At 38.5% G+C, this 121,376-nt stretch overlaps 4 protein-coding genes across 5 annotated transcripts; all 4 read left to right on the top strand.

The window, feature by feature from the left end:
* Window positions 1-1,211: 1,211 nt before the first annotated feature.
* Window positions 1,212-50,048, top strand: LOC116289104 (dynein axonemal heavy chain 6). The gene is made up of 59 exons (XM_089038749.1): window positions 1,212-1,416; window positions 1,773-1,884; window positions 2,470-2,693; window positions 3,643-3,778; window positions 4,443-4,615; window positions 5,395-5,679; window positions 6,072-6,194; window positions 6,735-6,908; window positions 7,486-7,704; window positions 8,100-8,389; window positions 8,777-9,009; window positions 9,375-9,565; window positions 10,172-10,252; window positions 10,540-10,698; window positions 11,065-11,186; window positions 11,919-12,028; window positions 13,125-13,186; window positions 13,270-13,374; window positions 13,989-14,107; window positions 14,970-15,044; window positions 15,122-15,209; window positions 15,649-15,899; window positions 16,539-16,770; window positions 17,245-17,298; window positions 17,679-17,824; window positions 18,375-18,443; window positions 19,018-19,204; window positions 19,814-19,887; window positions 20,248-20,422; window positions 21,718-21,981; window positions 22,465-22,741; window positions 23,170-23,324; window positions 23,714-23,836; window positions 24,286-24,354; window positions 24,625-25,740; window positions 26,520-26,737; window positions 27,749-27,968; window positions 28,343-28,651; window positions 30,110-30,433; window positions 33,683-34,339; window positions 35,069-35,449; window positions 35,763-35,885; window positions 36,224-36,469; window positions 36,916-37,365; window positions 37,794-38,094; window positions 38,337-38,744; window positions 39,933-40,292; window positions 40,871-41,116; window positions 41,270-41,494; window positions 42,243-42,453; window positions 42,794-42,896; window positions 43,386-43,613; window positions 44,432-44,629; window positions 45,303-45,493; window positions 46,252-46,621; window positions 46,828-47,026; window positions 47,479-47,633; window positions 48,521-48,664; window positions 49,106-50,048. The coding sequence occupies exons 1-59, from the start codon at window positions 1,345-1,347 to the stop codon at window positions 49,319-49,321; spliced, it is 12,828 nt and encodes a 4,275-aa protein (XP_088894875.1). The 5' UTR covers window positions 1,212-1,344; the 3' UTR covers window positions 49,322-50,048.
* Window positions 50,049-50,613: 565 nt separating this feature from the next.
* LOC116289106 (retinoic acid receptor RXR-alpha-B) lies at window positions 50,614-57,434 on the top strand. Of its 2 annotated transcripts, XM_031695994.2 has the most exons (6): window positions 50,614-51,126; window positions 52,455-52,761; window positions 53,871-54,012; window positions 54,624-54,790; window positions 55,641-55,862; window positions 56,287-57,434. In XM_031695994.2, the coding sequence occupies exons 2-6, from the start codon at window positions 52,518-52,520 to the stop codon at window positions 56,541-56,543; spliced, it is 1,032 nt and encodes a 343-aa protein (XP_031551854.1). In that variant the 5' UTR covers window positions 50,614-51,126; window positions 52,455-52,517; the 3' UTR covers window positions 56,544-57,434. The 2 variants fall into 2 exon arrangements, with proteins under 2 accessions (XP_031551854.1, XP_088894876.1); XM_089038750.1 differs by lacking the exon at window positions 50,614-51,126 and having other exon boundaries at window positions 51,873-52,761.
* A 1,116-nt stretch (window positions 57,435-58,550) lies between these two features.
* Window positions 58,551-93,406, top strand: LOC116289095 (C-1-tetrahydrofolate synthase, cytoplasmic). Its single transcript, XM_089038969.1, is given in 37 exon segments — window positions 58,551-58,608; window positions 59,523-59,607; window positions 59,859-59,918; window positions 60,480-60,533; window positions 62,122-62,258; window positions 64,560-64,660; window positions 65,292-65,344; window positions 65,733-65,816; window positions 66,595-66,648; window positions 67,008-67,065; window positions 67,550-67,642; window positions 68,221-68,297; window positions 73,316-73,371; window positions 73,797-73,875; window positions 74,771-74,865; window positions 75,653-75,789; window positions 76,197-76,243; window positions 76,320-76,377; window positions 76,497-76,546; window positions 76,690-76,764; window positions 77,516-77,618; window positions 84,548-84,585; window positions 84,587-84,625; window positions 84,900-84,979; window positions 85,314-85,374; window positions 85,590-85,658; window positions 87,257-87,368; window positions 88,186-88,254; window positions 88,945-89,015; window positions 89,382-89,423; window positions 89,546-89,646; window positions 90,299-90,393; window positions 90,575-90,657; window positions 91,431-91,538; window positions 91,820-91,901; window positions 92,201-92,271; window positions 92,838-93,406. Coding segments are annotated over 37 exon segments (2,811 nt in total). The 5' UTR covers window positions 58,551-58,564; the 3' UTR covers window positions 92,928-93,406.
* Window positions 93,407-96,269: 2,863 nt separating this feature from the next.
* On the top strand, window positions 96,270-98,323 carry LOC116289102 (uncharacterized). The gene has a single exon (XM_031695990.2). The coding sequence runs from the start codon at window positions 96,270-96,272 to the stop codon at window positions 97,569-97,571; it is 1,302 nt and encodes a 433-aa protein (XP_031551850.2). The 3' UTR covers window positions 97,572-98,323.
* The last annotated feature ends 23,053 nt before the right edge of the window (window positions 98,324-121,376 follow it).

Raw genomic sequence — 121,376 nt, forward strand, 5'->3', positions numbered from 1 at the left:
CAACTCTTTTAGATGCAAAGAAAAGAGGAAAGACGATGGAGATTTCTCTATGTCTACCTAAGAATTGTTTTAGAGGGTGAGGGGCCCGCCTAGATAGATACAAATCCTTATGACCTCCTTGAGTGTGTAAAACATCATCAGAGGCCAGGCTCACCCCATTATTTTTCCTGTTACTTCTCTGCTGTTCACTCATGGTAAGAGTAGGGGACATTGAATTAGCCATTTAGAGGTCCATCAATAGCTATTGGGTATATCTCCCTCTAACAAGAATTATGGGCAGTACAAGGGTAATGTTTGATGGGTTTTCACATAGTGTTTGGGATTCCAAAATGTTTTATATTCTTTCCATTAGAAGTATTGCAGGGTTTTGAAGGGTGTAAACGGATCAGAGAATGCCTCGAGTACATTGTAACCTGAGCAAACATTTCTCACATTTAAACTTCCATTAATAGCTTAGTAATGTGTAAAATGTTCCTGTGGTCCCCACGACTCTCACGCAGTTCACGGACCTTGAGGGATTAAAAATTTGGAACAATGTTCTCTCTCTCCCTCCCCTCTCTTCTGCAAATGCTCGAAACATACAGATATAAGTTTTTTTTTTATTTGCACTTTTTCAGGGTGAGTAATGGTCAGAGCACAGAATTGACTCTAATGGAAAGATGGCTGTATGAAAGACGAATCTTCAGCAGGATCAAAGATATACCAACTTTTAGACAATTCAGGTTTGCACTTTTTTGTGCTATGTTCTTGAGCATTTTACACCCATTTCCAAATAATTATGTAACCTAAACGACTCCAAACACTGGAAGTTTTGGCTTCTTTTGATACAATCTGTGCTAACTTTGACCGACCCAAGCCAAAACTAAAGATGTCTGGAGCCATGTACAGCTGTAGGGTTGCACAATTTTGAATATTGATGTAAAATATCATATGTTTAGTTTGAACATTCTCTACTTCATTCTTGTCCCTTCGTACTTCTCCCTTTTCTTTCTCTTTTTAGTCCGACTCTTGTTCTTGCTTCTTCATTTTTCTTTCGTCTTCTTATCCACTTTCTCATCGTTGTATTTCCTTTCTGTCTATTGTAGGATGTGGAAAGGCTTCACCTGCTGGAAGGTGATGTCCGATTCACGAAGAACAAAGGAAGCAAACTCGAGGTTGGAAAAGTTCTGTTCACCAACAATGAAATTATCCAGAAGGGCATTCTTGATGTGAGGAGAGTTGTGTGAGAAGGCATCCAGTAGCTTGACAGGGATAGGAACAGGTGATGATGCTATCTCTTTACTATGTGTACAACCTGCGGTAACATACACATTGGAGGAGTTTTGCAAGACACAGGAGGAACATATGGATAAAGCAAGGGAGAAACTGTTGGCGCTAAGGAAAAATGTAGTGGGAATTGTGAAACATGTCTGTGAGGTTCGTATCAAGCAAGCTCTTATTTATTTGCCTTGTTTTTTTTATTCAAACCATGCATATACCTCATTTTTTTAAAGAAAGCCTCAAAAACCTCCGGGCCGATCTAAGTCAGGGCATGGCTAACTCACAGATAGAACCCTGAAACAACCTCTGGGCCGATCTAAGGCAGGGCATGGCTAACTCACAGATAGAGTGAATCGGAATTTAGCGTTGGATTTTGTGTAGGAAGGAAAACTGGAAAACTTGGAGAAAAATCATCGAATGACATCCATTATAAGTTAATCCAATGATAAGAACATTTCGCACCCTTTTTCATAATTTTAGTATTGAAATCGTTTTGATTTTTATGTCGACAGAAAGTTGCAGAAATGGAAGGTCTTGCAGACTGGATTCACCCAGAACGAGCTCAAGCCGTCCAAGAACGCAACGTCATCAAGACTCTGAAAGAAATAAAGGACCAACCTAAAGGTATGTGTGTTGCGTGCGCGTTCTCTTGCTTTGTTCTCTGTCAAAGTTAAATGTTTATGAAAAGTGATAGCTCGCTTGTCTTGCAACATTTTTTCGGATTTCGCTGAGGTTGCCGTAGTCTCCCTCGCATCCGTTTTTAGTGTCGGTGACGACCGACACTAAAAACGGATGCGAGGGAGACTAAGGTTGCCGCTGCAACTACAGCAATTGTTGCGAAAAGTAGAATTCGCTCCTAGTTTTGGCAAAGATTGAGACTCCGTTGCACCGTGTAAACACTCTAGTAACTTTTGTTTGTAATGGATTTCCACAATTTTCGCCGCCATTTGTGTATCTTGACTCGGGTACGACGTCGCTCGTTCGCCAAAAAAAAAAAAAAAGAAAAAAAAAATCCTCGGTACACAAGAAAGGTCGACTTGAAGGTAAGTCTAGCAACGCCGTTGCGAGAGAGTTGCAGAGAAACTTGCTCCGTATAATCGCGCCTTAAGGAAACTTCAATAAAAATAATAATAACTAGTTTATTTTTCGTCAATGGGCAGGGTGTTGCCAAAATAGTTGAAATATTTCTAATGTGTTTTTCTTCTTCAGATAAAGAGACAGGAAAAGACCACAAGCCCAGCTTTACTCAGATGTCACAATGGAGAACCATACTGCGTCGTATAACGTGTTTTATTCGCCTGGTTGATTTCTTGCTGATGGAACTCCTTCGTCGATTAGTTCTGGTCGGGCTACGTACTCTGGCAGCTCAGGTCAAATCATCGTGTACTTGTGGGAACATTGTGTATTTGAGTCTCATGGAAACTACGGAAGAGGTATGTATTATTAAGATAATACGTGCGCAGTGATTGGCCGAAAACTGTGCTTTAATAGTGAACGGCACAGAGCACAGTGCTGACGCCATCCGCTCGCAAAGTGCTGCTAGAATCTTCGGCCGCCTCTCTTTTTGCGTAAATACATTCAATACCGAAATAAAATTAGAAACTATATAATAAAACTGATGAAACAGATTTTTCCCGTTTTCTTGAGTACTTGCGGCGCTTTCTAAGTGCTTTATTGCTGAACGGGGCACGCAAAAAGCTGTGTTATTTGTAAAGTATGAAATGACCCGTCCCGAGGGATCCAAACGGGAAGTACCGAGAGTCTTACGAATTTTCTGTTTATGGTAAATTTCGTATGACTGTGAAAAAATAACGCTAAAAACGTGTACTTGTTACTGTGACCGTAACGGTGTTGTGTGCGAGCATTTTGATTGGATCAGCAGTGATCTCGCGCGCTGTGATTGATTCCCAGGATGTGATGAAGTTATTTTTAGCGTAATATTCTGTAATGCGCATGTAAATATCTCCATATGGAACATGCGCAAATAAGTATTCAATTATTGAGTTAGTAGTTTTCGTACCACGACCATGCCGTTTGCCGGACAATTATGCGAAGTGCTATATTTTCAGTACATCAAGTGTGTATGAATACTCTTCACACTCTCATGTTTACATGTTTACATAAAAATAATTTAAAAATCTTCTACAAGAAAGCCAACTAGTGACAACTCATATTCAGTTGTCCTTCAAAACATACTTTCAAAAAAAAAAAAAAAAAAAGAAAAAGAAAAAAAAGAAAAACAGTGGGTCCCTTTTTGTTAGTTTTTCTTACTTTTGCTGCTGATGCTAATGGTGCTGTTGATGATGATCAGTGCATATAGTGGTATAATGATTATATTTGTGCTTCTGCTATTTCATGATCATGATACTTTTTCATTGATAGGAACAAAGAGAATTGTTGTTAAAGAAGACAGATATCATCCTTGACAGTCTCGAGCCGGATGACTTGAAGGCTCAAGCTCTGCTTCGAGTTGCACTCGTATTGAATGTGCCGTTTGATACGGTTACCTTACCAAAAGGTAGATAAAGTGATTACTATACATAGAGGTTATTACACTGGTAGTTGAGTATTATGCCCGGATGATTTTAAGAGTCAAAGCGGCCGTATTTTTTCGATCCCCGTAGGCTTCACGAGTAAAATTTATCCGGCTGTAATAATTAATTTATTGTACGACACGAAAAAACTGAGAAAGAGTGCCTGAAAAACAAAAATTTTTATTGTAAACAAGCAAACTTGAAAGTCACGAGCTCAAACCATTGACGTGACCCGCACAAAGGAACTAAAAGGAGAAAATTTCCTCGCGCTGACATCAGCAAAAAAACTCGTTTTAAACCGGTTCACAGACCGTGTACTATCGCTCTGTAATTGAACTCGAAAAATGGTCGTAATACATCGGAAATTGAGTATGTCGTATAATAATGTTGCTATTAAGTTTGCGCAATTTTCTAAAAATTTTCTCGCGCTTGGAGGCGTGCTTGAGGCAGGAAGAGGGGGAAGAGGGTTGAAGGTGAAATCAATGTCAGTTAAAGACACTGGAAAATCTTCTCAAAATTAACCAACGCGAATGGAAAACTTGAGGTTAAGAAGACAAAAATAAATAATTTTAACTGGTGAAGAAAAACTTAATGAAATGACGTATTGTGATTTGGAAAATTAATAATAGCAGCTCTTCTTCTTTTCAGACACTATAAAGAAGACAGTGTCATTCCAAGACGTCCCTGGTGATGGTGATACTACTGATGATGATGCTGTTAGCACGAGTACAGAACAAGGAAGCACCGTCACGACCAGATCACATCGCTCATCAGTATCACAACACTCTAAGTCATATACTACTATGAGTCCTACTCAAGAGGTAAGTATAAGTCAGGTAGTGAGGAGACTACCCCCCCCCCCACCCCACCCATACACTTTAAGCCAATTTCTCCTAAGATCGGTCTGAAACCTTACGCTTTGAGCAAAGGACCTACCAGATAAGCGCCTCGAGGTCCCTCCCTCTAAAAATCGAAAGCGATGTTCACCACCTGTTCATCATCAATATGTGTTGTTACGATGTGTTGAACCTGGAGTCGATATTAATTCGTAAATCACGATTAGATATTGATCGCGTGGTCGCAGCGCTAGTCATCGGCCGACCCCCCACAAAGGTCATGGCGGCGCCCAGGAGATAACGTTTCGTAAACTTATCTTAGGGTAGAAAAGAAGACTCGTATGGGTCACAGTGTTTTACCGCCTAGAGCGGCGTCTTAAAATGATAATAGTAAAACAAGTCATGGAGCAGTTTTCGTATGACTGTGAAAAGCTCAGTGCCGTAAGCGTGACGTGCCGTGACCGTGATGCTTTCTAGAATTTTATTGGCTGATTTTTTTCACGAGCAATGTGATTGGTCTGGCATTGCCGTGACCTTGGCGTGACCGTGTCCGCGCCGTGTTTATGCCGTGTTCCCGGCATTTGAGTGGATGGAGAGTAATTCTCGTGCAATGTGATTGGTCTGGCGTATCCCTTGCCGTGTCACGACCATGTTCGTGCTGTGAACTTTTCACAGTCATACGAAAACTGCACTAGTCGTCATGCGGTAAGTACCGGTACCATTTCTATTTTATTCCAAAAAAGCTGTAATTTTTTGTTCTGCAGGAAATTGAAAACGGTGTACTTGGTGTGATCCAATGCTTTGAACGCACGGTGGGAGCATTCCAAAGCCTGGTACGAGACAAAGAACTATCAGTCTTTACCAGTCCTCCCAAGAGCGACGTGGTGTTTGCCTTGTCACGTGATATGGAAGAGGAGGAAAAGGCCAGTAAGATACCATGGCCTGATACTGATTTACTGTTCGGTGAAGACCCTGACTATCAGAACAATGTTGTACAAATTGTTGAGTTTGTTAGGAAAGACTCTGAAAACGTCTTGAATTATGCCCAGGTAAATAAAGTAACGTAAGTAAGTAATGTGCGGGTGGTAAGCGTGCTATATGCGTGTGATCTGTTTACGATGTGTGTGGTTTGCGTGTGATGAGCGTGCTATATGCGTGTGATCTACTTGTGATATATTTGTGAAGTGCATGCGATAAGCGTGCTATGTGATTCTGATGTGCTTGCTAAATCCGTGTAATGTGTGGGTGGTGAGCTATATACGTGTGTGATCTGTTTATGATATCTGCGTGCGATATTCGTATACTGTACGTGCGATTAGCGTCCTACTTCCATGCGTTTTGCTTATAATATGCATATAATGTGCGTATCATTTGCCTGTAATGTGTGTTTTATGTTCGTGTCTAAGGCACTTGTTCTCTTTGCTTTATCTCGTCCTTGCAGAAATTCGAACAATTCTGTACAATGGTCGATAGATCAAGGAAGGTGAACGTTGAAGCATCCCTCAAGGAACGTGAATGGAAAGCCGAGGAGTTTAACACTGTGTTAGGCCAACACACTGAACAGGTTAGGTAGGATGGGTCACCTGGGGACTTACTGCGCATGCCCAGGAAATTGGCGGGAAAATAACAAACAAGTATTAAAACCTTAGATCATTTGAACTGGATAGATATGATGGGCTACCTGGGGACTTACTGCGCATGCCCAGGAAATTGGAGGGAAAACAACTAACAAGTATCCAAACCTTAGAACATTTGAACAGGATAGATACGATGGGCAACCTGGGGATTTACTGTGCATGCCCAGGAAATTGGCGGGAAAATAACAAACAAGTATTAAAACCTTAGATCATTTGAACTGGATAGATATGATGGGCTACCTGGGGACTTACTGCGCATGCCCAGGAAATTGGAGGGAAAACAACTAACAAGTATCTAAACCTTAGAACATTTGAATAGGATAGATATGATGGGCTACCTGGGGACTTACTGCGCATGCCCAGGAAATTGGCGGGAAAATAACAAACAAGTATCCAAACCTTAGAACATTTTTTAAGTTTGTGAACTAAATATTTCACTTATGTTTTCCAATTTTTTGGTATTTCAGGTGCAATCAATGAATGAAATGACTTTATTCAAAAGGGTGGGGCTGTTCCACGTGGAAAGTGATGGCTTCCAACATTCCGTACTGCCGTATCCTCGGCTTGTGTTAACTACAGTGGCCAAACACTTGCCTGTTATTGCAGCCAAACGTAATGATGCTCTGTTGCACGTCATCAAGGTCAGTCAGCTGAGACTAAAGATCATTTTCAAATTCGTACAATAGATCTCTTTACCTTGGTCGTAATGTTTACCCAAACCACTTGTCATTTTCTTGAGAATAAGATTCTTTGTCTGAGTCGTATCAATTACTCATGTATCTTCTCATGTGCAACCAATAAACAAAGAATGATACTCTAGGGAATGACACGTGGTCTTGAGAATAAGATTCTTTGTCTGAGTCGTATCTATACCACTGTGGTCCTTGATTACGGAGTCGTTTTTTCAGGGTTATCCTCATCTCTTCGGTCTTTTTTGTTTTTGTTTTTTTTCCTTTCATATTTATACTTTTCATTTTGCATTAATTTACTTAACATTTCTTCTACTTATTAATTTACTCTTTTTCATCATTTTATTTTGTTTTATTTGTTTTAGTATTTCAAGTAGATTACGAAAGGTAGTGCGTTCAAATCCCATATAGAACTCAGATTTTTTCCCCATCTCTTGTCATTCACTCATTTTATTTCGTTTTTAGTTTCATCTTCCCTTCCATTCACTTTCCTTCCATTCATTCAACCATTCATCTTTCTTTCCCACAGCACGCCTCAAGGAAGCTAGACGCAACCCCTGCATCAGTAGAAGAGTTTGTCGACCATCTGATATTCTTGTCCCGTATGTCGTCTGAGATAGCATCGCTCGAGCGAGAATATGTTGTAGTTATTCGTTTGTACTCTATTGCGAAAAATTTTGACATACCTATTGAAGCTGAAGAAAATGCGCTTTACCAGACACTTATGCCTAGTTTCCATCACCTCAAGGTAAGATAGCCCTACTGGAAGGAGTCTAGTTTTTTTTTTTCTGCATCGGATGCAGGGAGAGGGCTAAAAAGATTTCATTTCTCGTGTCACATGTTATGACGTGAAACAACGCCTCCATTTCTGCTTGACACAACGGCTAGACACAAGAGGATCAATCAATCAATCAATCAATCAATCAATCAATCAATAATCTATTTAAACACGTATCGTCCAAGAGCTTATAAAGCTCGTTCAAAATACGAACGTGTAGGATCACGTGGTCTGTTAATGCAAATGGGGGCCTAATGCTGGATAATGTTAGATATGTCTACTTCACAGTCCCCACCCCTCCCCTCTTAATTAATGAATTGTCCCATCTAATAGTTTACATAATAGTTGTGTTTGTTTTGCTGTAGTCTACCATCTTGTACTGCGTGGCCAAGAGAGATGAAAACATTCAGTTTTACAACCGAGCACTAGAAGAACTAATCTCCCATGTTCGTCACGACTTGAGGACCACAGCAAACAAAGTGCGTTCCCCAGCTCTTCTAGACTCAGAAAACATTCCGCAGGTTACCATAGAGAAGCTGAAATACCTGGCAGAAGAACTTGAAATCATCGCTACCGAAGCACGCAGCTACGCCACGTATCAAGAGAGATTTAATAGCTCCATGTCTTCGACTTTCCACAAGAAGGCACTAGTCGAGTGAGTATCGTTTTACTTCTCGCTTAACGTTATTTGTATAAAAATGACCTCTAAGTGAAAAGCAAATATTCTTGTAACTATCTTCAGTAGTCGTTAAGGCGAAACTCTTAGAAAAAAGGGTCTAAGAGTTCAATTTTTTGCTCAGTTTTAGCGGGTAAAATGATCAATAGACCTCTTTACTTTGGGTGGAATGTTTTCCCATTTCGGACCACGTGTCATTCTCTTGAAATTTTTTTTGAGTTACATGTATATTTATTTGTCTGAATGACACGTGGTCTGAAGTGGGAAAACATTACACCCAAAGTAAAGAGATGTCTATTGATCATTTTACCCGCTAAAACTGAGCAAAAAATTGAAAACTTAAAAGACCTATATGTTTGTTTGTAGAGGAACGATCCCTGGTGTATCAACCGCTGGTAGCGCCGCATCGTTGTCCTTACAGACAGAAGTCAGTGAGGTGGAAAAGGATTTGTCCTTGAGGAAGCTACTATGGGAAGCAACGCAGGAATGGGAGGTGTTGGTTGACCGATGGGAACAGACAGCTTTCGAGTCTTTGTCTATAAGCTCCGTGCAGAAGGATGTTTTGAGGTTTATTGAGACGATTTTTATGTTGGAAAAAGGTAGGATGCACAGCTGTTTCAGTTGTTTAGGGGATTGTACGATGATTGGAAAATGGATCTAGATTGGAAAATGACAATCCCAGTAACTACTGGGTTACAACATCAAAGGTTTTACAACTCCAGTTGTAGTTACTGGCTTACAAAAATTCATTTACAATCACAGTAACTACTGGGTTACAGCATCAAAGGTTTTACAACTCCAGTAGTTACTGGCTTACAAAAATACATTTAGAATTACAGTAACTACTGGGTTACAACATCAAAGCTCTTACAACTCCAGTAGTTACTGGCTTACAAAAAATCGTGATCTGTGATCAAGGAACACAGCGGTATTTGACTAAAACAGCCTATTTGTGCTATGACAGGTGTGCCCCACAACAAAGTAGTCCCTCGCCTGAAGCAAAAGGTTACCACCTTCAAGCTTGGTTTGCCCGTCATAACTAGCTTACGTAACCCTGCTTTAAGGACGCGTCACTGGGAAGCTATTCAAGAAGCGATAGGGAAAAGATTGGTCAGGGATAGAACCTTTACTTTAGGGAATCTGTTACGTTTGAAGGTAATGATACAGTACCTAATTTTCTTGTCATTGTCAGACAGGTTGTACTCTATATCCTCGCTTTTGAAACTTGTTATGCAACCGCCTGATATAATACTTTCAGTATTGATTCTACATGAAGTAACTTAAAGACGCAACATTTAAATGAAGAAATATTTCACCCTTCAACTATTCAATACTGAAAGTATTATATCAGGGGTTAGGTGCACTTTAAGTTTAGAGTCGCAAGACCGAATAGCGATTAAGATGCAAATGAAATTGTCTGTACCTTACTGCCACAAGTCCAGTTTTTGTTACCATAATCGTTACATTGCGTAGCAGGGTTTTATATTCAACAACCAAGCTGTAAAAAAGAGAAAATTGTGTGCGTCCGTCTACACTTTGCACCAATGAGGCGTCCTTCTTTGCATTGCTTCACGAACTTTTCGAAAATGTGCTTTCATAATAAGCAGTGCAGTTGCAAAGAGGATTGCGCGCGTATCGCGCACTCCACAGTATCGATCCAGCAGTTTGCGCAATCCTCTGCACATTCAATGCTTAACCACCAAGTCGGACTTTAATGTCATATGATGTTGATTATATCAATGATATTGTCTCTATGCACAGGTTTTCCAGCACAAGGATAAGATCGCAGAAATCGCTACACAAGCCAGCAACGAGGCTACACTTGAGCACATGTTACAAAAGGTATTGCTAGTACCATTACAATTTAGGAACATTTGATACACAACGGCTTTGGAGGCTCTGATCTGAAGTAAATAGACAACTTTGTGTGCAAGATTGGCCATGTATCAGAGCTAGGAGAGTAGACGAAGTTTTGGGGTGAGATTTGGGACGGAGGAAATAAAAAGAGAATGAATGGGAGGAAGGGAAGAAAGAAGGAAGGGAGAGAGAAGATGCATCGGATTCGTTTCCTTGAAGGTGACTTCACTAAATCAACTTCACTAAGCTTGTACCTTGTATTTTTTTGTTAGATTATGGATTTCTGGAATCAAACGGACTTCACGCTGAGCGCGCACGCTACCCGTGATATCGCGATAATCACACGCGCTGATGATATGATTACATCATTGGAGGAAAGTCAGGTGACATTGGCCAATATCCGGGGCTCTAGATTTGTTTTTCCAATCAAGGTACGCCTTTTGTCTAGTATACTGGTTTATCTTAATTGTCTTAATTGTCTTAATTGGCCTACTGACCGTCTTTTTGTCCATATGTCCGACTATCCGGAAAATATATAGAGTTTCGTGTATTTGTCTTTCTTTCATGGGTAAAGGTGATCGATGTGCCGTCTTAATCCATCTTTTGTTGTATTCTCTTGTGGTGAGCTGTTAATATCAATCGACGTCATTACTGCTACAAAGCATCATTGGCCCCCCTGAACGCCCCATAATTCCTTGCGATCCAAGGTGGCCGCCTAGAACAGAGGCTTGTTTCCTTGCAACACTGTCGCATCTAACTGAGATTACAAACCATTCCAATTTCTTATTATTGTGTAGCATTTAGTGGAGGAATGGGACAGAAAGTTGAGCCTGTTTTCTCGTACTCTGGACGAGTGGCTTACGTGTCAGCGCAACTGGCTTTACTTGGAGACCATTTTCTCTGCCGCAGATATTCAAAGGTTAGTGTCTATTTCTTTTATCGTTTTTGTTTTCTCAAAGATCTTCGGCGGTAAACTTCTTTCAAAAATAATCTTGGATAACAGGAAAATACAAAAAATGTCGCAATAGTCCCCTTCACAGTTCCCCGCGCCATCTTGAAAGGTAGCCGTGCCTTTGCATCGAAGCGAGAGGAACGGTGAGCTCGCAATGATAGAGACATGTGAATAATTGTCCAAGGTGTTAAAAAAGGTCTTTATCATTGCAAGCTCACCGTTCCTCTCGCTTCTATTAAAAGGCATGGCTACCTTTCAAGATGGCGCTATTCCATCGACGATGGGAACAATTCCATCGACGAAAAAGAAGAAATGCTGTTGTATTTGTTAGTCACTACGTAAAAGAACTACTGGGGACGTAAAGAAACCCTGGCAGTGACCACCCTCAGTGTCTGACTAATAACTTTTTTGGGGTTGATTGCAGGATGGGAATTGGGTATTTAAGGGGTTGAAAATTGGTGAAGTGTATCTTCAAAACAAAAAACAAAAAACAAAAAAACAAAAACAAAATAAAAACAAAAAACAAAACGAAACAAAAAACAAAACAAAACAAAACTCAAACTTTAAATGATATTCATTTTCAAGATGATGGGGTTTATATGGTGACTGCTCTCTGTCTACCAAATATTTTACATCGTGCAAAAAACTGATTTGTTGTTCATTCATGACTTATAATCTGTACTTGATGTTTTTCTCCAGACAATTACCAAACGAGGCTCGATTGTTCTCCCAAGTGGACAAGTCATGGCGAGATATCATGAGAAGAACCATCGATAAACCCAACGCACTCAAGGCTGCCACTGCGGCTGGTAAAGTAAACAATTCCTAGTTTTATAGTTGATGTTAAAATTGGAATTGGTTGCCGTTGAAAAGTAAAAGAATTCTAAACTTTTTAGTCATACGCCGCAGTTGCTGCTGTTGTTGCCATTGTTGTTGTCGCTGCTGATGTTGCTGCTCTCGTTCTCTCGTTGTTTTTGCTGTTGTTGCTATAGACCCCTTGCAGCACTTTGGAATGCAGCTCAATCTGGGGGAAAAAACAATAGGTTCCAATTTTCATGAGATTGGAATTCTTTTGTTTTGTCCCCCAGCTCGAGCTGCTTGACGTCACATGCAAGGGGTGTATTGCATTGCTGCCGGTGCATGTTGCTGTAGTAGTTTTTGTCCTAGTTGCTGTTGTAGTTGTTGCTGCTGTGGTTGTTGTTGTTGCTGTTGTGGTTGTTGTTGCTGCTGTTGTTGCTGCTGCTGCTGCTGTTGCTGCTGTTGGTGTTGTTGCTGCTGTTGCTGCTGTTGCTGCTGTTGCTGCTGTTGCTGTTGTTGCTGCTGTTGCTGCTGTTGCTGCTGTTGCTGTTGTTGCTGCTGTTGTTGTTGCTGTTGTTGCTGCTGTCGCTGTTATTGCTGCTGTTGTTGCTGCTGTCGCTGCTGTTGCTGCTGTCGCTGTTATTGCTGCTGTTGCTGCTGTTACTGTTATTGCTGCTGTTGTTGCTGCTGCTGTTGTTGCTGCTGCTGCTGTTGTTGCTGCTGCTGCTGTTGTTGCTGCTGCTGTCGCTGTTGTTACTGCTGTCGCTGCTGTTGCTGCTGTCGCTGTTGTTGCTGCTGTCGCTGTTGTTGCTGCTGTCGCTGCTGTTGCTGCTGTCGCTGTTATTGCTGCTGTTGTTGCTGTTGCTGCTGCTGTTGTTGTTGCTGCTGTGGTTGTTGTTGCTGCTGTTGCTGTTGTTGCAGTTGTTGCTATTGCATTGCTGTTAACTATAAACTGCTACGGTTAACTATACAATGTAGTTTTGTAAAGTTTGCTGTTGTTCCTTCGTTACATTTTTTCGTGGGTATTTATATATATTTATGTAGTTTTCAACATAACTTTTCTTTGTCAATGGACACACAGCAACTCTCATCTCTTTTATCATTCAGGTGTCCTAGAGGTTTTACAAGCCAGTAATTCACATCTGGAAAAGATCCATCGCTGTCTTGAGGTATCAAAACATTCTCGTACTTTATGCATAAACTATAATATAACCAGAACCTAAGCCTAACGACAAAACGTTCCCTGTTTCAGGATTACCTTGAGACGAAGAGGTTGGTATTTCCAAGGTTTTATTTCCTCAGTAACGAAGACTTGTTTGATATTCTGGCTAACAACAAGAATCCAAATGCAGTTCAGGTAAGTATCCAAAAAGGTTGGTTGTCCTCTTTTACAAAAAGCACGACAAGTGTGGCTGCGATCAAGGCGAGAATGGGTAGCATGGGTGGCGTTCGCGGCTAACGCGTCGTCTTTCACCACTGGGTCGGGTCGCTGGTTCGAGCCCTGCGGTCGCCACATGTGAATTGAGTTTGTTTGATGCGTTGTTCTCTCCTATGCTACGAGGGTTTTCTCCGGGTTCTCCGGTTTTCTCCCGTAAAAAGCAACATGTGAGCTGAGCATTGTGTGCATAGAATATTGAATGTAGTGGTAGTGCGTTTGAGCGTAAAGCTAGGGTCCCCAATTAGTGCGAAAGCGTTAGAACGACTAGACACTTAAATAAAGTGATTTATTTTTATTTATTTAGAATTCATTATTTCTGGTCAACTTGTTTTGACCACAGTGAACCCAATTCAGATAAAAGCGTCAGGAAAAAATATAATTCGATCAAAATACCCTTTGTTAAACATTTTGTATTAGAGAAAGTATGTTAAATGGCCCTACACACTCGTCTGGATGTTATTCTAGTAGTATACATTAAGCAGTGCATATGGCTGTATTCATCATTCAGCTTATCGTCTATGTTTTTTCCCTAGCCTCATCTTCGTAAGTGCTTCGATAACATCAACCTCCTTGAAATCGTACGTCAAGCTCATTCTCCTCCACAGATCAAGAGCATGATATCTGAAGAAGGAGAGACTGTTAATCTACCCAAGTAAGCTCATATAAAATGGACTGTGGACCTTTCCCATGGGGAAGCCATATTCATTTGAGATTTTTGAAAAAACTTTAGTTTGTGCCACCGTAACTCTTCCTGAATGCTTTTGAATGCGTGACAACACGAGGGAATAATGTATAAGTCAAGACATTATGCTGCCTCCCGGGAATGGTTTATTGCACCCTCATATTTTGTTCTCATCTGGATAAGCATCTTACGACCTCAGGCGTACAATGGTATAAAACAGCAGAGTGGTTAGGGTGCCTTCAAGCTAGAGCAGTTTTCGTATGACTGTGAAAAGCTCAGTGTCGTAAGCGTGACGTGCCGTGACCGTGACGTTTTCTAGAATTTTAATTGGCTGATTTTTTTCCACGCGCAATGTGATTGGTCTTGCAGTGCCGTGACCTTGGCGTGACCGTGTCCGCGCCGTGTTTATGCGGTGTTCCGGGTATTTGATTGGATGGAGAGTAAATTCTCGAGCAATGTGATTGGTCTGGCGTATCTCTTGCTGTGTCACGACCGTGTTCGTGCCTTGATCTTTTCACATACGAAAACTGCACTAATGCCATGATACAAAGTGTGTCATTTTCGTGCTCGCTGTCGTTTATTGGTTCTCTCCTGTGCTTCGAGGGTTTTTCTCCAGGTTCTCTGGCTTTCATCCCTCCGCAAAAATCAACTTCTAATTTCCAATCGGTTTCAGTGGAAGAAGAACCCTTCTGTGGAGAAGCACTGCTAAAACTCCCATTATTATCCCATTATTTTAGTCTGGCTATTGGACGATAGTTTTTTCCCCTCTAGTAAAAGTAAAAGAAGTTTTTTAGAAGAACGAAGTTTAACTTATTGCAATGTTTCTTTGTAGAACACTTCGTGCCCGTGGGAATGTAGAGTCTTGGCTATTAAATGTGGAAAATGCTATGTACGAAACCATTAAAATGTAAGTGGTGTCTTTGTCCACTATCCAGATGTCCTTGCATCCATATACCATCGTCCTCTTTCCTATCTTTAATCTAGGCACACGAAGAAAGCACTAGCTGATGTCAACAACGCTGAATATACCACATGGGTATTGAGTCATCCTGGTCAGGCCGTTATTAATGTAGTAAGTACCTCACAGTCCAAAACCCGTCACTTTTGGTCTTCAATGTTGCTACACTCCTCTATCTTTTGGTATACAATTTGAAAATATACTCCAAACCTTAAACCTCAAAAACGTCCTAAACAAATGAAAAATCTGAAAAATCTTCAAGAACCTTAATTATAGATTAAAAGTTTGCTGGCATCTTTCCTCCTTTACTTCATTGTTCTTACGCGCGTATTTTTTCTTAACACCATCCAACTTCCTTTAAATGCGCAAGCTGGTCTTTATGCAAGCCGGCGACTATTGAAAAGTACCACTTCGACTATGCAGATAAAATCTCTCAAAATACGGGATTTGACCTTTTAAGTAACCTTTTCACATAAATTCTTATTTGCCTATTTTTTGGTGTCTTACAATTGAAAGGGCGCGCTAGATTCATGATTGGTGCTTTTCGTTTCAGTGCCAAATCAATTTTAACCGTGATGTCGTGAACTGCTTCAAAAACTCCAGAGCAATAGATGCTTTAGTAAACATGCGCAATAGGTTTGTTACCCAGCTGACACAGCTGTCCCAGCTAGTTACCACTACCCTGTCCGCGCATCAACATCAAATGCTGGAATCACTGCTGACCGTTGAGGTTCACGGGCGCGATATCTTGGACCTTCTTATTAATAATCAAGTCACGCAGCAAGAAGACTTTGAGTGGTCAAGGTAAGTGGGTTATGACTATTTTCGTTGTCCAAAAGCTAGAATTGTATTCGGAAAATCGGATTTGGCATGCGGTTTGCACTGGACTTATGTTACGTGGATGGTGGATCGCAAAAATTTTCCATTGAGAAATTCATTAGAGAACCGTATACCCGTGCGCTTTCGCTTGCGCGTGCGCGCGCACGTGCTGCGTACCGTACATTTCCATGAACACATACCAAGCTACATTACTCTTTTTATATTTCTTGCACCCTCTTCCTTGATCGGTTCGAACGGGCCTCCTTATGCTTCGACGCATTGCCAACCTATGAAAGAACAGTGTTCGTGTGTAGGGGGAGGAGGAAGCTTGAAGGCCAAGATTTCCTGGCCAACAATCTAGTATTAAGCCCCGTCCACACGTATCCGGAAATTTTTGTATCCTCAAATTATTTTTTGCGGATACGAAAATGTTTGCGTCCACACGCAGCGTATTCGAATCGTTTTCCCGTCCACACGTATCCGTTTTCGTAAAATTTGCGGATACGGATACAAAAAATTGCGGACACGTGTGGACGCAACCCTTATCCGCAAAAAAAAATTGGCGGATACCAAAATTTCAGGATACGTGTGGACGGGGCCTTAATAGCTTCGAGTTCTTTCCAGACAACTCCGCTACGAATGGGAAGACGACCGCAGTATCTGCAAAATACGTCACTGTGATGCGGTATTTGAATATGGTTATGAATACCTTGGTTGTTCACATCGCTTAGTCATCACCCCCCTGACTGATCGCTGTTACCTTACCATGAGTGGTGCTTTGAATCTACATCTGTACGGCGCTCCATCAGGACCAGCCGGCACAGGAAAGACAGAAACTGTCAAAGATTTGGCAAAGGTTAGTTGAGAAGTTGATCAGCGGCAGAAGGCCTAATAGTTCAGTTGCGCATTTGAAGTTGCCAAACAAAATCGCTTTTCTAAGTTTTATCTCATTAATGATAGAGTCTATTAGCACGACGTTCTTGCTTCTACCGCAAACCTCAAACTGCAGTCCCACGTCATGCTTTTTCCGTCGAATCTTCAATATCTAGCAAGGCGTCATAGCGAAGTTGTTGCTGGAAGAACCGCCATATTGAATTTCATTGATGCTGAATGTTTCTCCGTGTTTATTGGCGTATTTCTGGGCCAGATCCCTAGCGATTAGGGATAAGCGGTTAGCGGTAAACGTGATGCTAAAGGTCCCTAATAAGGGCTCAAACTGAAGAAATTGTTTAAACCTTCTTAGTTATTAAAGGCGTGAGTTTAAATTTTAAGGCACCATGAACAGTTTATGCGCTGGCAATCACTCGTAATAATATCTTTTATTCCACAGGCTATGGGAAAACATTGTTTGGTGTTTAACTGTTCTGAGGGTTTAGACTATAAGGTAAGGTATTATCGCGCGCGATTCAGGCATATCTAGGGCTGTCCTAAGCTGCATCTAATCCCTCTTTATATTGGAAGTGCAACTGTTGCGTGAAAATGCTTTAGTGAAAGGAATGATTGTTTGAAGTTGATGGGGAGTGAAACCTACCCTTAGACTAAGGTCAAGCGTCGAACTGCATATGAGCCGAACCTAATGGCATCAAAGAAGAACGCGTTTCGTTATCTATTGTTTCAATTAGGTTCGGCTAATGTGGACATCCTTGATACGCTCTTGTCTTGACCATGTATGAAGTACCATCCACCGTATGTCTCACAATCAGTTCAGAAATTAAAGGTATTGAACGGGATATTATACTGATTGGTTGGCTTTATTGTTTGTAGATGATGGGCAAGTTCTTCTCTGGATTATCACAGACAGGCTCGTGGATTTGTTTTGATGAATTTAATCGTATTGATGTGGAAGTCTTGTCGGTTATCGCACAGCAACTTCACTCAATCAAAGCAGCAAAGGACAATGAAGTCACAAGGTAATCTGTGCTATTTTATCTGTTGTAGATAATTGTGTGCGTGAGCGCAAATAAACACACAATACACCTTTCTCATAATGGCCTCCAAACTCGGTTGGGATTAGGGACACTTGCATGGAAGCGAGGTAAGTATGGCCTCATTAGTAAACAAAGTCTACTCAGTACGATATTTTGTGTCAAAGTCATTCATTTCACCAAATCGAGTTCTTTTAAGCGTCTTTTAAAGTAAGGTTGAATGACTTTGACACAAAAGATCGTACTAAGTAGAGTTTGCTTAGTAATGCTTCCATGCAATTGTCCCTAGTCCCAACCGAGTTTGGCAGCCATTTATGAGGAAGGTGTATGCTCCGTTATTCCATTTTTGGCGTTGTCAATCATCGCACACCACATCACACATCAAAGCAACATAAGACAATGAGATTACAAGGCAATTCTGTGTCGTCAAAGCGTAGTGATTGCAACATTGAATCATTCCGCAAGAGATCACGTGATAAGCACCATACAGGATGCCGCACACGGTGTGACGTAATTCATTTTTTGGTTTCTGTAGATTTCTGTTCGAAGGAAGAGATATCAAAATGAACCCTAGCTGTGGAGTCTTTATAACGATGAACCCCGGGTAAGTACTCGCTCCAGCCCCTCCTAGTCACAGTTCTTGCTGGGTTACACTTGACGTCATATCCTGTTTCATGTAGTATGTTTATCAGCTGAATCGCGCAGGTTTTCTATTCATGGGTTGCAAGCATTCTCAAGAGAGTTAAAAGACAAAAGTATGGCGGCCATCTTGGTTCCGTTAATAATGGATGCTAATGAGAAATCCTTTGTTGAATCGGGCACCAACGCTCCCCGAGAGGCCGCGATGACGTAACGTGCAATCGAAGAATAGACCCCTTGCATGTGTCGTCAAAGCAGCTCAATTTGGAGGACAAAACAAAAGAATTTCAATCTCCTGAAAATTGGAAACCTATTTTTATGTCCTCCAAATTAAGCTGCATTCCGACGTGCTGCAAGGGGTGTATAAAATCTTTCTGGCTAACAGCACATGATGGCCAGCGTTTGATCACCATTTGAGATAATGAAACTCAAAGACTTTTTTCTGATTGAAACCCAGCAATTACGACCAATATACGTCTGAAAAAATATCGTATTTATTTATTTATTTACCAATGAATTTTTAAATTTGCATTTGACAGATATGCAGGTCGAGTAGAGCTACCAGATAACTTAAAGGCATTATTTCGTCCTGTTTCAATGATGGTTCCTGACTTCGCCCTTATCGCAGAAAACATCCTGTTTTCTGAAGGCTTCGTCAATGCTGCCATGTTGTCACGCAAGGTCTTTAATTTGTATCAACTGTCCAGTAAACAGTTGTCACAACAGGTTAGTCACCCTACTCTCTGTTGGCTTTCTATTTGCAATCTTGTCACGCAAGGTCTGTGGATTGTTACGAGTATAGAGGTTTTGCACCAACACGTGATGGCAGCCATGTTAGATGGCAGAAACATTTGGGGCAGATACAATACAACCCTTTTTCTTAAGGAAGAATTCAATTCTCGAGAGAAAAGGGATTTTATTGTAGGGATATGCCGCTGAGTCCTCTGAACCCTGACCCTGTTCCGGAATAAAAACGATGACATTCATACCCTGTTCCAGAGCAAGATCGCTGAAACCCATACCGAGTTCCTGTATTGTGAAAATAGATACCCTGTTCCAGAGAGGAGAGAGCGTGATTTCATATACCCTGTCCCAGAGTGGAATCGCTCCAAACCATACCCTGTTTGACGGCACGTACCCGTATAGCGAATATAAGGGAGTACCCCCCCCCCCCCCCGGGCTAACCAGGCAGCCCAAGCAGTATTATTGGCGTGAGCACGTGATGGTGCAAAACCTCTATTGGTATTTTTTCCCCTGCTGCCGCCATGTTGTCACGTTAGATTATTAGTATCATCTATCCATGTCACGCTAACTGTAGGAGTTTGGTGGTTTTAGGATCATTATGATTTTGGTCTTCGAGCTGTGAAATCTGTTCTACTCATGGCTGGACTAGAAAGACTGTCTGCTGGGTAAGTTATTTCTCTCTCATTCTTTTATTCATTCACTTCCATCTCATATATCTTTCACTTCACGTCACTAAGAGGGGTAGTGTGGGTGGTGTATCGCTGAGAGCGCTCACCTCTCGGACTCGGGTTCTATTCCCGTGCTCGGTGTCGTATCTGAGTAGAGTTGCTTGTTCGTTCTCGGCTCCTGTGCTTCGAAGGTCTTTCTCCAGGTTCTCTAGTTTTTCCTCCCTCCACAAAAATCAACTTCTAAATCTCAATTAGATCATGGAGCGAAAGCCACATTTGTTATCCACTGGCTATTGTTGCCCTCGTAAGACAAGTACGATTTAAGAAAGTACTTATTTATTATTTCTTTCCTTTAAGCTTGCAAAGCGACAGTGAAATCCTAGAGGAAGAGGAATCCCATCTCATTATCAACGCCATCAGAAAAGCCAACGTGCCGAAACTAGTGACCAGTGATATACCCCTCTTCAACAATATCCTGGCTGATTTGTTTCCTGGAGTTACGACACCTCCTCCTGACAACAAAAAGTTAGAGGTAAGTAGGACGTTAGTCATGAATACACAGGGTGGTGTGTGACCTGTGATATACCCCTCTTCAACAATATCCTGGCGGATTTGTTTCCTGGAGTTACGACACCTCCTCCTGACAACAAAAAGTTAGAGGTAAGTAGGACGTTAGTCATGAATACACAGGGTGGTGTGTGACCTGTGATATACCCCTCTTCAACAATATCCTGGCTGATTTGTTTCCTGGAGTTACGACACCTCCTCCTGACAACAAAAAGTTAGAGGTAAGTAGGACGTTAGTCATGAATACACAGGGTGGTGTGTGACCTGTGATATACCCCTCTTTCACAATATCCTGGCTGATTTGTTTCCTGGGGTAACGACACCTCCTCCTGACAACAAAAAGTTAGAGGTAAGTAGGACGTTAGTCGTGAATACACAGGGTGGTGTGTGACCTGTGATATACCCCTCTTCAACAATATCCTGGCTGATTTGTTTCCTGGGGTTCCGACACCTCCTCCTGACAACAAAAAGTTAGAGGTAAGTAGGACGTTAGTCGTGAATACACAGGGTGGTGTGTGACCTGTGATATACCCCTCTTCAACAATATCCTGGCTGATTTGTTTCCTGGGGTTCCGACACCTCCTCCTGACAACAAAAAGTTAGAGGTAAGTAGGACGTTAGTCGTGAATACACAGGGTGGTGTGTGACCTGTGATATACCCCTCTTCAACAATATCCTGGCGGATTTGTTTCCTGGAGTTACGACACCTCCTCCTGACAACAAAAAGTTAGAGGTAAGTAGGACGTTAGTCATGAATACACAGGGTGGTGTGTGACCTGTGATATACCCCTCTTCAACAATATCCTGGCGGATTTGTTTCCTGGGGTTCCGACACCTCCTCCTGACAACAAAAAATTAGAGGTAAGTAGGACGTTAGTCGTGAATACACAGGGTGGTGTGTGACCTGTGATATACCCCTCTTCAACAATATCCTGGCGGATTTGTTTCCTGGGGTTCCGACACCTCCTCCTGACAACAAAAAATTAGAGGTAAGTAGGACGCTAGTCATGAATGCGCAGAGGTCGGGCGCGTTTGTGTATAGAGGGGGTGAGAGTGAGCTGGAAGGACATTCAAAAGTGTGGATAATAAGAAATAGTAAGCTGTAGTGGAAGTGTACATGCAGTAGGTTGTGGGCGCAATCTCTGGAAGAGCCCTCTCAGATAAAGAATTTAATTCCGTGGTCAAAGTGTCATGTCCAGAGTTCATAATAAGTGTCACCCTCTTTTATTCTATTTCAAATTTTCATTTTCATTTTTCTAGCGTGCAATAGCTTGGGCCCTTACAGAAATGCCGTACCAGCATTGGCCATCGCAGATAGAGAAGATCATGCAGATCTATCATACTCTACTAGTAAGGCACGGTATAATGCTAGTAGGTCCTGCTGGCGGTGGCAAAACAGCAGCCCGACAAATCCTTCGCAAGGCCCTTGTCTATCTACCGACCGTTCAAAATCGCGACCATCACGAGAAGCCTGGGGAAGACTTTGATGACTCTACTTCTGGCAAGAGCGCAGCGTCACATGCGGTAATAAGATATATTCAATAGGCCATGTCTTGGTTTAATGATTGGTTTTGGTCACCCTGTGTTTAGATATGAACCTGCAATAATATGGGAAAATGTCAAGTTTTTCGATAAGGATTTCTTTGGAGGAAAACTAGGTTTCCAATTCTCAGGAGATTGAAATTCTTTTGTATTTCCCATTCAAATTGAGCTGCTTTGACGTCACATGCAAGGGGTCTTTAGCCTGCTCTTTACAGAAACAAGTGGGGATTGGGTACTTATTTGTCGCGCAAGGACTGGGAATCTCCCCTTGGGGTAGATAGTAATCCCATCACCAGTTGTTGTAGTGCCATATAAACAGGCATTTATGGTTCAATGGGCAGATCAGTACCCAGTTCCCCATTCGTTTCTGCCTAGGACAATCACCTGAAATGAATTTCTATCTATGTCACTATGGGTGCTACATATACACGCAGTAAGTGTTTTGTATTTTGTATCTCCTAATAGCGCAACAAGCTACGTAAAGGAAGAATAGAAGTGTCTTCTATCAACCCAAAGTGCCTGACATTAGGTGAGCTGTACGGAGAGTTCGACCCCACCACGTCAGAATGGACTGACGGCTTACTATCTCACTTCTACCGCCGTTTCGCCAAGGATAGCAGAGGGATGACAAATAGAAAGAGGAGTAAAGAAGTCAAGGGAACCGCACGAACACCGACGCCTTCATCTGGAAGACCGCATTCAGGGAAATCGTTCACTACTATGTCTGAAGAACAAAGTGAAGGTACATCCTAACCTCTCTAATCCGACAAGATTAACCAATTAACCAATGCGAAACTCGGCCAAATCTTTCACTACTATGTCTGAAGAACGAAGTGAAGGTACATTCTAACCTCTCTAATCCGACCAAATATGAACTCTGATATACAAGGAGCGTCGTTACTCCTTCAATAGACCATTATACATTATTCGTAATGTTTTCCCATTCCAGACCACGAGTCATTCCCTAGAGTATCATTTCTTTGTTTAACTACCGAGCACGAGATGATACATTAATAAAGAAACATCTCCAGCAATGCCATTCAAAGGAATGACCAGGGAATACTCAATACTCATGCGAATACCCCAAGGAATGACACATGGTCTGAAATGAAACAACATTACGTCCAAGCTAAAAGTGGCTATTACTGATGACGCATTTATGTCCTATAGTTGAGACCCAGTCGTACGCGGACGAATCTCATATGACGTCAATCGAGGAAGGTCAGGGTAAAGATGATCTTCGTTTCTGGCACTGGATAGTAATGGATGGTCCTGTTGATACCCTATGGGCAGAAAACCTCAATACCGTACTCGATGATACTAAGGTATGCATATAAGCGCCTTGAGCATAGGATAAGTGCACTATAGAAATAAAGTTTATTATTTATTATTTATTATAAATATATTATTTGTTTGGTTCAAAAGGTTAAACCATTAAAACGAAGATCGAGGGGTATTCTGGGTAATCGATATTCTGACCATTCGAAAAATGTATGCATACAGACACATACATGAAGAGTGACAAAACGCTCCGTTCGGTAACTTGAATCAATGTTTGATACCTGTAAAACAATATCGATATGCTTAACTTTAGCCTCATTAACTGTTTACCCAGAATCTCCACAGGTCTTAGCTTTTTTTAAATTTGGTGTATAACCTATAGGGTCATTTCTTACTGACCTATATAGGCTTATTGTGACTATCGTTGTTACAGGTACTATGCTTAGCTAATGGAGAGCGCATCAGTATGGGGATTGGAATGAGAATGATATTTGAGGTGGATAACCTGGTTATGGCATCACCAGCTACTGTCAGCAGATGTGGCATGGTGTATATGGTAGGTATTAGATAGAAGATGGTGTATATGGTAGGTATTAGATAGTAGATGGTGTATATGGTAGGTATTAGATAGTAGATGGTGTATATGGTAGTTAGTAGACATACAGTATTATAGGTACTATGTTGTGTATGGAGGGTACTAGATATGATATGGTATGGTGTATATGGTAGGTATTAGATAGTAGATGGTGTATATGGTAGGTATTAGATAGTAGATGGTGTATATGGTAGTTAGTAGACATACAGTATTATAGGTTCTATGTTGTGTTTGGAGGGTACTAGATATGATATGGTATGGTGTATATGGTAGGTATTAGATAGTAGATGGTGCATATGGTAGTTAGTAGACATACAGTATTATAGGCACTATTGTGTGTATAGGAACAGAAGTATGACGCTGGGACGAAATGCTGTGCTTTATGTATTTTTCATATCTTTGTTTTACAGGATCCTAATGACCTTGGCTGGTTACCTTATGTTAAAACATGGATACATTCTCTTGGAGAGGGACACAAGGTATCTTGTCCGTCTCACAACTACATTTACTACACGATTAGCGTTCTTATGCATGCAATAAACACTTCTGCAATATCACCTCTTCAATTGGTTATCCGAGTCACTCAGTAATATAATTAGTTGCAAGCGTAGCTCAGTTGGTTAGTGACAGAGGTCCACGGTCAGAGCCAGAGGTCCAAGCCTTCGAGTTTCGACTTTTCTTTGCTTTTCTTTATTTCCAACCAAGCCATACTTGCTGTTTTGACGTAAATCTTGGTGTTGTTTTTATAGGTCCCTACAACAGTGACCGATCATCTGTTGGCCTTGTTCGAGCACAGCACCGATGCCGGTCTACGTTTCTTAACCGAGCATTCCCATCACCAACGCATCCCCGCACCAGCCCTCAGCGTGGTATCTACAATGTGTGGAATCATTGGAGGCTTTATCGACATGATTGAAATTCATGGTGGTTTTGGGATCAACCCAGAAAAAACCGCAAAAACTGAAGCACAGACTGAAGACAACCAAGAAAAGACTGTCACGTTTGCTGATGATTTTGAGCGCGAATTACGAACGCGAAGAATCTCCTGTATTCAGCGCAATCCTCACCACACGGTGGACTTCTTTGGTAAAGTCTACGTGTTTGCGTATACCTGGGCATACGGTGGGCTACTGCAGGCTGAAGAAGAGGATGAAGACGACGACCACTCTCATATTCCTGGAGCTTCACTGCACGCAAGAGATTCAGAATCAGTCCGTAAAAAGTTTGATTTGTTTGTTAGAGAGCTGTTTTCAGGCACAGGAGAAACAGCACCCCATGTTGCCTTACCCACGGGAAGTGATACCGTCTTTAACTACTATATCGACCTAGAAGTAGGAAACTTTGCCAAATGGGATGTTCTGGTTCCTCCGTCTCGTGCTCTTATCGCCAAATCTATCTCAGAACAGTTTGCGCATTCCGACCACACCCATATTCTAGAAGAATCAGCCACATCGAAAACAGAAGCCGAGATCGACCTATCTCTAGTACCTACACTCGATACCATACGCTATGCCTTTCTCTTGGCCCTAATGTCTGTCAACAAGCAACCCGTACTCCTAACAGGAGATGTAGGGGTCGGTAAGACGGTACTCATTCTCGATACCCTTGCGCGTCTATCCAAAGATGGTGGTACCTCCACAGAAGCAGGGTCGATTCTCGGAGCGGTGTTTCGTTCAGGAGGAAAGAATTTAGTGGAAAGCATCCTGGAAGGATCCGTGATTGATAAACATGAATTCAAGTCTGATTTGAGTCACGAGATGATTCAGTTCTCTTCTAGAACTACTGCTGCTAGAGTGAGGGAGTTCATTGAATCTAAGCTTGTTAAACGTGGTAGAGAAGCCCTTGGCCCTATACCTGGACAAAAGGTACTATTAATGAATATTTAACAATTATTCGCCGTACTAAGGCGAAGTGATTACCGGAGAATAATTGTCGTGCCGCGAGGTAAAATCCCGGGGGGGGGGGGGGGGGATGTACTTCCATATATGGACTATACGGGGACGATCCGCTGAACAGGGTATGGTTTTTGGAGCTTCTTGTCATAAACAGAGTATGCAATTTCACTCAAGTGACAAATTCTTTCTGAGTTTCCTGTCATATTCAGGGTTTCTACTTTCGTATTGACCGAAACTGGTTATTATGGTCGTAAAAAAAAAAAGATACGCGAGATGACATGATAATTGAAACAGGAACTCAGTGCAATAAATTATATCTTTTGTCATTGAGATGACATGATAATTGAAACAGGAACTCAGTGCAATGAATTATATCATTTGTCATAAACAGGGTCTACAAATTTGAGTTTTTATGTCATAAACAGGGTACCTCTTTCAGATTAAATTCAGGATAAAAACGTTTTGGTATTACTCCTTCTGGCAAGCTTTGGAAAACCTCGTAATCACCGCTCGAGCAGTGATTATCGTCTCAGAATCACTGGTCGCTTGACCAATCACAGCTCGAGAAAATCCATATTCAAGTCTAAAATTATATTAAAATAATTTATTATTTATGTAGCACACTTGCGCACTTTCTGTGTTCAGTTAATTAGCACCGTAGTAAAAGGACGCCATCATGCAAACGGCCTATACTCTTATAGAAAGGGATACATTTGCCAATTGTTAAAACAATTTTCTTCACTTCCAAGGCAATAATATTCGTAGATGATCTAAACATGCCTCAACCAGACAAGTTCAACGCTCAACCCCCCCTGGAACTGGTACGACAGTTTCTTGATTCCGGGGGATTCCATGACACCAAGAAGTTAGAATGGAAGGAGGTGTTTGATGTGACGTTAATGGCTGCTTGTTCTCCGCCAGGCGGTGGAAGAAGCGCACTCAATGGCCGTCTCCTCAGACACTTCAGGTAAGGATCAAATTGAATTCGGTATTTCTTATATCAGAACGTGGGAATATCATACCACAGCGAGGCTCCATGGACTATTTCGATGGAAGAGCGGCCATCTTGCCAGGGGGCATAGCAAAACAAAGATGAAGGAAAATGTGTTTGTCTTTCTTTTATGGGTAAAGGTGATCGACGTGCCGTTTTAATGCATCTCTTTTCTTTGTACTCTCTTGTGGTGAGCCATTAATATCAATCGACGTCATTACTGTAACAAAGCTTTATTTGCCTCCTGGACGCCTCATAATGTCTTGCGAACCAAGATGTCTGCCATATCGTTGAAGTAGTCCATTTAGGTCCAATTCAACCACAACCATAAGGATCAAAGTTTTCTTTTCCTTGAGCTTGTGCTTGCTTGACTAGTTAAAACCAGAATAGAGAGAGTTTCTTCTTCGCGCAAAAATGCTAATTTGTTGCGAGCGTAGTGGTAATACGAGCAACATTTGCTCTGTAACTTGCAGCGCACCTTTAAAAAACGGAAAGGTTGCTCGTATTACCACTACGCGCGCAGCAAATTAGTATTTCTGCTCTGTTACGTGTCTAGTTATACAGCTTCTCATTAATCCCATACAGGTAACTGTCCAATTATTTTCTTAATTGGACAGGTCTTGTTGATATGGGATTAATTAGGCAGCCATATAATTAATAGGTAATGGGATTTCATGCTCCCCAATCAAGAAATAATTAGACTCCAAAAATTCCTCTGACTGCCAATTTGGACTCGGCCTACGGCCTCATCCAATTTTGTCAGTCCTTAGAATTTTCCTCGTCCAATTATTTCTTAATTGGACAGCATGGATTCCTATTACATATACTAATAGGCGAATATAAAATATAAACGAATATAAATGATGCAATGCATGTTTGATAGGTCCTATTACATATCTCTCATCTTTTAAAAAAGGAAAAAGCAATTCGCTGATTTTTGATAGTGAAGAAAAAACACTCAGTCATTTGTTCTTGTCTTTTTACTAGTATCTTGAGTCTGTCATCACCATCTACCAAGTGGCTTCGACATATCTATGGTACCCAACTAGGGCGCTACCTGGAGAAGGTGGACTTTACAACCGAGGTTCGGGAGTCATGTGATAATATAGTCACCACTGCTATGTCTTTGTACTTCAAGCTGAGCACTGGTCTGCTACCTACACCTGCAAAGACACATTATACCTTTAACCTGCGAGACCTAAGCAAGGTATGGTGCATGGGGTTCCTGTGGTGTCTATAACCCTTTACGCATTGTCAGATTAATTTTTAAGTTCGTTGTTTTTTTTCATGGGGCGGGGAGGGAGAGATTATTGCCGTTTAGTTCAACGGCGAGAAGCCCACCTCCTTACCCCTCCAAATGGGAAATCCTAATTATAACACGTCCCTCGTATGATTGTAAAATCGTGCAGAATAAGCGTCCTTAGGTTCAGGTCAAACCAGGGTCAAACGTCGAACTTTACATGAGCCGAACCTAATTGAAGCTATGGATGACAAGGCGGTCTTTTTTGATGTAATTAGGTTCGGCTCATGTGAAGCTCTGCGTTTGACATTAGCCTTTGTTATCATAATTTTCGTTTCCAGGTCATTGAAGGAATGTTACAAGCTCATCCTGCCGTCATCTCCCTCAGCGAACATTGTGCACAACTGGTTATACATGAGAGCATGCGCGTATTTCATGATCGTCTAGTCGATGACGTGGATCGGAGTTACTTCTTCGATATTATGTCAGAAACTCTGCATGAGACATTCAGGTTGACTTGGTCTCCTGACGTTCTCCAGAATGAGCCAATCATGTTTGGTGACTTTTTGGACTCATCTAGTCTTTCACACCATTCTTCGTCACGGATATATCGATTAGCTAACTATGATAGGCTGATTAGTGTACTGGAGGTACGTTATTGAATCAAGGACGGGAGCCTTATTGCACCCACTACAACCCAACCAAGCACCACCCAACACACACTACTTTGCACCATAGCACGACACGGCACAGCACAGCACACTACAATGCATCACACCACCCTATTACACCCACTGTACCCAACCAAGCACCACCCAACACTAATTATTACGCCACTTTGTACCATATGACACCATAGCACGACACGGCACAGCACAGCACACTACAATGCTTCACACCACCCTATTACACCCACTGTACCCAACCAAGCACCACCCAACACTAATTATTACGCCACTTTGTACCATATGACACCATAGCACGACACGGCACAGCACAGCACACTACAATGCATCACACCACCCTATTACACCCACTGTACCCAAACAAGCACCACCCCACCCAACACAATTTATTAGACCGCTTTGCACCATAGGACACCATAACACGAGACAGCACAGAACAGCACACTACAATGCATCACACCACCCTATTACACCCACTGTACCCAAATGAGCACCACTCAACAAACAGCAATTTATTACACCACTTTGCACCATAGGACACCATAGCACGACACGGCACAGCACAGCACACTACAATGCTTCACACCACCCTATTACACCCACTGTACCCAAACAAGCACCACCCCACCCAACACAATTTATTACACCACTTTGCACCATAGGACACCAAAGCACGACACAGCACACCACACTACACTGCATTGAACCACGCATCACCACGCCATATAGAACTATAATACACCACAAGACATCATAGAACGGCACACCACACCACACTTTACTATAGCACAGAACTGGACAGCATAGCATAAAACTTTGCACTACAACGCACCACCTCACCAACCCCACTCTTTATACTATAGCACACAATATAGGATTACTCACCTTGACACACCACACCACGGGAGAGCACTGCACAGCACTGCACAGCGAGTCAAAGCATGGAACACTTTATCACACCACACCACGCCATAGCACACAATATAGCACTACTGCAACACACCTCACTACAGCACAGCACTGCATAGTACTACACAGCGAGTCACATCACATTGCGATGCACCATTACTCACTCTATCGCACCACCAAGACCTATCAAACATGCATTGCATCATTTATATACATTTTATATTCGCCTATTAGTATATGTAATAGGAATCCATGCTGTCCAATTAAGAAATAATTGGACGAGGAAAATTCTAAGGACTGACAAAATTGGATGAGGCCGTAGGCCGAGGAATTTTTGGAGTCTTATTATTTCTTGATTGGGGAGCATGAAATCCCATTACCTATTAATTATATAGCTGCCTAATTAATCCCATATCAACAAGATCTGTCCAATTAAGAAAATAATTGGACAGTTACCTGTATGGGATTAATGAGAAGCTGTATAATTACTATTATTATTGATATTAATACCAGGATCACTATGACCGAGCCAGACATTCCTGGGACAACATGCAGCATCGTTTTGTATTTTTTGACATGGCTGTACAGCACATTACACGTGCTGCACGCGTGTTCCGTAACCCTGGCAACCACATGATGATGATAGGGGTAGGCGGGACTGGTAAATCCACCGTGGCTAAACTAGCAGCTTACATCGAGGGATGTAACTTCATAATGCCTGTTGTGTCCCGCGTGTACCTGTGGCCAGAGTTCTGTGAAGATTTGAAGAAAGCTGTTATAAGAGCTGGTCTGAAGGGAGAAAACACAGTGCTATTTCTTACAGATGCTATAGTTAAGGTAAAAAAGGGAGTTACCTTTTATTCATATATGGCAATTTGTTCACGGCTTCTTAAAGGAAGGTAGGTTTGGGGGAGGGAGGAAGATGGGGCTTCATAGAGGAGGGGGCATCTGTAAAAGTTTGATCTTTTGTGGATGATCAAACCTTTTTGTTTCGACAAAAGCTGCAGTTTACTCATTATTAACTTATTAGGAAAGTCATGAATTTCTCACTGTTTTAAATGCGGAGGGCTACAACGATTTTTTAAAAGTTTACTCCGCCCGAAACTTCTAGCACTCCCTCAAATAAAAAAACGTACCTTCTCTAATGATCTTTCTTTCGAATAGTTCAGGTTAAATTTCGAATAAACGGAAAAAATCGAATAACTCAGGTTAAATTTCGAATAAACAGAAAAAATCGAATAGTTCAGGTTAAATTTCGAATGCACGGAAAAAATCGAATAGTTCAGGTTAAATTTCGAATAAACGGAAAAAATCGAATAGTTCAGGTTAAATTTCGAATAAACGGAAAAAATCGAATAACTCGGGTTAAATTGTAAATAAACGGAAAAAATCGAATAACTCTGGTTAAATTTCGAATAAACAGAAAAATCGAATAACTCAGGTTAAATTTCGAATAAACAGAAAAATCGAATAACTCAGGTTAAATTTCGAATAAACGGAAAAATCCAATAGTTCAGGTTAAATTTCGAATAAACAGAAAAATCGAATAACTCAGGTTAAATTTCGAATAAACGGAAAAAATCGAATAGTTCAGGTTAAATTTCGAATAATGACAAAAATCGAATAACTCGGGTTAAATTTCGAATAAACGGAAAAAATCGAATAGTTCAGGTTAAATTTCGAATAATGACAAAAATCGAATAACTCGGGTTAAATTTCGAATAATGACAAAAATCGAATAACTCGGGTTAAATTTCGAATAATGACAAAAATCGAATAGCTCAGGTTAAATTTCGAATAAACGGAAAAAATCGAATAACTCAGGTTAAATTTCGAATAAACGGAAAAAATCGAATAGTTCAGGCTAAATTTCGAATAAACGGAAAAAATCGAATAGTTCAGGCTAAATTTCGAATAAACAGAAAAATCGAATAGTTCAGGTTAAATTTCGAATAAACGGAAAAATCCAATAGTTCAGGTTAAATTTCGAATAAACAGAAAAAATCGAATAGTTCAGGTTAAATTTCGAATAAACGGAAAAAATCGAATAACTCAGGTTAAATTTCGAATAAACAGAAAAAATCGAATAGTTCAGGTTAAATTTCGAATAAACGGAAAAATCGAATAACTCAGGTTAAATTTCGAATAAACAGAAAAATCGAATAACTCAGGTTAAATTTAGAATAAACGGAAAAAATCGAATAGTTCAGGTTAAATTTCGAATAAACGGAAAAAATCGAATAGTTCAGGTTAGACTTCGAATAGATAGAAAAATCGAATAGTTCAGGCTAAATTTCGAATAAACGGAAAAAATCGAATAGTACAGGTTAAATTTTGAATAAACGGAAAAAATCGAATAACTCAGGTTAAATTTCGAATAAACGGAAAAAATCGAATAACTCAGGTTAAATTTCGAATAAACAGAAAAATCGAATAACTCAGGTTAAATTTCGAATAAACAGAAAAATCGAATAGTTCAGGTTAAATTTCGAATAAACGGAAAAAATCGAATAGTTCAGGTTAAATTTCGAATAAACGGAAAAAATCGAATAGTTCAAGTTAAATTTCGAATAAACGGAAAAAATCGAATAGTTCAGGTTAAATTTCGAATAAACGGAAAAAATCGAATAGTTCAGGTTAACTTTCGAATAAACGGAAAAAATCGAATAGTTCAGGTTAAATTTCGAATAAACGGAAAAAAATCGAATAGTTCAGGTTAAATTTCGAATAAACGGAAAAAATCGAATAGTTCAGGTTAAATTTCGAATAAACGGAAAAAATCGAATAACTCGGGTTAAATTGTAAATAAACGGAAAAAATCGAATAACTCTGGTTAAATTTCGAATAAACAGAAAAATCGAATAACTCAGGTTAAATTTCGAATAAACAGAAAAATCGAATAACTCAGGTTAAATTTCGAATAAACGGAAAAATCCAATAGTTCAGGTTAAATTTCGAATAAACAGAAAAATCGAATAACTCAGGTTAAATTTCGAATAAACGGAAAAAATCGAATAGTACAGGTTAAATTTCGAATAATGACAAAAATCGAATAACTCGGGTTAAATTTCGAATAAACGGAAAAAATCGAATAGTTCAGGTTAAATTTCGAATAAGGACAAAAATCGAATAACTCGGGTTAAATTTCGAATAATGACAAAAATCGAATAACTCGGGTTAAATTTCGAATAATGACAAAAATCGAATAACTCAGGTTAAATTTCGAATAAACGGAAAAAATCGAACAACTCAGGTTAAATTTCGAATAAACGGAAAAATCGAATAGTTCAGGTTAAATTTCGAATAAACAGAAAAATCGAATAGTTCAGGTTAAATTTCGAATAAACGGAAAAAATCGAATAGTTCAGGTTAAATTTCGAATAATGACAAAAATCGAATAACTCGGGTTAAATTTCGAATAAACAGAAAAAATCGAATAGTTCAGGTTAAATTTCGAATAATGACAAAAATCGAATAGTTCAGGTTAGACTTCGAATAGATAGAAAAATCGAATAGTTCAGGTTAAATTTCGAATAAACGGAAAAAATCGAATAACTCAGGTTAAATCATTAAATAGTTCTAATTAGTACTATTTCATACAGAATCCTTTGTTTTCTATTGATGTTTAAATATCACTATTTAGTGATAAAAATTAGTATTTGTTTCACGGATTTAGTGTGAGGACTCTAATTACTAAATAGTACAAAATAGTGCTAATTAAACAATACGAAAACAATGGAATTTGCATGAAATTGTGCTATTTAGTATTACTAAAGTTTCACGGTTATATTCTTTGCTCTCTTAAACAAAAACAAACATTAAAAAAAGCTGTACGGGGACGTGCCGAGTTGTAATCTTATTTCATTATTTCAATGCTGTCGCATGTTGTGCTAAATATTGAACCTAATGTCGCATTATTTGCATTGTCCCAGTTAAGTATCAAAGGTTTTTTGGTTGAGTCTGGTCGTTTTTGGAAACGATGGTCGAAGTATGGTCCTCCGGTAGCATGAAATGTCAACCTACATCAATTTTACAGAAAAGCTAGTAAATCTTAGTGAATAACATTTCTATCTTTCATATTTCCAGGATTTATTTCTAGAAGGAATCAGTACAATACTAAGCTCAGGTGAAATCCATGACTTGTTTGACCACGAAGACCTTGAACAAATCTTTCTTGAACTTCAACGTTCAGCCGTACGCAGTGGTATCCCAGACACAAAAACATCTGTCTTCAAATACTTCATGCAACGAGTGAAGAAAAGACTACATCTAGTTATCTCTACTAGTCCAGTTGGACAGCACTTCCGACAAAACTGTCGGCTCTATCCCTCGCTTATTAACTGTTGTACCATCGATTGGTACGACAAATGGCCGCTCGATGCTCTGCAGTCTGTAGCAGACTCTTTTCTTGAGTTGATGGAATTTGACATGGTGAAGGTTGATGACAAGAACGCGCTAAAGAAAAGCTTAGCCAAGACATTCGTTGAAGTCCATAAAAGCGTCGAGGAAGAAGCGATACTATTCTACGAAGAGATGCAACGTAAATACTACACTACCCCTACCACATACATGGAATTTGTCAAACTATTTCTGTCTAAGTTCCACGAGAAGGCTTCCAAGTTCAGCTTGAACAAGGATCGGTTAGCGACAGGACTCCTGAAGCTAGCAGAGTCGAACAATCTTGTAGGGGTTATGCAAGCTGAGCTTATAGAACTGGGACCACAACTAGAACGAAAATCAAAGGTATATTTGCTTACTTGTAAATCATGATTAGCTGGCTTTTAGTTATCACAGCTGGGGCGGGAAGTCGATGAAACTATATTGTTTGTTTTCAAACGTCTTCCCAATCCATTCCATCCCATCAAATCCCATCTCAACCCATCCCATCCCATCCCATCCCATTGCATCCCATCCCATCCCATCCCATCTCATCTCATCCCATCCCATCTCATCCCATCTCATCCCATCCAATCTCATCCCATGCCATTTCATCTCATCCCATCCGATCTCATCTTATCCCATCCCATCCCATCCCATTGCATCCCATCCCATCCTAACCCAACCCATTGCATCCCATCCCATCCCATCCTAACCCAACCTATTGCATCCTACCCCATCCCATCCCATCCCATCCCGATCCTCCCCACCCCCCTTCCCTTAATATGGCATTCAAAATCTTGAAAGGACTAAATCCATCGTGTCTTTAAGTAACTCTCCACTACCTTCATGCTTATAGTTATTGTGGCAGTAACGTCCATGTGTAGGTCTTCGAATCATAGGACAAATCTTTAAGTGCACCATATCCTGTTTAGGCGCGCGAAATAATTTTCCTTCCTCCGTAAAAATCAGCATGCGAGTTGAGAATTGTGCGCGTATAGTATTAGTATGTTTGAGAAAGTGATACAAATAGGAAACCAGTGTGAATCTGATTTTTCCCACCCAATATAAAAAAGCATTATTTTTGATACACAGGACACTGAGAAGTTGTTAGAGCAACTAGCACGCGACCAGAAAGCAGTCGACCAGGTGCACAGTGTAGTACAAGAAGAAGAGGAATTCATGAACAATGAAGCGAAAAGAATCCAAACCATCGCAGACGAGGCGCAGAGAGACCTCGAAAGCGTCATCCCAGAACTAGAGCACGCCATTACAGCACTTGACGCGCTGGATAAATCAGATATATCAGAGATTCGCGTCTATACTAAGCCACCTGCTATGGTTATGACTGTATTGTCTGCTGTGTGTATATTACTGCAGCAGAAACCTGACTGGAACACTGCTAAACTCTTGCTGGCTGATCCAGGGTTCCTTAAGAATCTTGTGACGTACGATAAGCATAGTGTTCCTGATAAGGTAGGTAACAGCAGCAACAACAACAGTCTCTTTATCTTTTATTTATAGAATATTATAAAATATTTGAGATATAACGCGCGCGCTGATTGACTGGCTATCGTGTTTATATCAGGGGACAGAGACACTCTCGCGCAAAATCGTAACATCTTGGAACATTTTAAGATGTTGTTTGGTAGGGTTTTATTATGATTTTGGTCGTATATTCCTTACCGGATTAAGACTCAAAATAACTGAAGAAAGGATGCTGCCTTTTGTAAAACGCTTGGATATTCGTCACAAATAACAATATATTATCTATTTTTATTGTATTTAGGTATTCGTTCGCCTCAAAAAGTACACTCACAATCCTAACTTCAACCCTGAAACTGTCGGTAAGATTTCTGTTGCATGTAAGTCAATGTGCCAATGGGTCTTGGCTCTGGAAAACTATTCTGAGGTAAGCCAGCTTACTGATCTACATTAGTGTTTTTGAAACAAAAATGAAGGCGTAGCTCAGTCGGTTAGTGCGCGGCCTTCAGGACTCGGTTGTACGAAGGGTGGATAGCGCTATTCGGGGGGGGGGGGGGGAGGGTAAAGTAAGCACCGTCGAATTCCTGGGATACCAGCCTTGTTGCTGAATGAACTAGCGACGTTAATTATGATTGCTTTACTTTTACTTTTAAACAGTTGCACTCGTTGGCATCATTATTGTTGTCTGTACGTACTCGTATATCTTATGGCTATTAGCCAACAGAAAGCAATGAATCTTATTGTTATTACTCACTCTTGTGAAAGGTTTACAAAATGGTACAGCCAAAGCAAAGCCGATGTGAAGAGGCCCAGACAGCGCTAGCCATGGCTAAAGAAAACCTGCGACAAAAACAAGAAAGTTTGATTACCATCCAAGAACAGCTGGAAATTCTACAGAGTCAATACGACGAGTCTGTAAGGCAGCAAGAGGAACTGAAGGTCAAGAAAGATCTGACTATTGCTAGACTTCAGCGAGCATCGGTGTTGACAACCGCCTTAGCTGAAGAACAGGTGCAGTAGACCTTTTTATAGTTGGGCGTAACGTTTTGACATTTCAGACCACATTTCATAGCTAGATAGAAGACTTTATTTAACAAGGGTTGCACGAAACAGCTAATAAATTCTTGGCCCTTGAGTATCATTTCTTTGTTTAACGGTTGCGCACGAGAAGACACATGAATATGGATACAACCAAAGCAAAGAATATTTTCTCAAGGGAATGACACGTGGTCTGAAATAGAAAAACATTAAGTTCAAAGTAAACGAATATTACTAAAGGTAATGACACGTGTTCTGAAATGTGAAAACATTAAGTTCAAAGTAAACGAATAGTATTAAAGAGAATGACACGTGTTCTGAAATGGGACAACATTACCGCCAAGGTAAAAAGAGTAAAAAGAGGTACCTGTGGTATCACAGTCGTAAAATGTCTTTGTTTTTTTTTGTTTTTTTTGTAGGATCGATGGAGCCAAGCAATCAAACAAGTGGGTGAACACGCTAAAGGACTAGTTGGAGATACCCTTCTATCCACCGCTGCTATAACATATTTTGGCGCATTCACTTCATCGTATCGCCGAAGTCTCTTGAATCGCTGGCACATATACTGCGATGACAAGTCCATCCCGGTCAGCGAGAGCTTTGAACTGACCAATTTTCTTGCAGAACCGGTGGAGATCCAACTATGGTTGAATAATGGGCTCCCACATGATAAATATTCTGTTGAGAATGGTGCTATTATCAAACATTGCCACCGATGGCCACTCCTCATCGACCCGCAGGAGCAAGCAAGTAAATGGATCATGATGAATGAGAAGGAAAATCGACTTAAGGTCGTCAAGGCAACAGATGCTTATTTCATCAAAACTTTGGAGGAGGCGATACCATTAGGGGAACCTGTATTGATTGAGGTAAGGAAAATATAAATAACTAATAAAACTAACTTAGCGGAACTTAGTAATAGACCTATCCCGATTCGCTTGACTGACCACGAAACAATGGTTTGAAGTCGAGACTGAACTTGATTCTTTTATTCATCAAGTTCAACCTCGACTTGAACATGTTCGGACGTTTGCCCTAGGCCTAAGTCTATTAGCGTAACAAATGAGTTTTAGTCAATAAAGCTCTTTGCTTTGCACTCAGTAATTGACACCTCCCATTGACTACTTTCTTATGGCGTTCTCTCCCTCTTACTCATTTTTTCATTTACTCATCCATTTCATCGGTCATTTAATTCCGTCATTCATTCATTAGTTCTTCTACCTCTCCTGTGGACCAACATGTTGTTGCTTTACTTTCTTGACCGATATTTGGACTAATTATTACTCTACTAATGCAGGATGTAGGAGAAGACATCGACCCAGCCCTCAACCCCATCCTAACAAGAAACACATCATTACGCGGTAACCATCTAGTGATTTGTATGGGGGACACTGTCATCGAGTACAACCCTAACTTCCGGTTATACATGACGTCACCGCTGGCCAACCCTCACTTCCTGCCAGACGTGTGCATCAAGGTCACGCTTATCAACTTTACTGTCACGCTTGAAGGACTTCAGGATCAGCTGTTGTCACGCGTGGTGCAGCAGGAAATACCAAAGCTGGAAGAACAAAGAAAAGAAATCTTGCATAACTTAGGTGAGTTACTTTAGAGAATAGGTAGGTGGTTGGTGTAAGGTAGGTGGGTGGTGTAAGGTAGGTGGGTGGTGTAAGGTAGGTGGGTGGTGTAAGGTAAGGTGTGGATTATGTGCAAAAATAAGACCTTGTGTGTAGGTGTGAGTAAAGTAAAGTGAGAACGAACGAGAAACGAACCCCTGGGGAGGAGTAAGGTAAATCTACTTCAGACTTTCATTGATGATGCCAATTTTATCTATCGATAGTGAAAGACAGATTTAAACTAGAAGAATTAGAAGATCGTTCTTTATCATTACTGCATACTTCCCGTGGGAACATCCTAGATGATGAAGACCTCATCAATACCCTGGATGAAAGTATCAAAATGGCGCATGTTATTCAAGTTCGTGTGGTGGAATCAGAACAAACTGAAGAAGTCATGAAAATTAACCGAGAGAAATACCTGCCTATCGCCTCCAGGGGAGCTATTCTCTACTTCGTGCTGACCGACCTAGCCTCTATCGATGTGATGTATCAGTTCTCGTTACCATCCTTCACTACTCTATTTGCTAAATGTATCGAATCGTCACGTGATGCGGTGAGACAGGAGTCAGCCATTCCTCCTGGTAGTGCTGGTACTCTAAGACCTTTGAAGAAAGATAAATTCTACCCAGGTATTATAATAAAACATCAAGTTCAATGCTCCTGAATAGTATTCGTGTGTTTATGTGATACTTTTAAATCTCGGCCAAAGCCCTACTGCTTGGAGCGAAATGTGTGTTTTAATCAATTTTCGTCTCGCCCACACCAGAGGGCTGTTTGATTCTAGCGTCATAAGCTACCGCTACCAGAATCCTTTGCAAACTTTGTTTTCTTCAATTAAAAGACCTCTCTTTCAGACCACGTGTCATTCAAGGGCGGATCCAAGGGGGGGGGGGGACAAAGGGGGCTGAAGTCCCCCTTCAGTAGAAAAACAAAACAAAACAAATCTGAAGAATTAGATTCTTTTTTTATTGCTTTCCGTTGTGTTGACGGAAAAACTCAATTAGCCCCCCTAAACTCAATTAGCCCCCCCTAAACTCAATTAGTCCCCCTAACTCAATTAGCCCCCCCTAAACTCAATTAGTCCCCCCTAAACTCAATTAGCCCCCCCCCTAAACTCAATTAGCCCCCCCTAAACTCAATTAGCCCCCCTAAACTCAATTAGCCCCCCTAAACTCAATTAGTCCCCCCCTAAACTCAATTAGCCCCCCCTAAACTCAATTAGCCCCCCCTAAAATTTTGCCTGGATCCGCCCTTGCCATTCTCTTGAGAATAAGGTGCTTTGTTAGAGTTGTAATTTCTCCTGCGCAGTTGTTAAACAAACGGATCATAAATAGGAAAACATTGAGTGCATGGCAATGAGGTTTATTAGCAGCAACCTTCTTACTAAAGAGATAAGAATAAGAAGCATTCTGGTAGTGATAGTAAAATGACGCCATTATACAAACGTTCGGTAAGAAGATACTGAGACCAGAAAATAAAGATAAATTGTACCACAACAGATTATAGAATAACTGTTATAAACTGTTTATGAGAGCACACAGCACGCACGCGCACTTTCGGTTGCGTCATTCCTATCCGAAAAGCGCTTATTGAAATTTATAAAAGGAATAAAAAACTTGCTCGCTGTGCTGAGCGCAGAACTGTCGAAAAGCATTCCGCTACGCGTCGCGCTTCTCCTAACACTTAACTGCGCACAGCACGCGCGCGTTTTCTATTTCTTCAATAATAATTTTTTCCACTCCCAAAGTTCTGTTGACACCAACGTAACATAGCGCACTTTTATACTAACTTAAGTAACAGTTTTGATATATCTGTAGGCAAACGAATATCAATGGTGGAGTTTGCTGGCTTCAATCGAAAGATGACCGTCCCCAAAAGCAAAGATGAATGTGACTTACCCGAGTATCTGAAGGCACTCGTGGATCTACTGACAGAGAATGTCTATCGCGTTGTGTCGCATGCGATTTTTGCTCGGCATAAATTGACGTTTTCGTTCATGCTGTGCGCGAACATTCTTATGAAAGATAAACTAAAGCGAAACGTAGAGACCAACAAACCTCCTATCACCGAGACGGAGTGGAAACTTTTTCTAAGGGGCTCTGCTATGGCTGCTATTGCTGAGAGAATCGAAGGTGATGATGATGAGCCATCATTTGGTGCACACTTAGCACCTAGAGGTTAGTATGATATATGTGACCTTCTGTCTAGGGAATTCATCCACCTATCCATTCTTCTATTTATCCATCCGTCCATCGTTCCATTTATCCACCCATCCATCCCATCCCATCCTACGCTCACCCATTCGTCCATTAATCCGTCCAATACCATCCTCTTAATACGTACTCATCCATTCTTCCACTCATTCATCCCATCCCATCCACTTAATACGTACGCTTACCCATTCTTCCACTCATCCAACCCATCCCATCCTATTAATACGTACGCTCACCCATTTGTCTATTGATTCATCCCATCCTCTTCATCCATGTATTCATCCACTCTCTCGTCTGTCCATTCCAGCTTCCTATCCCATTCCATCCCATCCATTCATCCATCAAATCAGCCATCAAATCATCCATCCGTCCGTCCGTCCTTCCATCCATCCACCCACCCACACATCCATCCATCCATCCATCCATCCATCCATCCATCCATCCACCCATCCATCCATCCATCCATCCATCCATCCATCCATCCATCCATCTGTTTGTCCTATCCCACCCTCCCATTCATTCAATTATCCCATCTCTTTTAGTATCTCGAACCAAAGCAGGAGGAAGCATGGGTCATCTCGTAGCTAAGATGAGCAAGTCTCCAGCTAAATGGATCTCTGAGTCTGCTTGGAAGGAATGCGTGCAATTATCCAATCAGCTAGAAGAATTTGCTGGTCTGTGCACTAATATCACAGTCAATAAACAGTTCTGGAAAAAGTTCACTGTATCATCCAACCCCTATGAGATACTAGAGAGTGACGATGATGTTGAGAAGCAAGAAACAAAAGGTACTCTATGGGTTCCCTGTGGTACTATCAGGTTATGATGATTATTAATATACTTTGGTATATTTTTTAACGCTAATTGCTCTTGAAATATTAATAAAAATTGTGCTCGATAAGAAAAATGCAATTAAAATAGTATTCAACGCTTGTTATCAGGTGGTAGTCGCTCCACGAAAATAGGCTGGCAAAGCAAGACTCTGTCGGGATTCCAAAAGTTGATGCTAATCAAGATCTTAAGGCCAGAGTGTCTTGTGGAGACTGTGCGCATGTTCGTGGAACGACAGCTGGGCAGTAAATTTGTCACCAACGTTGGCTTCGATTTACAGGAGATTTATGAGGAATCCAATGCAAGAACACCTCTTATTTTCATCCTTTCGCCAGGTAACTGTAGCTGGGATTGCAATTATAGCATTGACTTTATTATTTGAGTGGTTAGGCATGCTTTTCGACCAAGTGAGGGGGGGGGGGGGGGGTGAGGGGGGTCACCTAAAACCCAAGCCCAAGGGATGTCCGGTGCGCGCCTTCTTTTATTAGGGACTTTAAGAATTGCAAAATTTACGACGGCGACGTGACCGGAAGTGTAAATAATTTTTCTTTGGGGTTCTGTTTATTGGAGATTTCATTCCAAATATTGTTAGTAAGGTCAATTCATCCACGGGGAAGACAGACTTTGAAGCTCGAAACCCCAAAGTGAAGATGTTTACACTTCCGGATGACGTCGCCGTCGCAGATTTTGCAAATCTCAAAGTCCCGATTTTCTTTACGAGTACTCAAGACCAGCTAACCACTACTCATAACATTGTGATCCAGAACTGTGCTTAGGGAAAAATCTGCTAGATGGCAGGCAGGTAGGGGGTTATTTGCAACGAAGGTGCTCTAAGATCTCTTAGCTTACTTTGTTCGCATCGCAAGTGTTGCAACCGGAAAAGCCTCACGATTACGATTACCATTACGATGTGACAGTAAAATGGTCCAGCCGCCAGCCACAGCACGGAGTGACCGACATCGTTTAAACTAATCACAGCGCGCGAAATCACTGCTGATTAATCGCACCGTCACGGCATGGCTTGTCAGTCAGCTTTTCACAGTAATACTAAATATGCTCTAATAATTATTGTTACTCCACCAGGCTCAGACCCAGCCTCTAGCCTTATTCGTTTCGCGAAGGAGCTTCGAGGTACAACGCTTCACCTTGACATGATTTCGCTTGGTCGTGGCCAAGAACCAAAAGCCGAAGATGCCATCACCAAGGCTTATCAGCAAAAGGGCAAATGGGTGTTCTTACAGAACTGTCAACACGCCGCTTCCTTTATGCCTCGGCTACAGCAGATCGTCAAAAGGTTTGTAATAGGGGGAGGGAGGGGGTGAGTAGGGCGAACAAGTTGTAAGAAGATGGGCAAAAGGTGAGGGTAGACTATCTGTCAAAAGATATATACTAGTTATACACTGCTTTCTAGTGAAATACCAACGAATTTACAACGGCATTCCTGCATTCTGATCGGCTGTATTTTCTATTGTGTGGGGTAAAGTTTAGTATTAGATTATATAACAAGAAAGGTCAGAAAATATACCAGAAAAATAAACCTAACAATCTGTGAGTTAGCCGGCTTACCCAGACTCATACGTCAAAAATTGATGTTTTTGTTGGACTTTATATGATTTGTTATTTTTTGTTTCCAGAATATCCATGCCTGATACCCCAGTTGATCCTCAGTTCCGTATGTGGCTTAGTTCCAAACCAGATCCTTCATTCCCTGTCTCAATCCTACAAGTCGGACTTAAGGTAATGTCTTCCGCTATGCCGTTTTCGCCACAATTTCAAGCGTCATCAAGTGCTCAATAGATTGAGTTATAGTCAAACGCTAGTCGCACCGCACTCGTACGGAAGTCGCACCGCACTCGTACGGAAGTCGCACCGCACTCGTACGGAAGTCGCACCGCGCTCGTACGGAGGTCGCACCGTGCTTTTACGGAACTCGCATCGCACTCTTACGGAAGTCGCACCGCACTCGTACGGAAGTCGCACCGCACTCGTACGGAAGTCGCACCGCGCTTGTATGGAGGTCGCACCGTGCTTTTACGGAACTCGCACCGCACTCGTACGGAAGTCGCGCCGCGCTTGTACGGAAGTCGCACCGTGCTTTTACGGAACTCGCATCGCACTCGTACGGACATCGTCAACGGTTCGTAAACGAATAAAAGAAGACATGATTGATGTTTTATTCCACGATTGTCTCTTCTTATATATGTTTGTATTGTTTAACGATGACAGATGACGGTAGAGCCTCCCCCTGGTATCAAGGCTAATCTGCTGCGTACATTTGGTGCAGTGGGTGGTGTTGTAACAGATTCGGTGTTTGAAGACCCCAGTGCTGGACCTGCCTGGAAAAGACTGTTGTTTGGTTTGTGTCTGTTTAATGCTGTTGTCCATGAACGAAAGAAGTTTAGCTCTTCTCTTGGATGGAACATTCCCTACGAGTTTTCTACATCTGATCTTGAGGTACCCTACTCAATCTTTACTTCAGTTTTACCACAGGCAGCCCAAACAAGGTGAAGGTTCTTGTTCATGGTTCACAAGGGAATGTGTGGGAGTTATGATGAAGATATGACAATGAAATGTTTCAATCAACAATTTTCTTTAAAACTTGCTGCAGTCGTTGTTTGTACCATGTTCAGTCTTCTGGCGAAGTTTCAGCGCTTAGTGTTTTTTTTTTCAAAATCCGCTCTTCCCATTATTTAAGAAGAGTACCTTGTTTGGGCTGCCTGTGGTTTCAACTAAGGATTCTTTCCCTTAGATGCTGGATAATGTATTTGATTTATTTATTATATATTGTAACCCTTCAAATTTTTGTGAAGAAAGGTTTATTCTCATACTGAAAAAACTTTATGTGGTAGAAAGTACTGTATACAATTGTTTACTGGTTGGGACCAGAGAACGCCGCACGTACGTACTATGCGCCATAATTCCTTTTCGTTGTCTAAGGAATGGTTGCGACTAAATGCAGTACCACGTACTATGCGCCATAATTCCTTTTCGTTGTCTAAGGAATGGTTGCGACTAAATACAGTACCGTGACCGAGTCCTGTGCCATACTGATCTTCTACGTACTATGGGCCATAATTTCTTTTCGTTGTCTAAGGAATGGTTGCGACTAAATACAGTACCGTGACCGAGTCCTGTGCCATACTGATCTTCTACGTACTATGGGCCATAATTTCTTTTCGTTGTCTAAGGAATGGTTGCGACCAAATACAGTACCGTGACCGATTCCTGTGCCATACTGACCTTCTATTTGTGTATATATGTTTTTGATGCAGGTATCGATGCAGATGTTACACATGTTGTTAACAGAACATCGTGATGTTCCCTGGCAAGCTCTGTGTTACCTGACAGGAGACATCGCTTATGGGGGGCGTGTCACCGATCAGTGGGACCAGCGGTGCTTGAAGAGTATTTTAAAAAAGTTTTATAATCCTGACGTGCTGCTGGATGATTATGCGTACACCACGGATCATGTAAGGAACAGTTTATCCCATTCCATCCATCCATTCATCCATCCACTCCCGCCAAATCCCATCCATCAGCCATCCGTTTGTCTGCCCGTCCGTCCGTCTGCCCGTCCGTCCGTCTGCCCGTCTGTCTGTTCATTCATCTGTCCTTCCCATTCATCCTTGTGCTTCCATCAATCCCACCCACCCAACCCATCCACCCTATCCGTCCACCATTGACCAACCTAGTCATCTATTCATCCACTTACGCTTCTTCCACCTTCCTTCCATCCACCCTCCATCACACCGACCGAATGTCCGTTCGTGCTTTGCGTTTCATTAATACACATAAAACAATATCGTTTAACATGCTTTGTGGATTGGCCTCAGTCAGTCAAACCCCCCACGAAGACCTAAATTGCTTATAACTGGATCAATACACCGTTCTCATAAGTGCACGTAAACGAGGTCACCTGGTCATTAGTTTAAAATAAAAGATATAGAAGCACATGAAGTGCGTTCATAGAAGAAAAGTGAAATAAAAAGGCTTTTTGTTTTGATCTGAGTTCGCGCTATCCACCTTTATTTTGAAAAGCAGTCTTGCTTAGCCTTGCAAGATGACTTGGTGGCCTCATTTTCGTGCACTCGTCGGCCATTATGAGAACGGTGTATATAACTGATGAACACGATTTCCATCTAGGTGTACCGTCCACCGCCCAATAACATCTCACTGTCAGTCTGTTGTTCATACATCGATGAACTACCCACCTCGGACTCATCTGAGTTATTTGGCATGGATCAGAATGCAGACACCGCTTACCTCACGGCACAGGCAGGTAGTCTTATCACTGATCTCTTGGCAGGACAACCAAAAATCACTGGACATGCTGGGTAAGATGTTGGGGAAAAGGCTTTGGAGTTCAAGGAGTTGAGATATTCAGTCTTTATTGTAGTCAGAGAAGCCATTATAAATATACCACGATTAATAGACCTTATTCTTGGTGTGACAATGTTTTCCCAATTCAGCGTTACAAACTTCTGGGGGAATGAAGAGCTATTGTTTTGAAACTCGTCGGAATATCATCGTTATTCCTGTCGTATTCTTTGGGATACTCATGAATTTTTCGAAGAGTAAAAACAAAAGAAAATGAATCCCCTGGAGATTCGTCACGCTGAATTGGGAAAATATTAGATACATTCCTATAATTCCCTTAAGGCTTGGAATGACAAATCACTTTGGCCCTGACCAAAGTTCTTGAAATGGGTGTATACTAGATATACAATGGTTTTACTGTGCACACACGATAACCGGGACTACTTGAAGAAAGTTAACCAATCACGGCAAAGAGTGAACACAAAGAAATCAAACACAAGTCAAACTTGAACCAATCAGGAGCAAGATATCTGAGGGGGGAAATTTTAGATGATGATGACGATAATAATAATAATAATAATAATAATAATAATAAATATTTATTTATACTCACTAAATATGATAGCACACAAGTGCTAGTTTGAGCGAGCTAAAGAATAAAAATTCAAAAGCTATAAATAACTATATTATACAAGAGACAAGTGGGATATTCCATGTTATACCACGAGAAAGCATTATATAACTATGTTATCCATAATTGTTTTGTTATTAATAGATCAAGAAAGACCAATGATGACATCGTTCTCGATTTATCCAAAGACATTCGCTCTCGATTACCCATGCGAGTAACCATTATCAAGAAGGATTTCTCGTTCCATGCTGGTTCAAAGAAAAGCTCCAGTAGTTCAGATCAGCAGCAACTGCTCAAGAAATGGAAGGAAGAGAGTACCAGAGTGAAGAGTAGTCAGTCCACATTGCTTGTCATCTTGGAGCAAGAGGTGCAGAGGTTTGATCGTTTGTTGGATGTCATTCATACATCGCTAGATGCGCTGTGCTTGGCTATTAAAGGACGAATCATCATGACCAGCGCGCTGGAACAAGCTTTTAATGCGCTGCTCAATAACGCCGTTCCTACGCAATGGAAGGTAAATTTACAATATTTAGAATTTCTTTTTCTTACCTTTCGGTTCTCTTCTCTCTTTCCTTTCCTTTTTACCTTTCAATTTCTCCTATTTCCTCCTCTCACTTCCTATCCTCTCCTCTCCTTTCCTTTCCTTCTTTTCTTGCTTCTTCTTTTGTTTGGGTATATAATAGAAGGAGTATCAAAGTGTGTATTTGATTTTTTTCTCAGAACGCAGCGTATGAATCCTGCAAATCACTCGGAGCTTGGGTCGACAATCTCGCTAAACGAGTGGAGTTCTTTGGTCGTTGGCTTGACCTCGTTAGACAAGAACTTGATCCCAAGAAGCGAGCCACCTCACCGGATGACGATACCATGGGATACATGCATCCCAGAGCTTATTGGTTGCCTGCTTTTTTCTTTCCACAAGGTCAGTAAAATATTTGCCTCGAGAATCTCTGTTCCTAGAGAGATTGAGTAAATCTGAAATAGTACAGGACTGTAAATCAGATAGAACATTTGCTCAGCGATTGAAAATCCTGCACCTGCGCTTTTCCATCCTTCCAGATGAGGAAAATCTCAATCTCGTACCCAGACCCTTTATTCTTTACTGCGCATGCTCGACGAAATAAATAGTAAGGCTCTGGGTACGAGATTGCTCATGTTCAAAAATACGTTGCTACGCACGCGCAAAGCCTGCGCGCTAAGGTAGATAGAATCTTTGTTTTTCAATGGTCAAGTTAAGCACGGGTATAGCGCTTTTCTCAATTAGACTTGCTTGAGGTTAGGTTAGAGGTTAATTATAAACAGAAACAATATCTCAAACCTTTCTCTTCGCTATGTAATACTAGCCAATACTTAGTTTCTGTACTTTATTTGCAGGATTTTTGACCGCTGTTCTTCAAACCCACGCGCGAACCCGCGGGATACCCGTGGACTCGTTGTCATTTGATTACAAAGTGCACAAAGAACGCTGGACTGCAGAGGAAGAGGTTCATAGTGAGGGTGATATTGACTTCCGGAAAGTAGCATTTCAGGTATACTGTTCAAACAAACCAACCTAACTAATTCAAACGGGTTAGAGCTGTGTTCTTAGGTCATACATGCATGGTTTGTATAGCGGCTGTCAGAGGCGCCTTCACGTGTACTGCTGTACTTGTGGTCGTGATTATGGGATTAGCGATAAATTCAGTTTTTCTAACTCAGTTTTTAAATAGCCTAATTTGATATATCTATTTATAATACACTCAACAAAATTACTCGATTCTGATTGGACAAGAGGAGTACAATTAAATCCCAAATTGTACTCTTGTAGAGTCCCCATTAAGCTGCTCAATTTTTGTTGAGTGTATTAGAAACAAAAAGTCAAATACTCGTGATGTTTTGAAAGTTCTCAAATTGAACTCGCCTAAAAGCTCGTCCAATTTTGAAAACTTTGAAAACTTTACTCGTATACCTATAAGTTCCTAACTGTTATAGAGATCGTGCGATTTCTTATACAAAACCATTTGATTATCTTGATTCGTGATGTCATAGGGTAAATGTGACTAAACATTTTTTAACTGAATTTCGTAAACAAATAAAAAAATCTGTAAAGCGCGCATTGTTGGTGAGCGGTCAAGCATTGGTTTTTAACCAATCTAAAAGCGACCGACGTGATGTTATATTAGGGGTGCTTACCATTTAAACCAATCCATCGGATTGGAAATTCATATTTTAAAGAAAAGAGCAGGAAACTTTGACTTTCGAAAAATGGTACACGCGTCTACCGAAAGAACCGAAAAGAGCGGGAAATGTGAATTACCTCAATCAGAAGACCGAGTTTTCCACGAAGTTACTGATTGGAATGACACATATCATTTGTTTTCCTAACCGATAATTCCGTGTAAATGCTAAGCACCCCTGTAATCTGTTGATTTTCCAGGGCCCTCCCCCTGAAGATGGCGTAACAATATTTGGACTGTACTTGGATGGTGCATCATGGGATTCAACCCGTGGCTACTTGTGTGAGACACAGACCATTCAGCAACGTGTTCCTTTGCCGGTGCTGCAATTTATTCCATATCAGGTAGGTGTCTTCCGTTTTCGTGGTTACGAATTGCCGCAGCATTGAATTGACGGCATTGAATTGAATTGACGCAAAAATCAACTCCTTAATTCCAATTCGATCACGGAATGAGGGCCACAGGTTTGTTAGCCACTGGCTATTAAGTGCTACCCTCGTGGGGAAAAAAAGGACGTTATTATTTCTTATTGTATTCGTGCTATCGTATCATTATCATCATGTGTTATCATCATGCATCACCATAATGTATCCTCATCATCATGTATCATCACATGTATCCTCATTATCGTCATGTATCACCACCATCATGTATCCTCCTCCTCCTCATCATGTATCTTTATCATCATCATTTATCATCATTATCATCATGTTTCATCATCATCATCAAGTATTAACATCAGTATTATCATTCATCATCATCTTTTTTTTTCCTTTTGAAACTAGAACGTCGAAGACAAACCCAACCAGGACGAGAAGCAAGAAGAAGAAGACTTCGAAATTTACGACTGTCCCGTATACAGAACCTCTCTCCGCGCCAGTTCCCTCACGTCCATCGGACACACGACGAATTTTATAACGTCGGTCAGCCTTCCGTCATTGAAGCCAGCGGATCATTGGATCACACGTGGCGTGGCTCTTCTATGCCAGCTTGATGAGTAGTAGAAAATTTATAGAACTCTTTCTTTATTTTTTTATTTATATGTTTAAAAAACAATGAGAATTCACAAGAGAGTCAAAGGACGAAAACAGGGTGGCCACGAGTCTTTCTCTATCAAATACCGCCAACATGGCCGCGATGACGTAAAGAATTCCCATGATTCATTGCACTTTTGGTAAGACTTTTCTAAGGAGTGATTTGAAAATTAATATTTTTGATGAACGTGCGTATTTTACCACAAAATTGAATTTTAATTCTTGTCTTTTAATGAAGAAATGAAAAAACGGTTAGTTTTCATCTGGTCGGCGGGGAAACACAACTTGTCATTCAACTCTCTCAAAACGTGCTAGACTATTCAGTGACGGAAGCGCCGTGTTCAAAACATCACAGCTTTTTATTCAAGCCCTTCTAAACCCGACGCGTTGACATTAATATAAAGTGACGTGTAAAATGAACTTGGATGACGGCTGATATAGCCTTGAAAGACTTAACCATCAAAATTGGGCTTTAAAAAAAAAACAGACTCGGTTAACTTATTTATTGGCGATTGCAGTTGAGCTAGATTCGCTTTTGTAAAAGGTTATATAATATTTATTGGATATGTGAATAGTTGGGTTTTAATATTTCATATTTTTGTTCATGTGTTTTTACACAGAACTTATATTTTCATATCTGGTTTTTATATTGAGAAATTAAATATGAAATTAAAAATTTGATTCTGTATTTGAGGACTGAATTAGAAAAATTAGACTTTGCCTTGGATTAAAGAAAAAGACAGAAAAAGTGGAGAAAAGTGAAAATGTTTTCTTTATTAAAAAACTTGGCATCGTAAATTTGTTTTTCAAAGGAACAGGAACAATATAGAAAGAAACTGTACATTTATTCACCGGCGAATTGATATATTCATCTTTTTTTTTTTTTTTTCATCGTTAATTCGCTATCCAATATTAGAGTCCAATTTTCCTCTATTCTTTGCGCTGCTTTTAACATTCAAGAGCTTTATTCCTCACCATTAAGAAAAAGAACAAATCGATGACACATTAGTGATGAAGCTAATGTGAATCCATCTCCACAAACCGATACTAACTTAATGAACGATTCATTTCCGATTTCTAAATCGTATACTCTATAGATCCTAACGACTTAAATACCTGCTAGCGACAGTTTGACCTTAACGCTAAAAAAATAATGTGTTTGCCAAGATAATATTCGAGTCAAGACTATGTTAATATTTGCGGCGAAAATCTTCATTAGAGAACCGCTTTGTTTTTGATTTCCATTTATTCCAATGAGCTAATCAATTAATTCCTTACATTTAGTTTTATCGCTCGTTGCAATATGAATATGGACGAGAACTAGCCAAATAATGGGAACTTCGCCAGCTGGGAAGACTCGTATTTTGGAATCATATAGCGAAAACAATTTATCGAGGACTAAGCTAGGAAGTTATTTGTCGCGCTCTGAGCTACGTTTAAGGTTTTTTCTTAGCCATCCATTTTCTAGAAAGCCATTATTTAAGAAGACACTAGGATTAGAGTGTCGAGTGTACTAAGTTAAAAAGTAAAAACCTTGGAGGAAATTGTTAAATGGTCGCCTCACTTGTTTCCCTTTTGTTCAAAGCTTATTAAACTCTCTTTTGTCCTACAAACATCTGTCGAGCTTTCATTACATTCGGAGCTTAAGGAGTGAAAGAAAAAACGTTTAGGCGTTTAGCCTTTCCTTTACAATTCCAAGCGACAGAAAAACGGCAACCGGCCAATTCAACAGGGCGGGAAAGACGACACTTCTCTCTTGGTATTTTCATGAGGTAAGTGAGCTTAGATGTTGTTTAACACCTTTAAGAGCACGTTATGTACACAGACATACCTAAAGGTGACTAAAAAATAGCTTCAAGACTAGAGTTTCCTGTGAAAAGTCTCACCTTCGTGGAAAAAAATATATATTTTTCTCACATAAAATTTCGTACACAAAATTTACGTACACAAGACGAAGTATTTTACACCACAGATGAAAAAATAATTGTTCTTGAAAAAAGGCAAATTTACTTTTATAATTCATAACAGCTAAATGAATCGTTCAAATCGTATTTTTTAATCATTTTGAAGGCACATCTAGATTCCCCGTTTTCCATAAAATTGAATCAAAATCTGTGTTTTCCACTGTTCCCAATTGTTTAACCTAAATTTCATTTCTTATGAATCTTTTTATCATGAAATAACCAAATTTTAAAAATTTCTCAGTACAAAGATTACTTATTTTTTCATCTATAAAAAACCTGAAATGCTCTCTCTTTCCTACAATTCAAAGAATCCATCTTTTTTGGAATAAATAGCTTGATGTTACATTAAATGTTCGAAACGATTTGAAATAATAGCAAGATTGATATTGATCGCCTCAAATCATATTGCTCACTGAATTTTCTTATCTCTTAAATAATTTAATTTGACCAAATAATTCCATTAATTTCTACGCGTTTTCTTGCTTATCTGTGGAAGAAAGTTGGTTATTTTGTTACTTTTGAATCATTTAGTCTTAACCTGTTCTTTCGTATAAATATGTTCAGTTGGAATTGGATTTGAAATTTTCGAAATATAAATCGGAGAATCAAGATAAAGTTGATTCAAGAAAGGTGTTTTTCACAGCGCGAATGTCTGTAATTACTATAAAAACGAATAACACGTTCACGACAAGGGGTAAAAATAGAAGAAAAAATGTCCCGAGTTGATTGGCTTGTGCTTTCAAACTCGTACAGTATGTGACGACCTCTTGGGGTCCGTCTATACAACCATATGGTCAGGATCATTCAAGATTCAACGGAGAAAAAAGAAAAGGGGGGAAAAACGATAAACAAGCGAAGTAAGAACCTCAAATGTTTTGAGGCGTTTTGTAAACGCGGGGCGAGAATAACAGCTCTTAAGCCTAAAGAAAAAACAGTATTTAAGTTTCAAGTGTTGGCGTGCAAATGATATTTTTTAATGTGTTTTTATAACCACACAGGATAAGTTAAGCCCTCCAGAAAATATTCATGAGTTTCTAGAGGATATTTCTCTTCCCACACCTGCGATAAATCACTAGAGAAAAATATTTTCCTTTCCATGGAAGTCTAATTTATCGTCAATTTTATACCACACCTAGACATTGCATCAAGACACTATCGTTGTACTAGAAGCTTATGATTTGATTCCTCTGTGAAGCAACATGGACAAGGCCATGTACACCCAACCAAGCCGTGTCTGTTCAGTCTGTGGAGACCGTTCCTCTGGCTTTCACTATGGCGTACAAAGCTGCGAAGGCTGTAAAAGTTTCTTCAAAAGAACAGTTCAGAAGCAACTTCAGTATGCTTGCGTGGAAAACAAATCATGTCAGATTGACAAAAATAACCGGATAAGATGCCAGTATTGCAGATTTCAGAAATGTCTTTCATTGGGGATGTTAAAAGAAGGTACATTTTTGAATTTTGTTTGAAATCTTATCACAGGAAACATTCTGTCTTTTTATGTCATATCTTGGATATTAGACCTTTGGGAAGCGAATGATACTGTGGTCGCTAATCGGAGTATCTTACAACATTAAAAGATCGTAAAATCCATTTTCTATGATTCTAACTTGGAACACTTTGTAACACCAAAGAGCTAACAGTTCGAGGTCGGGAATGTTACTGAAGAAGATACTGGAAAAAATACCTCGAATATCTGTAACATGTTGTCTTAAATTTCAGTGACATTTGGTTGATATTGGAGTCGCTACCATCATCAACGCGTTTACAAAACCTTACCCTTTAAACTTTAAGTTTGTGGAAAAATCTAGATTTCATTTAATACAAATTTTGTTAATTACGTTCGACGATGTTAAATTTAATGTTAGATAAGGAATTCAATAAATGCTTTTTTAGGGAATTGAAATGAAGGCACGCAAGAAATGTCTCTGGAAATCCTTTAATGCATGCGTTAAAAATAAGTGTTTTTTTTTTTCGCTCTTAAAGAAGTGTGTTTTAACGATTTCAAACTCAACAATATTTTTTCTAATCGCAAACGGAACGAAAATCTCACTTTCATTGATTCATTTCTAAGCTTTATTTAGAATAACATCTTTAACATCATGATACGTTATGCGATTATTTTTGGAGGATGTTATAGACTTTGAAGGATGGCGCACAATTACTTAACATGAAAGATCGGTTCGCAAATCATTCGCACTGAAATTTAATTGGAATTGCGGTGTCGGCCAGATAAAGAAAGAGGTTCGAAATCATCGCAGTCAGTTAGCAGGGAAATTTTAAGAAATTAAGGAAGTATCGGGACTGGTTAGGGCCGTGCGTGGAAATTCTTGACGTCTTGAGCCATTAATTGGGGTGCATTGTGGTCTAGTTTTAAAAAGTGACAAAGAACTAGAAGTGTTGACGATTCGAGTGTACTCACTGTTATGTGTGTATAGACGCGTACTAACAATATTTTCCCCCAAGGGAATGATACATTCTCTGAAATAACTAACCCAAATGTAATCATAAAAGGGACGGCGTTAGTGATAAAGGGTTATTTTTATGTCCATCAGCCGTTCGAGAAGATCGAGCCCCTGGAGGTCGACCAAGGATCAAGTCCTTGATTGGTTTGAAAGAAAATGCTGACACGTTTGTGTCATCGGAGCTAATTCTTCAACTGATTCAAGCAAGACCTGATGCAGTTCCAAAGAGAAGGTAAAGATGATCTATAGAACTGCATTGATGCGGGCTCACAATATAGTACTAAACTACACTAGAATCACTCTAATGAAAGACGAAAGCAGGGGAATGTATAAGCCTTTCTGAGGTTGAGAAAAGACTGGGTCGAGTTGACATTGCAGTGCATTTTGGGGCTGTTTCAACGGACGAAATAGCTGACCGCCATCTTGGAAATTTCTCCTAAGACAGCCCCAAAATGCACTGCAATGTCAACTCGACCCAGTTTTTTCTCAACCTCGTAACAGCTAATAGAAGTGACAAGAATAAAGAAACTTGGCCTGCTGGAAAGTGATTGAAATTCAGAACGAAATTCTGAGTAAGTTCTGATCATCTTGCCTTTATTGAGAAAGGAGAAGAACTGAGGAGACAAAAAGCAAGAACTAAATAGAATTAAATAGAAAGAAATAGGGGAAAAAGAGGGGGGGAAAAGAATACTGAGGAACAAGAAAGAGACAAAGGGATAAGAATTACGGAAAGGAGAGAAAGGAATTAAGTATAGTTCAAAAATTCCGTTCTTTTTTAATCTTTTAAAAACGTCAACATCCACTCAGAGTCAATAAATTCATTTCATTTTTTCTGTCGTTCAGACCCGAATACCTTGAAGTTGGTCTTAACGACTTTTGTCCACTGAACCCGGTTGAAGCAATCATGGAACTAGCTCTGCAAGAAGTCGACCTCATCATAAAATGGGCCATGCGAGTACCTGGATTCTGTGACGTTGACCATGAGGACCAAATCAACCTTCTTTCTAATGGTACAGTAGAATCGTTTTTATATTTTTATTTAGGCTCCACTATTTGAGGTAATTTTTAGATGGAATGGAACCCAATTGATAGGGGCATGCTCCCTCCTTTTACATCGAGGGGGGACTGGTTCGAAACGTCAGTACAAACTTTTTTATACGGTTCCAAGCTTTTTTACAAGGTGTTTTTTCAAGTTTCCTTCTTATTCACTTGTTTGTTCAACACAACAAATGTAGTCCTAAGTATTTAACCACTAGTCATTAAAGTGCACATGATGGTGACGTCAGGTAAGGTATTTGAGTGTTTTTGTTGTAACTAGTAATACTAACTGCTGGCCATTTTGAAAATAAAATTTTTAAATAGCTTTCACTTAAACCATGAGTAAAATAATGATGCTTTTTAAATACTTTATCTATGAACCAGTTCAAGTTCAATTTTGTATATTTAATTAAGCCTTCATAGACGTCACACTTATTAGCATATTGGAAGTATAAACCTTCATAACTTAGAGACGCATCACTCAAATCAAGAAATATTTTGCCATTCAACTATTTACTTCATGTAGAATCAGTATTGAAAGTATTGTCGAAGGGTTCATGTGCACTTTAAATATCAGTTTTCCCATTTAGAGAAGTATACGATGATTGTTGAATTTCGAAAATGGTGAAGAACGAAGTGCGCATTCTTGAAAATTCGTTTTCTTCGGAGAAGCACCAATGTTCGGAGCTTGTTCGTGTTTTGCGAGCATGCGCAGTACTATTTTCAGCGGATTTCGAGAAACGTCGGTATTTTGGGCTATGATGACTGGCATTCTTTTTTTGAAAAAAAAAAGATTGTAAAACTCCATTCATTTTCCCCCAGGAATACTGGAGCTGCTTATTCTTCGTGTTTGTCAAAGGTCCACTCCTCACCAGGGCTCAATTATGGTAGCAAAAGATGTCCTCCTCAGCCCAGAGACCACATATAATATAGTACTTGAACAATGGGCTGCGCAGTTGTCTTGCTTTGGGTACAAGCTCCAGAGTTTACAGCTCGACATGGCAGAGTTTGCCTGTGTTAATGCAATCATGCTGTTCGAACAAGGTAAAGGTACATTCAATTCTTGTTATTTCGATTCCAGCTTCTTGTAGGTTTTACTGGGATATAGTTGGATGCGCAACCGTAGAACGAACACAGGGGCCTGGAGACGAGATGGTATTCTGCGCATGGCAGCCTGCGCATGCGTTTTCCTGGTGAATAATTTACGAGGGGCGCTGATTAAGAGCAATACAGACTCTTTAAACTTTTACTGCATTTCATCGCGCGCCTTTGATTTAAGTTTTTTCCCTTCTTCTTCAATATAGTCGCCATACCGCTTGCTTTAACTTCCAAAGACAAAACTAAACATTGTCAATTTGCGCTTCAAAGCGTTGACTAGTCAAATTATGGTCATGCTGCAGTAAGTGTTCAAGGAAGACTATTGTTTCACCTTTTCGCTAATGTTCCGGTGTTTGTTTTTATTGAACAGAATTGAGTTGTGGTCTTAGAAACAGAGAACTAGTAGAGTTCGTCCTCAACCGAACACTAGACGCACTTCGAGACTACATCAAGTCATCATATCCCGAGAAACCAAGTCGCTTTGCCCATATTCTTTTAAAACTACCAACTCTTCGTGACGTGGCATCCAAGATGGCTGCCGACTGTCTGTTTGTACAATCATTACTTCATTTAGCTGTACCACAACTCGTAGCAAGAATGATGGATGTACATCGTGAACGGCGGTAATACGAAGTCTAGCCGAATGAACACGAACGTTCGTCGGTTCGAGCCGATTGCTTTCGAGTTTTTAACTAGGTGACGGAAACGCCCTCATTATCCCAGCCCCGACAGAGATGTCAATTATCGAGATGTCGAATTATCGAAACGGAATCAATCTTCTCGTCTGTGGACTGTAGCCATTAGTATTTCCAATGAACGAAGCATCGCCGACGTACGCTTAACGACGAGCCTCCGAATTAGCTCCAACTTTCATCAGAAGTTGTTACTGAATTTCTGTACCTAATGCCTTTATGAACGCAAGAGATCAAAGAGAACTAGGGAACAGAACAAGGGAACGGTGCAATCATTGCTCCAGTTTTCGAGCGTGGCGACCGCTTGGATTGTTGCAGGACATGTCGCACTTGAATTGAAAAGCGAACTGATACATTTATTTGAATGAATTGAAAAAAATAATTCTGCTTTCTCTTCACTGACTTTTCTGTCTTTTCTACAGAAGAGATAACTAGCTAAAAACTAGTGTGAGCTGCGTCGGTGTTTCTAATGAAACAGTAATGATGAAATAGTAAATTATACACCGTGAAAAGATGAAAAAACTTACTGACGTTTCGGATGCTAGTCCTTCGTCGGAGTAAAAGACGAGAATATAGATTAGTGACATCACGCCTTCGTTATCCTGCGTTATCGTGCGTGACGTGCCGAGAGCGAGACGAAGGACTAGCGTTCATCTTTTCACGGTGTATAATTTACCCTTTTATCATTACTGTCTTTTCTACAAGTTCATAAATAAAGAATTACACGACAACAAAAAATCATGCAAAAGGTGTTCAAATTTTATGGACTAATGATCTTTGCTTGACCCCTTACATGCATAAATAAAATAACCGATTTAAATAACCAGCTACAGTTCGTTTGTTTGTTTGTTTGTTTATTTATTTATTTGTTTATTTATTTATTTGTTTGTTTATTTGTTTGTTTATTTATTTGTTTATTTGTTTATTTATTTATTTATTCTTGTTTATTTTTATCATGTTATTATTGTGACGCTTGTTCCTTAATAGTTGTAGATATCAATGAAAGGAACTCTCCCTTACATTTCACGGTATTGATCTAAACTAAACTTAATATTAAACAAAACATTTTTGGCGCAGTTGGTAGTGGGCTCCCTGTGTATTACCCAATATTTTTGCGTGGATACAACTATTTCCCATGTCAGAAATATCCGGGGGTAGTTTTACCAGAGAATGAGTGAATAGACATTCATTTGTATCATCGTTTCTCCCCCTGATCTCAGTAGCTGTTTACTCGTAGTTTCAAATCTATGTGAGGTCAGCTAAAATAGTAACTAACTTATCTAATTTTGATGACATACACTATTCAACAGTTTGACCTTTTTAACAGTCATTCATAGTTTTATTTTGTCTGTTCTTTGTACAGTAACTTGGAGCTTTAAAATGTTGTTCTAAATGAAAATAAATTTCTGGTTTAAACTTGAAATATACTTGTTCTTTATTATTTATCATAAATTATTATTTCCTCAAATAAACGCCACACCGTAGATGCGGCGTCTATTCGGGGACGACGTCTATTCCGGGGGCGGCGTCTATTCGGGGCCCGGGGGGGGGGGGGTACTCTTGCCCGTTTAGGGTAGGGATGTGCCGCTGAGCACTCTTAACCCTGACCCTGTTCTTCCAGAGTAAAATCGCTGAAATTCATACCCTGTTCCAGAGCAAGATCGCTGAAAACCATACCCTGTTCTGATATTGCGAAAATAGATACCCTGTTCCAGAGAGGAGAGAGCGTGATTTCATATGCCCTGTTCCAGAGCGAGCGCGATTTTATATACCCTGTTACAGAGTAGAATCGCTGAAAACCATACCCTGTTTGGCGGCACGTACCCGTAAAGCGAATATAGTGAGGTTACCCCCCCCCCCCCCCCCCCCCCCCCATCTCAGGGATTCGGGGGCGGTGTCTATTCGAATAAATACGGTATATATCATTGGGAACCCTGTGTGGTGGAGCGTTTCAACATGGCGACGGAAGGCAAAAGACTGTCTGGTAAACAGATTTCGGGGTAAGCCAACAATATTGCACTCTTATTCTTCCCTTTCCTTACTCTACTTATTCCTAAATACCCAAGGAATCTGTGTCTTCAAGATCAGGGTTGTTGTTATTTAGTTTGTAAAGAAAAATAGCCCAACATTTTGAACAAGTCGGAAGAGCATATTTCGATAAAATCGAGAAAACGTCCCATGAGCTCATTAATATTACTAATATTCTTCAAGCTACCTAACAGGCATTTCAAATAAGATTAGAACATATTGAATGATCTAAGAGTTTAATTCAAGCAGAATTTGTTAGTAGGTTTCGAGGTGTGTTACGTATGTACTGCAGTTTGCTGAGGGAGAGAAAAATATTCTTACAACACGTGATCGCTTCCTAGTTAAATAAGGTTTTGAAATATTTGATTTGTTTTTGCTATTCTTTCAAATACGAACAGAGCTTGCTTTTAGACTTATTTGAGGATCATTTTGTGAGTTAACACGAGGCACTAGTCAAAGGTACCCGATATTACTGGGTTTACTGGTTTTATTGTTTTATTGTAATGTGATACCAGCTAGCGATGATATGTAGAGAAAACTTAAGAAGGCTCAAGATGGTTATAATCTCTAATAACAGCCACTAAAAGCACTTATCTGGGCAGACATATAGCTAATAATGGTATTCTGAGTCAATTGGTTAGATTTAACTTCATAAGCAATATATGTTTAGAATTATTCTGCTAATAATATGATAAAAGGTGCCATACTGGTTAATTAAATGACCTTAACTTCTCTGAAGAGATCCTATTCTGCTTTGGGGATGTTATTTTTAAGCTTGAAAAATGAAAATTGTGTTCTTCAAGGACTATGTTTATAGCTCCAGTGCATAAACATTTTTCTTATCCAGTATAATTAAAGTCTGAGTCAAAAATTTATTCTTTTGCAGAGAAATCCGAAAACAGTTGCAAGAAGATGTGTCGAACATTCAAGCTGAACATCCAAATTTCAAACCAGGATTGGCAATTGTTCAGGTATATAATATATATATTATTGATTCTTATTAATTCTTATTTTTGTCATTATTATTGTCATTATTGGCTTTTGGCCAATGGGCTCTTGACATGTTTCATATCTGAAGTTGAATGATTATGATACTAGCAACTATTGTTAAATGTTGTGTAAATGATTATAATCATGATGGCGATGGTGATGATGATGAGAGGAATGATGATGATGGTGATGATGATGATTAATATACAGTATTATTGGTTTTATTCCTCAGATTGGTGGACGTAGTGATTCTACTGTTTATATCAATGCCAAAATTAAAGCCGCAGAGGAGGTGAGTATTTTACCCAAGAGCTTTGAAAAAAGCTTCACCTAAAGCCTGACTTAAGACCACTCTCATATTACCTCTTTCATATACAGTGTACACTGTACATTATCTTTCTCGTTCTGCTTCATTGCAAACATCTTTTGTCTTTTTTGTCTTATAAGGTGTCATTGTACCCACGCTAGACCACAATGCACCTTGTTTACCAACTGAGAAAAAGACTTAGTTCTATATGCAACATGACAATTTTTCTTTAGCCATAATGTTTTTTATATTGTGTAGTTCCAGAAATCATCCATACCCACCCCACAGAGGAATTTGGAATTTCCAAAGAGTAGGGGGGTCACAGAAAGAACAAAAATTACAGAGTTCGTATGGAAGAAAATTGGAATTTCCGGGGGTAGGGGGGTGTCTTAAAAAAATTCCTCCATGAGGAGGTAATGGATAATTTTTAGAACTACACATTTTATATTTCATATCAATCCCTTGAGTATGATTTCTTTCATTATGGGTACAATTTAGAACCACTACACATTGGTTGTAATTATATGTTTATTTTACTCGTCATAGATAGGAATGATGGCTAGACATGTGAACCTGCCAAGAACCTGTACACAACAAGATGTAAGTATTCTGGAAAAAAGAGAAGGAAAGGTCTTATTTCTAAAGAAGACTGTTGAAGTTTAAACAGATAACGCTTGCAACTTACCCTTGATACTGGGCTGTAAGAGAGTGCTGAATGGAAACGGAAATGCTGAATAAGAAATTGCATTTCTATCACTTTCTATGACTTGGCACTTCAAAATGATAATGCTAAATACTAATAGTATTTTTTAAAACTGTTTTAACTCTGAAGCAAAACTTTTTACATGAAAGAACAAATCTTATCATATATGTAATTATCCATAAAATACCTATATTTCTCCTTTTCGAAAAACTGATATTTTCACATGTGAAAATAACATGTTATTTTCACATGTGAAAATATCATTACCTTGCGTATTTAAGCTATTAGTTTATAAATATATAAAATAAAAAGCTTGATAAGTTGATTTTATGGATAATTATTATATAATAAATAGAATATTACATGGGCGCTTGGAGATACAAAATTTCAACACTCAAAGATAAATTTCGTATCTTAGCGCGCCCATGTCATATCCTCTATGTATTATATATATGTACATATATAAATATGCGTATATATATATTTTTTTAACACTCTAATCCTCTATATGTTTAATGAATCTCTGATATTTGAGCACGTTTGAGCATAGTCATTAAAAATCATTACAATTAATACTGTCTGAATGTGTGCAGTGTACATAGTTTAGCTGGAAAAACAAGTGACTTGCTTTTACTGTAGGTAGTGTCCTTATTCTTGCACTATATATTAGTCTTTCACACCATTTAATTTTGATATAAAAATGTTTTGTTCATAAAGAACCTTTTTAAACTCCATATGAAAAGGTCTTGAAAAATGATGTAGTTTATGATTTATGACCCTTGGACCTTTGTCACACAGTAGCCTTGTTGACTGAAACAATGTATTAGATATTACGCAGCTTAGCCTCAAACGCTCTATAGGATGAGTTTATAATAAATAATTTATGTACACGTACATTTGATTATATAATCTTGCACAATTTTTGTGATATAATCAAATATACATGTATATATTCTCATTGCATTCAAATGGCAGCATTTGATCAAGCTAAATAGTCTTGGAATTAGCTTACATTACTAGGAAGTACTATTGAAGCTCGTATGAAAGAACATATCTTATTATATAATTACCAATGAAATATCTATTTTTCTCTATTTCGAAAAATTGATATCTTCACACTTGAAAATAACGTTATTTTCAACACCATTGCGATGGTTATTCAAAAATACGAGGAAAGAATTGCCTGAAAAAGCCAAAACATACTTCATTGATAACTATATAATAAACAGAATATTACATGGCCGCTTGGAGATACGAAATTTATCTTCTCGTCTTGAAAATCTCTCACTTATGAGAGATCTTTTCAACACTCGAAGATAAATTTCGTATCTCCGCGCACCCATGTAATATCCTCTATGTAAGCACTAAATCAAGATAATTTGGAGTTCTTGATGTTGGTCAATTAATTACTGAAAGTAGAAATTTATGATGAGTAGTTTAACAGATGGCCATGCAAAACTAAAGTCTTCTTAATCTGTAATACAGGTTCTAAAAGCAGTAGATGAGCTCAATAAAGATAGCACAATTCATGGTATTATTGTCCAGCTTCCACCAGACTGTGATAACCCAGTGGATCCAGCCATCGTTACTAATGCCGTCATCCCTGAGAAAGATGTTGACGGGTAAGTACATGTACCGGTATTGAACTCTTTAGCTTGGGCGTAATATTTTTCTACTTCAGACCACGTGTCATTCCCTTGAGAATAAGATTCTTTGTTTGAGTTGTATCTATATTCATGTGTCTTCTCATGTGCAACCGTTAAACAAAGAAATGATACTTAAGGGAATTTTTTGAAATGTAAATTCATGGTAACCGGTCTTTTCGAACCAAAGTCTTTTCGATCCAGGTCTTTTCGAACCAAGTCCAGGTCTTTTCGAACCACCTATATACACTTTCGATCCACCTATATAACTAAAGCATATAACACGTCCTATATGCTGTGTATATAGTTAATTTAAAAGAGTATAGTTTAAAAAGTTGTCTTGTGCACCGAATAAAAGATTATGATCAAAAAAGAAATCAAAACTATGCGCGTTGTACTATGAATTTGGCTGGGCATGATGACACATCGGTGTCACGGACTTTTTCAAACAAACGCCTTTAACCTGTCTTGAATAGTAGAAAATCGTTTTAAATTCTTGTTTATGGTATCTAATAACTGTGTATAAACATGAAGTGGAAATATCAGTGGCTAAGTTTAGCGTATGAAATGCTAACTGTTTTTGTAATCAATCAAATCGTTTTGGATTGAAATAATGAATTCAAAATGCCATTCAGTTCTGATTGATTAAGCTTATTTATGTGTTTCACATACTCGAATATTAAAGTTTTTTTCTAAAGTTAATCAACATCTAAATCGAAATGAAAACTGTTGACTTCTGAAACTATTTAGTCTATTAGTAAAAACTTATACAAACGGTTCAGTTGAAAGAAACTTCGCAACCGAACAACAAACATTTGTCACAATGTTTTAACTCATTTGCCATGTGTTTCCCTTAATGTATTTGCCATGAGTTTAACATAAACATTACGGGAGAAAATAACTGTGTTTTTGTGCTCAAGATTTGGGCAAACAAGCAAAATATTTCAATCAAATACACAAATCGGATAGAGTGACTCTAGTTTGGCGGTTTCATTAACGAGTTTCACATGTAACACTCTTGTTGTCACACGTATTTTCGTTCGTGTCTTAAATTTTTAACTCCTTCGCGATGTTTCCCCTACTTTATTTGCCGTGAGTTTAATATAAAATATATTATAAAATGCGTATGTAAACCTTTTTTTTTGCTTAATAAGACGGGTTTTATGTTTATCATGAACTGCTTTTTCTAATGTATGTGTATATAAAATGTGTTGTGTTATGTATCGCTCCTTTAATTCGTGAATTATCTGTTTTCTCTTTATTCTTTTGTGATGTTTCTCTGTTTTTATTCGTTTGACAGGTATTATAAAGCTTCTTGGATAATAAAAAAAAGTTTTTGCAGAAAGATTTGGGCAAACAAGCAAATATTTCTTACATAAATCGGATAGTTTGCCGGTTTCATTGACAAGTTTCACATGTAACACGTCACACAACATCTATTCGTTCGCGTCTTGTACAGACTTTTTTTAACTCATTCGCGATGTTCGCTCCCCTACTTTATTTGTTTGAAAGGTATTTTAAAGCATCTTGAATATAAAAACGTTTTTGAAGAAGATTCCAAAAATAAATAAATAACTCGTTACCAAATAGAAGATTTACCGGTTTCATTGACGAGTCAGTAACAACACACACGCTAATTGTCATACACGCTTGTCACACAACAGTAATCATTCGCTTCTAAAGTTTTGGACTTCTTCATGATATACCTTCACTTTATTCACCAGAACATTCACGTAAATGAAGGAGAAAACATCTTTTCTTGGCTAAAGACTTTACGTTGGAAGTGACTATGGGGGCTAACTTATTGACTTCGTAAGCGATACTAACACATATCACACACGATCACACACGATACTTGGTTCACTCAGTTGGATTAATTCACTTCTTCTGTGATATTTCTGTAATATTTCTGAAAGAAAACACTAAACATCTATAAAATATTTCACAACTATATTGGATCGAATGTGTATGTATGTGGATCGAATGTGTATATAGGTGGATCGAAAGTGTATATAGGTGGTTCGAAAAGACTTGGATCTGGTTCGAAAAGACCTGGATCGAAAAGACTTTGGTTCGAAAAGACCGGTATTCAAATTCATTATGCCCAAGCTATTAAGTTATTTGTTTCATACAATCACGAACCAAAATCTTGTCACAATTTAATGATTTTATTAGGCAAAGAAATACTGTCTATATCAAGGTATGAACCTTTTATCCCCCATATCGTGTGTAGATTAATAATTAAGAAGAATCTCAAAAAGGATTGTTTTTGATTGACAGGTTAAATGACATCAATGCTGGACGTCTGGCCAGGGGGGAGCTTGATAGTTGCATTGTTCCATGTACTCCCAGGGGTTGCCTGGAACTGATCAAGAGGACAGGTTAGTACATGCCTATTACAGGGCAATTAAAACTCACTCACGTGACAAGACAGCCATAGTATAGTAGTAATAAATTATGCGCTCGGTGTGTGTAATGAAATAGAGAGAATAAGAGAAAAATATCAAATGTCCTTGGCAGGAATCAAACCCACGTCTTCAGTATTCAAGACAGCCATATTGGTGTACCAAGCAATAGAAGTTTTCTGCACAGCTTTTGCATAAAATTAGAGTTAAATTCCCCGACGAGGATAGAAAATGTATTTTTTTTGGTACACCAACTGGTCTCTGTGAAGTGACATGAAAAATCTCTAATACACCTTTTTAGGTTGGATGTAATGTTTTCCCATTTCAGACCACATCATTCGAATCCTAGAGTATGATCAGTCAAATTTTATTAGAGACATCACGTTGCATAAATTAGCTACTGATGAGGTGGAGTCATAGACAGGAGTAAATAATATTGTGTAAATTTGCTTTTCCTTCATTGGTCCCTAGAACCAAAGGTAGCCAAAGGTAAATCATACATGGAACTCTTCTCTGTACTCTGTACAAGTACTTAAAGACAGACCTCTCTCACTAGTTACAGTTAATGAACATGGTTATCATACATCATTTATTTTCACTTCTGTAGGTATTGAGGTAAAAGGCAAAGAGGCCATTGTTGTTGGAAGGAGTAAGATTGTGGTAAGTAGTAACAGCACAATGTAAAAAGAATCCAAGCAGTCACAATGCAACTTGCTTAACCGTGGCCATCCAACTTATTTTTTTACTAGTTAGCCAATCAGACAGCAAGAATTTGTGCATTTGCATGTAAACTCACTCAGTGTGACTGCAAATATTTAAAATTATTTCATACTCTTTGCAACAAAAACTTAAATAAAGGGATAGGAATTTGCCAAGGTGATACCTATTTTGGTCCTTTTGCTGGCTAACACTGCACACTTTCGTAAGAAGTCTTTTAATTGATGGAAACACTTGGCAGGAAAGGATTTAACGGCATTGGTAAAAGAAATAAGGCATGTGTCCCTGTAAAAGTACAATAGTGTAAAATATTGGTTGTTTTCTTCTGTAGGGTTCTCCCATGGCTGATCTTCTCAAATGGCATCATGCTACAGTCACTACTTGCCATTCCAGGACTCAAGATCTTCCCAACGTGGTATACATAAAAATATTCTTCATTCACAATTTGTGGGGTTAATGCTCTAACTCGACAACATTCTTTCAAATTATGGGGAGTCAGGATGGCGTGGTGGTAAAACGCTCGCCACTCACCTCTGAGGTCCGGGGTTCGAATCCCAGTCATCCCATGTGAGCTGAGTTGGTTGGTTCTCTTTCTGACTCTGAGGGTTTTCCCGGCCCTCCAGTTTTTCCTCCCTCCTCTCAAATCAACCCTAACTAATTCAAACTGGTTAGAGCTGTGCTCTGGGGTCATACATGGAATGTATAGCGGCTGCCCCAGAGGCACCTTCACATGCTTTCAGTTCGATCCTGATGAGCTGTGCCACGTACACTGCTGTACTTGCGGTGGTGATAAGCGGTGACACGTTTTTTTTTAAATGACGCTGATATCTGATTATTCTGCTTTTACATATACTTATGAGGTGGTCAAAATGGGTGTCATTACAACAGAATGTATTCACATTGTACTTAGTTTATGCCAGAAAGCATTTAATAAGTAATGTAGAAATATTTTTTTAATAGACCACTTGCATGTGATTTTGGAGCAGCTCAAATTGGAGGACAAAATCTCCTGAGAATTGGGAACCTACATGTATTGTTATGTCCTCCAAATTGGGCCTATTGCTATTGTCTATTGTGGTCCGTCTACTGCTAGTCAAAGGTGACAATATTTGCACCTAACATCTGGCTTATGATCCCTCATCATTTCGAACATTTAATGCTCTTAGTAAAGCCCTAGTCCTACTTGATTTTAGGTTAAGAGAGGAGACATTGTTGTAGCTGGAATAGGAAAAGCAAACTTTGTTCAGGTACAGTAATTCCACACATCATTCCTTGAGAATCATGCAAGTAATGTGTAGTTCCAGAAATCATCCATACCCACCCCACAGAGGAATTTAGAATTTCCGAAGAGTAGGGGGGTCAGAGAAAGAACAAAAATTACAGAGTTTGTATGGAAGAAAATTGGAATTTCTGGGGGGTAGGGGGATGTCTTAAAATAATTCCTCCGTGAGGGAGGTATGGATAATTTTTGGAACTACACAATTTTGATTATTCAGGCCAACCAAAAACTAGGTTCAAGCAATATTTTAAAGTAGGAACATAATCATGTCATTTAATCATGATATGTTTGAATAAATACATTTTACATGTACTTTGCAACATACAGGCTAACTGGATCAAGCCAGGTGCAGTTGTGATTGATTGTGGCATCAATGTTATACCAGGTATGTATTTAATGTATATTTACCCCTCTCTCCCTCCCTCAGACTCCCAGTAGCTCAGCAGCAGTGCATCCAACTGACACATATCTGTAAGATCACAGGGTTAAAATTTGTTAAATTAGGGGGCTTTTCTTTCCTGGCCTAATTTTTAAAATGGATTTAAGGATGGTGGGTAGAGTTGTCAGTGCGCACTCTTACTGAGCACATTATGTAATCCACAGGAACTCCAATGTTTTTAAAAATATAAACAACAACAAAAGTGCTTCAAAATGCGCTCACGTCATCGGGTCTGTAATGACAATTATATCACTTGGATGTGTGGGGACCCCCAAATTTTTTCACGTTTTAAGATAGCCCCTTGGGTACTCTGAGATAGTTTCATTCAAATAAAAATGGGTCGCAAACTGTACCCATCATCCTTAAGAAAATTGGTAAGTAAGATTGTTCTTTGTTTTGATATGTCATGCATATTTTTTCGTATTTTCAGATGCAACCAAGAAAAGTGGTACTCGTCTGGTTGGTGATGTTGATTTTCATGGAGCTCAAATGAAAGCCAGCTGGATAACTCCTGTACCTGGAGGTACTGTATTTGAATTCCTTTCTATATAACTATTGGGCCAAAAGAGAGCGTGAGGTTTGCCGCTAACCACTAGGGATCAGGCTCATAAACATGCCTGCTTGTCAAGCTAAAGGTCTCAAATGAATTGCATTTTGAGTCTTGGAAAATCTTGGTGCAATTATGAAAGAAAATTTGAATCTTGGTGTGTCCAGTGGTGGGGTGACATCATAAGACACCTGTCCTTTTTGTTGCAAAGTTGATTCACAACTGTTAAGGGATCTTAAGGTTTCTTAAGGGATCACTTGGCTGTCGTGGTGATAGTATGTTAATATTGGCTGCTATTATCAATGGTAATGATAAATTAAACAGATCTGCTGTTTACAGGGTCTAGTCACATGATAGTTGTCATGGTAATAAGTAGTGTGCCACTGGTTTTATGGCTGCAGTCGTGTGACTTTTACCATGGTAATGATAAACAGTGCAGTTTACAGTGGATGGTCACATGACTGTCATGGTGGTAGTAAAATCTATGCCATCGTTTACTAGGTTGGTCATAAGACTGTTTTAGAAGTAGTAATAACAATGTTTCATGTTTGCAGGTGTCGGTCCGATGACAGTTGCCATGCTTATGATGAACACAGTGGACGGCGCAAAGAAAGCTCTTCATCAACAAAAGGTGTCTACTTCATTCATTAAAATGGGTTTATCTCTTGCTCCCCTCTACCCCTACCTTAGACGGGTCTTCAGAAGGTAAACAATCTTTTATCCTAATTCAGTTTGAACAGCCATCATTAATATTCTACTTGTATATTTTGCAATAATTACTCATTCTATACAAACAAGGCATATATATATATATATACACCATATGGATTTTTTATACCAAACTCTTTGAGCCTCTGACATTCTTTCTCCTGTGATCCTTTAAACCATTAGATAGTATTGTTCTCAACTTTTAAAAACGCTACTGTTTAAGATGTTATATGAAAATTATGGTTTCAAATGTTGAAATTGAAATATTTCTTTGGGATATTACGTTGTCAATATTATTGTTGGTTTCAATAAACCTGTGAAATAAATATTAGTTTAATATTTAGCTATTAGACATCATTTTTATTACTTTGTTTTGCTATAACAATCTGTCAGACATTGACGATGACATTCAAAGATTTCTTAAATTAACTGCATGTGTTATTTAAAACTCAGGCCAGCATGTACTAGGCATTGACTAATCATTTATTTCACAAATTTATTGAGTGTTTAGTAGTGTAGACTGTCCAGCAAACTTCTATACTGTATCCCTCCCTTCCACCCACCCCCACCCCCCAGGGGACAAGAGGTCCACATTCTTCCTCTGGATGGGAAAACTATGAGATTGACATTGACTCCCATCAATATACTTAAGTCCAAAATGGTGCATAGCCAGATAAAAACGATGCATTCAAGGCCAAATTTACAAATTTACAGTATTTTTTTAACAATTTGATGCCGCAAAATTGTTGTGTTCCTGAATGTAAGAAGGAAAGAAGGACAGAACAAAGTGAACAAGTGTATACTTTGCATTGACGCCATATTATTTCTTTGCATTTGGGTTATTTCTTTGCATTTGACCTTGGATGCCTTGTTTTCATGTAACTCACCAGCTTGGCCATGCGCCATTTTGGGCTTAAGTGTACAGGAATTTCCATAGAAAGTATGGATATTTGCTGGAACTACATGACTGGTACTTAGATACTAGGCATGTGAGTTGAGTTTGGTGTGTGTTGAAAATTTTATCATTTAGTTTATACTGTTTCCATTGCAATGCTATAATAATCTGTTACATAGTTACTTCTGATTGGCTGATGTGGTACTTCTGGTACAACTTTGACAATATACATATAAATTCAGCTATTCCTAGACATTTTCACTAATAACTGAACTGGTTGTCATGGAAATGTCAACCACATACTGTAAAATGTCTATGTGCCTAACTCAACTGATTAACAAAGCATATAGTATGTGTACGTATTTGAGCATTACATGTATGTTTATTGTTTAGTCTTATCGTTATGGGTTTGTATTGTGTATCATGTGTTTTCATTTTGATTATTGGGGTTTAAAAAATTTAATTGTTAACAGCTAAAAAACATTCACAGGTATTTGTTATGTTCCAGTATTTATTTTATTTCTTAAGGAGGTTCATGGGTATTGTTTGCGCCCATCCTTTCTACGCATGAATTTAGCAAGCGCACACTCATCGTGATGACGTCATTCCAATGCTTTGATAAGCTAAATATTATAAAAACGTCTTTGATTTCTCATAGCTCTATTAAAATGAAATCAGGCTACCCATTTTTTATTTCATTTTTTGGAAGTATTCGGTAATACCTAACTTTAGAGAAAAAATTTTACTTCTAGTATGATGCGCTTTCATAGTGCAAAATTTTAAAGAAATCTGATGATGGGATCTTATACCCATGAACGTCCGTAACTTACTTTTATTTTTTTATTTCTTAACTGACTTTTCCTGGTTGTTTAAGCCAAATTCGAAAATATTATCACTGAGTCTTTATTATTAAGCATATTTAGTATGATAGACACATTAATATATTATTTGCATTGACTGGTATTTGTTTATTATAGATCTTATTTACTTTTAACTAATATTTATATTTATATATTGATGAGATCCTAGAGGTTTGTGCATATTTTATATTTCTAGGGCTATAGGTTATGTATGGTTTAATAAATAAGCAGGAGTGTTTTATCGGGTTTAAGACCTGATAAAAAATGATCTGCGAGTTTATTGAACGACTTCAAAAAATCATGAATAATTAATGAGCATTTAGGGTCCTTATTTGTGACATGCTCTTGTACTCTTTTGGTCCTTTATAAATATTTCAAAATCATTATTTAACAATTATTCGCCAAAGGCACAAGTGAATATTGTGGAATATTTACCTAGACGCGAGTCTTCGAGCGGCGAGGTAAATATTCCCCGATATTCACTGAGACTGAGGCAAATAATTGCTTTAGTATTAATACACAGGTGATTCTATCAAAAAAAGGGGAAAAAAGTATAAAAGACATTTTTTTCCAGTAACAGCAACAAAGCGGCTGGCTGCCATCTTGGATTATTGCTGGAGGTGATTATCGTGTGATAGTGTGAGTTTCTCGACCAATCAGTGTGCGAGATTTTCAATAATCACCTGCGTATTTTTACTAAAAAAAAGATATCCATGCTGAACTATTATCAGGTATAAAGATCCATGCAAGTGATGGATTTGAAGGACCTGATTGGTCTAAGTGCCATTAATTATTCATGAATTTTTGAAAATGAAATTGAGTTGCATCCTATTGCTGGACGAATTAAGGAGAAGGTTCCGGTTTCATACTCTTTGAATTTAATGGACTCGGAATGTTCTAGAGACAATATACCTTTTTTTTTTGTCTTAATAGTTGGATTGCCTCACTTTAAAAATACAATGTAGAGAATGAGTTTGAGCGAGTAGAACAGAAGTAAAGTAAAATGTATTGAATATTTCATTACATTCTATAACTTCTAAAAGTAAATAAGGTGCCATCGACTTTTTTATTAAATGAAATGCTTTATTATAACTTTTAGTGCAGTTAAGTCTTAAAGTATATGACCACATTTAATGTATTTGCATACTTCCATGCACCGGCTTTTGGCTACCAAAAGTGCTTTTATGCACCTTTTTTATGCACCTTATGTGCCTTTGGTAGAACAAGCCAGCGTCACATCGAAATGTACATTTTGGTTTAACGTACGAAAGCCTGTGCATAGAGGTATTCAAATACATTAAAATGTGTTCATACTTTTGCGTGTTGCACTGTAATTGTAATGATATATATTAACATAACTAAAAATGAGATCTCATTATAAGCTAAAACTTCTCAGTTATTGCCTGCTACATGTATGCCTTTTATAGAATTAAATATGTAATTCTGAATTGTTAATTGTGAAGCAACTTGATAGAGAATTTTGCATAGTCTAACATTATTTCTGGATCAGTTAAGCCTGTCCTTTTTACTTCATTCATTTCAATAAGAGCAGTTTCAAAGATTACTCATCACACTCTGATGTCACACTTCAGTAATTTTTTTATTACTTGGTCTCTTTCTGTAAACATTGTTGAACAAAATGCTGACAATGACTTGGAAGTGAAAGCTTATAGTCGAAAGCTTATTTCTCAATACATCCATATTTAGCAAGTGAACGTAGAGTTTGTAATAGTCTTGATTTTGTTTTGATTTGCCTGATTGAAATAAATATTTTGCTGTTAACAATCCAAATATGCTCAGTAATTGATCTTGTATTTGCCTATATATCCTATGTTTATGCCTATCTATATCTTAGAGTGATTTTCACATGAGTGGGAAACATTTGGTACTGATGCATAGGATTGAAATGCCTTCCTATTCTCGTCCAGTAATTCGTCCAATCACATGTAATTATGGTTACAATTTTTAAGATATGGTACAGCTATTGCATGTTGGCTATCGTGATCAACTGGCACAGTATGGTAAACTGTCTGTAAGTGGTTGGTCAACCACTAACCCATCACTTAACTGAGCATTTACTAACACCTTACCAACTACTACCAACACAAACTACACTTACCAACCACTTACCGACCACTCACTGACACCTCACCAAACACTCACAGACACCTCACCAACCACTCACTGACACCTCACCAACCACTTACCAACACAAACTACATCTTACTTAACACTTACTCACACCGTACCATTATGTTATCAACTACTGTACTTACCAACACCTGACCAACTACTTACCAACTACTTATTGACCATTTACCAGCATGTTGCCAATCACTAAACATTTCACCATACAGTGTAGGTTGACCACAATAGCCTGAATTTACTAGAATGTTGTTTCCCACTCTACGGAATCCACTTTATGTGTCTATGCTTGTTAGAGACTGCTTATAAATCTGGTATAGAATGACACTAAACAAACTTCTTTGACAGAGAAGAACTTGTCAGGAGTGGATATTGGATTTTACATCTGGAATTGATCCTGGGCAGTATGAGAGGATTGTCCCCTTGTCCAGAACTGCCTCATCATGTAAAGGGGATTTGAGGCCTTAGGGCAGCAGTCTTAAAAGGGAAGAAGAGATGGCTTGTTTTAATGGATTTATTATAATCTAGGGGTACAAAGACACCCATTGATCCCACCCTAGATCTGTCGTAACATCTAAGGGTGACTGTAACTTGGGATAGGGAAGAGATCATAGGAGGGAATAGGAGAGGGATTGTGTCATTGTATAATGTAGCATGAGGGGAGGTTTAGCCTGCCTAGCAGCCCAAATGGGGAGGGGAGGGGGGAAGGGCCAAAGGCCCCCCACCCCTTCCCCCCTCCCCTCCCCTCCCCATTTGGGTCGCTACGCAGGCTAGGGGAGGCATACTGGAATGTATGGGAAGGGCCTTTGTTGTGGCTTGGCAAAGTGGTCGGAGACGTGAAGGACATTGAGAATTTGATGTGACTAAAAACCTTATGACAGAAACTGATTTTGAATTTTGGAGAACTGAGTTGAGCAATGAGGTGTTGAGATGTCTATGGGACCATGGTAGAAGTTGTGTGTGTGTGGAGGGGGTAGTTGGTATGATGTACATACTAGATAGCTTTCCATTCTTGACATATTGTATCTATCTCTGTGTCAGGGTGGACTGTGGGACATAACATACCTCACACTTGACTTGAAGAGACCAGTTCCAAGGTAAGAAACTGTTTTAAGGCTGAAATTTGACCCCAATTCTAATGGGGTCATTCAATCACTACCTTAACAATGATGCTTATAATTGGGAAAATGACAAAAACAACGAAAGAGTGGATTTTACTGAACAATGTCTGTTGCTGTACTTGCATCAATGGTACTCTCTTTTGCTTCCATTTTTATGTAATTTTGTTCCAAAAAAAGCTTCATTATACTGGTATTGAATTACCGTTCTAATAGGTTCACACAGAACAGGAAAGGGTGCACTCATGCAAGGAATGGGGGGGAGGGGGGGGGCACATATATATTGACCCACACTGACTGCAACCAATCATTAACAGAAGTATGACAGCCAGTTATCAAACCCAGAAATCTTTTGTGACAGGATGCTGAAATAATTGTTTTATTATTTATTCAATTATTCACAGTGACATAGAAATATCAAAGGCTCAGTATCCAAAGGATATAGCACAGCTGGCCAGTGAAATTGGAGTCAAGAAATCTGAGGTATGTATAGCTGCAGAAGTAGATTTAGCAGTTTTTAATGACTTGACACCCGAGTGGCTCAGTTGGCGGAGTATTGGACTGCCGTGAGGGATATCATGGGATCAATCTCTGGCCAGACACCTGGGTGCCTCAGTTGGCTGAGCATTGGACTGCGCTGAGGGAGGTCATGGAATCAATCTCTGCCCAGACCAACACTCAATGTTGTCTTAAAATAACCATATGAAGAGAAACTGCTGCCTTTGTAAATACATCTTCCATAAATGCTTAGACTTTGAAGTCAGTCCCGTCTCAAGTCTTCCATCTTCCACTGAGTACAAAGTTCTAAACCTTGGCAGTGACCACCTTCAATATCTACAATAAGCCTTTTCATATTTTAAGAATCGATTCCACTGCGCATGCGATTTTATCCCAAATTTCTCACCTTCTTTTGTTAAATTAAGAACAAAAGAAGGTTTAGACAAAAGAAGGTGAGAAATTCGGGATAAAATCACATGCGCAGTGGAATCGATTCTTAAACTATGAAAAGGCTTATTACATGTTCTACCTACCTCTCACAGATAATGTACATACACCTAATTGAAAAAATGTAGTCAAGTTCGAGAAGGTCATTTCATCGAAGCTAAGACCGAAAAGGATTTTGGGTACTCTAAAATGTGTATTATATTTGCATATAGACATGTAAAAATGCATAGTAGAGCAAAGTCGGTTGACCTAGATCAACAACATGCATGAAATTAGCATAATTGTTTGATGATATAACCTTTTTTTGAACCCCACAACGTTTTTTCAATTAGGTGTATATGCACATAGAGTGCTATATGAATATCTTAACTCATACCAGTTGATGGATAGCAGTGAGTCAAAGTATTGAAAAACTTTTCCATCATATGTTTAGTTGGAATTATATGGGAACAAGAAAGCTAAAGTATCCCTGAATGTCCTGGAAAGACTCAAAGATGTTGAAAATGGAAAATACATTGTGGTGGCTGGGTGAGTTGACTTTTCATTGTGTACACTTGTGAATACTTGTAAAAGAAGATGGCCTTGATTGAGTTATATAGAGAGATACAACTCATTCAAGGAAGTCTGCTTTTGTTTGCGCATGTGTCTTCTCATGCACTACTAACTGTTAGACGAAGAAAAGAAAAGAAGTTATATGGAATAACATGTAATTAAAGGTCTGCTTAATGACATTTATAAAAATACACTTGATTACATGTATGTGCAATGTTCAACCGCTGATAATGAGAATCAAGGCAATGTAGCAGACCTGCACTTGCCTCTCTCCTCTGGGGACTTGGGTTTGATTCCTGGAATTGGCACCACATGCGTGTAGAATTTGCATTAGGTCTCTCACTTGATTCAAGGTTTTTCTCTGGGTTCTCTGGCTTTCCTCCCTCCACAAAACCACTAAATTCCAATTAGATCTGCGTGTTAGCCATGCCTTGACTTTGATCAGCCCAGAGGTTGTTTGGTTTGATCTGCAAGTTAGCCATGCCCTGACTTTGATCAGCCCAGAGGTTGTTTGGTTTGATCTGTGAGTTAGCTGTACCCCGAGACTTTAATCAGCTCAGAGGCTATTTCAGGGTTTGATCTGTGAGTTAGCCAAACCCTGACTTGGATCAGCCCAAAGTTGTTTCAGGGTTCGATATGTGAGTTAAAGCCGTGCCCTAACTTTGATCAGCCCAGAGGTTGTTACAGGGCATCAATGAAATTATAAGGTTTGAAGGTTAAATAATGATTCAGTCATGATGTAGCAATCTTGTCTTTATTCCAGTATCACACCCACACCATTTGGAGAAGGAAAGAGCACCACTACAGTAGGACTATCACAAGCCATGGGAGCACACCTGAAGAAGAACTGCTTTACCTGCATCAGACAACCATCTCAAGGACCTACATTTGGAATAAAAGGTGGGTGCCATTAACATGGATGTATAGCATCCCCACACCCTCATTGCATAATGAGATGTTGGAATTACCCAAGTAGTGGGGAGAGTTTGTGGAGGATATATTGTGTAGTTCCAGAAAATATCCATACCTCCCCCATGGAGGGGGATTGGAATTTCCCAAGGGGTGGGGAGGGTCTGAGGAGGATATATTGTGTAATACTAGAAAATAGTCATACCTCCCCCATGGAGGGGGATTGGAATTTCCCAAGGAGTGGGGAGGGTCTGAGGAGGATATATTGTGTAGTACCAGAAAATATCCATACCTCCCCCATTTAGGGGGATTGGAATTTCCCAAGGGGTGGAGAGAGACCGAGGAGGATATATTGGTGTGCGTCACTGATCAAATGCTCCTTAATCCTGATTGTTCAGGTGGTGCCGCTGGTGGAGGGTACTCTCAAGTCATTCCAATGGAAGAGGTAAATGTGAATAATATCAAATTGTTAGAAATTGGGATTTTTAAGATGAATCATTATGAATTCTTGTTTTGTATAGTTCAACCTCCATCTGACAGGTGACATTCATGCCATTACTGCTGCAAACAACTTGCTTGGTAAGCTATTTTCTTATGTGACAATACAATTCTCTTTACTTTTGTCATGATCACAGTTTGAAATACGTTTTATGATTCATGTGCATTGTATTAAAACAATGTATGGTTTATTCTTATAGCTGCTGCCATCGATACAAGAATCTTCCATGAAGCCACTCAGAAGGATGAGGTATGTAGGCTGTAACAATGGTCTGATTTGATCCAACTATAAGCAAAAAAGGCAGAGATACTGTTTTTTGAGATACTGTTAGAGTTAAGTAAAAATATCACCAATAGGTAGTGATAACAAATTTTTTTTGTGTTTTCGTCCAGGCTCTGTTTAACCGTCTTGTTCCTGAGAAGAAAGGCAAGAGAACGTTCTCTAACGTGATGCTTAAAAGACTAAAGGTAACCTGTAGGGGGTAGTCAGGACAATGCCACAAGCACTGACAGTGATGTACAATGATCACTCTTATTAAGTTGAAAAACCTTTATTCAACAGAAGGACAGTTGCACAGTTGTAATTTTCTTCCTATATTTCTGTAAAACAAACCTCAAATAAGCAGACACCATCTATTCAATAAATAAAACAGCTTTTTCCGTGCTCCGTTCAGTAATAAAGCACGCAGGAAGTGACATAAGCACGAAAGAAGTGTAAGGAGAAACACAAGCCGTAGACGAGTGCTTCTCACACTTCTTGTGTGCTTACGGCGTTTCCTAAGTGATTTATTACTGAATGGCAGCACAAAAAAGCTGTTTTATTCGTTTTATTATATAGTTACTAATTTTTTTCGGTATTGAATTCATTTGCGCAAAAAGAAAGACGGTCTCAGGATCTAACAGCACTTCGTACGCACGGATGACATCAGCACTGTGCTCCGTTCACTAAGTGCACATGTACTATCCTAACTATATAATATAAGTAGACACCAGACAAGGTCCTAAAGTTCTCCATTTAACAGAGATATCGCTGTATTTAGAAAAGAAATATGAAAAAGGAAAGAATAATGGGGATGGCTGACATTCTGAGTAAAACATAGAAAAAAACTAACAGAGTGAACATCTGTTCTACTAACGTTTTGATATTTATTACTATTTTTATTTTTCTAAAAGGTGTATTATGAAAAGTAAATCATTGAATTTTGATCTTTTTTACTAGAAACTGGGAATCGACAAAACAGACCCATCAGAACTGACACCAGAAGAGATCGGCCAGTTTGCCAGACTTGATATCGATGTGAACACTATTTCATTTCAAAGAGGTATGTTAGTATAGGAAATCGCATGTTCTAGAGTACAATTCGGAATTGATAGGTATGAGTGATGTTTTGGAAGTTTTGAAAATTGGACGAGCCTTTAAGGTGAGTCCAATTTGAGAACTTTCAAAACATCAAGAGTATCCATAAATTCTGAATTGTACGAGAAGATTGTGCGATTTTTTGTTTATAATACACTCAACAAAATTGTTTCGTTATGCGCGAAAAGCATGAATTTAATAATAGATTCCTTTCTGCACGCACGCACGAGTAGCTTGCCTCGGATTAAGTCGCATTTGTATATAAGTAAGTGACGCTAATTTAAATTCAGTTCGTCGAGTTTCAGAGCAAGCTACCGGGTAAGTCAGATCGCTTAAACTTTATATATATTTTTCTACACAAGTAACGCTTTATTTTGCTTCGCATTTTTTAGATTTCGAACCAACTCGTATATAACTCGCGAAGAGAATTAGTTCTGAAACCGTAGCTTGTAACATTTCGTCAATAAACGAAACATTCGAAATCCGAGCTCACCAAGACGACTGGAACATGGCCGATGACGTTAAGAACCAAAGACGAGCAGCTAAAGGCAAGTTTACCAGAAAATTAAACGAAGTAAAGAAGGCTATCGACGAAGATTGTGGAGTAGAAATAGTCAAGAGAAATTACGACGAATTGGTTGAAACCTGGAAGACCGTTGAGTTAAAGCACGATGTTTATACCACATTCCTGACTGATGAAGAGGTAGAAGCCGGTGACACATGGATTCTGGAATTGCAAGATTTGTTCAGCGACGCTATGAAACGCCAGAATCAATACGAGAAGAAGAAAACGTCTACCGATAATGAAGCCAAGGAACAAGAAGAAAAGAAGCAAGCGGTTCTTAGAGAAGAAGAGAAATTTCAACGAATGTTAGATCAAGCGTATGTGAGAAGGAGTAGTGCCAAAGCAGTCTTTGGACAAGCTATAAATATTGTGAAATATTCGTCGCTTGCAGCCCTCAAGGTAGCCAAGAAAGAATTAGATGAAGCCTTTGCCGACTGCAAGAAAGCAAACAACGAGTATCTCAGCCTGCTACCCAGAGAAAGTGCCACTCTAGAAATCACGTGGATAGTCGCTATACAGAATATGTACAGTCAAGCTGCTGAGGAAGTTGAAACAAAGTTGACAGAAGAACTAAGTATTCAGGAGACAGCAAAGATGAATAATCTACGGTTGGAAAAAATAAAGATGCCGAGATTCGAAGGAGAATTAAGAGAATATCCGAGATTTAAAGCAGATTTCCAGAAACAAGTTATGACAAGTTTATCAACAGAAACCGCTCCATATACGCTAAGATCCTGTCTTGGCAAAGAACCTTTGGGCGTGGTTAAAAGCGTGGATGATGACATCCACCAAATATGGAAACGCCTAGACGAGAAATATGGTGACCCATCGAAAATCGCTGATGCTATCATAGATACCATACGCAAGGTAAGACCGATAAGAGATGGAGAGAGTAAGCGATTGATCGAATTTATTGATGTCGTGGAAGATGGCTTCAGAGACCTTAAGAGACTTGACCTTGAAGTCGAAATGACAACTACTAGTTCTGTTAGTATAATCGAGAAAAAACTGCCTGCCAGTGTGAGAAAAGAATGGGCTAAGATGGTGACGGATGATGACAGTAAAGTTGAAAGAGTTAACAAGTTCCCTAGTTTGTTGCAGTTTTTACTAAGCCAGAAGAGAGCGATAGAATACGACGCAGCTGAATTACGTACAAGCAACACTTCATACAAATCAGCAGCCCATCATGTAGTAGCTAAAGAACAAGATACTCGCCAACCAGGAGAGAGACAACAGCGTTATTCTGATGGAAAGATTTCCCAGAAGTGCTTGTTACATGACAACGCGGATCACTGGACAGATGAATGTCGTATTTACTTATCTAAGCCGTACAGCGAGAAGAAAGATCTAATAAAGACGAAAAAAGCATGCTGGTCATGTCTTAAGCCAGGACACTTGTTCCGAGACTGCAAGAGAAAAAAGAACTGTGGAGAAAGTGGTTGTACCAGACGACATCACAAGACACTTCACAATCCTGAAGAAAGTCAGAACAGTACTGAGGAACCTGTAAGTAACCAACACAGCAAAACACAAGATGAAGAGACACCAAAAGGTAAACGTGCCACGTCCTGTGACAGCTTAGCAGAAGAAACTTGCCTCCTACTTTTTCAAAAAATTCCAACACCTAAAGGAGACGTAAATGTCATGTGGGACAGTGGAGCATCATTATGTTTCATTACCAACGCCAAAGCTGAAGAACAAAGATTGCCAAGCAAGAACGCGCAATTGACTATCATCAAAGTTGGGGGTAAGACGGAGACGATCGACTCTAAAAGGTACAAACTTCATCTGATAGACAAGCAAAGATGTGTGGTAGAGATAGATGCATTCGGGATAGACAGAATCACATCGGACATCCATAGCATCGACGTCGAAGGAGCAGTACATTTATTCAAAGATATCAAGAGAGATGACATAGCAAGGCCTGAAGGATCTGTAGATGTTCTAATTGGTTACGAGTATGCTGCATTTCATCCAGAACCAGAGCAAAAGGTGGAACATTTGATGTTACTGAAAAACAGATTTGGACGATGTCTTGGAGGTAGACACCCACTTCTCAAGGAAGTCAAAGAGACGCGTAGCCAACACGTACTTGGAGGAGTTCATCATGTTAGTCAGGTAAAGCCCAAAGTAGACTTAGAAGATTTCTACAAGATCGAGAATCTTGGGATCGAGTGTACTCCTCGTTGTGGCGGCTGTAAATGTGGAAAGTGCCCTCCTGGATCGAAGGACTATACGCTAAAAGAAGAACGAGAACTGAAGTTAATTGAACAAAACTTGAAATTCAACAATGAAGAAAACACATGGACCGCAGATTACCCTTGGATAAGAAATCCAGCTGAATTACCAGATAACAGGAAAGCAGCAATGGGATTGTTGATGTCTACAGAGAAAAGATTAGTCAAGAATCCAGAACATGCTAAAGTCTATCAAGAGCAAATAGATGATATGATAAACAGAAATGTCGCCAGAAAGCTCACTGCAGAAGAGATGAGACATTACAAAGGACCAGTCCACTACATTTCGCATCACGAGGTTCTTCGTCCAGATTCCAAGTCCACCCCTGTACGAATAGTATTTAACAGTAGCGCTAACTACATGGGTCATGTTTTGAATGAGTATTGGGCCAAGGGACCTGACCTGCTTAATAATTTGCTTGGAGTTCTCGTCAGATTTAGAGAAAATGAAACAGCAATTACTGGAGACATCAAGAAAATGTACCACACAGTCAAGATTGGCATCAAAGATCAGAACACTCATCGATTCTTGTGGAGAAATATGGAGAAGGATAGAGAACCCGACACCTACGTTATTCAGAGAGTATCGTTTGGAGACAAACCCGCTGGTACAATAGCTACTGTAGCCTTGAGAAAAACCGCAGAGATGTCATCAACAGAGTATCCTCAAGCAGCAAAGACCATCACAAGCAATACCTATATGGATGACATCATTGACAGCGTCAAAAGCAAGGAAGAGGCTAAATCTCTAACAACAGACATAGAGACTCTCTTGAGGAAAGGAGGATTTCAAGTCAAATATTGGACGTTCTCACGTGAATCTAATCAAGGTGACGATAAACCGCTTTTACAAGACGAAAGAAATTCAAGTTCAGAGAAAGTTCTTGGTGTGGTATGGAGTCCCGTCAAAGACCAGTTCTACTTTAAAGTGCGTCTAAATTTCTCCCCGAAGAAGAAGAAGTTAAGAACAGAACCCGATTTGAGTGTCAAGCAGATTCCTGAAAGAGTTCCAGAGCCGTTGACAAAGAGAATGATTTTGTCACAAGTTAACGGGATCTATGATCCCCTGGGACTTGCTGGTCCGTTTACTGTGAAAGCAAAGATGCAGATGAGAAGGCTATGGCTGAATGATCCAAAACTTGATTGGGATGATCCTATTCCAGATATGTTCCAAAGTGAATGGTTGCAAATCTTCAAGCACCTTTTTGGTATGGAGAAAATATCGTTCAACAGATGTATCAAGCCAAGTAATGCTGTTGGTGATCCTTCCCTAGTCATTTTCAGCGATGGATCTCAAGAAGCTTATGGTGCATGTGCCTACGCCAGATGGGAAATGCCAGAAAATACGTTTGAGAGTAATCTAATCATGTCGAAGAATCGCCTGACCCCAGTAAAGAAGATGTCAATTGATAGAATTGAATTGTGTGGAGCAGTTCTAAACAAGCGTCTAAAGGTCTTCATAGAGAAAGAATCAAGATACAACTTTGTGAAATTCTACCATCTTGTGGATTCGCAAATTGTGCAAGCTATGGTCCAGAAAGAATCATACGGATTCAATACGTTCGCTGGCACGCGCATAGGTGAAATTCAAGAAAAGACAAATCCCTCTGATTGGTATTGGATTGACGGAGAACTGAACATCGCAGACTGGTTAACACGTGGCAAGAAACCTGATGAACTAGATGTTGACAGTGCCTGGCAAAAGGGACCAGAATTCTTGGAGTTACCAGTAAGTGAATGGCCAATAACCCAGAAACCCACAAGCATAATTCTCCCAGAGACAGTTCAACCTGTTATGATGGCACAAAACATCCAATCAGATACGTTAGAAGTAAGAATCAACATCGAGCGATTCTCATCCTACATCAGATTGCTGAGAGTGACAGCAAGAGTACTGGCTATGTATCAAAAGGACGCAAGTCCAAAAAGCAAACCTAGTTTCAAGAATGCCACAAAACCTCTATCTTCTGAAGAGATCGAGAAAGCTGAACTGTTTTGGATAAGAAACGCACAAGTACAACTGAAACAGAACATGAACAACAAGAGCTCAAAACGCCTTTGTCCTACAACCAACAAGGATCATGGTATGATAACAGTTGGCGGACGAGTAGATAAATGGATGCAAATGAGCTACAATCAAAATGAAGTCATTCTCCTACCCTATGATCATCGTTTTTCTCGTCTTTATGTAACGTACGTACATAATCAAGGACATTATGGCGTCGCGACTACTGTTGCCAAAGTCAGAGCACGATTTTGGATTATTAATGCTCACAAGATGGCCAAGTCAATAAAGTTTCACTGCGTTACCTGCAAGAAATTGGAAAAGAAGACTGAGGAGCAAGTGATGAGCAAACTTCCAGTAGAAAGGTTAAAGCCTGCACCAGCCCACGAAGGAATGCAATGGAAATTTACTCCAGCTGATGCACCATGGTATAACGGTATATCAGAAGCTCTAATAAAGTCGGTCAAGAAAGCATTGACAGTTGCCATTGGAAACAACATTATGACATTTTCAGAGTTGCAGACAGTTTGTTATGAAGCTGCGAATTTGGTAAATGAAAGACCGATCGGAAGACTCCCAACACAACCAGATGATGGCAAGTACTTGTGTTCAAATGACCTTCTTTTAGGAAGATCGACCTCAAGAATTCCAAGTGGACCATTTAAAGAGACAGCCAATCCAAGATACCGCTTCGAATTTGTTCAAAGTATCGTGAATGCATTTTGGAAAAAATGGACTCAGAATTTCTTCCCAAGTCTGCTCGTTAGACAGAAGTGGCATACCGCCAGACGAGATGTCAAGGTTGGAGATATAGTGATGATACAAGACTCAAACTTGGTGAGAGGAAACTGGAAGCTTGGAAAGGTATCCAAGGCTGAATCAGATCAAGATGGAAAAGTTCGACGAGTGCAAGTACAGTACAAAGTACCCAAGCAAGGGGAGCCGCGGAAAACCTACCAAGGAAGAAACTACACCACTGTAGAGAGAGCAGTCCAAAAATTGGTAGTTCTGATTCCTGTAAAAGAAACTGAATAATGAAGAAAAGAAGGACACTAGAAAGACCTAGTTTGAACTTTAGATAAGAATTATTTATTGAATATGCATCTTGTTTAGTTAGAATTAAGTGTTTTTCCAAGAATTAAGGTTAAGATAAGATTCTTTATTTAGGCCGGGGGGGAGTGTTTCGTTATGCGCGAAAAGCATGAATTTAATAATAGATTCCTTTCTGCACGCACGCACGAGTAGCTTGCCTCGGATTAAGTCGCATTTGTATATAAGTAAGTGACGCTAATTTAAATTCAGTTCGTCGAGTTTCAGAGCAAGCTACCGGGTAAGTCAGATCGCTTAAACTTTATATATATTTTTCTACACAAGTAACGCTTTATTTTGCTTCGCATTTTTTAGATTTCGAACCAACTCGTATATAACTCGCGAAGAGAATTAGTTCTGAAACCGTAGCTTGTAACATTTCGTCAATAAACGAAACAAAAATTAAGGAATTTAATTGGGACTCTACAGAGTCCAATTTGGAATTTAATTGTACTCCTCTGGTCCAATCAGAATCGAGTAATTTTGTTGAGCGTATTATAAGGAGCAGAACAAAGGAATGAATTAACATGTAATGAAGCAAAGAAATGATTAAGTGGGAAGGCGAGGAGGGAAGGCAGAGCAGACAGGGATATGATCAAGGATAGTGTTTTTGGAGTTCATGAATGAAGCATGAATGAGAGAGAGAAGAGAAGGAAAGAAAGAATAGGAGAGAGAAAAAAATAACTAAATAAAGATCAATGGATGGATGGATGGATGGATGGATGGATGGATGGATGGATGGATGGATGGATGGATGGATGGATGGATGGATGGATGGATGGATGGATGGATGGATGAGTGGATGGATGAATGAATGAGTGTAGGGATGGATGAATGAATGAATGAATGAATGGATGGATGAATGAATGAATGAATGGATGAGTGAATGGATGAATGAATCAATGAATGGAAGAATGAATAAGAAAATGACTTGCTGGAGTGTATTAATAAGAGAGTGCATTTTCAACAGTTAGTCACTATCTTTTTTACAATTTCAGTTATGGACACCAATGACCGATTCTTGAGGAAGATCACCTATAGGACAGTCACCAACAGAGAAGAATATGACCAGAGAGGTAAACAACAGACACATACCTTTATAATATGAAGACCTCTTTAACACAAATGCTTATTTAAGCTTGGAAAGTAGTATAGAAATATCAATCATCTCAGGGAAAATCTGGATACAAGTCGGATGTTCTAACCACTGCACTAGTGACAGGAAAGACTCACGATGAGTGTTATTTACTGGTTCATTTACTAATACTACACTAATGCCAACTCAACCCCGTTTTTTCCTCAGTCTCACAGTGGATATAAATTGGCTTTAACATGCTGTTTTGTTTTTAGACCCAGTTTGATATAACAGTTGCCAGTGAGATCATGGCTATTCTGGCTCTCACAACTGATATCAAAGACATGAGAAAAAGGTTAGTAAACATTGTGTTAATGATACACCATGCTCTCTGCCTACACAGGGCAGTTACAGTGGAGGCCTACTGTGCCTTTATAAGTGTTGACACTGAAAACAAAGCCTTTTGCAAATGCTGATTTCATTCACACTGCCATGTCTGTTTTTCAAATGCACCGATGACAATGTTGAATCATTCTAGATCGAATCTGCTGCGTTTTATATTGTTTTAGTGTGGACGGTATAAAAACACTAGACCAGGGTGAACACAAGGTATTTGATGCATTTTTGGTGAGCCACATGTGGCTAAGGCCACCAATGCTGCTAACAGACCAATCATATTATTTATTCAGGCTTGGTGATATTGTAGTCGCAAGCAACAAGGAAGGAGATCCCATTACTGCTGATGATTTGGTAATTATTAGCGTCAAGCTCTTGTCTACATCCATTCTGAATATCAACCAAGGCCACAGGGAACCCAATTTTTGATAAAAGTAAAAAAGATTTATTTGTATTTGAGGCTCAGATAACGATTCAATTTATTATCATTTTTCACTCTTACCTGAATTGGGCTCCCTGTGCCAAGACAAGCACTAAAGAGTTGTTCCATTGTCGAATATTATCTACAGGGTATTGGAGGAGCCTTGACTGTCCTCATGAAAGAGACTATTAAACCCAACTTGATGCAGACCCTTGAGGTATGACATTAGTAAAACACAGGAATCCCATTAAGACAGGATTAGAATATAGGAATTTTTAATTCTGAAAGCAACACTTGAATGCAATTTGGCAAAATTCTGTGCAGTACCGTGACAGCTGTATATCATGGCATTTGATTACCTAAACTATTACCTTGCACACTAAATTAGATCACCTGTTTTCGTGCCGTGACAGCCGTATATCATGGCATTTGATTACCTAAACTATTACCTTGCACACTAAATTAGATCACCTGTTTCCGTGCCGTGACAGCCGTATATCATGGCATTTGATTACCTAAACTATTACCTTGCACACTAAATTAGATCACCTGTTCTCGTATGAGTTGGAAACGATATTGCAAAACTGTAGCAATACCGTATTTTACCGTAGGCGTAACTACTGTATGCGTTAAAGGTGCACTTGGATGAAAATGGATAAAATTTGGAAATGACTTTAAACTTAGTTAAAAGTATCTGTATGGCCCCAATAGTAGCCAATCAACGTATTTTCTTCTCAGTAAAAAGTGGCGGATAAAAATTATCAATTTTATTTGGCATATATATTGTGAGTAAATGACGTCATTTACTCAACCCTATTGTTCTTTTCTCTTTTAACCCAAAATTTCTCAACTGCAAATTGCTCCCAGGCTAAAATTTTCACTAATCTGGTTTACATAATCATGATTGAGTCAAATTATTCACAAATACTTCAATTATTCGAACTTTGAAAAATTGGGGTGTTTTCATCCAAGTGCCCCTTTAAAAGAACATGCGTAATAGACAAATAGACCAGTTTCGAATTCCAAGTTACCGCTGTGTTCCTTGATTACAGACTCATTTGCACAGGGTTAGCCTCGTATCAGTGTTTAAATATTCACAAATACCAACGGTAAAGTAAAGAATGCACAACTTCAACAATACAAACACTTCGAAGCTCGACGGACCTTGACTGCAACACGTGAATATTCTGCACAAACTCGAGGCTAACCCAGAGTAAATGAGTCTGTAATCAAGAAACACAGCGGTAATTTGGAATTCGAAACGGGTCTATTACTAGATACACTGTGCTGTCGAGGCCCAATACAGGCCGAAACAGCTGTCCACGGTTTCTATTTGAGCTGGCTCATATTTTACGCGACTTGAAGTTGTGAAAGGCCCATTGGCCCTCTTCTTCAGTCGTTTCATACAAGTCTCATGATTTACCCATTACGCATGTTCTTATATGATTTCCGAGCCCATCCCACACGGCTTACCGCCTCATCTATACTGTACGCGTTGTGTTTAGATGAATTACCATGTACATGCTGTAATTTACGTTTCCCACTTATGTAAACTGCTCTAGTCAATCATTTCCGTACTAAGTCATTTCCGTACTAAGTTACTTAATATATTTCTATTGAGTTGCTACTTGAATAACAGTAGCTGTTCCATATTTCAAGTTATCAGTTCCATCGATGATATTTATAATTTACAGTGTATATTTGGAACCAACATACTGGGATGGACCTTGATCTTTTGCTACCAGTTTTGATGCAATTTTCGTCATTGATTTTTTCTGTGCAAGCGTAACATAAATCGTGTCTGGTTGTATGCAGGGTACCCCAGTGTTTGTACATGCTGGACCGTTTGCTAACATCGCTCATGGAAACTCATCCATATTAGCAGACAAGATAGCATTGAAGCTTGTGGGTCCTGAAGGATTTGTCTGTAAGTATTAGATAGGGTTATAGTAGTTTGAGTATATTGCAGCTATCCATTGTTTCATTGATAGTAAATTCCTTTAAAATAATAATAATAATAATAATAATAATAATAATATTTAATGAGGATACTCCACTCATAAAAATGATTTTCAGGGAGGTCCTAAAAAAAAAAAAAAATTAAAATATAAGTGAAAATAATTGACCGAATCGAGAACTCGGCCGCGAGCGCGCCGATATGTGGCCCAAGGCGTGGAAAAACGACCCGGCGCGACCTGGCGTGATTCACGAATTAGGAATCACGCCAGATCGCTCCGCCAACAACCCAAGCCCACGCCAGCGCGCGCGACCACAACGCCCCGGACTCGGTCGAAAATTCCAAAAACCATCATAAATTCGTGATATGATCATGAAAAAATCTTAAAAAGCTTCTTTTTGAAAACCTTCAGACTGTCAATATTTCTCACTTCTAAATTTAAAGAGTTCCAGTCTTTAGAACAATGAGGAACTGTTCTAAACAAACCCCAGTTGGTCCTAACACCTTCAAAACTAAGATTGTCCTTATATCTTGTGTTATAAGAATGGATTTGTGATAATGAATAAAAGCCAAAGTCATGGTTAATTAAGTGATTTAAACATTTATAAACAAAAATACAGCGGTCTATTGTTCTTTTCTTGGCCAGTGGAATGGGGGGGAGGGGGGGGGATATTGCAGTAGTACAACTAGATGTGCCTTGCTGCACTTGAGACTTTTCAAAGTCTTTTGATGTCATCTAATTATTTAGCTCTCAAGTTACTTATATTCGAAATTACTTCTGAATCAGTTACAGAGTGTGGTTTTGGTGCAGATATTGGGATGGAGAAGTTCTTTGATATCAAGTGCCGATACAGTGGTATGTATGGATAGCAACAGGCTTGCTTCAGTAGATTAGGAACAATGCAACATCTTTGACGCGATTTCATTATGTTTATATTTCCTTACAACATGTTTTACATGAAACCACTCTATATTAACTTTAGCAGCTCATCTAGTTATTAGATTAAAAATCCTATTGTTTTAGCATTTTGTATTGAGTTTGGCATGCTTGTGAGTAATTTTTGTCATGACCATGGTTGTCTAAATCAACTCTCATTAGATAAATAATAATAGTAATAATGGGAGGTTCTTATATAGCGCATTTATACAACGTCTCAATGCGCTTCACATATTAAGGCGCTATTAGCAGCAGTGCAGCTTACAATCATGAGTGATTTTATAGTACATTGGTGTTATGCCTCCAGACAGGGATAGGCTGTTGAACCGGGAGACAATCCGCTACTCTTACACGAATAATTCAACAGGTTCTTTTATGTCCCCCTATATTTTACTGCAGGTTTGGAATTGTTGGTAGAAAGGGCCTACGGTTTAAAATCTTTATCCCAGAAGACAGATAAACAATAATCTCGTATTGCCATGATTTGCACACTGAGTTTCGTATCTTTACTTTGACTGACGTGCAGTGAGTTGTGTATTGATATCCATTGAATCTGCTGTTATACTTAAAATGTTAATACAGCAGTTATTATTACCAAATTCCCTGCAGGACTCAAGCCTCATGCAGCCATCATTGTAGCAACTGTAAGGGCACTCAAAATGCACGGCGGAGGCCCAAAGGTAACTGTACAAATGATACTGCAATTGTTTTGCAGTAGTTTCTGTGATACTTGGGCAGAAAGTAGAGATCATTATTATAAATAGTTTTTGATATGGGTTTCTTTTAACTATTTGGGGGGGGGGATCAACCCAGTTCAGGGATGCCCTTTTCATCTGGGTTACTTGTACCCAGTTGTTTGGGGGACCTGAGCGTTTATTCATGATACCAGAACTTTACACCCATAACACGTGGAGTGGGTCCCCGGGATGCCTTTTTCATCTGGGTTACTTGTACCCAGTTGTTTGGCGGACCTGAGCATATATTCATGATACCAGAACTTTGACACCCATAACAAGTAATCATATTCATTGTCCTGTTCCCTTCAGGTCGTGGCTGGACAACCTTTAGCAGAAGAATACACAACAGAGGTACTCTAAGAATAAACAAGCTTATACTGTTTTTCAGACCGTGTTGAGGTATCAATTCTCAAAAATTAAAAAACATCTTAAATCGAGTTGCCATGTATTATCTGTCGTTTGTATTTCAACAGAATCTAGATTTGATACGAAAAGGAATGTGCAACCTGTCTAAACAAATCGAGAATGCAAGACTGTTTGGTGTTCAGGCTATTGTTGCTGTTAACCGATTCCAGTATGTATGGTTCTTCTTGTCGATTCATTGCAAAGCTGTTACTGTCAAAAATGTTATCGAACCCTGAAACGGCCTCTGGGCTGATTTAAGTCAGGGCATGGCTAACTCACAGATTGAACCCTGAAACAACCTTTGGGCTGATCTAAGTCAGGGCACGGCTAACTCGCAGATCGAACCCTGAAACAACCTCTGGGCTGATCTAAGTCAGGGCACGGCTAACTCACAGATTGAACCCTGAAACAACCTCTGGGCTGATCTAAGTCAGGGCATGGCTAACTCACAGATAGAACCCTGAAACAACCTCTGGGCTGATCTAAGTCAGGGCATGGCTAACTCACAGATAGAACCCTGAAACAACCTCTGGGCTGATCTAAGTCAGGGCATGGCTAACTCACAGATAGAACCCTGAAACAATCTCTGGGCTGATCAAAGTCAGGGCATGGCTAACTCGCAAATCAAAAGAGATACCTAGCAATAAACTCTAATCACGTGTGTCTACATCACAGACTCCAGATGTCACGTCTTCTGGTGTTTTTTTAAGACAAAAGACAGTTGATCGCAATTCATACACATCACGAAAGACGAAAATTACTCTATTCAAACAGTTACTCATTGATTAGCAAATGATTAATGTTGGGACATTGTCTTTCAGTACTGATACAGATAACGAGGTGGCTTTAGTGATTGAACTGTCTAAAGCAGCAGGAGCATTTGATGCCAAGGAGTGCACACACTGGGCTAATGGAGGTAAAATACGTAATTCAGCATTATAACTATTACATGTATAACTTTTTGGGTATTTCCTAGAGGTTAAAATCGTCCAACCATGCGCTTTTTACAAGACTTTTGGCATCTTTTGGGGGTCATTTTTGAAAATTTAGAACGACCGCATACACTTGTATCATGTTTTGCTTGTTTTGTCGTGTAGGTTCTGGTGCGGTAGAGCTAGCTGAAGTCGTTATCAAAGCTCTGGAACAACCTGTGCAGTTTAATTTCCTGTATGACCTACAGGTACTACAACACATTGTTGCTTGACGTTCACACTAACTAGCCTTGTGTACTCATTATTTTCTCTAGCCCGTGTCCTTCATTGTTTGGCTACCATCTTTAAAGTGTACTTCAATTAAAACATTATTTTCAAAATCACTTATATGTGAACAGTGTAGTAGTATGGTTGCAGTAGTTTTGTATGTGGAATTTTCTTTTCGGAGGTATAAACATTTGAAAAATGGAAACGAGATGACGTAAATTCAAGACTAATTTATTATACAAAAATTCGGTCGTGGAAAGTACTGCTGTTTTCTTTCATTTTCTAATCATCTTTATAACTGAAATATATGGTTTTGTACACTTTTAGGTTATTTCACTTCAGAACACTTGTCGTAAATCACACTGCAAATTATATCACATTGAATTTACGTCATCTCATTTGCATATTGATATTTCAAATGTTTATATCTCTGAAAAAATAGGACCACATACAAAAATACTGCAACCATACTACTGCACTATGTACTACACTGAATTATCCTTTCCCCTTAACACACACTTTAGACAGGATTAAAACTACTTCCATGAGGTTAAACAAGTTTTGAAACTAGTTTATTAAGCCGTGTTCTCATTCTGAACGGTCGCTAGTTAAACTCAACAACTTATTATTTACAAGAAAGCTTCCTCGACCATAAAATTCTTAGTAGAGATCCAAGCTTTCGGACTAATTAGTCCATTCTCAGGGAATAATGAGATGGCAGTTAAAATTTTCCTTTTTCGTTTTTTTTTTTTAGTTGCCGGTTGAAGAGAAGATACGTATTATTGCACAGAAAGTGTATGGATCTGATGATATCGAGCTCTCCCCTGAAGCGCAGGAAAGAATTGAACGTTATAAAAAGCAGGTATGGTTCCAAGCGCATGCAGGCAAATATGTTTTTGGAAGTTGGTTGTTGTAGGTGACGCCTATTTACTATAGTTACTTTTGAGAGGAGAGAGTGTACGTATTGTTAATTTTGTGGACTTTTTTCTTGGCTAAAAACTATGGTAGTGGTATTAGCAGTTGGAAATACCTTTTAGTTATTTGTCTTAGGATTGAACGATATATGGTTCCCCTTCCCAGATTGGTCAATTGAAAATTCCTTACTATTTGTCTTACAAAATGCATGTGTGGTATATTTGACAGGGATTCAACGATCTTCCTATCTGTGTGGCCAAGACTCATCTCTCCTTGTCCCATAAACCTGAACTAAAAGGAGTTCCTGAAGGTAAGGCTTCTACACATAACATATATGGCATTCTCAAGTTCCAAATCCAAGGACCATGTTTCTCAGTCTTTTCGCAGTCTTTCTCAATAGCACATGCAGAATCGATGCCGCGACAAAAACGGTTTTTGGTGGACGTCAATCAACATTTCAATGACAGTCCATAGGCACCTGCCTTTGGATATGTTATTTCCCAACAATGTGACGGAACGATTCCCCATGTTCTGTTGTGAGCAAAGTAAAGAGCAAAGTACAAGTGCTTAGTGGATACCAAGATTAACATTTCATCTTTCAATGTGTAGGAATCATTCTTCCAATCAGAGATGTTCGTGCCAGTGTTGGGGCTGGATTCCTGTACCCACTAGTAGGAACAGTAAGTCTATGTACATTAAACACAATAGTACTAAAGATACCTTACACTAATTTGAAGACTAGAATATTTGGGAATATTAGTACTAGAATATTAGACTGCTTGACTGGGTACCTAGACTGATTGAGTGGGTACCTAGACTGATTGAGTGGGTACCTAGACTGCTTGACTGGGTACCTACACTGCTTGACCGGGTACCTACACTGCTTGACTGGGTACCTACACTGCTTTACTGGGTACCTACACTGCTTTACTGGGTACCTACACTGCTTGACTGGGTACCTGGACTGCTGAGTACCTGGACTGCTGAGTACCTAGACTGCGTGACTGGGTATCTAGACTGTGTGACTGAGTGCTTGGGTTGTTTGTCTGGTGGCTGGACTATCTTTGTGCCTAGACTTGGCTCTACTCAATTGTAATGTTATCTACACTGCATGGTGTGATGCCTTGATTATTTCGGGGTTTCTTATTATTTATTTAATTTTTATTCACAACGCATAATTGATCACATGATTGCTTTAGGCCAATCAGCTTAGGAATCTCACATTAACTTTTGCTTGTTATTCCAGATGAGCACCATGCCTGGATTACCCACAAGACCTTGCTTCTATGACATTGACCTTGACCTTGACACAGAAGAAGTTATTGGTTTATTCTAAACAATCTTTTCTCAACCTTCATATCAAGTTCATTAGTCTCCAAATATTGAGCCCGTTTAAATTCATAGCTTGATAAGCTCATTTTGATTCACAATAGAGACACTTTTTTTCCTGAGACAGCCGTTTTCTGCGGGGGACATACAACATACATGTTGTTTGTTCTTCATCAAGAAAAAAATACTGCATTAAATTTGCATATTAGAACAAAAACTTTGGAAAGCTATTTTTATTGCTACTAGTTACGTCCCTTCTTGCAGAGGATTGCTAAGGTTCTGACAGACTCTCATAACCTTGCTGCCTTTCAAGTATTAGTTTTTTAAAGAAAAAAATTGTGAAAAATTTAGGACCTTGCCTTTTTTCCCTCAAACGAGAATAACATTACATTAACAAAGAATCCAAATGTGATCACCGATCTTATATTCATAGGTGCATGAAATTAGAAAAAGATTATGTATTCTATTCCATTCATATTAAAGGAAATATATATATAACTAGTAGGTGAATTCTTTCCAAAACACTTTCACCTTCCCACAATGTTTTTGATTCCTTTTGGATAGCATACATTAAAAACAATTGCTTCGATCAATTTTTTTCCTTTGACCTTTAGTAAGATTACACATGTTTATAACTCAAGCAAATTGACAAAACCAATAGGTTTCTAAGGCCCCGTCCACACTGCCGGATAAATTTGAATCCGAATATTTATTTATTCGGTTCCATTTCGAAAATTTGTTTTCGGTGAAGAATTGTTCCGGATTCGCCCGGACTAGTGTGGACGGTAGGCCTAACCGAATAAATAAAAATTCGGATTCAAATTTATCCGGCATAGTGTGGACGGGGCCTAATTCTCAGGAGATTAAAATGATTTCGTTTTTGTCCTACAAATTGAGCTCTTTTGACGTCACATGCAAGTGGTCTATGAGCTGGGACCACTCACAGGTTTACTTTATCAGTTACTGTTTCATTGCTACCATTAATACAGATCCATATATTTCTTCATATAAGTCCCGTACGCCCAACTATTTCTATACACACTTGCTACTCTTCCCCCTCGTCACTCTCCCACTGCCTTAATATTTATTTTATTTATCTATGTCTTTTCTTTTTTGTTTCTCTCCCTTTCCCCCTCCCCTGCTTAAGTCCAAATATCTATGTCTAACATAGTGTCATCGGTTTTCCGAAATTCCGTGATTCCATGCTTTAAAAATGGCAAGAGTATGCTACTTGGTGTCAAGCAAAGAAAATGGTGTTGATGATGTAAGAAAACCCTTTTGGTGCATGAGAATATGGCACGAGTATGCTACTTGGTGTCAAGCAAAGAAGACCTTAAAGATGCTGATGATGTAAGGAAACCCTTTTGGTGCATGAGAATACGGCACGAGTATGCTACTTGGTGTCAAGCAAAAAAGACCTTAAAGGTGGTGATGATGTAAGGAAACCCTTTTTCTTGAGGTAAGTGTATATTGCATACGTATACACAATATAGACCCTTTGCATGTCTCTATTGTGTCTAACATTTCTATATATAGACCCCTTGCGCGCGACGTCAAAGGAGTTCAATTTGGAGGACAAAACAAAAGAATTTTAAACCTATTGTGTTGCTCTGCAAATTGAGCTGTATTCCGAAGTGCTGCAAGGGGTATACACCTAATTCAAACCACGTCTTCGCCAAAGGCGATAGGCAGTAGGTGAAAAGCGATAGGATATATGTCATTCCAAGATCCAAGAATAGCTGGAATGACTTGTGTTTCTTCTTCTTATTCTCGTCAAGAGTATGGACCTTAGTGTTGAGACTGATTCAATGTTTTTTGTATTCAACGAAACCCATTTCCATGTCAAATGACCTATCGCCTTTGGCGATGACAACGTTTTTTGAATTAGGTGTATACACAATAAACGTCGATTGGCTGTCTAGTGTCTATTGACCAAAAAACGAAGATACAGGTGTCTGTTATGCCTATTATTTCTAGATATCCGCAATAGGTGTCTATTTTACGTATCGGAAATAAAGACGACTAATAGACCCTAACTCTAATGATGTTTCATACCTAAAATACCACAATCTTTCCAAATCTCTTTTCATAACCAATTGTCCTTTAAGAAGATAAAATACGACAATAGTGAAAATAAGCACGACAATAAAAAATACCGAAAGGGATTCTGGATGCGTAGGTATAACACGTTACCATGCTTGAGGCCTCTTGGCAAATATGAGATTTCACTATGCATTGTGAAGTATAAATTAAACCACCCCCAGACATTTGTTAAGTTTCTCTCTCGTAGTGGAAGAGTTAACTTCGTGATTTATCTTCTGTTGCAACAAGCTCATCGATAATTTCCAAGAAGAGATAGCCCAGCTCCTGTCGCGACTGTTTAAAAGTGTGGTAGACATGGATACTGTTAAACAAGGCGAAGCGGCTTCTGAACGTCCCGAGGTAGACAGTCAATACTTTCTGCGTTGTTTTATTCCTTGTTTACTATAGCCTTTAGAATAGCGTATTTAAGAATACGTACCCCTTTCTCGATTGAACATATGATAAGTAGAAAACTTCGGTTATCGTTGCCAACCGAACGGCAAATAACAGACGGTAAAACGACATTCGTGAGACAAAAATTTCTCTTAGACTTTTGTTATCTATTAGAACATCGAAATTGCAACCCCAAATTGCCATTCTCGGGATTTCGCCGAAAATAGGATGTCAGATAGGATGGGAGAAACATCATCATAACACTGAGGTGCTATATAATAGTAACTCAATCGTGATGAAGTGTATATCATGTGGAACTTGAATCTATTATTAGACTTGAAGTTTAATAGAGTTTTTGTCAAATTTCTCAGCGTATTTTTAGATGTTTCGAATATCGACTCGAAGGACCCTTTGCTCGTGGGTTATAGATAATAGGAATATGTAGTTCTGGATAGGAAATAATTTTTCAAGATTTTCTCTTAGAGAGTGTACAAAAGACCATGATCCGATTTGTACGATACTACTGTGTTCTTTCATTACAGACTTATTTACTGAGAATTTAACTTTACACAAAATCGAGTACATATACATAGGATACCATAGGGTAATTAAATAGGAAAACAAAGTTGCGGGTGAAGACAAGTCTCGTGCCCGGGGAAGAAATTTTCTCCTGCTCATGCATTTTTTTTTTTTGTTTGTTTGTTTTTTTTTTTTTTTTGTTATTTTACTTGTTCGCATTACAGACGACATTATCTTGACCTCTTTTTTTTTTTTAAAAAAAAGCTCATTTCCCTAGATTAAATTTTCATTTTTATCTAAATATATTGAGCTCCTCGTGATTCATTTCCTGCAGATATCTCTTCAGTCGTCCCAGATGGTGTCCCCTTACCAATGTATCATCATTGGAGGGGGCGTAGGTGGGTGCTGTACAGCACTTGAGATGGCCGATGCTGGCTATGATATACTAATAGTTGAAAGAGAGCCAGAGTTGATGACATGTAGCAGCGACGTTACCCCGGGCAGAATACATCTAGGATTCCATAACACAGATCTAGCAACTGCATGTTACTATCTACATGCATCGGTTCGTTTTGTTAAACAATTCGGCAAGTTCAGAGATGCCGTGGATAAGCCATTACGACATCCGCTCAGACGAGGAAGGTACTTTATTCTCAAGACGTCACAAATCGATCCTCAGGCAATTCTGAAAATATACGAAGGAATCAAAGACGAATATGCCAATATGGTGGTGAGGGACCCTAGCAATGAGGTTTTTGGTTCCCCAGACGATCTGTATCGTGTGCTGGACGAGACTGAGTACGCTGACGACGTTGATCCAGGAATCGTTGCGTATGGCTTAGAGACAGCAGAAGAGCTTCTTGACTGGAAGCGATTTAGAGAGTACTTACAACAAGAGGTTAAAAAACGGCAGCGCACGAACAAGATCAAGGTTCACCTGTGTACTGAGGTTGAAGAAATACAGAGGATGGATGAAAACGTGTACGACGTATCTTGTTGCATTCGGAACGGAAGAAACCCTGACTCCAGACTGAAACTATTCACTTCACGAGTGGTTAATTCGGCTTGGTATAATATTGGTAAATTGAACAAGACGTGTGGGTTGAAGGCAAATCCACGCCTCAACAGAGTCAAAGCGATCGCAACCATTCAATTACCGCCAGGAATGGAGAATTGTCATTCCATGTTTTTCTGTGCTGGATCATATGGTATGTTATGTAACAAAGGCAAAGGTATTGGTATGGTAACGTTTGCACCAGAAACCAACTTGGCAATGTGTACCTCAGACGATGTGTCACCAGAAGTGAACGAACATCTTCACCGATTGACAAGCGATGAGAAACAATCCTTGGGAGAAAGAATTCTACAAGGTGTAGCTCGTTACATTCCGAAACTTGCCACGGCTAAGATACTGAAAGTCAACACAGGTGTAGTGCAAACCTATTTTGATAATGATCACTTTGACTGTCCCTTCAAATCTGGGAACTTAGACTTCATTCATGATCCATCATATGGGATTGGGATCAATAAGAGAGACTATAGTGGTGTAGAGGTTATCGCTACTGGGTTTGTCGTGAATGCTTGCATGAAGTTACTCTACTGTATGGATAACGCCAGAGCTGTTCGAAAGATATTCCACACATTAGACCAGCATTGATTGATATTTGAGAAACAAGACAGGGAGACATTCTGTTTTAAGTATGCTTACCAACAGGGGACACCTTTCCATTTTTGATGTAAATTGGGCAGGCACTTATCAGCAACGGTTGAACTAAAAAAGCGGTTCGAGATTCTTAAACTAACCGATTTCTATTTGTAATAATATCATAAACAAAGGCTTCACCCAGAAAAACTGAGGTGGACCATTTATTTTAGATCTTAGTCTTCACTATCGAGAATAGACCTAATATGTCTTGCAATATTTTCCCATAAGACCATGTGTCTTTCCCTAGAGCACATGTCATTCCCTAGAGTATCGTATCTTTGTTTAGCGGTTGCGCTCGAGAAGACACATGATTATGAATATAACTCAAACAAAGAATCTTATTCTCTAGGGAATGACATGTGGTCTGACATGGGAAAATTACACGAAGACGAATTAAATCATTAGATATGCCAACGACATGCGAAGGCGATGAACATGGCGTACACGTTTTTGTGCGCTCTTCCTTACTAAGAATCCTTTTTATGCCTTCATGACGAGTATCATAGTTAAATCAGAAAACTGCTACAGCTCGAGAACAGATAATTTAGTGTTTCAACTGCAAAAGGTTATCGAATAACTAATCACATTAAAAAACATAAGGACTGACAGTTTGTCATCTGCGATAGACCTGAACAGGATTTAATATAAAAGGATCAAACCATTCGTGTACCTTAACAGCAAGCTACAAACGTGTACTATAATGATACTACCTATAATTATAATAATGTATATTAATTATACTGCTTTTAAACATTCAAAATCAAACACACTCAATCAAATCAAACTATGAAATCAAAATAATGTATTCGGTCTAACAAAATTTATACGCACTTCCATTTTAATCACCTTATTCCATGGTTTTTGCCTGAAAATGTCCCAAAATGACCTATTTTGCATCCTTCATAAATAATGCATATTTTATCAAAAGGTGTGAAAATGGCCCAAAATCGATCAGAACCATGGGCTATAGTCCATGCTTTTTCGTCAAAATGATCAAAAATGACCTATTTTCCATTCTTCATAAATAATGCATATTATATCAAAAGGTGTGAAAATGAGCCAAAATCGATCAAAACCATGGGCTATAGTCCATGCTTTTTGCCGGAAAATGACTCAAAATGACCTATTTTGCATTCTTCATAAATAATGCCTATTTTTTCAAAAGGTGTGAAAATTGCCCAAAATCGATCAAAACCATGGGCTATAGTCTATGCTTTTTGCTTGAAAATGATCCCAAATGACCTATTTTGCATTGGCCATGAATAATGCATACTTTTTCAAAAGGTGTGAAAATGGCCTAAAATCGATCAAAACCATGGCCTATAGACCATGCTTTTTCCCTGAAAATGGTCCAAAATGACCTATTTTGCATTCTTCATGAATAATGCATATTTTCTCAAAAGGTGTGTAAATGGCCCAAAATCGATCAAAACCATGGGCTATAGTCCATGCTTTTTGCCAGAAAATGGTCCAAAATGACCTATTTTGCATTGGCCATGAATAATGAATATTTTGTCAAAAGGTGTGAAAATGGCCCAAAATCGATAAAAACCATGGGCTATAGTCTATACTTTTTGCCTGAAAATGGTCCAAAATGACCTATTTTGCATTGGCCATGAATAATGCATATTTTTTCAAAAGGTGTGAAAATGGACAAAAATCGATCAAAACCATGGGCTATAGTCTATGCTTTTTGCCTGAAAATGGTCCAAAATGACCTATTATGCATTGGCCATGAATAATGCATATTTTTTGAAAAGGTGTGAAAATGGCCAGAAATCGATCAAAACTATGGGCTATAGTCCATGGTTTTTGCCGGAAAATGACTCAAAATGACCTATTTTGCATTCTTCATGAATAATGCATATTTTTTCAAAAGGTGTGAAAATGGCCCAAAATCGATCAAAACCATGGGCTATAGTCCATGCCTTTTGCCTGAAAATGGTCCCAAATGACCTATTTTGCTTTGGCTATGAATAATGCATATTTTTTCAAAAGGTGTGAAAATGGCCCAAAATCGATCAAAACCATGGGCTATATATAGTCCATGCTTTTTGCCCTAAAATGGTCCAAAATGACCTATTTTGCATCCTTTATAAATAATGTATACTTTATCAAAAAGTGTGAAAATGGCCCAAAATCAATAAAAAGCATGGGCTATAGTCCATGCTTTTTGCCGGAAAATGACTCAAAATGACCTATTTGGCATTCTTCACGAATAATGCATATTTTATCAAAAGGTGTGAAAATGGGCCAAAATCGATCAAAACCATGGGCTATAGTCCATGCTTTTTGCTTGAAAATGGTCCAAAATGACCTATTTTGCATTGGCCATGAATAATGCATATTTTATCAAAAGGTGTGAAAATGGCCCAAAATCGATCAAACCATGGGCTATAGTCCATGCTTTTTGCCTGAAAATGGTCCCAAAATGACCTATTTTGCATTCTTCATAATAATGCATATTTTATCAAAAGGTGTGAAAATGGACCAAAATCGATCAAAAACCATGGGCTATAGTCCATGCTTTTTGCTTGAAAATGGTCCAAAATGACCTATTTTGCATCCTTCATAAATAATGCATATTTTATCAAAAGGTGTGAAAATGGCCAAAATCGATCAAAACCATGGGCTATAGTCCATGCTTTTTGACGGAAAATGACTCAAAATGACCTATTGTGCATTCTTCATAAATAATGCATATTTTGTCAAAAGGTGTGAAAATGGCCCAAAGTCGATCCAAACCATGGGCTATAGTCTATGCTTTTTGCCTGAAAATGGTCCAAAATGACCTATTTTGGCATTGGCCATGAATAATGCATATTTTTCAAAAGGTGTGAAAATGGACCAAAATCGATCAAAAACCATGGGCTATAGTCCTATGCTTTTTGCCTGAAAATGGTCCAAAATGACCTATTTTGCATTGGCCATGAATAATGCATATTTTTTGAAAAGGTGTGAAAATGGCCCAAAATCGATCAAAACTATGGGCTATAGTCCATGCTTTTTGCCGGAAAATGACTCAAAATGACCTATTTTGCATTCTTCATGAATAATGCATATTTTTCAAAAGGTGTGAAAATGGCCCAAAGTCGATCAAAACCATGGGCTATAGTCTATGCTTTTTGCCTGAAAATGGTCCAAAATGACCTATTTTGCATTGGCCATGAATAATGCATATTTTTCAAAAGGTGTGAAAATGGACCAAAATCGATCAAAACCATGGGCTATAGTCCTATGCTTTTTGCCTGAAAATGGTCAAAATGACCTATTTTGCATTGCTTCATGAATAATGCATATTTTTCAAAAGGTGTGAAAATGGCCAAAATCGATCAAAACCATGGGCTATAGTCCATGCTTTTTGCCTGAAAATGGTCCAAAATGACCTATTTTGCATTCTTCATGAATAATGCATATTTTTCAAAAGGTGTGAAAATGGCCAAAATCGATCAAAACCATGGGCTATAGTCCATGCTTTTTGCCTGAAAATGGTCCAAAATGACCTATTTTGCATTGCTTCATGAATAATGCATATTTTTCAAAAGGTGTGAAAATGGCCAAAATCGATCAAAACCATGGGCTATAGTCCATGCTTTTTGCCTGAAAATGGTCCAAAATGACCTATTTTGCATTCTTCATGAATAATGCATATTTTTCAAAAGGTGTGAAAATGGCCCAAAATCGATCAAAACCATGGGCTATAGTCCATGCTTTTTGCCTGAAAATGGTCCAAAATGACCTATTTTGCATTGGCCATGAATAATGCATATTTTTTCAAAAGGTGTGAAAATGGCCCAAAATCGATCAAAACCATGGGCTATAGTCCATGCTTTTTGCCCTAAAATGGTCCAAAATGACCTATTTTGCATTGGCCATGAATAATGCATATTTTGTCAAAAGGTGTGAAAATGGCCAAAATAGATCAAAACCATGGGCTATAGTCCATGATTTTTGCCTGAAAATTGCTCAAAATGACCTATTTTGAATTCTTCATGAATAATGCATATTTTTTAAAAGGTGTGAAAATGGGCCAAAATAAATCAAAACCATGGGCTATAGTCCATGCGTTTTGCCTGAAAATGGTCAAAATGACCTATTTTGCTTTGGCTATGAATAATGCATATTTTTTCAAAAGGTGTGAAAATGGGACAAAATCCATCAAAACCATGGGCTATAGTCCATGCTTTTTGTCCTAAAATGGTCGAAAATGACCTATTTTGCATCCTTCATAAATAATGCATATTTTGTCAAAAGGTGTGAAAATGGCCCAAAATCGATCAAAACCATGGGCTATAGTCCATGCTTTTTGCTGGAAAATGGTCCAAAATGACCTATTTTGCATTCTTCATGAATAATGCATATTTTTCAAAAGGTGTGAAAATGGCCCAAAATCGATCAAAACCATGGGCTATAGTCCATGCTTTTGCCTGAAAATGGTCCAAAATGACCTATTTTGCATCCTTCATAAATAATGCATATTTTATCAAAAGGTGTGAAAATGGCCCAAAATCGATCAAAACCATGGGCTATAGTCCATGCTTTTTGCCTGAAAATGGTCCAAAATGACCTATTTTGCATTCTTCATGAATAATGCATATTTTGTCAAAAGGTGTGAAAATGGCCAAAATCGATCAAAACCATGGGCTATAGTCCATGCTTTTTGCCTGAAAATGGTCCAAAATGACCTATTTTGCATTGGTCATGAATAATGCATATTTTTTCAAAAGGTGTGAAAATGGCCCAAAATCGATCAAAACCATGGGCTATAGTCATGATTTTTGTCCTAAAATGGTCCAAAATGACCTATTTGCATTCTTCATGAATAATGCATATTTTTTCAAAAGGTGTGAAAATGGCCAAAATCGATCAAAACCATGGGCTATAGTCCATGCTTTTTGCCTGAAAATGGTCCAAAATGACCTATTTTGCATTCTTCATGAATAATGCATATTTTTTCAAAAGGTGTGAAAATGGCCAAAATCGATCAAAACCATGGGCTATAGTCCATGCTTTTGCCTGAAAATGGTCCAAAATGACCTATTTTGCATTGCTTCATGAATAATGCATATTTTTCAAAAGGTGTGAAAATGGCCCAAAATCGATCAACACCATGGGCTATAGTCCATGCTTTTGCCTGAAAATGGTCCAAAATGACCTATTTTGCATTCTTCATGAATAATGCATATTTTTTCAAAAGGTGTGAAAATGGCCCAAAATCGATCAAAACCATGGGCTATAGTCCATGCTTTTTGCCTGAAAATGGTCCAAAATGACCTATTTTGCATTCTTCATGAATAATGCATATTTTTCAAAAGGTGTGAAAATGGCCAAAATCGATCAAAACCATGGGCTATAGTCCATGCTTTTGCCTGAAAATGGTCCAAAATGACCTATTTTGCATCTTCATGAATAATGCATATTTTTCAAAAGGTGTGAAAATGGCCAAAATCGATCAAAACCATGGGCTATAGTCCATGCTTTTTGCCTGGAAAATGGTCCAAAATGACCTATTTTGCATTCTTCATGAATAATGCATATTTTTCAAAAGGTGTGAAAATGGCCCAAAATCGATCAAAACCATGGGCTATAGTCCATGCTTTTTGCTGAAAATGGTCCAAAATGACCTATTTTGCATTCTTCATGAATAATGCATATTTTTTCAAAAGGTGTGAAAATGGCCCAAAATCGATCAAAACCATGGGCTATAGTCCATGCTTTTTGCCTGAAAATGGCCAAAATGACCTATTTTGCATTCTTCATGAATAATGCATAATTTTTCAAAAGGTGTGAAAATGGCCCAAAATCGATCAAAACCATGGGCTATAGTCCATGCTTTTTGCTTGAAAATGGTCCAAATGACCTATTTTGCATTGGCCATGAATAATGCATATTTTTTCAAAAGGTGTGAAAATGGCCCAAAATCGATCAAAACCATGGGCTATAGTCCATGCTTTTTGCCTGAAAATGGTCCAAAATGACCTATTTTGCATTCTTCATGAATAATGCATATTTTTTCAAAAGGTGTGAAAATGGCCCAAAATCGATCAAAACCATGGGCTATAGTCCATGCTTTTTGCCTGAAAATGGTCCAAAATGACCTATTTTGCATTGGCTATGAATAATGCATATTTTATCAAAAGGTGTGAAAATGGCCCAAAATCGATCAACACCATGGGCTATAGTCCATGCTTTTTGCCTGAAAATGTTCCAAAATGACCTATTTTGCATCCTTCATAAATAATGCATATTTTATCAAAAGGTGTGAAAATGGCCCAAAATCGATCAAAACCATGGGCTATAGTCCTATGCTTTTTGTCCTAAAATGGTCCAAAATGACCTATTTTGCATTGGCTCATGAATAATGCATATTTTGTCAAAAGGTGTGAAAATGGCCCAAAATCGATCAAAACCATGGGCTATAGTCCATGCTTTTGCCTGAAAATGGTCGAAAATGACCTATTTTGCATCCTTCATAAATAATGCATATTTTATCAAAAGGTGTGAAAATGGCACAAAATCGATCAAAACCATGGGCTATAGTCCATGCTTTTTGCTTGAAAATGGTCCAAAATGACCTATTTTGCATTCTTCATAATAATGCATATTTTATCAAAAGGTGTGAAAATGGCCACAAAATCGATCAAAACCATGGGCTATAGTCCATGCTTTTTTCCTGAAAATGGTCCAAAATGACCTATTTTGCATTGGCTCATGAATAATGCATATTTTTTCAAAAGGTGTGAAAATGGCCAAAATCGATCAAAACCATGGGCTATAGTCCATGCTTCTTGCCTGAAAATGGTGGAAAATGACCTATTTTGCATCCTTCATAAATAATGCATATTTTATCAAAAGGTGTGAAAATGGCCCAAAATCGATCAAAACCATTGGGCTATAGTCCATGCTTTTGCCTGAAAATGGTCACAAATGACCTATTTTGCATTGGCCATGAATAATGCATATTTTATCAAAAGGTGTGAAAATGGCCCAAAATCGATCAAAACCATGGGCTATAGTCCATGCTTTTTGCTTGAAAATGGTCCAAAATGACCTATTTTGCATTCTTCATGAATAATGCATATTTTTTCAAAAGGTGTGAAAATGGCCAAAATCGATCAAAACTATGAGCTATAGTCCATGCCTTTAGCCTGAAAATGGTCACAAATGACCTATTTTGCTTTGGCTATGAATAATGCATATTTTATCAAAAGGTGTGAAAATGGCAAAAATCGATCAAAACCATGGGCTATAGTCCATGCTTTTTGTCCTAAAATGGTCCAAAATGACCTATTTGGCATCCTTCATAATTAATGCATATTTTATCAAAAGGTGTGAAAATGGCCAAAATCGATCAAAACCATGGGCTATAGTCCATGCTTTTTGCCTGAAAATGGTGCAAAATGACCTATTTTGCATTCTTCATGAATAATGCATATTTTGTCAAAAGGTGTGAAAATGGCCCAAAATCGATCAAAACCATGGGCTATAGTCCATGCTTCTTGCCTGAAAATGGTGCAAAATGACCTATTTTGCATCCTTCATAAATAATGCATATTTTATCAAAAGGTGTGAAAATGGCCCAAAATCGATCAAAACCATGGGCTATAGTCCATGCTTTTTGCCTGAAAATGGTCCAAAATGACCTATTTGGCATTGGCCATGAATAATGCATATTTTTTCAAAAGGTGTGAAAATGGTCCAAAATCGATCAAAACCATAGGCTATAGTCCATGCTTTTTGCTTGAAAATGGTCCAAAATGACCTATTTGGCATTCTTCATGAATAATGCATATTTTTTCAAAAGGTGTGAAAATGGCCCAAAATCGATCAAAACTATGGGCTATAGTCCATGCCTTTTGCCTGAAAATGGTCACAAATGACCTATTTTGCTTTGGCTATGAATAATGCATATTTTATCAAAAGGTGTGAAAATGGCAAAAATCGATCAAAACCATGGGCTATAGTCCATGCTTTTTGTCCTAAAATGGTCCAAAATGACCTATTTGGCATCCTTCATAATTAATGCATATTTTATCAAAAGGTGTGAAAATGGCCCAAAATGGATCAAAAGCATGGGCTATAGTCCATGCTTTTTGTCCTAAAATGGTGGAAAATGACCTATTTTGCTTTGGCTATGAATAATGCATATTTTGTCAAAAGGTGTGAAAATGGCCCAAAATCGATCAAAACCATGGGCTATAGTCCATGCTTCTTGCCTGAAAATGGTCCTAAATGACCTATTTGGCATTGGCCATCAATAATGCATATTTTGTCAAAAGGTGTGAAAATGAGCCAAAATAGATCAAAACCATGGGCTATAGTCCATGCTTTTTGCCTGAAAATGGTCACAAATGACCTATTTTGCTTTGGCTATGAATAATGCATATTTTTTCAAAAGGTGTGAAAATGGGACAAAATCCATCAAAACCATGGGCTATAGTCCATGCTTTTTGTCCTAAAATGGTGGAAAATGAGCTATTTTGCATTCTTCATAAATAATGCATATTTTATCAAAAGGTGTGAAAATGGCACCAAATCGATCAAAACCATGGGCTATAGTCCATGCTTTTTGCTTGAAAATGGTCCAAAACGACCTATTTTGCATCCTTCATAAATAATGCCTATTTTATCAAAAGGTGTGAAAATGCCACAAAATCGATCAAAACCATGGGCTATAGTCCATGCTTTTTGTCCTAAAATGGTCCAAAATGACCTATTTTGCATTGGCTATGAATAATGCATATTTTATCAAAAGGTGTGAAAATGGTCCAAAATCGATCAAAACCATGGGATATAGTCCATGCCTTCTTGCCTGAAAATGGTGGCAAAATAACCTATTTGCATCCTTCATAAATAATGCATATTTTATCAAAAGGTGTGAAAATGGCCCAAAATCGATCAAAACCTTGGGCTATAGTCCATGCTTCTTGCCTGAAAATGGTCACAAATGACCTATTTTGCATTGCCTCATGAAATAATGCATATTTTTTCAAAAGGTGTGAAAATGGTCCAAAATCGATCAAAACCATGGGCTATAGTCCATGCTTTTTGCTGAAAATGGTCCAAAATGACCTATTTTGCATTCTTCATGAATAATGCATATTTTTTCAAAAGGTGTGAAAATGGCCCAAAATCGATCAAAACTATGAGCTATAGTCCATGCGTTTTGCCTGAAAATGGTCACAAATGACCTATTTTGCTTTGGCTATGAATAATGCATATTTTTTCAAAAGGTGTGAAAATGGGACCAAAATCGATCAAAACCATGGGCTATAGTCCATGCTTTTTTCCTGAAAATGGTCCAAAATGACCTATTTTGCATCCTTCATAAATAATGCATATTTTATCAAAAGGTGTGAAAATGGCCCAAAATCGATCAAAACCATGGGCTATAGTCCATGCTTTTTGCCTAAAATGGTCACAAATGACCTATTTTGCATCTTGCTATGAATAATGCATATTTTGTCAAAAGGTGTGAAAATGGGCCAAAATCGATCAAAACCATGGGCTATAGTCCATGCTTTTGCCTGAAAATAGTGAAAATGACCTATTTTGCATCCTTCATAAATAATGCATATTTTATCAAAAGGTGTGAAAATGGCACAAAATCGATCAAAACCATGGGCTATAGTCCATGCTTTTTGCTTGAAAATGGTCCAAAATGACCTATTTTGCATCCTTCATAAATAATGCATATTTTATCAAAAGGTGTGAAAATGCCACAAAATCGATCAAAACCATGGGCTATAGTCCATGCTTTTTATCCTAAAAATGGTCCAAAATGACCTATTTTGCATTGGCCATGAATAATGCATATTTTTTCAAAAGGTGTGAAAATGGTCCAAAATCGATCAAAACCATGGGATATAGTCCATGCCTATTGCCTGAAAATGGTGCAAAATGACCTATTTTGCATCCTTCATAAATAATGCATATTTTATCAAAAGGTGTGAAAATGGCCCAAAATCGATCAAAACCTTGGGCTATAGTCCATGCTTCTTGCCTGAAAATGGTCACAAATGACCTATTTTGCATTGGCCATGAATAATGCATATTTTTTCAAAAGGTGTGAAAATGGTCCCAAAATCGATCAAAACCATGGGCTATAGTCCATGCTTTTTGCTTGAAAATGGTCCAAAATGACCTATTTTGCATTCTTCATGAATAATGCATATTTTTTCAAAAGGTGTGAAAATGGCCCAAAATCGATCAAAACTATGAGCTATAGTCCATGCCTTTAGCCTGAAAATGGTCACAAATGACCTATTTTGCTTTGGCTATGAATAATGCATATTTTATCAAAAGGTGTGAAAATGGCAAAAAATCGATCAAAACCATGGGCTATAGTCCATGCTTTTTGTCCTAAAATGGTCCAAAATGACCTATTTGGCATCCTTCATAATTAATGCATATTTTATCAAAAGGTGCGAAAATGGCCCAAAATGGATCAAAAGCATGGGCTATAGTCTATGCTTTTCTTCCTAAAATGGTGGAAAATGACCTATTTTGCTTTGGCTATGAATAATGCATATTTTGTCAAAAGGTGTGAAAATGGCCCAAAATCGATCAAAAGCATGGCCTATAGTCCATGCTTCTTGCCTGAAAATGGTGGAAAATGACCTATTTTGCATCCTTCATATATAATTCATATTTTTTCAAAAGGTGTGAAATGGCCCAAAATCGATCAAAACCATGGGCTATAGTCCATGCTTTTTGCTTGAAAATGGTCCAAAATGACCTATTTGGCATTCTTCATGAATAATGCATATTTTTTAAAAGGTGTGAAAGTGGCCCAAAATCGATCAAACCTATGGGCTATAGTCCTATGCTTTTTGTCCTAAAATGGTCACAAATGACCTATTTTGCATTCAATCATAAATAATGCATATTTTATCAAAAGGTGTGAAAATGGCCCAAAATCGATCATAACCATGGGATATAGTCCATGCTGTTTGCCTGAAAATGTCCCAAAATGACCTATTTTGCATCCTTCATAAATAGAGCATATTTTGTCAAAAGGTGTGAAAATGGCCCAAAATCGATCAAAACCATGGGCTATAGTCCATGCTTCTTGCCTTAAAATGGTGGCAAAATGACCTATTTTGCATTGGCATGAATAATGCATATTTTTTCAAAAGGTGTGAAAATGGTCCAAAATCGATCAAAACCATGGGCTATAGTCCATGCTTTTTGCTTGAAAATGGTCCAAAATGACCTATTTTGCATTCTTCATGAATAATGCATATTTTTTCAAAAGGTGTGAAAATGGCCCAAAATCGATCAAAACTATGAGGCTATAGTCCATGCTTTTTGCCTGAAAATGGTCACAAATGACCTATTTTGCTTTGGCTATGAATAATGCATATTTTATCAAAAGGTGTGAAAATGGCCCAAAATCGATCAAAACCATGGGCTATAGTCCATGCTTTTTGTCCTAAAATGGTCCAAATGACCTATTTGGCATCCTTCATAATTAATGCATATTTTATCAAAAGGTGTGAAAATGGCCCAAAATGGATCAAAAGCATGGGCTATAGTCCATGCTTTTTGTCCTAAAATGGTCCAAAATGACCTATTTTGCATTGGTTATGAATAATGCATATTTTGTCAAAAGGTGTGAAAATGGCCCAAAATCGATCAAAACCATGGGCTATAGTCCATGCTTTTTGCACTAAAATGGTCCAAAATGACCTATTTTGCATTGGCTCATCAATAATGCATATTTTGTCAAAAGGTGTGAAAATGAGCCAAAATAGATCAAAACCATGGGCTATAGTCCATGCTTTTTGCCTGAAAATGGCTCAAAATGACCTATTTTGCATTCTTCATGAATAATGCATATTTTTTCAAAAGGTGTGAAAATGGGACAAAATCGATCAAAACTATGGGCTATAGTCCATGCGTTTTGCCTGAAAATGGTCACAAATGACCTATTTTGCTTTGGCTATGAATAATGCATATTTTTTCAAAAGGTGTGAAAATGGGACAAAATCGATCAAAACCATGGGATATAGTCCATGCCTCTTGCCTGAAAATGGTGGAAAATGACCTATTTTGCATCCTTCATAAATAATGCATATTTTATCAAAAGGTGTGAAAATGGCCCAAAATCGATCAAAACCTTGGGCTATAGTCCATGCTTCTTGCCTGAAAATGGTCACAAATGACCTATTTTGCATTGGCCATGAATAATGCATATTTTTTCAAAAGGTGTGAAAATGGTCCAAAATCGATCAAAACCATGGGCTATAGTCCATGCTTTTTGCTTGAAAATGGTCCAAAATGACCTATTTTGCATTCTTCATGAATAATGCATATTTTTTCAAAAGGTGTGAAAATGGCCCAAAATCGATCAAAACTATGAGCTATAGTCCATGCCTTTAGCCTGAAAATGGTCACAAATGACCTATTTTGCTTTGGCTATGAATAATGCATATTTTATCAAAAGGTGTGAAAATGGCAAAAAATCGATCAAAACCATGGGCTATAGTCCATGCTTTTTGTCCTAAAATGGTCCAAAATGACCTATTTGGCATCCTTCATAATTAATGCATATTTTATCAAAAGGTGTGAAAATGGCCCAAAATGGATCAAAAGCATGGGCTATAGTCTATGCTTTTCTTCCTAAAATGGTGGAAAATGACCTATTTTGCTTTGGCTATGAATAATGCATATTTTGTCAAAAGGTGTGAAAATGGCCCAAAATCGATCAAAAGCATGGCCTATAGTCCATGCTTCTTGCCTGAAAATGGTGGAAAATGACCTATTTTGCATCCTTCATATATAATTCATATTTTTTCAAAAGGTGTGAAAATGGCCCAAAATCGATCAAAACCATGGGCTATAGTCCATGCTTTTTGCTTGAAAATGGTCCAAAATGACCTATTTGGCATTCTTCATGAATAATGCATATTTTTTAAAAGGTGTGAAAGTGGCCCAAAATCGATGAAACCTATGGGCTATAGTCTATGCTTTTTGTCCTAAAATGGTCACAAATGACCTATTTTGATTCAATCATAAATAATGCATATTTTATCAAAAGGTGTGAAAATGCCCCAAAATCGATCATAACCATGGGATATAGTCCATGCTTCTTGCCTGAAAATGGTGGAAAATGACCTATTTTGCATCCTTCATAAATAGTGCATATTTTATCAAAAGGTGTGAAAATTGCCCAAAATCGATCAAAACCTTGGGCTATAGTCCATGCTTCTTGCCTTAAAATGGTGGAAAATGACCTATTTTGCATTGGCCATGAATAATGCATATTTTTTCAAAAGGTGTGAAAATGGTCCAAAATCGATCAAAACCATGGGCTATAGTCCATGCTTTTTGCTTGAAAATGGTCCAAAATGACCTATTTTGCATTCTTCATGAATAATGCATATTTTTTCAAACGGTGTGAAAATGGCCCAAAATCGATCAAAACTATGAGCTATAGTCCATGCGTTTTGCCTGAAAATGGTCACAAATGACCTATTTTGCTTTGGCTATGAATAATGCATATTTTATCAAAAGGTGTGAAAATGGCCCAAAATCGATCAAAACCATGGGCTATAGTCCATGCTTTTTGTCCTAAAATGGTCCAAAATGACCTATTTGGCATCCTTCGTAATTAATGCATATTTTATCAAAATGTGTGAAAATGGCCCAAAATGGATCAAAAGCATGGGCTATAGTCTATGCTTTTTGTCCTAAAATGGTGGAAAATGACCTATTTTGCTTTGGCTATGAATAATGCATATTTTGTCAAAAGGTGTGAAAATGGCCCAAAATCGATCAAAACCATGGGCTATAGTCCATGCTTTTTGCCCTAAAATGGTCCTAAATGACCTATTTTGCATTGGCCATCAATAATGCATATTTTGTCAAAAGGTGTGAAAATGAGCCAAAATAGATCAAAACCATGGGCTATAGTCCATGCTTTTTGCCTGAAAATGGCTCAAAATGACCTATTTTGCATTCTTCATGAATAATGCATATTTTTTCAAAAGGTGTGAAAATGGGACAAAATCGATCAAAACTATGGGCTATAGTCCATGCGTTTTGCCTGAAAATGGTCAGAAATGACCTATTTTGCTTTGGCTATGAATAATGCATATTTTTTCAAAAGGTGTGAAAATGGGACAAAATCGATCAAAACCATGGGATATAGTCCATGCCTCTTGCCTGAAAATGGTGGAAAATGACCTATTTTGCATCCTTCATAAATAATGCATATTTTATCAAAAGGTGTGAAAATGGCCCAAAATCGATCAAAACCTTGGGCTATAGTCCATGCTTCTTGCCTGAAAATGGTCACAAATGACCTATTTTGCATTGGCCATGAAAAATGCATATTTTTTCAAAAGGTGTGAAAATGGTCCAAAATCGATCAAAACCATGGGCTATAGTCCATGCTTTTTGCTTGAAAATGGTCCAAAATGACCTATTTTGCATTCTTCATGAATAATGCATATTTTTTCAAAAGGTGGAAAATGGCCCAAAATCGATCAAAACTATGAGCTATAGTCCATGCGTTTTGCCTGAAAATGGTCACAAATGACCTATTTTGCTTTGGCTATGAATAATGCATATTTTATCAAAAGGTGTGAAAATGGGAAAAAATCCATCAAAACCATGGGCTATAGTCCATGCTTTTTGTCCTAAAATGGTCCAAAATGACCTATTTTGCATCCTTCATAAATAATGCATATTTTATCAAAAGGTGTGAAAATGGCCCAAAATCGATCAAAAGCATGGGCTTTAGTCTATGCTTTTTGTCCTAAAATGGTCACAAATGACCTATTTTGCTTTGGCTATGAATAATGCATATTTTGTCAAAAGGTGTGAAAATGGGCCAAAATCGATCAAAACCATGGGCTATAGTCCATGCATTTTGCTTGAAAATGGTGGAAAATGAGCTATTTTGCATCCTTCATAAATAATGCATATTTTATCAAAAGGTGTGAAAATGGCACAAAATCGATCAAAACCATGGGCTATAGTCCATGCTTTTTGCTTGAAAATGGTCCAAAACGACCTATTTTGCATCCTTCATAAATAAAGCATATTTTATCAAAAGGTGTGAAAATGCCACAAAATCGATCAAAACCATGGGCTATAGTCCATGCTTTTTGTCCTAAAAATGGTCCAAAATGACCTATTTTGCATTGGCCATGAATAATGCATATTTTTTCAAAAGGTGTGAAAATGGTCCAAAATCGATCAAAACCATGGGATATAGTCCATGCCTCTTGCCTGAAAATGGTGGAAAATGACCTATTTTGCATCCTTCATAAATAATGCATATTTTATCAAAAGGTGTGAAAATGGCCCAAAATCGATCAAAACCTTGGGCTATAGTCCATGCTTCTTGCCTGAAAATGGTCACAAATGACCTATTTTGCATTGGCCATGAATAATGCATATTTTTTCAAAAGGTGTGAAAATGGTCCAAAATCGATCAAAACCATGGGCTATAGTCCATGCTCTTTGCTTGAAAATGGTCCAAAATCACCTATTTTGCATCCTTCATGAATAATGCATATTTTTTCAAAAGGTGTGAAAATGGCCCAAAATCGATCAAAACAATGAGCTATAGTCCATGCCTTTAGCCTGAAAATGGTCACAAATGACCTATTTTGCTTTGGCTATGAATAATGCATATTTTATCAAAAGGTGTGAAAATGGCAAAAAATCGATCAAAACCATGTGCTATAGTCCATGCTTTTTGTCCTAAAATGGTCCAAAATGACCTATTTGGCATCCTTCATAATTAATGCATATTTTATCAAAAGGTGTGAAAATGGCCCAAAATCGATCAAAACCTTGGGCTATAGTCCATGCTTCTTGCCTGAAAATGGTCACAAATGACCTATTTGGCATTGGCCATGAATAATGCATATTTTTTCAAAAGCTGTGAAAATGGGACAAAATCTATCAAAACCATGGGCTATAGTCCATGCTTTTTGTCCTAAAATGGTCACAAATGACCTATTTTGCATCCTTCATAAATAATGCATATTTTATCAAAAGGTGTGAAAATGGCCCAAAATCGATCAAAAGCATGGGCTATAGTGTATGCTTTTTGTCCTAAAATGGTCACAAATGACCTATTTTGCTTTGGCTATGAATAATGCATATTTTGTCAAAAGGTGTGAAAATGGGCCAAAATCGATCAAAACCATGGGCTATAGTCCATGCATTTTGCTTGAAAATGGTGGAAAATGAGCTATTTTGAATCCTTCATAAATAATGCATATTTTATCAAAAGGTGTGAAAATGGCACAAAATCGATCAAAACCATGGGCTATAGTCCATGCTTTTTGCTTGAAAATGGTCCAAAACGACCTATTTTGCATCCTTCATAAATAAAGCATATTTTATCAAAAGGTGTGAAAATGCCACAAAATCGATCAAAACCATGGGCTATAGTCCATGCTTTTTGTCCTAAAAATGGTCCAAAATGACCTATTTTGCATTGGCCATGAATAATGCATATTTTTTCAAAAGGTGTGAAAATGGTCCAAAATCGATCAAAACCATGGGATATAGTCCATGCCTCTTGCCTGAAAATGGTGGAAAATGACCTATTTTGCATCCTTCATAAATAATGCATATTTTATCAAAAGGTGTGAAAATGGCCCAAAATCGATCAAAACCTTGGGCTATAGTCCATGCTTCTTGCCTGAAAATGGTCACAAATGACCTATTTTGCATTGGCCATGAATAATGCATATTTTTTCAAAAGGTGTGAAAATGGTCCAAAATCGATCAAAACCATGGGCTATAGTCCATGCTTTTTGCTTGAAAATGGTCCAAAATCACCTATTTTGCATCCTTCATGAATAATGCATATTTTTTCAAAAGGTGTGAAAATGGCCCAAAATCGATCAAAACTATGAGCTATAGTCCATGCCTTTAGCCTGAAAATGGTCACAAATGACCTATTTTGCTTTGGCTATGAATAATGCATATTTTATCAAAAGGTGTGAAAATGGCAAAAAATCGATCAAAACCATGGGCTATAGTCCATGCTTTTTGTCCTAAAATGGTCCAAAATGACCTATTTGGCATCCTTCATAATTAATGCATATTTTATCAAAAGGTGTGAAAATGGCCCAAAATCGATCAAAACCTTGGGCTATAGTCCATGCTTCTTGCCTGAAAATGGTCACAAATGACCTATTTGGCATTGGCCATGAATAATGCATATTTTATCAAAAGGTGTGAAAATGGGACAAAATCCATCAAAACCATGGGCTATAGTCCATGCTTTTTGTCCTAAAATGGTCACAAATGACCTATTTTGCATCCTTCATAAATAATGCATATTTTATCAAAAGGTGTGAAAATGGCCCAAAATCGATCAAAAGCATGGGCTATAGTCTATGCTTTTTGTCCTAAAATGGTCACAAATGACCTATTTTGCTTTGGCTATGAATAATGCATATTTTGTCAAAAGGTGTGAAAATGGGCCAAAATCGATCAAAACCATGGTCTATAGTCCATGCATTTTGCTTGAAAATGGTGGAAAATGAGCTATTTTGCATCCTTCATAAATAATGCATATTTTATCAAAAGGTTTGAAAATGGTCCAAAATCGATCAAAACCATGGGCTATAGTCCATGCTTTTTGCTTGAAAATGGTCCAAAACGACCTATTTTGCATCCTTCATAAATAATGCATATTTTATCAAAAGGTGTGAAAATGGCACAAAATCGATCAAAACCATGGGCTATAACCCATGCTTTTTGTCCTAAAAATGGTCCAAAATGACCTATTTTGATTCCATCATAAATAATGCATATTTTATCAAAAGGTGTGAAAATGGCCCAAAATCGATCAAAACCATGGGATATAGTCCATGCTTCTTGCCTGAAAATGGTGGAAAATGACCTATTTTTCATCCTTCATAAATAAAACATATTTTATCAAAAGGTGTGAAAATTCCCCAAAATCGATCAAAACCTTGGGCTATAGTCCATGCTTCTTGCCTGAAAATGGTCACAAATGACCTATTTTGCATTGGCCATGAATAATGCATATTTTTACAAAAGGTGTGAAAATGGTCATAAATCGATCAAAACCATGGGCTATAGTCCATGCTTTTTGTTGAAAATGGTCCAAAATGACCTATTTTGCATTCTTCATGAATAATGCATATTTTTTCAAAAGGTGTGAAAATGGCCCCAAATCGATCAAAACTATGGGCTATAGTCCATGCCTTTTGCCGGAAAATGGTCACAAATGACCTATTTTGCTTTGGCTATGAATAATGCATATTTTATCAAAAGGTGTGAAAATGGCAAAAAATCGATCAAAACCATGGGCTATAGCCCATGCTTTTTGTCCTAAAATGGTCCAAAATGACCTATTTGGCATCCTTCATAAATAATGCATATTTTATCAAAAGGTTTGAAAATGGTCCAAAATCGATCAAAACCATGGGCTATAGTCCATGCTTTTTGCTTGAAAATGGTCCAAAACGACCTATTTTGCATCCTTCATAAATAATGCATATTTTATCAAAAGGTGTGAAAATGGCACAAAATCGATCAAAACCATGGGCTATAACCCATGCTTTTTGTCCTAAAAATGGTCCAAAATGACCTATTTTGATTCCATCATAAATAATGCATATTTTATCAAAAGGTGTGAAAATGGCCCAAAATCGATCAAAACCATGGGATATAGTCCATGCTTCTTGCCTGAAAATGGTGGAAAATGACCTATTTTGCATCCTTCATAAATAAAACATATTTTATCAAAAGGAGTGAAAATTGCCCAAAATCGATCAAAACCTTGGGCTATAGTCCATGCTTCTTGCCTGAAAATGGTCACAAATGACCTATTTTGCATTGGCCATGAATAATGCATATTTTTACAAAAGGTGTGAAAATGGTCATAAATCGATCAAAACCATGGGCTATAGTCCATGCTTTTTGCTTGAAAATGGTCCAAAATGACCTATTTTGCATTCTTCATGAATAATGCATATTTTTTCAAAAGGTGTGAAAATGGCCCCAAATCGATCAAAACTATGGGCTATAGTCCATGCCTTTTGCCTGAAAATGGTCACAAATGACCTATTTTGCTTTGGCTATGAATAATGCATATTTTATCAAAAGGTGTGAAAATGGCAAAAAATCGATCAAAACCATGGGCTATAGCCCATGCTTTTTGTCCTAAAATGGTCCAAAATGACCTATTTGGCATCCTTCATAATTAATGCATATTTTATCAAAAGGTGTGAAAATGGCCCAAAATGGATCAAAAGCATGGGCTATAGTCTATGCTTTTTGTCCTAAAACTGTGGAAAATGACCTATTTTGCTTTGGCTATGAATAATGCATATTTTGTCAAAAGGTGTGAAAATGGCCAAAAATCGATCAAAACCATGGGCTATAGTCCATGCTTCTTGCCTGAAAATGGTGGAAAATGACCTATTTTGCATTGGCCATCAATAATGCATATTTTTTCAAAAGGTGTGAAAATGAGCCAAAATAGATCAAAACCATGGGCTATAGTCCATGCTTTTTGCCCTAAAATGGTCCTAAATGACCTATTTTGCATTGGCCATCAATAATGCATATTTTGTCAAAAGGTGTGAAAATGAGCCAAAATAGATCAAAACCATGGGCTATAGTCCTAGCTTTTTGCCTGAAAATGGCTCAAAATGACCTATTTTGCATTCTTTATGAATAATGCATATTTTTTCAAAAGGTGTGAAAATGGGACAAAATCGATAAAACCTATGGGCTATAGTCCATGCCTTTTGCCTGAAAATGGTCACAAATGACCTATTTTGCTTTGGCTATGAATAATGCATATTTTTTCAAAAGGTGTGAAAATGGGACAAAATCCATCAAAACCATGGGCTATAGTCCATGCTATTTGTCCTAAAATGGTCCAAAATGACCTATTTTTCATTGGCCATCAATAATGCATATTTTGTCAAAAGGTGTGAAAATGAGCCAAAATCGATCAAAACCATGGGCTATAGTACATGCTTTTTGCCTGAAAATGACTCAAAATGACCTATTTTGCATTCTTCATGAATAATGCATATTTTTTCAAAAGGTGTGAAAATGGGACAAAATCGATCAAAACTATGGGCTATAGTCCATGCCTTTTGCCTGAAAATGGTCACAAATGACCTATTTTGCTTTGGCTATGAATAATGCATATTTTATCAAAAGGTGTGAAAATGGCAAAAAATCGATCAAAACCATGGGCTATAGTCCATGCCTTTTGCCTGAAAATGGTCACAAATGACCTATTTTGCTTTGGCTATGAATAATGCATATTTTATCAAAAGGTGTGAAAATGGCAAAAAATCGATCAAAACCGTGGGCTATAGTCCATGCTTTTTGTCCTAAAATGGTCGAAAATGACCTATTTAGAATCCTTCATAAATAATGCATATTTTATCAAAAGGTGTGAAAATGGCCCAAAATCGATCAAAAGCATGGGCTATAGTCTATGCTTTTTCTCCTAAAATGGTCACAAATGACCTATTTTGCTTTGGCTATGAATAATGCATATTTTGTCAAAAGGTGTGAAAATGGCCCAAAATCGATCAAAACCATGGGCTATAGTCCATGCTTTTTGCTTGAAAATGGTCCAAAATGACCTATTTTGCATTGGCCTTGAATAATGCATATTTTTTTAAAAGGTGTGAAAATGGGACAAAATCGATCAAAACTATGGGCTATAGTCCATGCCTTTTGCCTGAAAATGGTCACAAATGACCTATTTTGCTTTGGCTATGAATAATGCATATTTTATCAAAAGGTGTGAAAATGGCCCAAAATCGATCAAAACCATGGGCTATAGTCCATGCTTTTTGTCCTAAAATGGTCCAAAATGACCTATTTTGCATCCTTCATAAATAATGCATATTTTTTCAAAAGGTGTGAAAATGGCCCAAAATCGATCAAAACCATGGGCTATAGTCTATGCTTTTTGTCCTAAAATGGTCACAAATGACCTATTTTGCTTTGGCTATGAATAATGCATATTTTGTCAAAAGGTTTGAAAATGGCCCAAAATCGATCAAAACCATGGGCTATAGTCCATGCTTTTTGCTTGAAAATGGTCCAAAATGACCTATTTTGCATTGGCCATGAATAATGCATATTTTTTTAAAAGGTGTGAAAATGGGACAAAATCGATCAAAACTATGGGCTATAGTCCATGCCTTTTGCCTGAAAATGGTCACAAATGACCTATTTTGCTTTGGCTATGAATAATGCATATTTTATCAAAAGGTGTGAAAATGGCCCAAAATCGATCAAAACCATGGGCTATAGTCCATGCTTTTAGTCCCAAAATGGTCCAAAATGACCTATTTTGCATCCTTCATAAATAATGCATATTTTATCAAACGGAGTGAAAATGGCCCAAAATCGATCAAAACCATGGGCTATAGTCCATGCTTTTTGTCCTAAAATGGTCACAAATGACCTATTTTGCTTTGGCTATGAATAATGCATATTTAGTCAAAAGTTGTGAAAATGGCCCAAAATCGATCAAAACCATGGGCTATAGTCCATGCTTTTTGCCCTAAAATGGTCCAAAATGACCTATTTTGCATTGGCCTTGAATAATGCATATTTTTTTAAAAGGTGTGAAAATGGCCCAAAATCGATCAAAACCATAGGCTATAGTCCATGCTTTTTGCCCTAAAATGGTCCAAAATGACCTATTTGGCATTGGCCATCAATAATGCATATTTTGTCAAAAGGTGTGAAAATGAGCCAAAATCGATCAAAACCATGGGCTATAGTACATGCTTTTTGCCTGAAAATGACTCAAAATGACCTATTTTGCATTCTTCATGAATAATGCATATTTTTTCAAAAGGTGTGAAAATGGGACAAAATCGATCAAAACTATGGGCTATAGTCCATTCCTTTTGCCTGAAAATGGTCACAAATGACCTATTTTGCTTTGGCTATGAATAATGCATATTTTATCAAAAGGTGTGAAAATGGCAAAAAATCAATCAAAACCATGGGCTATAGTCCATGGCTTTTGCCTGAAAATGGTCACAAATGACCTATTTTGCTTTGGCTATGAATAATGCATATTTTATCAAAAGGTGAGAAAAATGACCAAAATCGATCAAAACCATGGGCTATAGTCTATGCTTTTTGCCTGAAAATGGTCCAAAATGAACTATTTTGCATTGGCCATGAATAATGCATATTTTTTGAAAAGGTGTGGAAATGGCCCAAAATGGATCAAAACCATGGGCTATAGTCCATGCTTTTTGCCGGAAAATGATCCAAAATGACCTGTTATGCATTGGCCATGAATAATGAATATTTTTTCAAAAGGTGTGAAAATGGCCCAAAATTGATCAAAACCATGGGCTATAGTCCATGCTTTTTGCCTGAAAATGGTCCAAAATGACCTATTTTGCATCCCTAATTGATAAATATCGAAGACAAAATCTATAAAAATCGTTTCTATCCAGAACTACATATTCCTATTATCTATAACCGACAAGCCCTAGGGTCCTCAGGAATAGAGTCGATATTCTAGACGTTTAAAACTTACGCTAAGAAATTTAACAAAAATCTCTATTAAACTTCAAGTCTAATAATAGATTCGAGTTCCACATGATATACACTTTATCACGATTGAGTTACTATATCAACTCAGTGATATCATGACGTTTGTCCCATCCTGTCGACATTCTATTTTCGTCGATATTAGATGTTTGTTTAAGAGTACTTCAAGTTCAAATGATCGTCTACAAGTTAACGAAGTTGCGACAAATTAGGAAGAGTTTGACCTTAAATGTTATTGCTCACAAGTCTGCGCCCCGCAAACAGTTTCTCTGATCCTCACAATGTAACCAAATTCATACTATCTCTTCCATTGAGAACAGAGGTCACCTGCAAAGATCGCCTTCGTAAGGTCGGGCTGTTACCAGTAACCTACTGGCTTGAATATTTGGGCTTGGTCCATCGATACAAATGTCTGACTTCAAACAGCGATCCCAATATCTCCATCAAGACTTCCAGAAGAGTCACCAGAAGTACATCCAATGGCGTGTTACTAAATGTGCCAAAATGCAGAACTGTAACTTTCCAAAACAGCTTCTATTGTAGAGCCACAAGAGTTAGGAACATTCTACCAGTACGACTCAGCAACATTACAACCGTAATTCAATTCGAGAAGGAATTGTTCAATTGATCTTCCACAATCATTCAAATCAATCTGCATTAAATGCCACTCGTGCCGTATAATCTGTACTCTCAATGATCGTACGTGTTGTAATTAGGCTTTCATATATTTATATTATTTTTTTTTTATTATTTTATTTTTGGGTCGCTGTAGTGCAGCTTTGCTCTAAGGGGTTTCCCTGCCCTTGTGGCGAAGCTTATAAAATAAAATAAATCGAATCGGACAGCGAAAATAAAACAATCCAAAGCAATTAGGCCCCGTCCACACGTGTTCGCAAATTTTTGTATCCGTATCCGGAAATTTTTGAAAACGGTCTCCAGAGTGGAAATTTTCGAATACGCTCCGAATACTGATACGTGTGGACGGTCGTATCCGCAAATTTTCGAATACGATGACATAAACACGATTTTGCGCATGCTCAATAAGAAAAACTATCCGTCAAAGGGACTAGGCACTAGCGTGCATCAGGGTGGATCAAGAAATTTCCAGATAGGTGTGGACAGTGAAAACGATTTGAAAACGATTCGAATACGCTGCGTGTGGACGCAAACATTTTCGTATCCGCAAAAAAAAAA

Source organism: Actinia tenebrosa, unplaced genomic scaffold (assembly GCF_029948245.1).
Source record: "Actinia tenebrosa isolate PJP-AT-01 unplaced genomic scaffold, QUT_ActTen_1.0 PGA_scaffold6__47_contigs__length_16458017, whole genome shotgun sequence".
NCBI classification, from domain to species: Eukaryota; Metazoa; Cnidaria; class Anthozoa; order Actiniaria; family Actiniidae; genus Actinia; species Actinia tenebrosa.

Coding starts and splice junctions, on each gene's coding strand:
- LOC116289104 (XM_089038749.1), top strand. CDS start 1,345: ATGGATAAAGCAAGGGAGAAACTGTTGGCGCTAAGGAAAAATGTAGTG. Junction 21,982..22,464: donor AGAGCGCAGCGTCACATGCG/GTAATAAGATAT, acceptor ATCTCCTAATAG/CGCAACAAGCTACGTAAAGG. Junction 45,494..46,251: donor AAAATCACTGGACATGCTGG/GTAAGATGTTGG, acceptor TGTTATTAATAG/ATCAAGAAAGACCAATGATG.
- LOC116289106 (XM_031695994.2), top strand. CDS start 52,518: ATGGACAAGGCCATGTACACCCAACCAAGCCGTGTCTGTTCAGTCTGT. Junction 54,791..55,640: donor AATCAACCTTCTTTCTAATG/GTACAGTAGAAT, acceptor ATTTTCCCCCAG/GAATACTGGAGCTGCTTATT. Junction 55,863..56,286: donor AATCATGCTGTTCGAACAAG/GTAAAGGTACAT, acceptor TTTATTGAACAG/AATTGAGTTGTGGTCTTAGA.
- LOC116289102 (XM_031695990.2), top strand. CDS start 96,270: ATGGTGTCCCCTTACCAATGTATCATCATTGGAGGGGGCGTAGGTGGG.